Source organism: Thalia democratica, chromosome 5, assembly GCF_965202585.1.
Source record: "Thalia democratica chromosome 5, ktThaDemo2.hap1.1, whole genome shotgun sequence".
In the NCBI taxonomy this organism is placed as follows: domain Eukaryota; kingdom Metazoa; phylum Chordata; class Thaliacea; order Salpida; family Salpidae; genus Thalia; species Thalia democratica.
The window spans coordinates 75,605,025-75,727,307 of record NC_139169.1 but is presented as its reverse complement, the minus strand read 5'-3'; the positions used below and the strand labels follow the sequence as shown (position 1 = coordinate 75,727,307).

The window sequence follows — 122,283 nt, the reverse complement described above, 5'->3', positions numbered from 1 at the left end:
TTTTAGTAAGTTTGCTCCAGGTTTTCAAAATTTTATTCAGGTTTCTAAAAGTACACATTTTGGGTCTATTTTTAGTTTAAAGATAAGTTTAAGGTAAGAAACTGTGTTTAATAATATAAAAACATTGAAAATATACTATAAAGCTACTTTGAATGTGTTTTTTATTTAAAGTTGTTTTGAGATGACAAAATATTTTAATCTACATGGTAGATTTTTGTGTCTTTTCGAAATTTTACTACCGCATATGTTAAAACTGTAAAAATCCCAAGTTTATATAGATTTTTGTTCAAAATTTAGGAATTTCTAGGTTTTTCAGCCTAAATTGTCAAATTCCAGGTTTTTCCAGGTTTAAAGGTTTTTTGGCAACCCTGATTACCTGTTTCCACGAGGGTTTTTCTATTAGAAACGATAAAAATTAAATATTTCAAATTTTTTGTTTGCTTTGACACAATTAAAAGTTTAAATAGTGATAAAAATTGGGTTTCTACGAAAATTACACAACGATTGTAATAAACAAACAACAAATTAATAAATATCTTATTTTAATTTTAGAAAACAGTTAAAAGATTTCAAACTACGGTTAGTTTTCGGGTTTCAAATGATAACTTAAAATCTATGCTAATCAATAATTTAACAAAATTAGGAGCATAAAATTCAAATATTTTATTATACAAACTTTAACTATAAAACATTAAAACCATTGTCAATACGAATGTACTCTAGTAATCTGTTAGACTTTCCATACAAAGTAAACACAACAAACTCATAAATTAACTTTAAAAATAATTAACCTTTAAAATATACATACTTTTTAAAATGTGCTTAACTTCTCTGAAGTTTTGTGATATAGTTCCTGTTTTTGCTATATCAAGTGACAAAGTTTTAACAAATTCAATGCATTTTTAAATTTACTTTTTAATTCAATTAACTTACCTAACATAACTAGTATTCAATTTTTTTTTAATGAGATAAAATTAAAGTTACTTAAGTCTTAAATTTTTACCTAGATAAATAAAAAATCTCTTAAATTAATAAAAAACTAAAATTCATGTTCAGCTTGTGTTTTCATTTCATCATTTTATCTTTGTGTTCTACATGTACTTTAATTGAACAGTTATTACTTATTTGTACAAAACCTTCAAAGTTTCAAATCAAAGTAGCTAAAAAACTTTAATTTATTTATACTTTTCACTTCTTGGAACTAAAAATTTCAAAAAAAAATTAATTGGCTTATCTTTTTGAATATAATTAAATAGTTAAAAATTGAAAGAGTAGATTGTTGGTGTTTTAAAGAACAGTTTTTATTTATTTTGGAAGTTATACTTCTACAATTATAAAAGAAATCTGCAATACTTTTGCTTAAAAATCTACAAATAGTTTCGATAAGTCATTTTCAAGTAGACATTATAATTATGATATTATATAATATGATATATATATATAGTCATAATTATAATATCTACTTGAAAATGACTTATCGAAACTAGTTGTAGATTTTTAAGCAAAAGTATTGCAGATTTCTTTTAAAATTATACAAGTATAACTTTTAAAGTAAATAAATACGATTTAAAAAAATAAATATAACAGAAAAAAATATTGTGCTGGAAGGAAATATTTAAGATAATTTTAAACTAATTTGTATTCTATGGAACAATCTGTAATGATATAGATCTAGACTAAATTATTTAATTTTTCCACCTAAGAAGTCATGTTTTGCTTCTTCTTATCTAAATACAAACCATTAAGTCTGAGTTTTAGGCCAGTGGTTATCGACCTAATCGAAATATGTGTACCCTAAATCGAAAAATAAAAACCTTTGTTCCCCAATGCACAATTTTTTCTTTTTTCTTGTGTAAGTTTCAAAGTAAGCCTCAGAAACACTTATTTTATATTTGTTTTAACCAAAAACTCCAAAATATCTAGTGTAAAGTAGAAAATTTTGAATTATTTTTTATGTATCCCAAATATAATTTCGTGCACACTTTTATAATCACTGCCATAGACGATGCTAAGTCAACTGTTTAAGTATTCTGGAAACAAAAATCTTACTAAAAATACTGTCATTGACTTATAAAATATTTAGTTTAGCACCAATTCTGAAACAAAAAATAATGTTTATGTAAAAGGTTTAAAATGTTTATTCGTAAAGTTCTTTTGTTTAAATTAAACAAAATCTTTTCAAACTTTCCCTATCCATTCGAATTAAAAATTGAGTTTGTACAAATACTAAAATTAACTTTGTGGTTTTCTTTTCTTATCCTAACCTTATAATTAAGAAATAACTTTACTGTGTATTAGTTTTCACGAATTTTTATAAATACTAGTTTTTACTATCAATAGCTAGCAGTTCTTTATAGTTTCTTCAAAGCTTGACGAAATAACAAAAGTACAAAAGCAATTTATAACTTTTAAAACTCCATAAAGTGCTTAAATTCCACTCTTCAATATGCAGTGCGAAAGTTCATTTTATCAACTCTTTCTTGTTTTCTTAGGAGTGGTTGGCTATAAACTATATAGTAAAAAATAACCTAAACAAAAAATGGTTAATAAACAATTACATTCATAATTACAAGAAAATAGAGTCTACATTATACATAGAATTGTACATAATATGAACATTTTAGTTCTTAATTTGATTTTTTTGTAGATAAACAGATATAAGATTATCTAAACGTTAAAAAAGTAAAAAAAAGTGTAATGCCACTGCAGTAGTGTTGTGGTCAACAAAATTTTTGTTGTTAAAATGCTGTGAATCAGCCTGTGATCATTTTTTAGTAAAAAATATTTAATATTAAGAATTTGCTATGCAAAAGGTTCTAAAAAGTAAGTTATTATGAAGAAAAATATGAAAGCTCACAACTGTGGTCAATGGTTTAGTGTGGCAAAAGAACTTTTGGTAATTGAGCTACACACAATTTATTTGTCAACAATGTTTTGAGATTTTCAATTAAAAAAATTGTCATAAATTATATATATTATTAAATTAAATAGTAAGTTTAACTAAAAAATATTATCAGTTTAAAAAAAAACCTTTTATGCAAATTTTAACTATGAAAAACATGTCTACCATAGACACAACACTGTTTCATCCTCAGATTTGAATTCCAATGACATTGACATTTCTTCTTGCTTTTTACTAAAATACTAACAGTTGCGTGGTAACCTACTGTAAAGATTACCAGATTCACTACTTTTTTATACAAATTTATACTGTTTTTTGGTAAGGGTCATTTTTGCACAGCAATTCTTTTGCTCAAAGTACACACTTAAAGAGGCACACACCATCACAAAGTACTTACCCATCTGCTACTAAATCTCAAAAAAAAAAACACAAAATTTTTGTGATGTACTTTACACACTTTACTTCTTCAAGTGCATACTTTGTACACTCACCCCTGTTTTATATTATCAGGGTTGCTGTACACTTAGGCTGACTCAAGCCAACGTAGGCTAGTTTGAACTTTTTTACAGAATTTGTTTTCTTAATCTAAGGCTATTTGTTACTGCTTAAAACTTTTTTTAACTATGTATTTAAAAATAATTTTCGCTATTATATAGAACTTTTAAGCTAATTAGGCAAGATGATGGTTTTTTTCAAAAGATTAGCCTTTTCAAATTTCTAATAAATTTAGGCCCACGCAGGCTAGCTTAATGTAACTCAGGCTGAGTTTTTTTGAGCCAATAAGTGTAACCCCTTAAAAATATTTTATTTATGTTTTTTGAAAACTAAGGTAAACAGAATGTAAATAATAATATATATTATATACAAATGTAACAGCATAAAATGTCCTGGACAAGAGTTGTGAACCACTCCATACCCACAAAGTTCTAGGACCAAATACTTTGAGTGTATTTTTTGTCCATCAATAAACTAATTTTATATATAACAATATAAATATGTTATAAAGTTTAGATTTATTTCAAGATTTATTTTAAAGATTGTTTTTCCAATCAAGATTACTTAACTGTTTTTCTGTTTCATTTGTGTAAACTTGTAGTATTTTCTTTTGAATATATATTTTAACAACTTTCTATTATCTTAAAAATATTGTTTAAGTAAGTTATGAAGATAAAATTAACAGTTATTTCTCTTTGCTTTCATTCTGAATTTTTGTATTTAATTAACTAGTGTGCTTTGATCTTACAATGCTTAACTGTTTAAGTTTTCATAGCTGTCAGCGGTGACTCTTATGCCACCAAACAACAAATGAAACTTTTATTTAGAAAACTTATAACAAATAAATAAAAGTAAAATGTATAGATAACTTCAGAGTGGACTAACTTTGGAAAATTTACTCTTTTGGTGACTTAAAAATAAATTAAGTGTGTTTTTATTTGTATTTATTTCTGTAGAACTGTTTTTTAAGTTGTGGTCTGTTTTGCTTCAAGTATTTCAGAAGTTAGGTAAATTTAAATTTGACCAATTTATGTTATTATTCAGTTCAAAAAATATTCAATATGCCCTTCAATTGATGTCAAAATTAACTTTTGCATAAAAACACAAAAATACCTTAAATAGTCATAAAAGGCTATTCTTTTTATTAAATATTACAAATATTAAATATGGCTATTTTTTTTAAACATTTTATCTTACATGGCATAGTTTTTTTATTAATTACTAACATAAGTTCATTAAAAGTTACGAACAATTAAATTAAAATTGGTGGCTATTTATTAATTAGAGATGCTTTTAGTGCAATCGGTATATTTAAAAAAAAGGGTATACAATAAAACTCAAACGTCCCAAAGTAAATGGTTGCCACACAATCAGGATAACTCAGGACAGTTTTAACTTTTTTATCTCAGGTTGACTCTAATTGATTCAATAAAAAAAATCAGGGTGAATCAGGCAATTTTGTTTTTTTATTAAAAACTAGGATAGTTATATCATTTTATAAAAATATCAGTTAAATTTCTTTTTTCAGAACTTAAATAAAGTTTAGTTGTTTCATTTTTAATTTTTTTATTTTTTATAAAAAAAAAATAAAAAACTTAATTTTTATTGATTTAAAAAAATTATTGTAAAAAATAATTTTTGTTTATTTAAAGAGTTTTTAAAACTCTGGATGACTCAGGAAAGTTTAATGTCATTCAGAACAGTATTTGTTCACTCAAGATAGTTTATTTTTTCTCAAAAAGTTAGCAACCATGAGTTAAAAATAAAATTTTTTAACTTTTTAACTCAGTAAAAGTTAACGCAAAAAGGCGTTTGAGTAAACTTATAAATTTTTAATATAGATAACAAAGTTAAAGGAAATGTTAAAATACAGCTCATCAAAGTTTCAATAAAATAATTTTAAGGAGCATGAGTTAAAACAAAGCTTGATATTTATTTATTTATTTTGATATCAAATTAACTAACAAAAACATATTATCTACCTGCTGCAGATAAATCTTAAAAAGAAAGTATTTAAATGAAAAGTTTAAATGAGAAATTTGTACAGTGTAAAAAAAAAATTGACAACATTTAATATTTGACACTAAAACTAATAATAAAATTTATTAAATGAACGAAAAATTTGACCACTAAAGGCTGAGTTTACAAAGTTAACTAAGTTTATTCTCATGTACATCTACTGTTTCAGATTAAACAACTTGAAAAAATATCCAATTCCTAATGAAGTTAATTAAATAAAACAAACATCTGCATTGAAGTTTTACAACTAATTTAAATGTTTTTCTTTACAAGTTTACCAAGAAAACAGAGATTTTTCTGGTTCCTATTGAATCATTTCATCAAAAGTTTCAAACTTTTACCAGTATGAAATTAATTAAATAAACAAAAATTTCTGCGTTAAAAGTTCACAACTCATGATAAAAAACTCTTTATTTTTTTTTCCAAAACAACAGCTGTTTTACTGTTGCAAATTTACCAGCTTAAAATATATTTAGTTTAAGTACTTTTTAGTATGAAATTGAATAAATAAACAAAAAAATTCTACATTTTAAGAAGAAAACTAGCATAAATAAACATTTTAATTTGTTTAAGCTTATTGAAAGTTTATTTAGTTTAAGTACTTTTTAGTATGAAATTAATTAAATAAATAAAATGTCTGCGTTGAAAGTGGACGATTTGGGCAGGGTGCTGCTGGTGGAATACAATTACGAGTATCAGGACAACAGCAAGAAGTTGATCAGGATAAAGAGGGGAGAGGAATACGTTCTGATCAAAAAATCGAATAATGACTGGTGGCAAGTCATCAAGCTTGGTTGGTTGTTTGTTTAAACTGAAAAAAAAAATATTTAAACTTTGTTAAAATTTAATTTTTACAAATATGTTTATTTTTATGTTTATGAGTTGTCAAACTTGGTTAGTTGTTTGTTCAAGTAAAAAGTTCTGTAAAACTTTGAACGATTTTAAAAGTTTATAATTTTTGTACTAATGTATCATAAAGCTTGGTTGGTTGTTTGTGTAGATACAAAATGTTGATAATAGTATTTTGAAATTTATTGTCTCTACAAAAGTAATCAAGCTTGGTTGGTTGTTTTCTAAACAGAAGTATACTGAACATTTAGAAAATGATTAAGTTAGAAGTTTTGTTTTAGGAATAATGAGTCATTAAACTACACTTTTTTCTTAAAAAAGGGAATAATTACTTGTGGCAAGTTATAAAACTTAGTTGGTTGTTGTTTGAATCAACAAGTTTTAATTTGAAATTTTGTATATTAACAAGAAGTTACAAGCTTGGTTGGTTGTTTGTTGTTTAAGAAAAAGTAAAAACAAAGTGTTAATCTAAACATAGATTGATAAAAGTATAATAAAGGAATAGGAGCAGTGTATTGATAATACATATATGTTTGTTGAATAGAAATGTTACAGAAGTATAATGTTATTAAAAGCAAAATAAATTTATAACACCCAGAAAAGTACAAAAACAACAAAAGTATAGAAAATAGTTGTAGAGTTTACATGCAGAAATCAAGTACTAAAAATACAAAATGTGAGTTGAATAACTTAAAATACATAAATTTTGATATTGGTATACACCTACATTTCAGTTTTCATTTGTAGATCATGCAGTATGTTTTTTAGTTTTACGTACTTTTTTTCAAGCTTAATAACTAGTTACCTAAGTTTTGAAGGTGCATTTGACTAAGATAGTTATAATATTTTTCAAATATAGTTTAGTGTATCAAGTAGAAATTTAAATCTGTAATAGCTTTTCCTTTGTGACTTAAATTAAAAACTGTAAATGAATACAGCTTTTATGGTATAAAAAGGTATTTAGGAAAACTACTTATTTACCATTATTAAATTTTAAATTTTGTTTATTTATATTTATTGAATAAGTATTAACAGGTTGTGATTATTTAAACACTCATTCACACAAGTTTAAAAAGTTTTCAGATTATAAACATTTGAACTTTTTACCAATAAATGTTGTTAGATTTAGTTGTCTAAAAATACTTTGACCCAAAACAGCTTTGTGAATATTTTTATATGTTCATTTGTACAAGATTTATTTGTGTTTGTGTATCGTTATTTTTCTGTAACCAAAAACAGGTTTTAAATTCTAAAAAGGTTGTATAATTAATAGTTGTATACATAACAAAAGTAACCAAGTTAAAAGGTTTAAAGTGTTCCCTGTAAATCAATGTAGTTTCTTCATGTAAAATTTATTTGAAAATATTTTAGTTATTAATAGGTAGTTGATTTTACTCTAAAAACAATAACAAGTTTTAGAAGGTTTGATCATACCGATTCGATCATCAGACCACAAGCTTTTGGTAGACTGACACCGGTTTTGTCAATTCGGTTGTGACTGACTGATGAGTCCTAAACAGGACAAAACCGGTCTCAGTCTACCGAAAGCTTATGGTCTGATGATCGAAATGATATGATCAAACCTTCAACTTAAGCTTGTCTCACGGCATATGAAAGTCCAGGCTTTAGTTCTGTAGACTTTCGCCAATGTTTATGTTGATAAAACCAATAACTTTAGTAACAAATTACATACATCAAACCAATGCACTTTCATTTTATTAAATTGTAGTGAAATTATGATTGTTATAACTATTTATGTATTAACAGATCAAAAAAAACCTTCCTAAAAATTATTTTCAAGTAATACTTGTACTCCTTACAAGAGTAACTAAGTTTAAAAAAATTAAATGTACGCTCCAAGTATATATATTTTCTTTCTACCAAATCTTGATCAACTTTTAACTATTTATGTATTAACAGATCAAAAGAAGCCATTCTACATTCCTGCTGCTTATGTTAAACAGCTTCCCAAGAAAACTTTTCCAGAGCATACTTATTTCAAGTTTGTTTAAATATTAATAAATTAGAGAAAACATGTCTGTATAGTTTGTATTTAAAAAAGTTTATATAATATTTAAGTATTATTTTCTTGACTATACTAAAAATATTTTAATTGTGCTTTAAAATTGGAAGTTTATAATACAATATTAAATGATTAAGCACAGTTTTTAGAAGTCTATATTTCTGTAATATATTATAAACTTTTAAAGAAAAGTTAATAATGTTTATTTAAATATTTTACTTGCACTTAAATGGAACTTTAGCAATAGCTTTTTGTAAGTTAAAACTTACATTGTAGTTTTATTATTATACATTTTATAAAGCTTTATGTACCAAATAAACATTTTAAAATCTGTTTTAACTTTTTTTTTGCCACTGAAAAACCCACTAAATATTTTTATAAAGCAAGTGTTATATTTAGTTTAGTAAATAAGAATTTAGCTTTTAAATTAATTTTCTACAGGAAAGCATACAAAATGCTTCAGGATTCTTCAAAGACCGGTCAAACGAGCAAAAAGACTTCTAACAACAAGGTTAAAGAGAGGACAATTTACTTGTCCAAGTCAAAAGAAGACTTAAATGTGGTCTCCTTGTCTGGAACTTCTAAAATGTTTGTTTGATTCATTATAATACTGGAATTTAAGGAACTTAAAATTTTACCTCTTTGAATAGAACCATTATTACAAACATTAGTTTTATGTATTGAAAACTTTAAAATCAATATCAGTTGTTTATTTTCATTTATATTATCTTTAAAATTAAGGTAGTTGTAAAACTTTCAAGTAAATATTAGTTAATTTTTGTGGCTATTAATGATTGTTAGTAACTTTTGGATTATATTAGACAATCGAAAGATCTCAAAAGTTTTTAGATAAGGAAATATAACTTTCAAAGCTGTTATTTATTTTTTACTACTGTGATATATGTAGAAATACCTAAAACTTAGTTTCTATTTTAACTTTTATATATTTTAAAATGTTTCTAATAATCTACTGAGTTAGTTATTCTAAAAACAATCTGAGTAAAAACTCAAACTTATTTTCAGTTTAAAATAATATCTTGCTTAAAAATTATTCTTAATATAAAAAATGTTTTTATCAAAATAAATAAATAATGAATAATGAGATAAAAATAAAAGTTTTACACTAAGAATTTAATCACTAAGTTATGTTCTACAGGCTTACTAAGTACAAATGTTAAGTGTATAACTATTAGCCTTGCTGTACATAAAAGTAATATATTATGTTACTTGTCGATAAATTTAGTTTACAGGTATCAACCATAGTTGTAATAATTAAATAAACTAATGTTCAAATAATGCTTACTTACTATGTTAAAATTATTTTAATTTTTTTTCAAGTAAACTTTAAAGATTTATCACAGTAGTAAATTGTTATACTGTTTTATTTTATTTACATCATAAAGTATTCAAGTGTTCAAGTTTTTAATTTTTCAGTCATGTAACCAGGGCTTCTACGGACTCGTTAGACAAGTTCATTGAAAACGAAAATCCCTACGACTCAGTTCCAATACAAATTTGCATTGACAAGAAAGCAACTGAAGAGGTAATGAAAATAATTTAGTTCATCTATGTATAAAATAAAAAGTGATACAATAGCTAATTGCTTGATAGACTGAATCCAGTTGTCTTTAACTTTTTGCAATTACGTTGGTATTTTAATATGCTTTCTTTTTATCTTTATAACTAAGTTAAAGTTGTTAATTTGAATAAAAGTTATTTTATTTGCAAAGTATTTGTGTAATGTAACAATATTTGTTATGATTATGTTAAGATCTTTTATTAGTTTATTATATATAAATATAGTCGTCATGTGTAAAATTTTTATAAATTTATAAAAGAAAATTGACATTATTTAACATTATCTTTTTTAAAAATAGCTTCTATAATAATTTAAAATCATTCAACTTGAATAAATATTTCAGGATTGCAAAGATGCTGAAAAAAAATTAGAAATTAACGTTTTCCAATCAGAACCGGAGTATGAAAATATTGAAGTAATAATTTTTATTATTTATATTTTTCCAGTTGTAGTTGGTTTGTACTGTATACATTAATATATTGTTCAAAACTTATTTATATTAAATGAAAATGTTTTCTATAGCAACATAACTCAAAACTAAAAGTAATCTGTTGTGATTAATGAACTTTACCTATCATAAAATTTTATAAATGATTACGTACTTCAGTTATAATTAATTACAAGTTATAACATTTGCTATACAAATATATATACACACAAATATTTAAAAAAAACTGTCTCAATCTCAATAACTTAGCAAGTGGTGAAAATTATTTCCATTAATTGGTTTCCTAATAAGTGAGATTTTTTAGCTTTAATTACACAGTATATTTCATAAACTCAAATTTTAATATTAAGATTGATCAAAAGAAGCAATTTTTTTTTTGTTTTTCAGCTTTATACGCTTTTAATTCTTTGGCATAAAGAACAAATAATAAAGTGAAAGCTCATCAGATATCAGTGAAATATGATAAACAAGTGAATTCAGAACAAAATTATTCTTTTTTTAATATGGTTTTTAAATTAAAATATGCTACAAATTAAAAACAAGATTTAACACGCAAAGAAATCAATGTAGTGAAAAAATTGCTCATTAAAGATATAGTGAACTGATCTCATCAGGTGTTTATCATAATGTAAGGTTAAAAATTGTATTGCACATGTTGAGATGTAACTTAAAGTACTTAGTCTTAAATTTTCTATCAAAGTCTTAAATAAACAAATAAAGTATTTTCATTGCAGAAAATAAGGCAGATGAGATATGTTTTTGATAAATTTAAGCTTTAAGCTGACTATTTATTTAGAACGCTTTGAAAGCGAACAATCAAATTGCAATACTATAATAAACTAGTAATGAATAATACATACATATACTTATAAATGTATTACAGACAATAAAACGGATATTTAGTTTTTTAAATTCAATACTGAAACTTTATTTTAAAGTTAAGATATTGTAGTAACTATGTTATATATTACAGAAAATAAGGCAGATAGCATCAACAAATATAATATATATATGAATATGGTATGACACATGTTTAGAATTAACTACAAATAATAAATCTTATACATAAGTGCTTGAATTAACAATTAAAATAAATGTATATTACAGACAATAACCAAACATATAATTTTTAAAATATAATATTAAAACTTTGTTTTTAAGATAAAATATTGTAGTAACTATGTTATATATTACAGAAAATAAGGCATATATCATCAACAAATGTTATATAAGTATGAAGATGGTATGACACATGTTTAGAACTCACTACAAATAATAAATTTATACATAAGTGCTTTAATAAACAATTAAAATAAATATATATTACAGACAATAAGGCAGAAATCATATGCATTTGATAAAGTTTATTTAAGCATCTCAATGTTATTTATTTAAGGAGAAATTGTTTAGTTTTTAAATAAATTTATATATATATATAAATTACAGACAATAAGGCAGATAGCATCAACAAGTATAGTATAAGTATGAAGATGGTATGACGCATGTTTAGAACTCAATACAAATGATAAATTTATACATAATTGCTTTAATAAACAATTAAAATAAATATATATTACAGACAATAAGGCAGAAATCATATGCATTTGATAAAGTTTATTTAAGCATCTCAGTGTTATTTATTTAAGGAGAAATTGTTTAGTTTTTAAATAAATTTATATATATATATAAATTACAGACAATAAGCCAAATAGCATCAACAAGTATAGTATAAGTATGAAGATGGTATGACGCATGTTTAGAACTCAATACAAATGATAAATTTATACATAATTGCTTTAATAAACAAATAAAATATGTTATTCATTACAGACAATAAGGCAGATAGCGTCAACCAACAACATGCAGCAACTGAACGACCAACTTTTGTACCCATCAAGCCCGACCCCATCCAATTATTCCACCAACAGCTCCAATTTCCCCCACTCCCCCTCCATGCTTCGTCCCGGTTAGTATTATCGCGAAAATTTAAAACAATTTATAGATGTTTAAGTTTACAAGTTGGTTTGTGAATTGTAAATTTGTTTCGCTCAATTAGTAATTAATATAAATGAGATTGTCAGTTATAATGATGATTTATTCAAACATGATATATAGCTTAATTTGGTATACTATCAAAATCCACCCGCGTTCAAAATCCACCCGATTTTCTTTTTCCTTATTTATTATTTTATTTTACATATTTTTTGCATTATTTTAATTTTTTTTATTTATTTTCACTATCACTGTTACCCTTAACATTTACCCTCGATCGGTAAGCGGTTCTCGATTTTGATCAGGTGGATTTGAACGCGGGTGGATTTTGAACGTGTCCCCTTAATTTACAGTAATTTTTTAGTATTTTTCTCTTTTTTTAAATTTTTTCACAAACTCAGGCCAACTTAGTGTAACTCAGGCTAGTTAAGGCTCTTGTAGACTAAAGATCTAAAGTGTTTTTGTATGAAAATTACGAGAACAGAGTCGCCCCACGCTCAGGATATTCTGGCTAGATTGAAGTTCCTGAAAAACTTAAGCTAGTTATTGTACTTCATTTTTTCTTTAAGATTACGTTTTGTATATTTTTTGTTTTAGGTAATTTAGCGATGGACCCAGGCATAAAAACTTAGGCCACTTGAACATAAAGACACATAACGAAGAGATGAAAAATAAAAATATCACAAAAAGTTCATTTTGTTTAAAACAAAAATAAAAACATAGATTTATTTAATTTCAAATTTATAAGTTAACATAGAAAATCAAAATTTTTAACACACAAACTTATACTTATTTACTTATTTACGCTTTGATGTAAAATTTACATTCTACTTTATCAAAAAAATTGTCTAAGTTGTATGTAGTTAGTTTTATCATAAACAACATGTACATATGTCTGTACAGTAAATAGAAAATGATGCTAATAATAGAAACTGACAAAAAGTTTATGTTTACCTGCATCAAAAACATATTTAAAATTCCAATGAAGACTTTCAAAAAAGTTCAAGTTTCAAAAATGTTTAAGAAATGTGATATTAATCAACCGTTTAAATTAAAATGTTTACCACATTTTCCCAGCTAGTAAATTGTAGTAGTAAAATTAAGTTTTTTGTTATATGATACATGGTAAATTTAAGTTCATTTAAAAAATACGGAATACTTAACTAAGCTTGCATCATATAATTTTTTAATATATGCTTAGTTTTAATATATTCACGCATGAATAAGTTTTAAATAACATTATAGATAACAAACATTGTTATGTGCAGTTTAATATTTTATTTAGCTTGAAGAGGTCGCACTTTTTTGCCACCGAAACCGGTCATGAATAAAATATTTAATTCGCACACCGTTATTTAAATATATGCTTAAAAAATGATTTTTGAAAATGTTTGACTTAATTACATTGAACAAGTTTTGGGGTGTTTTCAAAAATGTATTTGTTTTTTGTACATATATGTATTGTATATTAAATAAGTATTTACTAAAAAAACATTTTTTCTTGAAGTGTACCTATAAAGTTTTGTTTTTGCTGTAATTAGTAGAAATTATAAAAAAAAAAGTTTATTTACTTTTAAAACTTTCTAAAGTTATATTCTTTGTAGTTTTCACACAACAAAACTAGATGAGCATAATATAGCAGTAGTCTTATAAAATAAAAACTAAAACAATCAGTAATTTATTTACGGCAAGAACATAAATAAAACAAAATGTTACTACTATTTTAAAATAAGTTATAAAGATATATTTGTTTTAAGGTTGGAAAAAATTACGATTTATCAATTCTATAAGTTGCTAACTAGATTCACCAAATATTAAATGAATAAAAATATTAATTCTTCTTAAACTGTTAAAAAATATAATATTTTTATAAGTTTAATAGAATAGCTTTCTATTAGCTTAGTAATACAATAAGTTTTTAAGTTAATTCAAGAACTATTAGAAAAGTTATTTTTTAAGAAAAAAAACAACTAATAGTGCATAAATTAAAATTTCTTAAACTATCTTTTGTCAAACTTTTGATACTTTATAAAAATCTTTAATTTCAATGAAATATCTTTTACAAACAACATTTTCGCAAAATCTAAGCGAAACACTCTGTTTCCAAATGACGTTATATGCACACTGGTTTAACATGCGAAAATATTTGTGAAATGTAAAAACAAGCTGTTTTACAAACACACACACTGTATATGTGCGGTACAACTAAACTATGCTGCGAATTTGAGTTTTCTCCAAACGCGCTTCACTATATATAACCTCTAAAAAGTGTTTAGTTCTTGTATTTATTTTTCACGGTTGAACAACAAATTTTTTTTTATCTGCGGTTATTTTCAATAAATCATACGTGTTTGTTAGAATTGTAAGAATTAAGCGGCGGTTATAATTATATTTAATTGTTTTAATGTTGGTGTTAAAATGAAATAAAATCTTTTGAACTTTTACTTAAAATATAACTTTTTTAAAGTACTGTAATAAAAAACACGTATAATTTAAATTTTAAGTAGCAGTAATTGCATTTTTTTTTACAAATTTAATAGCAAATAATAATCATTTCTTTTGTCTCTTTGTAACACTTGTGACACAGTTTAACTACCCTGTTTTTGTTTTTTTTTTTTTTTAATAAAAATGCACAAAGATCTAACAAAGCTTTGTTGTTTTTCTTTATATAGATATCATAAATCATCACTTTTAATCTCAATATAAATATTTTATATTTAGTTTACCAACTTGAAACAGATGATTTAAAAACAGTAAAAGCTTTGCGAGAACATTTTTTATGTTTGTTTTATAGAAGCTGCAAGAGCTGGTGTATAGTAGCAGGGGAATTATAGGTATAGAGATCAATAAAACTCACAAAAAACTCTTTAGCTGAGTTTTGGTTAAAAATTAATATTTTATAATTTGTTTTTGATATTCTCTCTTTTGTTATTAGTTTTATCTAAGAATATTTCTCATGATTTTTAATTTGTTGCAATAAAAGCTAATTTGAAAAGATATATTTTCTCTCATTAGTTGTTCTTATTTTAGTTGTTGTTGGTACACTTTAAACAAATTGAGTTAGACTCCAATTTGTGCAGATGACATTTGCAAAGCTAAAATTAAATTATTTTAAAAGTATACTGAATAAAATCAAACAACTTTGATTGATATTTAAGTTTGAGATAATTTTACAATAAAACTTATCATAATTTCAGATAAATAAAGTTTAATAAAACTAGAATTAACTTAAAATTTTATAAAAATTGACCTAGGGTTAGTTGAAATTTAATCTAATATGTAATAAAAAAAAATCATGAAAAAGTGTTTATATGTAACAAAATTAAAGTATATTCAAACGAAATAACAAAATATTGATCATACTAAAAGTTTACTTTTAAAAAATCTTTCAACCCAATCGTGCTCGGGCTTATTCATGAATTAAATGTATTACTTTTTATCTTGTATTTATCTACTATAGCCCAATTAACTTTATAGAACACAAGTTCAAAACATTAACTAAAACATAAGAAAGATAAACTAAAACACTAATAAGACATTGACCACATTGTTGCTGTTTGACACAAATAACATTTCAACAGACGAAGGATTGAAGTTCAAACCCTCCTTGACAACCAGCCCCAAACCCTCCTTGACAACCAGCCCCAAACACTCCCTGACAACCAGCCCCACCCCCAGCTACTCCCACAGCCGGCAGCCCTCGGTTGACGTCTCCCCCCACAAGCGGCCCTCCTTCGAATCTCCCCCGAAACATCCGGGCCACTCCAGGGAGAACTCGCAGGGAAAAGCTTCAATTGTTTCACAGGTCAGTCTAACTTTGTTTTTTATAAGTTGTATAAAATTATTTTCCACAGGTCATTTACTTTTTAAGGGGTCTTTTCTTGTGTGGTTTTTCAACGGAAGTTGTTATTTTAGATGTTTCTAAGGTTAATCTTACTTTTTTCAAGGTCATTTAAGTTTTTGTAAAGTAGTATTTAGTTTTATTTCTACAAAAAACCTGTTCAAGTTTGAGTCGTTTCTAAAGTCATACTTTGGCTGTTTTTAAGACTTTTTTTTATTTTAGTTATTTGCCGGGTCAGTAAATTTTAACAACTATATATGTTATTTGAAGTGTGTGTTGTTTAACATTAGAGGCAAATTACAACACAGTATTTTTAGCAGATTTTTCTTGTTAATATCATCTATCAACTTATTAACCTCTTAACCGCCTTTAAATTATTTATAGACCTTATTAAAATATTAAGTTTTTTGGTTCTTGCAAGAAATATCTTAACAATTCCATGGTTAGAGATTTAACTTACTTAACCAGCACAACTTAGTAGTACATGTATGTTGTATACATTTCGTTTTACTGAGAGTTTTGTTAAAAGTGAAGTAACTAACAGTTTAGTTTTTCCTGTTTCAAGAGCTACTTAACCTTAATTGTTCATACAAGAAGTGTTTTTAGTGATTTAAGCAATAAATAGATTGTAATACGATTAAATTACCAATTTCTTTAATGAATAACAACACCTTTTTTTAGTTCAAGCATACTTTCGTTTTGTTTTTGTTTTCTATTTGAATAAGCTGTTTGTCACTTAAAATTTTTTATTGGTTATTGCGAAAGTACTAATGTCAAACAGTGAAATCACATTGTATTACAATTTATTACTTGTTTGACTTAAGTAATTTAATTCATTTAATTTCCTTACATTGTATATAAAAGTAGAAGTATAAAATAAAAAGTCCTTGTGTCTAAACATGTTATTAAAAATGAGAAATATGAATAGAAAACAAACGTAAATATAAACACACACACATCTAATAAAAACATTTATAATAATAAAATGAGCTACCGTACAATTATTTAGCAACTATTATAAGCCTACTTGTAGGTTAAAAAATTCTATAACCTATTTTTGGCCTTTAGAGTTACAAAATATTTTTAGCAATTTTATCGTTATGACTATAGTTTCTATGTTTGAGATAGTACAACCTACACTAGGAGAATATATTCTACTATTTACAATTATTTGTATTAATTTTGCATACCGTTAGCAGTTTTATTAGCAGTAATAAATCAACTTACTTTAATCAAATTATGACCGACCACCTGAATTCCTAATATTTAAAAGATCTTTTTATGATAATGTTTTATAGCGTTTTTAACCATAAGCATTTATCAAAAACAACTTTTGTCTGAGCTTAATAGTAAATTATTAGCTAAATCCTCAATATTATTTAAATTTATTTTTTATAGGTTATAATATTAAAGAATTTTTAATGGCTAGTTTAAAATGTTTAACGTTTCAGCCATAAGGGGGAGTAGAGCAGTTATTTAACAGTTAAGTCTTATCTAGTATTTTTGAAAATATTTTTTTTATTCTATAGATTTTACTTGAAGGTATCAAAATTTCAGATTTTAATAGATTAACTCGTTTTCAAACGTTCTTATTTTAATTTTTTTTAAATGATAAAAATCACCATGTGAAATTAAAATAAACACTTCAGTAATTATTATTGTATAAATGTTTTTAAAAGATTAATTAATGAAAAGTAATGGAAGTTTAAGTAATGAATTGCTTACTAACTTTCAAATTGTAAAAGCGACGTATTCTTAAATCCTTAAAGTCTAAAACTTTAAAAATGTAGGAGAAGATAAACTTTCAACTTATAATTTAGTTTACAGCATTTTTGACGTAAAAAATTTCACCCACGTAAAAAAAAATACTACATATCAAAAGATAATTAAATATTTATTGCTATGAGAAATATATTTTAGTTCGTACTAAAAGCTTTAAAATAAAACATTGTGTTTGTTTATGTAAAAAAAAACTCGAATCAAAATTTTGCCTTAAAAAACACAAAAAAGTTCTTATAATAGAAAAACTAAAGTTAGGTAAAATTAAAAAGTATTGTAATAAGGTTTGATTTAGGTGTTTAAACAGTTAACAAAAAGTTTATTAAATACATTTTTCACACTAAGAAGAATAGATTTTAGTTTATACTAAAAGCTTTAACATAAAACATTAGTTTATGTAAAAAGTAATTATAATAGAATATATATTAATTAATTTTAAGTAGTAGTAATAATGTAATATTATAAACTCAATAACAAAGAAATTATAATAAAAATAAAAAAGTTGTTATAACCAAGTTTACTTTTTAATTTCATCAGTGACAATAAGGTTTGCTTTCAGTGTGTGCACAGATCACAAAAAAAAATTGTTGTTATTATAAAATATCTATGTGACCAATTAGTGCAAACACCTCAAAGCATAATTGTGCTTAAATATAAATTGTCTTGTGCAGTGTAATAGTAAACTTTATATTTTAAAACATTTTACAAATAATAAAGTGTTGTATTTAATTATGAAGAGAGTGACTACTGTTAGTCAAATTATTGGTGTCTTATGACGTTTCAAGTAAAAAGTATTTATTTTTCAAGATATGCCATTTAAATGAAAAACTAGTTTATATTATAAATTTTTTAACGATAAGGTTACATCCTTTTAAATATATAAAAAAAAAGAAAAAAAGGCACGAGTTGCCTTGATAACAGATAACGTAAGAAATTCTTAAGATAAACAATATTAAATTTAATATTATCATTTTGAATAATTAAATACCAAAAGTATTACTGCTAAACCTGATAAATTAGCATTTTTTTTATGAAATTTTGTGTCAACAAGTGTAAAAACTAATTATTAACATAAAATGTTTTAATTAAAAAAGAAAAAAAACACTTCGTAATAATAAACTTAACACACGTGTTTTATTAAATGGCTTAAATGTATAAGTTAACGTAGCAACTAACAGCTAATAAGTTATTTTTGTATATAAGTATCTAAACAACTATTATTGTAAAGTTTTAGTGATTTACTATAAGTTGTTTACAAACTATAAAAACAATCAACCTATTAGATGTATAGGTGATTTGGCATTGAAATTGAAAAATATTTTTTTGAGAGTTGAGTAAATAGTTTAAGTTACTATTATTTTGATGTTTTTTTATTTAGTTGGTGTTAGTGATAATCCATGAATCACGGGTTTTTTTGAGAATAAATGCTGAGATCTTTTTTTTGAAAAAATTATAAAAGTTTACTAAGAGTTAAGTTTTAACTTTACATTTACATTTAAGTTATTTTTTTTAACTTCACATTTACATTTAAATTCTTTTTTTAAATCGTATTTTGTATTTGTATATATTTTCACAAATAGGACGACCCTTGGGAGATGCAGCTCGACAATCAGACCGGAACGAGATATTTGTACAACAACATGACGGGAGAAATGAGATTTTCAGCTGATATGTCTCAATACTTCGTTAGTATTTATATGTAATAATATTTTGTAAGAAAATTTTCGTAAACTTTATAAACTAAAATAAAAAAAGATGATCAAATCTTACACGATGTTTTAAAGTAATGTAACAGAGAATCTCTGGGAAAATTTTATAACGGTCAAGTTACAAACCAGAATTTGCATAGATTTTGAAAATTAGCACTTAAAATGCTAAAATAATCTAAGAAGGTTATGGTATAATATTTGTAAATTTACTCAAAGCATGTAAATAGTCATCTTGCTAGTAACAAACTATTTAAATTTCGACACAAACCAAGTTGGAAATTAAAATCAAAAACTCCTCAATTCATTCATAACATAAAAAAGTATCTCAATGTTATCATGACGCAACAATTCTTAATATATATTATTTTATTTTTGCTGAAACAAATTTTATTTTCTCTCAGAAAAAGAACAAACCGAAAGTACCGCCTCCGGTCCCCGACGCATCGAAGAAGCCAACTCCGAAAAAGAGCAAATTCTTCACCAAAAAATCCCCCACCAGCAGCCCCCAATCCATGTCGCCTCCCCTCGTCAAGTCGCCCGACGTCAACAAATCGAGGAAAAATCTCTCGCCCACCAGGTGAGATTTAATATTAAGAAGACCATACGGGGTCAACCGCTTTTGCAAGTTGATTTAATTTTGTAGAGCTTTATTTTAGCTTGCAGAAATTTTTTTGCCGCTAAAAAATTATTATTAAGAGCATTATTATATTTTTTTATCCAATTTAAATTTTAAAATAAATTTTTACTAAAACACCTTTGCTGAATGGCTTAAAGTAAAAAGCCTCTTGAGAATGAGCAATGTTTTAAATGATTATGTAAATAACCTCAACTGTTTATAGAAATGTTTTTTAACTAGTTGTTATTTTGGCTATCTTCAGTAAAACTGAGATGTTTAAGCACTAGTCAGATTTGTACAACCTGACTATTAGCAACAGTTTTAGATAAGAAAAATAAGCTAAATAATAAAAGTTGTACTACTAGTAAACACTAATCTAAATCGCATGACCATTAACAAGGATCCATGCGACAATCTGCGACCTGATTTCGTCCTCATCAGTCAGACAGATATAGTCACGATGAACCGTTGTATAATTCAAAACCAAACTAATGTAATAAGGACGAAATCAGGTCGCAGATTGTCGCATGGATCGTTGTTAATGGTCATGCGGTTTAGATTAGTATTTGCTAGTAGCACAATCTTTAGAAAAAGTATAATATAATTAATTTCTAGTTTTTATAGAAGTATTTTTATACAATTTTTTTTTTTCAGTTTCACCAACCAGCTACAGCGCCGTCTAAGCTCTCCAGCCCGAATAAAAAGCAAGAAGAACTGGCCGGTCGCCAAGTACCGCATCACCGATGACGCGACAGTGAGCAGTGACGTCACGAACAAACGTGACGTCACAAAGAAGGAGGCGCACGAGGTCTTCCACGATTCGACGAACAAGTCGGAGAAACTGCAGCTGAAGAAGGCTCTTTCGAGGACGCTCTCCGCGAAATCGAGGAACGGTTCAGGTTTTTTGTATATTTTTTTTTCAAACACGTTCTCAAAGTTTTGTATATATAAAATATTATTATTTGTTTTCGCCAAATTCAGAAATGGCTCAGGTTTTTTAGTTTTTTTTGTATATGTATGACCGAAAGTGTTTAGATTAGCTATTATATTTTGTTTTAGTTTTTGTTCTCTGAATATTTTTGCTAGTCAAACATTCTTAATTATATAAACTACTTTATTGTATAAAATTATCGAGGACCCTTTCCGCAAGATCCTGGAGCGGTTTGGGTGATTTATTACGATTTGCTTGAAATATTTTCTTGAACTATACGATTTGCTTGAAATATTAAAAGCAATTGTTGTGTATATTTTGTTTTACATAACTGTTCAAAGTTAGCTGGTTTTCACGTGCGGACGAACTTTAAAGTAAACTAAACAAAGGCAAACTGACTGTGCCCTGACTTAATTAAGCATAGATTTTGACAGCAAATAAACAATTTATTTAAATTTTCAACAGAGAAATCGCACAAAAGCGGCAGCCAATCAACGGCTCCCTCCTCACCGGTCAGCAGCCAATCAAAATCGTGGAACCGCCAGATCAGCGAATCGGAGAGCTGGAACCGAACTATTGAGAACGGAGACGTGGTGTGGGTCAACAATGTCAACGACGAAAAGGTTAATATAATGTATATAACTATTATAATTAAAAAAATAAAGATTTATTTTTAGCGTGTGTTTGAAAACACTTTTTGTTTAATAATTTGATATGCATTTTTGAAATTTTATCTTTGAGATTGTTTTTGTTTATTAAAAAATGTTAACGAATAATGATAAGTTTAATTAAAAAAAAATAAGTGTAGGTAAAAAAATATCTTTTTTTTTAAATTTTGTTGCTATGTTTTGATAAATATTGCTATTAACTAACTTTTAGTTTAAGTTTCTACTTTGTGATTGATTATGTTTTTCTAAGGTCTCACTTAACGCATTCAGTTTATTTTTGTTTCTTTAAACTGCATTTATTATATTTCGACATTCATTTTTGTTTTTCCATCAACTAACAAATTCTTTTATTTAAAACTGTTTATATACAACAAAGTGGAATCAGCACTGGGACAAGTCGTCGCACCAGTACTATTACTACAACGAAAAAACCAGGAAGACCTCCTGGAACTTACCCGCGTTGAAACAAGTAAGAAAAAAAAAATAAATAAGATTAAAAAAACACTGAAAAAGTTTGAAATATTTTTGCGCACTAAAATAACTATACTTAAAATTTTTTTTTGCATGCTTAACCGCATTTTACTTTTGAGTTTGAACGCCTTGAAGCTTCTATTTGCAACAAGAATAATAAATATTAAACTTATATAAAAAACAAATGTACGTTTTATTTTAAAAGTAAAATATTATTCGAATGCTGCTTTTCACGCTTTTTTTATAACCTGCAAAAACAAAGATTTCGCCGAAACCGTCGGAGCGTGACGACTTCCACCGCAAACTTCGTCACAGCGAAAAATCGATGACGCTCGAGCGTGACGTCACTCCTCATGCAGCTGAAGTCATCCAACCGAGACTGAGGAGCAGTCACGTGATCTCGAAATCACTGGACCGGAACGTGCAGGCCAGGTCCATGATCGTGTTTTCCTCCGATCTCCCGCAAAATCAGGTTGGTATGGTGATTTATTAATTTTATATATTGATTTTTTTTTTTGGAAATTTTAAAGTTTTTATTTTATTGTGTAAATTTTAGAATTGTTTTGTTTGTTTTTTTTTCTACATCGAGTCTCCCACAAAACCAGGTTGGTTATTTGTTTGCACTGCTGTTGTTATTTTGTTTTTTCTACAAATGTTTGAGTCATTGAGTTTTTTTTTTTATCAAATTAATTATCAATTACAGATTAAAGTCGTCTTGCAAATTAAGTTGACGTTTTTAATTTTCATTTTGTCAAAAGCAAGTTTGTAATATGTTAAAAAAAGATTGAATTTAGTTTGTATAACAATTTGAACTGTGTTATTTATGATATGAATACTGTTATATTATGGTTTAAGTCATCTAAAAGTTGATAATGTTCTGATTCTTTTGCTGTTTCAGTTTTTGTCGTAATAAGTGTAACTAATGTGTCGTTTTATATTTGACGTTTTTATCTGTTATATACCACTGTTATGCATGTTGCATTGTAAGTTTTATAAAATTAAAACTTTTAAGTATATTAAGGATGGAGTTTTTTTAAAATTAAATTAGTATAATTTGAATATAACTACAATATTTTTGTTTTCTAAATGTTTCGTTTTACACAATAACTGTCTGTGTCTAGTATCTGTATTATATTTTTACTTTAATTAAACTGTTTCATTCGTGTAAAATATATCTGTGAGTACTTAAATAAATCTTAATATGTATCAAGAACAAGAAACTTGTAAATAATGACATATAGCCAAAATTTCCCTAAAATCTTTGTTATCTAGTAGTTTTTTATATAGTAAGTTAGTCTTAAGAGCTTTATACTTATTAAAAGAATTAAATGAGAGTTTACAAAGTTTTAAATCATTAATGTGTTAAAACTTACAGTCTACGTTTTTACTTCTGCAAATAACTAAAAATTTACCTAAAAGCTGCCTACGGTAAATGTTTTTTGAAGTTTTATGTTTAAGTTTGTTATATTTCAAATATTAAAATGTATCTGTTATGCATTTAGAGTTTAAATTTTTTTTAATAACCAATTAAAACTTTTAAATTATTTTCAATTCAAATGTTGATTCTAAAGTATATAAATTCTTTTATTTAACCAAAATTGTGAGTCACATGTATGTGATTTAGTCAAATATAAGTATAGTTACAGTTATAAAAGTAAACTGTTAAACATAACTGTCATTACAATTGTTTTAGTGTTTTTAACTTAATCAGTGTCGTATAGAAATCTTTAAGTTAAATTTTTATATAGTTATGAGTCCTAACTAAAAAAGATTGGTCGATTTACTGAAATGTAAAGAGTTAATTTAAGTAATATTATAATGTGTCTCTTAATGCTGTCAATGTGCTAATTTTATTTAAAATTTATACCTCAAGTATAAAACTTTTCAAATATCATTTAGTTAACTTTTCATAAAATAAATACAGGTTAAAAATTCAAAAACATTTTAAATACTTCCGGAACAGCTTTTAATGTGTTGTTAATTGGGTTTTTTTAAGTATGGTAAACATTTTTTTAATTATTAAAATCACCAAAACAACATTGTTACATCATAGTGTTTAAAAGTGCATTGAAAAGATTTTTAGTCACACTTTTTACTAATTTAATTTTGACATTTATGCGGACAATTGCTGTTTTTTTTAAATTCTGTGAAATAATTTTGGATTTAAAATAATATATATCTATCATTAATTATGTTTTTCAGGCTCAAAACACATTCAGTGTCTGTTTTTAAGTTCTGTAAAATATCATTTTAAGAAATACTAGGCTTTTATAAAAGTGTGATGTCTAAAAGTATTGTAAACCTATTCGTTTATCTGATTAACATAAACTAATTAAGTTACACTTTTAACTTTGTGTTATAAAAGTTAATCAAAGCATGAATTTAAAACTAGCATGTCTTGTATACTATTGACTAACTAGTTTGGAAATTCGCATTTATATTTTATTCAAAAATAAATGTTAAGTAAAGTTTTCTAAACGAGCCTCATATTTTTATTCATTTGTCTCTAAACTTTAAATACAACTAGTGTTTATATCTTATAAACGAGCTATTTACTTAATTTTATTTCACAACTTTTATTTAAAGGTCATGTAAAATAGAATTTATCAATTACTAGCATGAAGTAGTTATATTTTTTTAACTAGTATGTATTTGAAATACAAATACTTTTTACTAAAATTTAAGTTTGAAAACTTGTGCACACTGTTTAAACATGTTGCAATTTACATAACTAAATATTGTGAACAAATTTTTGCATTCCGTTTTTGAGTCTAATAATCTTGCAAGTTTATATGAAAGTTAAGGAGTTATAAAACACAGTTATAAAGTAAGTAATATAAGTTTATAAATACAATTATAGTTATAAATTGTTTTTGTAAATTTTTATTGTGCTGATCATGTAATTATCAATAAACATCTTTAAACAGGTTTCTTTTGGGAACTCCTTGCAGAAAAATCAACGATTTTCAGATGATGTGAGTTTGAATATTATTTTTTTAAATTTTTTTTTTGTTCTAGTTGCTTTGTGTTTAGGTTTGACTTATATTTTTTCATATTTTTCAAAAGAAAATGTTGTTTTTGTAGTATATCACTCAGTTCTACTCAATAGTTTTATTGCAGTTGGTTAATTAATAAAAAAATATAATATTAATAAATAGTGTATATCAAGTTGTGAAGGTAAACAGTTTAACCTCTTCAGACTTTCAGTTTCTATTTTTAAGAATGTTTCTGTAATTACTATTTGTGCAAGTAAATTAAATATTTGAATTGCAATTTTACAGTTAATTGTACACTTATTTTGTAGTAAAACTATTGTTTTAAAACTTTTTTTTATACTTTTTTAGCGAAAATAAACTTCCATGGTCTGTTTATAATGTTATAGTTTTGATAAAATACTAGGAAAGTTAAAATTAATTTACCCTGTTTTTAGCTTTTTAATTTTAGCTATGTGAGCGGTCAAAACTCAAGTTTTCCAATTTTTCATACTTTACTTGAAGTAAATAGTGAAAGCTCTTATTTTTAACTTTAGCTTTATTGTCTATTTATGTTTTCATGTGCTAATTTTGTTTAGAATAAATTCCTCGGTCGTAAAATTTATAAAATTATATATCCATTAGTTTTATGGTTTATAAAACAATAATTTTGAAGTGTTGTAAAAAGTGTTGATTTAATCAGATAAAATTCTCCTAAAACAATAAGTCAGTTGACAACCTCATGGTTAACATAATAATTAGATATAAATCTGATATTTTTTAAATTGTTGATAACTTTTCACTTATAATCAAAAAAAAGGTTGTAAAGTGTTTTTTTGTATTCCTTTTTAACTAAAATAGTTGTGCGAAACAGTTTAAGTTTAGAAAATGTCTACTTTTCAACCACCCATTCTAATAAAACTAAAGTTTTGTCTTTTTATTATTCTTCTAAATTTTTTTTCTGAAAATCCTGAAATAAACAAAACTAACATGTGATGCTTTAGATTTCACAAAAGTTAAGTATCGAATGCTTTCGATAAAAGCGTTTGTTTACTAAATTCTAAATAAATTAAACAACATTTGTTTCAACTTCCTTTTTAGATTATACAAATTCAAATTGAGGAATACTCATAAACACTCGCTTTGGTTTTATAAGAACGAAACTGTTTGTTCTATATTTTGTCATTACACACACCAATCAATATCCATTCAGCAAACTTAGTTATTTTGCTTTACCTAAAATAATAATGCTAGTTTGTAAAGACTCAAGATTTTATTTTCTTTAAAAGATCACAACTTTCCATTTTACTAACTTTACTGTACAATTTCCCTGCATGTTAAGCTATTACTGTTTTTAAAACACGTAATTATTTTTTGAACAGTTTACAGTTAATATTGTTAAAATAATTATTTTTGACTATAACTTTTATTCGACCCAGCATTTTCATTTATTGAAATTAGCCTTTATAATGGTTTGTCGTAAATGATTAGAAAAATTGTTCTACATTTATGCTTGTTTGTATGTATAATAATATATTAAAGAGTACAACTTTATACTATTTAGTAAATAAAACTTCCTACATTTTTGACTAGTAAACCTTTATACTTAACATGGTTGCCTAAAATCCTAGAACACCTCGAATTTGACAATTTAGACTAGAAAACCTAGAAAAACCTGGAATTAAAGAAACTTTGAAAAAATTTGAATTTTGAACAAAAATTGCTATAAAACTTACATGTACATCTTCCTACTTTTTTACAGTAAGTTTTGTGCTGCGTATAAAAATAATACTGATAACAATTTTTATTAAATTCATTTTAATAATTTCCAGGCGATTCAGCGTCAGGGCAGGTTGAATTGGACGAAGATAATGGAACTTGGCAAGAAACAGAGGAAGCACTGGACTCAAAACTGGATTGTACTGTTGTCCAATAACCTGTTGTTTTACAAGGACCAGAAGCACTTCAATCACGTTTGTTTTTTATTATTAAGTTTTTCTTATGTTTTTTAATAAATTTTTAGTTTAAAGTGAAATTTTTAAATTAGTAAAAGCGTAAAAGCATATTTAAAAACAAGTATAAATAAATGTATGTTTTTTTTAATCGGTGTATTTTTAACATGTCAACAACATGTTCTTCTACATAGATCAAAAGTATTTTAATCAAGTTTGTTTTGTTAATTTTTTGTTGTTAAATTTAAATCTTTTTTTATAAAAATGGTAAATTTGAGGAAAGTACATTTATGAAACAAAAGTAACTGAGCATTTTTATTTTTCGAAATTGGTGTATTTAAAAATTTTTTGAACATAAAAACATAAGTCGAAACTAAACTTTTTCAAAATTTTCATACTTTATTGAAAGTAAATAGTATGATTTATTATTTTTAGCTTTAGTTTTATGGTCGCTTAACTCCTGTAGTATATTGAATATGTATAAATAGGTCATTCATAACACATTTAAAAGTTATCAAGCGATAGTTTTATGGTTGATAAAATTATTTTCTGAAAATAATTTAATTTAACAAAGTTCTCCTACAATTATTGAATTAATAATTTCATGGGTTAAAATAAAAGTTAGTAATTTGGACCTTTTTTGTATCATTTTTGATTACATTTCTCTTATTAATAGAAAACATACAATTTATTGTTGATTTTTATGAACATGTTTGTGTTAAATAACTTAAATAAAAAAAATATATACTCAACAATGCAGCAATCTTATAGTTTTTTTTATTCTTCTTAAAAATGTCTCTCAAAGCTTTTTCAATTTTTATGTATCAATATTTACGTGTTGATTTTAAACTTTCATAACTTTCATTTTCATTTTCTTTATGAATTTTCAATGTAAACAATTAACTTACACAGTCGAAAGCATCGTATTTGCACGGAAAACCAGAAAGTTCATGCGAACTTAGAGGTGCCAACATACAATGGGCTGCCAGTGACAGAAGTAGTAAGAAAAATGTTATTGAGGTTAATAATATTATTAATTTAAATATTATTTAAAAATATGCAATGTGCTGCTAGTGATATAAATAGTAAGAATATGAATTAGATGATTCTTATTTAATATACTTTGTAATAAAAAAATGTGTACAAAAAAAAACCTGAGTCATACTGAAGTTATCGATAGGTAAGAAATAAATTTTGTTATTACTATTTTATTTGAAAAATATCAAACTTAAATACAGTTAAAAAAAAATAAATTTTTTACAACTTTGTATATTAAGGTTTTTATAAGGACTTAGCTAATTTCTTAGCAATCTTAAAAGTCCTACAAATAAACTAAATTTTATCAAAGTATTTACAAAATATACATCTTTTTAAACTACTCTCTTAATTGGTCTAACATAGTATTTTTTGTTTATCTATTTAGTTGGCCATTAAAATTATCATTGAATTTAACCGCATAACGTCGCTATTGAGCATCCACAAAAAATTTTACTTATGCAACTTTAAGCTCTTATATAAATAAACAAAATATTGTTCAAAAGTACCTTAAAAATAAACAAATAAATTCGACATGTATTTGAAATTTTATCAAGTACAAAAACAAATTTAAGTTCCTACATTCGACATAAAGTCATTTGCAAAATAAAATATTGAAACTCAGCTATTTTTACAAAGTGTTACCAATCCAAACAAAATAAACTATTAAAATTTTGATGAAAATTATTTTAGCCATGTTTTATGTTTTACTTAATATTTATCATCGTTTTAAATTAATTACCAGGTTTATAAATTAAAAATACTACCATAAAAACTCAACGAAAAGCTAAACATTTTTATTTTATCTTCTTCATTATATATAAATGTTTGTTTACATTTTGCATTCTATATTTATTTGCTTTGACGTAAATAGAAAGATATTTATATCGTAGGAGTTTTATTACAATTTATTTTTTTTTAGTTTATTTAAATGACATTAAAAAGTTAAACTCATACTTTTTAAAAATAACTTATGATTTAAAATAGAATACATTATATTAGTCGTTTCGATATTTCTAAATTTATTTTGAAGTTTTTATCATTTTTATTATCATTTTTAACATTATTTTTTAGGTGGTCATAAGAACATTCAATTAGTCTTTGCTTTGTATACTAAAAAATATTAATTTAAACAATCATAAAAGATCAAAACTAGTATAAACAATAACAAAAACACTTATAAAAATGCTGTAATAACTTTTTACTGATTAATTTAAAAATATTTACATTTTTACTTACTGACAAAAAGCTTAATTTAAGTATGTAAATTAGGCTAATTAAGGAATGAATAATTTATTATTTATAAATATACTGAATAAAAGTTTTTATACAAATTTATAGTTATAATTGTGTAATAGAAGTTTAAATTTGTTTAAAAAAGTTTTTTTTTTTTTAATATTACACTTAAACGCATATTTCAATGTAACAAAATTAACTTGTTCGCGTTTAAAAGTTCTTTACCATTTATTTGAAAGTAAATATTATTTTTCAGCTACAAACGTACAGAGGATCCAGCTTGTTACTTCAGCACGAAGACAGCAACACGATAGGAAAGTGGCTCGACATGATCAAATGCATCATTGATAAAATCGTTAGTTTCATTTAACTTTGATGATTGTTATTCTATTAAACTCATGTTGACTTATTTTTCTAAAGGAACAAAACAGTTTAGTAAAAGTTAAGTTAATAATTGTTGTTGTAATAAATTAGTTGATTGAAACGACTTTTGATAATTAGTTGTTTAATTATTTTTAAATTGAAAATATGATTTTAGTTTACCTTTTTTACTAAAATGTTCTTTAAAGGTTATTACAGTAAATAAAATAAATTTAATTTATATGATTATGTTCATGTATGGTCAAGTGTATTGTTGATAAAATAGTTAGTTGGATTAAAATATACCTTCCATGGCTTTTAAATTGGCATATTCTTAAAAGTACATTAAACTCATTTTAGTTTAGTTTTATAAAAGAAGCAAATAAGTTTAGTACAAACTAAGTTACAAAATGTCAGCTTGACATACTTTGAAAAATAACCCATGAAAGAAAATTGTTTAAAAGAAATTGTTTTAAATGAAAAATAAAAGTTTTACTATCATTTTGTACTATAATATTCCTCACAGGTTATTTTAGTAGTTCGATTTTTTTTTACAATTTTAACTTTATTCTTGTAAGCATAAAAGACTAAAAACAAATGTATTTAAGATAATAATGTTTATATATTTTGGTTCGAAATATTCTTGTTAGTTTAAAGTAAAGAAAGGGTTACTAATAATTTGAAGTTTAATTGTCACTTTAAGCACAATTTTTAAAGTGTATTTTAATACATACTTTTTTAAAACTAGCAGTAAATGAGTTTTAATGAAATAATAAACCTTTTAAAGCTTTATTTCTTAAAAAAACAATTTTTGAAGTTTAATACAAGTTTTATTGTTCAATTTAAAACTTAATTTTAAGCACATAATAGAACTATTTTAATATTTTTAGTTACTTAATTCAGTAAAATTTAAATGAGTGTATTAGTAGCGTTTTTAATGATATTTATTAGTTTCTAGCAGTTTTTGGAACATTCTTCACTAAAAAAAAACTATTTTTAGGTATGCTAAATAAAACTCAATTTTTTATGAATTAAATACCCAAAACCAATGACAAAAATACTTATAACTTAAACAGAAATATGAGACATGATTCATTTTCTAACATTTTTATTGAGAAAACAAGTGATATATATTTCAGCTAAACCTTATCAACTACTTTTGTTAGCAAAATTAGTTGATAAGGTTTATACTTATAACTTATATATACTTAATACTTGAAACTAATAGCTAAACAGCAGTCTTTATAGAAATATCCAAAATTTGCATCAGATGATATTTTTATTACTTTAGAAAAAAAATTGGCACTGTAGTGAGGTATTTAAGAAATTAAAAGTAATAAAAATTTAATGCATTTTAAATTGCTTGTAAACTTTATTATCAAACTTAAGTAGGCATGTATTTAATTCGATACAAAGTTATCAAATATTTTTCATTCGCATAGTTTTTATTATGCTACTAATTGATTTAAAACTTTGATAAAACTATCATACTTGTAATAAGTACAACTGAGTATTTAAAAATATTTGTGGACAAGTTTTACGTTCTCCTAAGTAGTTGAGTTACTCAACTTAGCTCATTTGTTTTATTCGACTTTATACTCGTTTCAAAGTGTAAGAATCAAGCTATCCAAGGTTACACATACAATTAACAATTAACACGTTGCCAAATGAAAGGGTCAAAATGTTGTTGTTGTTAATTGGATCAAACAAATTAGTTTACAGGATGTTGTATTATGACGTCACAGCATACGTAACATACGCGTATGCACCGTCGTACGCAATATTAGTTGACTCTTTTATTTATTATAGTTGTTTTTGTTTAAATATAACCTTTTTTTTCTTATTTGTTTCAACTAGTATTGTAGGTAATATTTTTTAATGTTTGTTTGTTTTTTATTAAATAAAGCTTTTTGTACTAATTGATGGAGACAACTAATGTTTTTAAAATAAAATTAAAAGTGTTCTTAGTTGTTTGTAAGTGTTGTTTGTTTTGAAAAAGCAATTGTGTCAAGTGTTAACTCTTATATTTATACAGTGTTTTCGTTTTTTTATTGTAAAATAACCAAGTTAGGTTTTTTTCTTTTTTATTGCTTAATAATGTTTTTTTCATTTTGATGTACAAATTAAGATTTAAAGAAGTTTTAGCAAAATAATAACTTTAGACAATAAATTGTGTTTTATTTTCTAATTACAGCCTAATTTTTTTCTTACAAATTAATTAAATTATCAAACCTTCTAAAAAGCATTGAATGCATTTACACAGTTTTATAAGTTAGTTTATAATTTAAGGAATTCGTGGTGGTTTTAGAACTTTGCTAGGATTCAGTAATAACCGCTAGCTTAAATACATATTTGAATTTATTTATCTAAAATTTTTTAATTCTAAAACGTAATTACAGCAATGGATTAATTTTTATACTTGAAAACATTTCTTTAATTAAAGCTGTAGCAATGTTTAATTTAGTTAATTCTAAAAGACTTTAGTCAGCCACGCTTCAAACTAGACTAGTTTTATACTTTTCGTTATTAAATCAGACGAAGTAAGTGACTGAATAGTTTATTTAGTTGTCAAATAAAGCAAACTAATTTTTATTTAATAAGCTATTAAGTTTTATAGCTCCAATATTGAAAAAAGTTTAGTTTAATATGTACTAAATTTTACAGTTGTGTTCTATACAGACGACAGATTTTATGGTATGAGACAGGTTTTAAACAACTTTCACTTTTTATCTTAAACAAACATGTCATATCACAGTTGTAAATTAAGTAAATTAAAATATAAAAATGCCGTGGAGAAGAGACAAGGAGCACAAGAGGAGCAACAGTGGAAGTGTCACCAATGTGGTGGTGTCAATGTTCCAGTCTACCTACAGGGCCGCCGTTAGTTGAAATGACATTACCGGTGACACCTTTCAGTTGAAATGACATTGACATGAACTATGTTCAAAACGTTTAGTTTAAATGTCATCTCTAATGATTTCAAATGACGTAACTGGTGATTCTTTCAGTTTGCAACGTTTTTTCTTCTGAGTTGAAATGACATTATTGGTGATTCCTTTAAGTTGCAATGTTTTTTTTATTGAGTTGAAATGACATTACTGATCGTACGTTTCAGCGAAATGTCATCTTTTGATTTAGAAGGCTGATTTTTGTATGAATTACGTTTCAAAGTTTTAATTTTATTTTATCGTTTTAAGTTGATTTTTTTTAGATAAATATGTTTGTTTTATTCAACAGTTGTGATTGAGGTAAGAAAATTGAGCTAAATAAAATTACATATTGTATATTATTTATTCAAAAATAAACCATGTGGCTTTAAAAACTTTTCAAAGGCTGTATGTGTGAGTAATAGTGTTTTTGTTTTTATGGTGAACTTTTTTTTTGTTTAGTTTCAAAGTCTTATAAAAAAATTTCTTGTTATTTCTTAAACTTTTATTTTATAGCTGATACTTAAAAATGTTTAACGTTGAAGAAGATTTTTTCTTGATGTTTTATTTTATCACCTCAACTTTATTTATTGTTTATAAGACTTTCAGTATAAAGGGCTTCCAAAAACGTGGTGCAAAAAACTCAAAATGCTCCTTTTTTCTGAGTTCATACAGATTATATTAAATTTACAAAGTATTTAAAGCATAGTAATTATGATCAATCAGAAAAAGATTGACAAACGCGCATGTAGTGTATAATACAGGAAGTATTTGAAGTTCTCTGTTGCGTAACAATGGTTGTTTGTGTGTATATTAAACTGGTTTTCTGTGTTGATTATTTTTAATACAATTTGGAACAAGTTGAGTTGTGTTGATCGTTCAAAAGTCAAAGTTTTCTGAATAGATTCTTATCAAATTTTATACTTGCTGAAGAATACAAAGACGTTTTCTAAGCTAGATTGTTCGAAGTTTTAGGTTGTAAGTGATCATTATTTTAACTGAAATGAGTTTTATAGTTGAAAATATCTTTAGAGTTAAGTTTACGTCACAATAAATTTAGTTGGTATTTGTAGCTTTTTTGGTCTTATTTGGATGAAACATACCAAAATTATAAACTTGAAAATTTTAAATAAGGTTAAACTTTTAGACACATTTAAATTAAGTTATCTAAACCATAAAAATTGAACATCGCTATGTACAATAAATCTAAAATGTTTTTTAGTAATGGATTTATTGACTTTAGCTAGATTAAACATAGTCTTTTGTTTTAGAAAACTAGTTTAAGATTCAGTGTAAAATGTTTAGTTTATTTTTTAATATATTAAAGTAAGGTAAGTGTTTTTATAAAAATTGTTGATTGTTGCTTTAAACTTGTTTTATTTTTGGATTTTAAATAAGAAATAGTTTAATTTTTGTTGAAAAATGTTTAGTCAAAAGTTTGTTATAAGTTTTGCATAAGACTTCGTTTATTCATTACATATGTTTTTAGTGACCGTGGTATCAGTATTTGTTATTTAATTAAACTGTATACTAGTTGAAAAACTATTATTAGTTTGAAAAATATATATAATGATGCGTACCAATAACAACGATTTGGAGATAGATATCAAATCAAGTTATGTTTTAGTTGTAAATTCTCACTAATTGTCTTTGGATTTTTAAAATTTAAAATTATCATAGTATGTTTTTTTGAATAAAATATAACGCTAATGTCACAAGGTTTGTAAATTCACAAAAACTTTCGACCACATAACTAAGATCATAAGTTTATACGTGAAATTAATATGTTTTGCACACATTGGGGTTAGTATTTTATAAGTATGCAAATGCAGTTACTACCTTGTTATTTTACTAGAACCAAAACGTTTTAGTTTAAAATCTTTTTTTCTTTTTATAAAGTGTACACAGCCTTTCAAGGTCTAAAAAATTTTAACTTTTGTATTCATTTTGTAAATATTTCTAAATAAAAATTGAAAAGAAAGTAAAAGTTTCACCACATTACTGAGATCAAAAATTAAATACGTGTTGTTAGTAATTTTGCACATTGAGGTTGTTAGTTTGTGTTAGCAATACAATTTTTTTACTAGTTGAAAAAAAAGAAAAATAGTCTTATTACATTACTAACACCAAAACAACCCACGTTTGATTAGCATGCGCATTTCCAGCTTATTAGTTTGAGCAACTTTACCTTGCGTGAAAATACAAAAGTGTGTTTTCGGTGAAAACAAAGCTGAAAGATATTTCCATTAAAAGTTTTGTAACACTGTATATTGATTGAAGTGTTAAAATTTCAGGGTTGTTTACCATATCACTTGACAGCTATGCGGCTTAAATTTAATTTGTTTTTACTTTTTTGGTTTATTTTGAACAAAATGTTTTTAGTTGTAGCTTATTAATTGCTAGTTAGGATATTTTTGAATAAGTTTTTGAGTTTATTGTATGTTTTTTAAGACATAAATGTGTTTAAAATGTTTTGGTTGCTTTTTATTTTTGTACGAATTTGTCTATCAAAATATTTAACGTGCTTAATTGTAGTAAGTAGTTATAAGTTATACTTGTATATGTACTTATAAAAACTTTTTGTTTAAATTTCAGGACTTTTTATGCTTTTAAATACATAGTTGCTTTTGTTTTGTATGTATATAAAGTTTCAACTGAAAAAAAATAATAGATGAGGTATTTTTACATTTTTAACTCTACCATCTTTACATATATTAAAACATATACATTTGAGTATATAATTTTTTCTGATAAAATTAAAAATTTTAATTAAAATTCAGTGACATAACGCCATTTCGTAATACGGTGTGATGTAACAAATTTTGATAAGTTAAGAAAATAGTTTAATCAATAAAAGTAGCGAAAAAGCTTCACATTGATTTTGCTCTCATAAATCATAAATCAACTTGGTTATAAAACTTAAAGTTTAACAGTTTAATTTACCTTTTTTCTTCCTTGCAGTCGGTAGTAAATCTTTCGGTAGATTTTATTGTTCCACAGTTTAGAAAATAATAATACACACTACATTTAAAAAAGTGCTCACAAGCTTTTTTCAGATTTTCTGTTGCTAGATAGCTTTAAAATGCACAATTTGTTTTTTAAAGACTATAAAAAAGGAAAAGCAGTTTTTTTATTATAAGTGTTTTATAGGTTTGTATATTTTTTAATTAATTTTCCTGGCGCATTAAACAGAAAAATTGTTTATCAACAAATTATTTTTACTTAAAAATACTTTTTTTTTTAAACGAATAAAAACCGTAAAGTAAAATTAAAAAGTATAAAAAATAATACAAAAAACAAACCTTGTAACATGCTGCGTTGCTGCTGACTTCCTGTTGTTACGTAAATCACTCTGTGACGTCACACCACCTATGGAATGCACGTGATGTCACTTATTTGTGACGTTATAACGCTAAAAGCTTGAGAGTTTTTGTCGAGTTTGCTGTTGTTTGGTTAAAAAAGAACATTCTTAAAAGGGCAGAAACTGATTATATATAAACATAACTGATTTGTAGATGTTTTTGATTCTGTAAGTTATGAGTATAAAGTTTAAATGTTTTGAAAATATGAATTATGATAAGTGTATAAGATTTTGTTTTTGGTTGAAGAGTCTTATGGAAAGGTCATCAAATTACGTCATTTAAACCAGATCACAAATATTTTAATTCGATGTAAAATTTCTCAAGCTGTGAATGTCGCATTTTGTTATGAAAGTTTTATTTTATTAATTTTTTTAACAACCGAAAACAGTTTTTATTAAACTTTCCGCCGCCAATAAAAACAATCCGAATTACCCGTGCGAAAAAGCAGCAACAAATTAAACGCTGCTAGTTCGAATTTCAAAAAAAAAAACAAAAAAGTTTATAAATTTCTCTCAAATGGCTGTAGTAGGGAAGTCGCGAACTGTACAGTCACTTGAGACTCCATTGTGTTGTGAGATTTTCTGTTTGAAAACCCCGTTTTTCAACGGCCATTGAATTAAACTTGTTGTGCTGGTAGTTTTTTATTTGTTGTTTTTTTTCTACTTGTTTTTAATCAGTTATATATTGAATATAGATTTAAAAGAGTAAGGTAAAAACAGTAGCAGTTTTTTTAAACTCGTTTCAAAAGTAGCTCAGTTTAGTTGAATTATGAAATTAAAGTTTTAAAGTTTGTTTTTAATATAAAGCTGTGTGTTATGCAATTGAAAACGTTGTCATTTTTTCTTCCTCCTAGTACGATTTCCGGGCATTGCCCGTATGTACAACCAAATTTTGTAACTTCAAGTTGATTTTTAAAAAACTAAATAGTTTTTGGTTAGATTTTGTTGAAATTTTTTACAAACTTTACTGTTGTGTTATGTGTTTCTTCTTGTTAAGATATTAATTTTTAATTTTTTTCATAGTTTTAGTCTTTTAATCAATACAACAGTTCATGCTAATAAACTAACTTATGAAACAGTAAGTTAATTTTGCATAAATTGTTATTAGTTATTGTTTTTTTTTCTTAATTACACTTATGTGTTAGGATTGCATTATTTTTTGTTTTATGTAAAGCCTTTGCTTTACCTTTTAATCTTTAAGAGTTATTTTAGTAGTCAAACTGATTACAGTATAAGTATAATACATAAAGTATTGAATTTATAGAATTGAAAGGATTTGTTAATAATTACAGAAGTATATACTTGGATGAATTTTAAGCTTGTAGTCACAGAGTTACTTTGTAAAGTTGAAAGATTTTAGTGTGAAAGTTTTTGTTGTCAAATGCCTGCTTTTTAACAATGAAGTGGTTTAAAATACAATAAAATAGAAAATTAAAGCATGTTATTGTAAAAATCTTTTATTACTAGTTTACTTATTTAATGGCAAATAAGTTCATGTTTCATATAAGTTCAAATTGTTACTTGAATTTATTTATTACAAAAAAAAAGCAACTTGTTATAAAACTCAGCTGTGATTTTCAAGTATTAAAAATTAAAGCGTTAATTAATTAAAAAAGACGAAAAAATAAATTAATAGTTTAACCTATGCTCTTTTAACAGTGTAAATAATGTCAAAATATTCGCAGAAAAATCAATAAACTCAAAGAAGACTCTTTTGCATGCGCTATAATGAGTATATACTATAAAAATAAATACTATTAATGTGCAGACCAAATATAAAAATATTTAAGTTTGTAGTTGAGAAAAAAATCAAGATGTTTTTTTCAGTGAAATATTTTATTTGAAAAAATAGAACAGTTTAATAGCCACATACAAAAATTGTATGTATAAAAAGTGATAAAAAAGATTAATATAAAAACGATGTTTTTTTTTAAACCAATAAAAAGTGAAAAAATTAGCCATGTAGTTGTTTTTTGTAATAAATGCTACTTTCTTGCATCTATTTTTAAGCTAATGAATAATAAATGAGGTCATGTCTAAATCTAATACGCTCTTTTTTTCAAAGTTTCTTTTTTATGTGCAAAAGGTTAGGTGAAACATGTTAGAATTAAACTAAAAATTGATGTAAACTCAAAATGGACCTTTGCAAGAATCAATAAAAAAATTTATTACTTTTTTTTGTTAAGATGCAGAACAGAGTATGTTTTTAATCTAGACACTAAGCTTTAAAGAAGATTTGTTTTTCAGATTATTTAAAATTGCTTTTATTACAAGATTCTAAGTTAACTTTTTTTATTTAAACTACTTAAATTTTCAAACTATAATCACAGTTTTAATATACATTTTAATGACATGTTTAACTTGTTAGTACCTCTATTTAAAAAAAACGTATAATGGTTTAGCTTATCAAAGATGTTAAATACTTTTTCAGTTATCCAAATATGATATCAAAGTTCACAATGACCATGTATAAACTTTTTATTTTGCGTGTTTAGGTATTAGTCATATTTATAAGTACAACGGTGGCAAAGTTGACTAAATTAATCACGTTAATATTGTTTACTATGTTTATGCAGTCAACTAATATCCTACACGTATGTAAGTAGTATTTAATTTAGTTTTTTTATTAAATTAATGAGTAGTTAATTTATTATTATGTTGATGTGTTATTTTACTTTACTACTATGTCGATGTAGTCAATTAATATCTCACACGTATTAAAAACTTGTTTATAGCATAATAGTATTAAGTTTAGTTTTTTTTTTATTAGATTAGTGAGTTGTTTTGTTTTAACTGTTTGGCAAATTAAATTTGTTTTTACCAAAGATTTTTATATTATTTTGCGCTTTTACTAATCAGCTTTTAAGAAAATATTTGTGCTGATGCTTGCTTTAAGTTAAAGCTTATAAATTAACAATTTTACTTTTAATAGTAATTGTTTATCACTTATTTTACAACTAACTTCTGCAAAAATATTAAGCAATTAGCAGGAAATTTGTTCACTTTTAAAAAGTTTGTTGTTGATAATTTTTACATTATTATTTTGCTTCTATACTGAACAATGAAATTTTTCAACTCACGTAAATAAAAACAAACAAGTTTTTGAGATTTTGTTGAAACTGTTGATATTTTGTTTACAACTCAGGAAGTTTATCTAACTAATCTAATTCCTCAAATATTTTTTTTTGACTTCTGACCAAGCTGTGGTTTGATGCAGAAATACTTTAAAAAACTTTTTTAATTATACATGTTTAAATGAAAACTAAATCCTAAATTTAAATAAAAAAATAATCCACCTGATTTGAACGACAAACCTTGACACAGATAGTAGAAAATAAATAAATAAAATTGAAAAACTTCTGAACCAATCAAAATGCTCAACCTGCAAACCTCCGCCGCGGGGTTCCACCCTCCTCCCCCCGGCAACGAGAACCCCGGTTACCTTGGCAACGAGAACCTAGAGGGCAAGGTGTCCTCCATCAGGTCCAAGTTCGACTCCTCTCAACTTGGGGAAATCCCCCTCCCGCCGCCGCCCGCCAACCTCATGACGTCATCCGAGACGAGGGGGAAGTTTCTCCAAAACCACGGCAAGCTGATAGAGAAGTTGGAGTTTCAGAACCGGGCCCTCCCCCTTCCCAGCAAGATGATCCACAAACCGTCGAAGGCGCAGCTGGAGCAGCAGATTAAAAAGTTGAACTTGAAGCACCAGAAAAAATCCCCCAAGGAGAAATCTCCGATGCCCCCGGGCGGGTTCCGGCTTCCCATATCGCCCGACTCGCCCCTGGTTGCCAAGCCGACGGGGAGGAGCTTCTCGGCCTCGGCGGCTTGCAAGGACGCCGACCCAGGCGACAAGTTCGTCTACCCGTCGCCCACCGACCCCGATCGGGGGGATTTCCCAGCCCCGAAACTGGACAGGAAGCGCAACTCGCACTCGTGCAAAGTTGGCGGGAAAAGTTCGGGTAAGGAGAAGGGCGGCTTCATGCGGAAGTTTTCAAGGAAGGCCAGTCTGAAGACGCACTCCCCCCAGCAGGAAGTAAGAGTTTTGAGTTAGGGGCTTTCCCAATTTTGCCCGTTTCATTTTTTGAGTTTTTTTATTTAGTGGCTAGTTTCATCGACATTTTATTTTTTTTGCTCATTTTTTGAGTTTTCTAGTCACTTTTCATGTTTGGATCGTTCATGTTTGTTACTACTTTTGTTTATTGATACATATGTTTTAAATGGTAAAGTACCTAAAAAAAGAAACTGTTTAGATTCTAGAATATTTGTTTGCGCCTTTTTTCGAGTGCCTGTTAGATTTTTCAGTTTATATTATTTCGTATACAATTGTACAAGTACTAGTTGTGAAATTCATAAAAAAAGTATTTTATTACATTTTTGACGTCTGGTCATTTCATTGCTAGGATCCTTCATGCTTTTACTTGTAGTTAAGTTGTCGTGTTTATTTCGTAGAAATGTGAAGTGAAATATGTGGTTAAAGTGCCAGTTACACAGATTCGTATGTGAAATTTAAAACAAAGGTCTCATAAAATCTTTTGAGCTTTTAAACGCATGCTGATCTCTAAGTGCAATAATTTAGTTTGAAATGTTCTTCTTTGTCATCATTTTCTCAATTTTAAAACTATTTGCATGTTCATCATAAAATGCTTCATCCTCATATTTCCGCATATTTTTTTAATTACTTTCTTTTGGTTTTAACTATACTCTGTATTGGTGCTTCAGATGTTATGCGTTTTTTAACAATATTTAAAGTTTTCAATCACATCGAGGTAATTAGTTACTTGTTTTTTCAACTAAAAAGGGATTGTGAATTTTAGTTGCAGAAAAATAAAACTCTTTCCAATACTACTACTTAAACTGGATTAAAATAAACTTTTCATATAAAAAATTTTATTCGAACTTTAGCACGAAACTTCACTTTTGTGATTAGATGCTAATAGTTTTTGAGAAAATCAATAGCAGTACTCTAACTATTATTTATTAGGCTAATGACTGTGAATAAACCCAGATTTCCCCAGTATACATAAATTATTAAAGGTATTTAAGTTAGTATTAAAACTTGATTTTGTTGAGACGTGCTATAGTAATAATAAAAAATAAGTATTTCTAAAATGTATTTGTTTATGAAAGTGTTTTGTCTACATAAAATTACCTTATTTTGAGCACTAATATGAATAAAGCAAATGTTGGAAAACACATACAAAATGAAATATTTCAAGTATGAGAACACTTTTAAAACAAAACTTATTTGAACCATGTGTATAACTTTATATGGAAATGTTCTTTTTTCAAAGTTTTCATGATTAATGAAAATACCTATATTTGTGCATTTGTTTAAGTTTGCATCCTTATATTTTTACTTTTTATTTGGTATTTTTTTTTTATTCACATTCTTAATTTATTTTAGTTTTTTTTTGTTTGAAATGTATAACTTATACGAACTATCTCACTACAAAATTTAAGCTTTAAAATTATTTATCTAAAATTTGACTAAAACATTATAGAAAAAAAGTGTCAAAATTTTTGTTTCAATGTTTAGACTCTTTTATTAAATATTTTTAGTTTATAATTACAACCGTTTCAAATAAAAACAGGAATCTGAAGTCTTAACAAAATCGTCTTTCAAAAAATAAACACATGTTCAATTCAATTAAAAATTATAAGTATGTATATAGCTAAAAATAAAACATTGCTTGTATTTATTTTGAACTATATTGGAATAAGCATTATTATTTAGAGTTTTGGCACTGTAACAAATTTAAACAAACAAACTATTTTTTTCCAAAGCTTTAAGCTGTGTAAACCAAATTTCAACCCTCTATCGCAAACATATATATGATTTATTTTTACAGAATGCAGCGGATCCGATCGAAGGAGGAGACATCCAACCAGATTTCGATCCTGTGGAAACGGGTGAAAGTTCCAAGCAGTCCAGCAAGAAGAAGAAGAAGGAAAAGAAAAAATCATGTTGGTGTGATAATAATTTGATCTAAGATTTCTTGATTTTACTAATCAGTTTAATTTATAACAATTTTTTTTGTTGTTTTAAGACTTTTGTTGTTTTTGGTTCTACAACTTATTTAGATATTAAAAGCTAATTCACTTTAAACACAAGAGAGCTTTGCTAAAACATTAAAAGCCTTATTCTCAAGTCTTCTAAAACATTAAAGCGACCTTAAAGATTGTAAACTGAGTATTTCCACACAAATAATATTAGTTTGTTTATTTTTTACACAATTCACAGTGTCCAGACACGGTTCGGACGCCAAGAGCTCGGACAGGCAGATTCGCAGCCGACTGAAGAAGTTCATCAGCAAGCGACCCACTATGGAGAGTTTGAAGGAATCAGGAATTATAAAAGGTTGTTTGAAAATTGGAAAATAAAATATTTACAATATAATAAATTTTTAAATTGATTTTTTTTTTTTTATAAAAATAAATGTATTGTTCTATCAAATTTATTTTCAACGATCAAAAAAAAAATATTTTTATTTACAACACAATGAAATTTTTAAATAAAGTTTTCATTTGAAAAGGAATTCATTGTTTTAGACTGTATATATTATTTAAGAAATCAAGAATTATAAAAGGTTCATAAAAAAAGTAGTTTTTTATTCACAACACAATTAACTTATTAATTTAAGTTTTTTTTTTCGAATAAGAACTTATTGTTTTGTATAATTTGTTTTCTTTAAGACATCTAGTTTTTATTTTTTACTGAAAATTAAAAGATAAAGTTTTTGATTTTTGTTAAAGTCTGTTAGATATTATATTGGTTATTCATTGCTTTTCAATATTTCTACAGACAATGTGTTCGGGTGCCCTTTGGAAACGTTGTGTGGAAAAGAAAAAACTACGGTCCCCAATTTCATAAGGACCTGCGTCAGCGAAGTCGAAAAAAGAGGTGAATTGTTTGTTTAAATTTTTGTTTTTACACTTAATTTTTACTTAAAAAAATCTATAGACTTTAAATTGTCAATTTGCAACATATTTACATTTTTAGATACTGTTAAACATAAAGTGCATAATTTTGTTTTTTCGTGTAAAATTGTCTAATTTCAACATCTCAGGTATAGTTTTAGACTCAAACGAATGTTTTTTAGTGACCGGTTAAAAAATACTATTTATTTAAATTAAGTTATCGTATTAATATTTTGTGCCAAAGTTTAGTTTTGTGTGTGAAAAAGTATATGGCTGTTCTTATATAACAAGATCTTTTAAATAGTAAAGCAAACGAATGCACAAAATTTGTTATTAAATAAAAATAGTATTTTTAATCATTGTTCAGGAAATGTGGTTACAGCTGGAATTTTATTTTATTATTTTTCTCATAATTATTGATTGTTTTTGCTTTTTTAGTAGAACTAAATTTTAGATAATACTTTTCCTTTGAAAAGTTTGAACTGTTTTAAACATTTAAGGGTTTCATTTTATTATGAAATATAAATACTTTTAGATCAAGCATTTTTTTTGTTTTTTATTTCTAAACTGTTCTGTTTATTTAAGTTTTTTTTGATAAGTTTAAAAGCGCAATCCGCTTTGCATAAACATTTTATACATTTAAAATATTCTAAAACCTCTCAAACTAAGTTTTTCAAAATTTATAGGCTAAAAACGTTTTAATATTTTTAAATGTGTAGCTACAAATTTAATAACATCAGCTTTAGAAGTATTTTATGTACTAACAATCTTTATCTTAATTAGATACTAACATAGTTCGACGAAGTTTTTAGTTCTAAGGAGACAAACAAAATTATCATTTTCTATTCAAATTATAGCCGAATAAATGCTGTTTGTAATGATATAACTTTTTAGTACTTTGAATTATGTAGAATTGTACACATTAAAGAAGGTGTGAACATTTTAATTTATTTCAAACTTATACTTATTTATAAATACTAGTACTTTGTTAGGATTAGGCATGAATGGTTTTTACACATATTTTTTATCATAGTATCTTTTGTTAGTTTCTATTTATAGATTTAGTTTTTGGTGATATAAACAAAGTTTTACAAACTTTTCGTTTCCTTGTTATATTCTAGTAAAAACAAATATAATTTTATACAGGATTGGACATGGATGGTATATACAGAGTGAGTGGAAACTTGTCTCATATACAAAGGCTCCGCTATCTCACCGACAGAGGTTAGATATACATATTAAACTATTATTTTTAGTATTATTTTCAGTCAAATACACAATAAATCATTGAAGTAAAAGTGTACAAAAGCAAACTTTTTTGCTTAATAAATATAGAACTCGTCATTTTCCACCCAGTTTAAATTTAAAAAATAGTTATCTAAAATTTAGTAAGTTTTTTTGTTTGTGTAAAGCAATTTTAGAAAAAAAAAGAAGGCTTAAGTGTTCTTATTATTATTACTGAAATAAACTAAGGTAGAAGTTTAATTTAAAGCTAAGATGTTTTGTTAGAAGATTTAACGTTTTATTATTTATTAGATAAATCGAATAGGTTAAAGGTCAAGTTTTTCAACCAAAGTGAATTTTTACGTTATCAAGTTGACCTAGTTTAATTTAAGATGACCTAGTCCGACCAAAGCTAGATAAAACAATTATTTTAACTTAATAACTTTGACATAAATGAATTCAAGGATTATTTTACTAAAGCATCTGTTTTATAATTTTAACCCTTTGATAAACTTCATAAACTCTTTTTTTAAGTTATCCAAAATAAATTATATAAATCAAAATTAAGCTAATAAAAATAAAGCTAATTTGTCAAACTATATTCAGTAGTGACCTTTTTTTAAACCCTGCATTAGTCATGTGACAGTTTTTGCCCTTAAATACGTTTGAAATATTTTTTTAATTATATAATGTGTAGCACTTAATCAGCATCTTTTTTGTGTATTGCTAAAGTATAAAAAGAACTCAACTTTTAATGAACTATGATTTTGATGAAAAAGTTTTTTTTATGATCTTTGTCCAAAACTCGTAAAGTTGTAATACTAGATAAACTTTAATTAAATCTTAAACTTTATTTCGATTTAAATTTTTGAACTTTTAATTGATCATATGAGCCTATCTTTTTTGTCAAATATGATTTGTTTACAAATTCTTTTTATTAATATTGCCCTTTTTTTAAAATGTTCACTTAAATATTTCAATATTTAATTGAAAATGTTTTTTGATCTTTATGTATGAAAAAACTTGATCAAACTTTACTTTTCCAAAAACTAACTAAACATTTAATTTAAATTTTTTTAATTAATTGTATTTGAAAGAGTCACTTGATCAACATGTTACAACAGTTATTACACTTTTTTTATTACAATTTAACTCACAATATAACAAGTTTTAACTATATAAGATATATATTTTTTTCAGACGAGACGCCAGACTTGTCACAACCGGAATGGGAGGATATTCATCTAATTACAGGTAAGTAGCTATTTATTTATCTTAATTAATTGATACCATTCATTTAATTACAAGTGATATATCTATTTTAATTATTTGTTGCTATTCATTTAATTACAAGTAAAAAATGTTTATTTGTCTTAGTTAGTTGTTACAATCAACTAATCTTAAGTTTAATATCTATATTAGTTAATTCTTAACATTACTTGATTACAGGTAAAATATTAATACTTGCTGTATTTTTTTTGCATCCATTTTTAAAGGGTAAAGTGTATGTGTGTTTTTTATTTTCATCTGATTGTTGGAAAAGTATATGTATCTACTTATTATTAATTACAGGTAAAATAAACTGTTTTTACGTTTTATCATAATTCATTGTTAACATTCATCTAATTACAGGTATAATATTTATATTTGTTTATGTTTATTAATTGTTATTATTTATTTAATTACAGGTAAAATGTTTATATTTATTTGTTATATTTTATGCATCCACTTATAAAAGGTAAAATTCAATATTTATTTATTTTTTATAGTTTTACTAGAGTACATATATACATAGTGCGATAAAGTTATTGACTACTAATTTTTCTTAAAACTATCACTTGAAAACAGTTGAATTTCTAACATTATTATGTCTAAATTTAATTGATAACTTATATTGGTAAAACATATACATTAACTTAATCTCATTATTAACCAACATTATAATTGTTGAATTAAACTATTATTAAAACAGGAGCCCTGAAAATGTACCTGAGAGAACTTCCTGAACCAATAATTCCTTACAACCTGTTCTGTGACTTCATAAATGCCTGCAGTTAGTTTAATAACTTCTATTTGTTTATTTATTTTATTTAAATTATAATATTTCTATGGTTTTAAAAAAGCTTGCAGTTAGTCTAATATATTATTACTTGTGTTATAAAACCTTACAGTTTGTATTGTTATTTTATAAATGCTTGCAATTAGTTTATAATTTGCGTTTAATACAATACTTAGTTATTTATTATAGTGCCTTACAATATTTTATGCGACTGTATGTCTGTAGTTCGTTTGTTTTTAAGTTTTAAATTGTATTAAGCTTGTTTACTATACTTGTTAAGTATATAAACAACTACTGTAAACTTAGAGATGTTTCACATAGACATAATTTTAATGGTTGATTCATAACGATAAAATGTTTTCATGAACATTGTTACTGCATTTAGTTGGTATATTCATTTATATTTTCAATAGTTATTAGAAATTCTAAAGATTTTATTCACATTCTTAAACCAACTTTTTATAAATCGTAAACAACAAATAATAAAATTGTTTACAAAAACAAACAACCCAAACAAAAACTCAACTCCTAAAAATTTCTTTTTACACATCAAAACTATTTAATACACCTTTAAGCAGTATTTATCTGTCTTATCATTCTAACCAAACATGGCTCACAACAACATTGTATGAGCAAATACAGAAATTTTTTAAGTTAAAAATACAAACATAGTCAAACGTATAGTAGAAAGTTTACAACTTTTGCTGCAATATACAGTACATGAAATATTGTAGCAATGTTACATGGTAAATAGCTGCCGTGACAACCAGGATGTGACGTCATAAACACTTCACACCTACCTCATGAAACTCGCCACTGTCGTGATGTTTTTAGTTTTAAGTTAATGTTTAAATAAATGTAATGTTTCAAAAATTGTTTTTCAAATAGCCTTTGTGTTTTGAATCAAAAGTTTACAGTTTTAAAGCTTTCTTTAAACAAAGATACGATAATTATGATTTAAGGATTATTGTAAAGCAAGGATTCACACAAAAACGTCATTGATTACGTAAGAACTCTTACTGTTTTCTCTATATTTAGATTTATTTAAAAATTAATAATGCACCGAGATTTTTTGTTTGCCAACGAGAAACTTTAAAATTATAATAAAAAATCAGCAAGTTATTAAGAATTATCTTATTGTTTAGAGATATTTTAGACCATTCTATTTTTTAAACTTTAGTTTTAGATACCAAATTTAATACTTAATATAGTTAAGGTTTTAGATGTAGTTATTATAGAACTGCATTTCCTGGTTTAAATGTTAAACTTCTTCAAAGCCAAGCTTAAATTCGTCAATATTATATGCTTTGTTTCAAAACCTTAGAAATAAATTAATCACTTTTATTAAAAATATTGTATAACAAACTTTTATATAGAATTTTTTGAATTTAAAGTCTAATTTTTTCCAAAACAGTACTTTTTTAATTCGCATTTCATTTCTTAAACTTACAAACATTGTTTACAGAAAATAGTTTTTTTTTGAAATGGTTCTAAATTGAAATATTGCAAGAAAATGTTATGAGTCATGTTTAAGTGTGTGTAAACTTTATACTTGTTTTATTTTTGAGTATACCGCATGCGTTTACAAAAAATAACTGATAGTAAAACATTAAAACTATTACAGAAAAGACTTCGCAGGAAGATAAATTGAGAGAGTTAAAATCAAAAGTAAATTGCTTACCGAAATGTAATTACGACACACTAAAATATCTTCTTCAACATTTGAAAAGGTAAGTTATTAATTTATTTTATTTATTTAGTTAGTTAAATTAAATTAATTAAAATTGTATTTATGAAACTCTATTTTTCTTGTATTTTTTGAGATAGATTGTTGTTTTTGTCCTCAATATGCTAACATTTAAGAGTATGTCCTCTAGATTTGTACTTAAATTGGATTTCATTTAAACATTTTTACAATCAATCTTATAATAATTCGTGGAAAATTTAAGTTCACATGCACTTAAGTTACCAATTTTATATTATCGTTTGTCAGTATTCTTTTTATGATTGTAAATTGGTATTTTCGCAGTCATGGCAATGTAACTTAGTAACTATGACGTAAAAACAAAACAAACTAATATTTATTATGACGTTGCACAGGGTCCTTTAATTATACTGTTGCTCCCAAAAAGATAATATATTAAGTAGAACAACCTGCTGTATAATTTTTTTCGCAAACTTATCTTGTAATCAATTATTACGTACACTTTTATTAAATCATTATGACGTCACACAGGGTGGTGGAGCACTCGAGCAGGAACCGGATGCAGGCGCAGAACCTGGCCATCGTGTTCGGGCCCACTTTGCTGAACAGCCCGCCCCACATGGAGGTCACGTCCACAATGGCCATCGACATGATGTACCAGAACCAGATCATCGACATCATGATCAACGACTTCCACCTTTTCTTCTGATAAGATCTGTCAGAAGGTTTTTTCTCCTCAGGTCTTTAGATAGCTGTTCTACAATGAATTCGGAAATTCAAATTCATTTTTAACAACCTTCATCATCTAATAAAAATTTTAAAGATCTCCTGGATGATCTACTAGAAGATTTCTACTTCTAGAACCTTTAGATGGTTTTTTTAGAGTAAATCACGAATTCAAAATTTGGAAATTCAAACTCACGGTCAACGGCTTTCACCTCTTCTTCTGATAAAAAGCATTTTTTGAACATAATCAGATGAGTTCTTTTAAAGGAGTTCTTCTTCTAGGATATTTGGATAGCCGTTTCAGAGAAAGTTAAATTAATCTTTGTAAAAAAATTTCACCTGTTCTTCTAAAAGACTTATTCTAAAATTTTCTGCCGGAATTTCTCTGTATACAATGGTTGACTTTAGCTCTTCTTCTCAACTCTTCCAGGTCTACACTTAGAGTTGGCGGCCTCTGAAAGCTGTGCTATCCTGGGAAGGACTTTGTGCAAGTTCTTTTCCGTGCAAGTTCGGAAAAAGCCCCTGTTCAGGAGAAGATCTTTCGAGTCCGCCAAGGAAAATGCATTCCCATCTTATCAATTCGTCTGATCCTTAAGATCTTTCTGGATGTAGAGAAATCTTCTGAAAAAATTATCTTACAAATTTTCACAAGTATTTTTTTTAATTTTGTTTTATCAAAACTTAAAACTTTGTTCGATTAAGTTGCAGTGCAAGTTTGTTGTTGAAAGCCAATTCGAATCTTAAAGCTAAAAACGTTGTTAAGTCATAACTCTTACTTTAGCTTTTATTTCCTGTATTTTTTTTACATTATAAAAGTTTGTCAGTGTTTGCTGTTTGAAGCGAACTAGTTTAATATTGAAATACGTAAGCTTTTTTAAACTTTTTTCAGCTTGTTTTATTATTTTCTATCAGTTAACGATTTAAACACTTTTTTTAAAAGAGCAGTTAAGTTTATAATTTGATAGCTTTGAAAGACAGTTTAAGATTGTGTTTGTAAAACATTAAAAAAAATTATAAATACAAATAGGATGTATATTTGTATCCAAACAACTTGTTATTGGATTTAATTGTTCTAATCTTAACTTTTTGCAATATGAAATTTAATTGCTAATACCTTTTCAAAAAAACAAATTAGTTATATCTGAATTAAATTTAACTTTTTTTAAGATAAACTAGTATATGTTTTACTAAAACCAGATAAATAATGTGATTGTGATATAGTGTTTTGTTTAAAACAATCATTTAACAACTTATATAATAAGTTTTGAAATTTTATATCAATTTACTTCAAAATAGTAATATAAGCATGTGGTATAAGTTTTATTTTTGAAGGTAAGAATCTGAGCCAAATATAAATTTAAAACTTTTATTAGCAAAAAATTGCTATTGAATAAAAATGTTTTAAAAAATATACATACATAATAATTTGACTAAAAAATAAACGATTTTTGTTTCAATCTTGCTTATTTTTTGCTGCATATTAATGTTTGCTTTATTTTTTATTAAAATTTAAAAAGTTTGATGATTTTTTTTTAATTAGTTTATCTCATATGCCTCTTATATTTTGTTTGTTGTTTTAAGAACGCATCAAAACTTATCATTATACCTTGCGACCAAATTCTGTTTAAAATATTTTATAAACTTAATCATTTTTATTAGTTTAAAATAAAGTTTCTCTTCCTTAATTTTCGTTCTGGCCTTTTAAATAAACAACTTAGGCCTCTGGATTGATTTAATATTTTATTTTATTACTGTTGAAAACTAAATCTTTATTTATCAAATAAATAACTAATCATTTCAACATAGTACGATTCTGTTCGATTCTATTAGTTTATTTTTTTGTCTAAAAAGTTATTCAAAGCAGTTATTCGAGTTTATAACAACGTTATTCATTCTGTCAATTTTATTTTTTATTGCCTCAATGAGGTTCAAATTGTTTACATTTTTTCTCAACATTTCAAATAATTTTTGATTGATACATGCCATGTTAAATAGGCTGCACTTTTTTTTAGTTTTTATTTAATTTTGATTTCGTTTAGTAAAATTGTGATTCTAATTACCATGCAAAGATTCTAAATCGACAGTTTCTATTAATGTTTTTCTTTTTTTTACATTTGTCTTTTTTTGTTTTCGCAAATAAATAAGTTTATATACTTTGATATATATGCACTTACAATAAATAACTTCTTGTATTTCAAAAAAGGTTTGGTCAAAATTTTGAACAGAAAAACTTAAGTTTTTTATAAAAATTAATACTGTATTTTTTTTAATTTTTAAACCGTTTTGTATTAACTATTTTAATACTGCAAAATTTTCTAATACTTTTGTTTTCCTGCGAGTCTTACAAGGTTTCAGAGTTGGAAAACCAAAACTTTAAAAATTGTTTTTATAAGTTAGATGTAAAAAGGGATAAAATTAACAATTAAACTATATAACTTCAAAAATACAACAGATGTTCTTGTGATAAAACTTTATTTCAACTAACGGCGTTTCACTGCTCTCAAATAAGTTTAAGAACAGATCTACGGAGTCTATAAAATATTAACACACATTAGAAAAAAAGCAGAAAAATCATGTATAATTATGTATAGTGTTTATGTAGGTAGTAACTATAAATGAATTTTATGGGTTAAAAACAAAGTTTGGGATAAAATTATAAAATTGTCCACAAAAAATACAAATTAAATAAAAGTAGGCACTAACCTCAAAAACCTCTAAGAATAGGAAAGTTTTTAAAATGAAAATTAAATTGAGTTGTGCAGAAATGTTACGTCATAATAAATTTAACAAATTGGTCAATAGTTTATACAGCTTAAAAACATGAAGCATTAAGCTTGCAAGTGTATGTAATTGTAATGTGAGTGTTGTGAAATAAATTAGTACATAAGTAGACAGAGTTATTTAAAGTAGAATCGTCGGTTGTGGGGACAAATATTCGATAAATCTTGCCGCTTATTCAGAAGTAGGTCTTTATCTTCTGCTACAATTACTGCTCTTTCTGTATTGCAAGTTGGGCAAATTCTACTTATTCCGTTGGATGCATGTTTGATCTTTGAAACAATACTCCACTCCATGTTTGGCCTTTTACCATACCTGTGAAAAAAGCTCCAGACATAATCCGATAAACGCGTGCTTTGTTTTTTATTTATCGGATTATGTCTGGAGCTTTTTTTACAGGTACGGTAAAAGACCAAACATGGAGTGGAGTATTGTTTCAAAGATCAAACATGCATCCAACGGAGTAAGTAGAATTTGCCTAACTTGCAATACAGAAAGAGCAGTAATTGCAGCAGAAAATAAAGACCTACTTCTGAATAAGCGGCAAGATTTATCGAATATTTGTCCCCACAACCGACGATTCTACTTTAAATAACTCTGTCTACTTATGTACTAATTTATTTCACAACACTCACATTACAATTACATACACTTGCATGCCTAATACTTCATGTTTTTAAGCTGTATAAATTATTGACCAGTTTGTTAAATTTATTATGACGTAACATTTCTGCACAACTCAATCTAATTTTCATTTTAAAAACTTGCCTATTCTTAGAGCTTTTTGAGGTTAGTGCCTACTTTTATTAAATTTGTATTTTTTGTAGACAATTTTATAGTTTTATGTTTTTATCCCAAACTTTGTTTTTAAACCATAAAGTTCTTTTGTAGTTACTACCTACATAAACACTATACATAAATATAAATGTTTTTTCTGCTTTTTTTCTAATGTGTGTTAATATTTTATAGACTCCGTAGATCTGTTCTTAAACTTATTTGAGAGCAGTGAATCGCCATTAGTTGAAACAAAGTTTTAGCACAAGAACATCTGTGGTATTTATTCCGATAAGCTTAGCTTATCAGGATCTCCAGGATTTAACGCCTTTTAACGTTACATCTTATAACTTCAAAAATACTAAGTTTTTACTAATATAGGAAGGTTTTTAAAACTTTTATGATACCGTTTACAACATAAACTATATGCGCAGAAACCATTCCACTTCTTTTAGTTTTCAATTTTTATCTTACATAATCGTTTTAGATATAAAAACAATGTTTTCTTATCTAATTATCAGAAAATAGTTCAAATCTTTTTAGTGAGTGAACACTATAAAAACATATTGCATACAACTTCCAGAGCCAATGTTTGATTTTTATTAAAAAAACAAAACAGCTTAGCAAGGAGTAAATAACCAACTACTTAAAAACTGTAGACTGCTAAAAAGAATTATAACTTAAGAATAGTTGCTTTTTATACATTGCCGACTACATGAAAAATATTTTTTTTGTAAGTTAAAGTAGACTTTTTTTTTAAATGAATATTTTTTAAGATCGATTTTTTGATTAAACACTGTTAAAATTTTAATAATTATTAAACGGCATTATCTTTTTTTTTTGAATTTGTTAGATACTGGCTTCGAAACATATTTAAATAAAACGAGTGGTAAAACATTTAACTAGATTAAATTGATACTTGTTTAGTTCGGTTTGTGGTTGTTGAGCTGTAGAATACTTTTAGGATTAAAAATAAAAACATATATTCATTGTTTTAGGATTCCGTAGCAAGTTTTTTCACATGTACATTTAATCAAAATATATTTAAATAGAATTTTATAATATTCGAGATAATTTTCATTATTTGAAATAAAACATTTACAATAGTATCAGACAAATTAGAAAACTTAATTTATGTGCAAAATTAGAACTAAGAAAAGTTATGTGTGAAATTTTTAAGCAGTAACTTATTAAAACCTCACAATACTTTACAAATATACTTTAACCGAACAGTTGTTTTAGTTTTAAAGAAACTTTTCTGTGGAATATGTAATTATTTTTTGTTAATAATTTTCAACTAAAACAAACAAAACCTGACATATTTTATAACAGCTAAACACATTTTGTAAATAATACTGACAAATTTTCGCTCAAATTTATTTTATTTCTCCTAAACATCCTCGCTTTAACGCGCCTTATTCTCATTTCTAGGTCCTGGTAGACCGACCTGATCAACTATTTGAATTTTCTAGCGGTTGTTTTACACCAAGCTCCACAGAGCAGTTCATGGATCCGCTTGCCAGGTTGCTGCGATCCTTGCAGGGCGCTTTCCCGCTGTAACGCACCTTTTTCGCTCTGCTTGTTCCTGCAGTGGTTCCGCTGTTCCTCCTGATTGAACGCTCCTCTCCATGATCTTCTCCATCTGATGCAACTGTTCCTGACGAACGGGTCCTTCTTTTATTAATTTCCTCTCTTATAAACTTCTCCACCTGTTCTTTCAGAAACTCCTGCAACGAATCGTCCTGCTGCCTTCCGTTGAAACCTGAGATCAGACTGATTGGGACTTCGTCCTCCTCTTCCCATGTGCTTTCGTTTTCTCCCAGTCCCGCCCACTTCACTTTGTAAAAAGTCCTTCTCGGGTTCAACTTGACCACTTCGGCCAGCAGCCTCTCGGGTACTTTCCCGCCATTTGTCAGCTCGAATTTCCCGCGCTTTTTCACCTCCGCCGCTTTCCCGCCAAATCCACTCGGCTCGTCTTTATCGTTTTGCTACCGTGCAACTTTTACACTTTCAGGCAAAGTTTCTGCAGGATCCTGACTGTGATCCCCTGATCGCTGGCTGCTAACGTCGAATGCTTCTTCTTCCTCATTCTTCTGGTTGTTTTCGGTATCTTTTTCGTATTTTTCCACGATATGTTCGGGAATGTTGGTTGCGGGCTACCAAGTGGACTTCTTGTCATGTCCTAAAGTGGTTGGTAGGAGTTTTGTGAACTTTTGTGGAAATATTTTGATTTGAACCACTCAAACTACGTATTTGATCAGTTACATGAAAATATTTTTACTACTAAGACTTTTAAGCATTGATAAAGCTAATGAAGTTATAACTTTTATCAAATAAGTTAACAAACAGTTAAAATATTGATAATATAAAATTATAACATTTCAACATTACAAAGTACTCTTAGTTCTTATATTTATAAAATACTCTGCAGTCGCTAATTGGTTCCACATCGCAAATTTAATTTCTTGAGTTTTTCTGCTGCTAAATAATTTTCTCTTATCTTTGATCTTCTTTTTGTAATCTTCCACGATATGATCGGGAATGTTGTCTTCAGGTTCCCAAGTTGACTCCTTTTCAGAGTAATATGTTAACAAATGAATGCCAAGTTACTAAAAAAACTGATTAAAAAATAGTTACATACATAAGATATTTGTATTAATATTTCTGCATTACGTGCTGTAAGTTAAACTGTACATACTGTACTTTTTGTGTGGTAAAAGTATTTTTTAAAAGTTTACGATTTGCAAGAACTGCTTTTTTAAGCGGTTGATAAGCATATAAAATGTAAAGTTGAATTTCAGTTATACTTTTTATGAAGTCGTATATAGTAAATGCTTATAACATTTTGAAAAAATTTTAATAATAAACTTAGTTAAATGCTTGTTTTCAACTTACAAAAGTAAAGAGGTGTAAATTAATTTAAAACTTTAATACTTACAGAAAACCACAAGTAAATATCAAACTATGTGTGATGAAATTAAAATAGTAAACTAAGTACCTTGCCATTTTACCAAATAATATTTTTTTTTGGTCTTTTTGTTTGTTCTGCTAGACCTTATATATTCAACATAGTAAATTTCTTCTTTGTTAGCCATTTCACTGCTAAATAAATTAATTGAGCTGTAAAAACACATTGGATTGATAAATCAAATATAATTAGAACAATAACTGAAATATATAGTTTATATTTGAGTTTAAACAGTTTTCTGCATTTTAAAACACATTGTGTTTTATTTCAGAAAATACATTTTCTGTTTACAGTTGATATTTACAAAGCTAAAACTTTTGGCTAGCTTTAATGAAGTCAACATCTAATTAACTAAAATTTATTTAAAGTACTCCTTCAAATTTAATAGTGCTACATGTGCTACAAAATATACATTTCAAATTATAAGTTAAAACAGAAAACAATATGTTTCGATATAGGTTTCATTGAACTTAGAAATGAAACAGTACTCTTAACAATATCTAAAGCTTTCTTTAAATTAAAAAGATAATTCTACTGTAAAGAACAATATGAAATTTTTCATATTTCTAACAAGACAGTCGCAACAATTGAAATATTATTTTTATGTTTTATGATTTCAGCAAGCCTATGATTAAATTTTATACTGGTTGTTTCTGCCATGTACTAATCATGTTAAATTGAATTGCTTAAAAACGATAAGCTTTAAAATGTATTTTTACTCAAAAAAATGCTTAAAAATTTAAATTTATGCAATAATTTGCTGTAATGTTAAAGTAGACGATTGTTTAAAAAGTTACAGCAATAACTAATTGTATTAACAATCAAGCGTTATTCTTATTGATTAGTGTTTTGATAACAGTTTTAGTAGTTTTAACAATCCAAAGCATATCTTTTACAATACTAAATAGGCTTTTTCATATTTCATATTTCACAATATTTCATATTTATCCTCCAGTAGTTGAGATCTCTTTATTTGTTTTCTTAAAATCAAAACATATAATACTAAATAGGCTTTATTCATTCGAAAAAAAAACAATACAAATTTAAATAGTTGTAAAAGTTGTTATAGTTATTTTTATATAATATAAAAAACTGTTTTAAACGTTGTTTTAATATGAACAAACTTTGAAAACTTTTTTATCCCTTAAGTATCACTTTTCTAACAGTTTGTATAAACGCATATAAAACGTATTAATCCAAGTATGTTTGCTATTCTAGTATTGAAAGGTTCTTTCTACCATACAATTAATAAAGGAATAGATTTCTTTTTTTTACATATATAATTTTGTCAATCTTTACTCTATATTTAGTAATCTTACATGAGAGTATTTGATCTAACATTGTGAAAACTGTAATTGATAATAACAATAATAATAAAAAGTATATTTTTTAATACTGATGCCTGTAATTAAAAATTCAAACAAACAAGTTAACAAGTTTATTATGTTTTAAATGAGTTTTTTTTACATTTTCTTACACTTGTATTGGAGTGCGTCTAGTTTTTAACAATTAATTTAAAACATAAAGTATTCAGAATTTCTAGACTTGGAAAAACTTAGTTTATAATTTGTATTTGAGGTGGTGTACGACTCGATGACTGAAAGGTTCCTTTGTACACCAGGTCCTTAGACCAAACTTTTTGAGCACTTTTTTTTTTCTGTTGTTCAACAAACAATATTTATTTATATTTATGATAAAAAATTAAATTAGTAATTAGTAATTAGTAAAATTAATTTGTTAAGTTCCAACCGAATAGCAAATACAATGTAAATGTTTTCATCATTTTAATTTTTAGAACACTTTTTATCAGAAGAAACAAAACGCTATTTGTGTAAAGCTTGGGTAAATTCTTATGGTATAACAACTATTTACGATTGTAAAATTATGAAGCTTGTTCATTTATTTCAGTAGTGCTACTAAACTTACTAAAAACAATATTGGTTGGCAAAACTGTTTTAAAAGTATGTGTTTGTAGTTTTTTAATGCAATATTTAGTTAAAATATTGTTATTAGAAATAAATGATAGGTTTTAAGTTTTAATTAAACTTCAAGTAATCTTTGTGAAATTATTGTTTTAAAGATAAGAATTAACTATGTCAACTTATTTATAAGGAGAATAATATAACTTTAATAAAGTAGTTTTTGTTAAATAACTTGTCTAAAAATTTTTTTTAAGAAATGTAAGTTATATGAGCATAAAGGTTTTTTAAATAAGTAATTTTAAAATATCACAGTCTTTTTATATGTCCTTTATTCGTATTTAAAGAATAGAATTCTACTTAAAAAGTTTTGTCCGCAAGATTATTTTAATAACAAACCCGAAATATTTTTGTTAAACTATTAAATCTGTAGTTTTGATATTCATTAATTAGAATCATTTTTAGATTTATGAAGCATTATGCACTGTAAGTAGATTATTGTATTTTTTTATAAATTAAAAAAAACTTAAAACCATTTAGTTTCAAAATAAAAGCAAAAATTATTTAGTTGATGCAAAAATAGTATTTTGTAAATTGACCAAATTCGCTTAGTTTATTTGTATAGAATGAAGATTATCATTTAAAACCACCACAAAAAAATGAAAATAGTTTTGTATTTTATTTTACCAATTAAAGTTTTCTAAATCTCAAAACTATCGATTTTAGTCTAGAGTTATTATATTTTTGTATAAAAAGTTTTGTTGTTATAATTTAAATCTGAAAACTGTGATAAATACTTTTTTACTAACTTCAAAAAGGGCTTTGTGTTTTAATATAAGACCACAACACTTTTTTTTTCTTCACTTGTAAATAGAATAATTTATTTGGTCTTTTTTTTAATATTCTTTGGAGCTTAATTACTTATATTTTATTCAGTTGTAATCATTAATTATAATTTTCATTAAATTATTTTAATGATAAGTAAACAAACCTAAAATGTTCTGACAAAGCACATTGTTCTAAATTGTTACTAGTACTTAAAACATGGAAATGCTTGATCTAAAGTTAAAAGTTATAAACGAATTAGCACAAAATTCCATTTAAATACTTAGCATTTTTATTTTGTATTTTTAATAATTACTAAAGTTTACTTTTTTAAAACATTGTCTGCTTTAATCATGATTGAAATAGTTTTTCTCTATTTTAGTTTCAAAACAATTTAAATTTGCCAAATGAGTTCAAAATCATATCTGTAAAGCTGAGCTAATTATTAAGTTTTGAAAAATATTTTTACTACCCTGAACAAGTACTAAAATTCGCTTCTACATATAAAAATTATCAACTTGAATTTATTCCTTTCGTTAAATCTGTTTCATCACATAATTAGAAGTCTAAGTTTATACTTAAAACTATTACTGTTTTTTTTTCTTTTAAAATATAAGCATAAGTTTTACTAATTTAAAATTAAAACGTTTTTCTTTTCAGCAAAATCAATCTTGTGTTATCAACGAAAATGGACGGTCAACTCAACGGAGGGTTTATAAAAGCGGCCATATCGCTTCTATGACACATTCGAGAACATGCGCAACGGAGGGCCGAGCAGAGGGCGCATTAGATCAGAGCAGAGGACGCATCCAAGTCAAGTACCTGTGTCGCGAGAACTTGGCGGTCAGAACCGGCTGGTAGTCGGGCGTCCAGACCTGTTTTGAAGCAGATTTGGAAGAAATCAGAAGAAAGGCCACAAGTTTCCGCGGGACCTTGCGAACAACCGTAACAGAAGCGGCCAGCTCTTGATCTGAGGGATGTAGCGTAACAAATTCGCGCTTCATATTAACTATACCTTAGTTTTCGGCCATTTTCGTTATGTGTTGGCGGTTAGTGTTTTTATTGTTTATAGAATCGTTGTTGATGTAATTTGGACTAATTTTGTACATGTTCTTATAAGTTGATCTCTCATTGCTGTTGATAATTTAAAATAAAAGAGATTAAACTATTTCATAACTGTATTTAATTTATAAAAAGTAACTTGTCTATATATATATAAAAGTAATCCCTTAAGACAGGCCAACATAGGGTTACAGTAGCAGAAATGGATATTAGCGATTGGCGCAACTGTGATGATTTAATTTCTTTTTGTGGTTCAACTATATAAGAAGAAACACGTTTAAATAGCTGATAGCTTTTTAAACAGTTTTTGAATGATATTTTCTAAATTGATATTAAGCAAATTCGTGCTACTAACTGACAAAACTATCTTAGATAAAATTCATTTTTTTACTCTTAGTATATATCTGTATATACTTATATCAAATTAAATCTAAAGCTTAAATAATTTAAAGGTCTACAACTAACTTCAATGATTATAAAATTCTAAGTTATGGAATAGAAACTTTATTGTTTTGTCATAACAATTGATTACTTTTGTTAATTGGAGTTGATTTATTGTACTTTTCTTTTATATAAACATAATTTTATTTTGAACAAATATTTTATAAGGAAATATTATTGTATAGTTAAAACTGTTATCTGTGTATGATATTAAATATTGAAAATGACACTAGACTTTATATTTGTCTCAAAATTTACCAGGCAAAAAATTCAATAAACTTGTTTACATACAATTTATTATTTTTTCAGGTAGTAAAAAAATTAAAATTTGAATTGAATCGATCATTTAACTAATGATCTTATTTTTTACAGAAGATGCTTAAGTTAAATTTAAAGTTTTGTTTTAGTGTTAATTTTTTTGAAGCACATACATATAGGGAAACACTCAATTAATACCTATTAAACTTTTATAATTTCCTGAACTAACAAAAAATAGAATTTCCTTGAACTTAATTGTTATTCAGAAAACTTAAAAATAGTTCTAGTATGAATTAGATTTATTATCTTCAAAATATCCTAGTTTTAAAAAACTTTGAAAAAAACATCTTAATAGTACAAATTAGGAATATAACTAGATTTTAAAAATAAAAATGTATATTTTATTCACTAATTTTAAAACTATGCTTAATACTAAAATTATAGTTTTTAAAGTTTAACTTCAATTTAAAAGTTATTTATTAAACTAAAACAAACGCTAACTTTTAAAGAACCTGTACCTTAACAATTTTATTGTTATTAAAAAAAATTTTCATTATTCAAAAAGAGGTTCATTAAAAAGCACAAAATATGGATTTTTTTATGAAAATATTTAAATAAGGTTTAAATATAATAGTTTCAATATTTCAAAACTTTCTTACTTTTTTTAAATAAATTCAAACTAATAGTGTTTACAGACAAAATTCACATAAATTAAATGATAATTGTTTTTGTTTAAAAATAAATGTAAATATAACTACCATTAATAGTAGCCGTTAGAACTTTTGTACGAAGCTTTACACAAGAATTATCAAATTAAAAACATTTTAATTAATATACTGATAAAGAAGCATTAGATAAATATTTGTTTATTGATATACTTTATTTAATATTTTAAATACAAGTATTACAGCATACATTCTTTTTCTACAAGAAATTACCAGTAGTAAAAGTCAAACTTTTCCTTTGTATTAGGGTTATTCTTTTAAAGTGTGCATTACTTTGTATTGCAGTAATTGGAATTGGTCAATTAATGACCTATAAATTACAAAACTTACCTAGAACTTGTCCTTTGTACAGCTACTTCAAAAGTCTACTTGATTATTAAACAGAGTTTGTTTCACAAAATTCACAACCGTTTTTTTTCAAAATAGCAACTGTTTCTTATCTTTTATATTGGTTTAAAAGAAAAAACAGTTTAGTTAGTGAAGTCGAACAGTCGAAGTTAAGTTAGTAAAACTTTAAGAAGTTTTTTTAGTAGTTCAAAAACAACGGTAAAACAGTCTGAAGTTAAAGATACAACTTAAAACCTCTATTTTATTAAGATTCTAAATTTTAATTAGAAAAAAAAAGTTGCACGGTTTTACTATACAGTGAAATAGTTTTATTTAAAAAGTAGTGTAAGCGTTGAAATAAATTTATAGTTTTAATATGAAGGTAATTAAAAAAACCTTATTTAAAGTCTTTCTTGCTTTATCGTTTTAAATAAATGTTTATTCTGAAAACTAAGTTTTTTAAAAGACTTGTTTTTTAAATAACTAATTTTTATAGTAAAACTGTTGTAAAATGTATTTGTATTATTTGAAGATTATATTAATAACTATTATATTTGCAGTTACTAAAAATTTACTAACTATTACATCAGTGTATTTGAGGCGTTTGCAAAATTTTAAAATGCAATAATGGTTTACTAATAACCAGCTTATATAATAAATAGTTAGGAAACTAGTCTTGCATTAACTTTTTTATTAGAATTTACTATGAAACCTATTTTTAGTTTTGGTTTTTATAACAACATAGTAAAGTATTCCACCAGTCACTTTATACTACTTCTTAGTATCAAGCCAATAGTTCAAAAACTTATTTGAAAAATAATAATTGTTTTTATAAAAACTTAAACAGCTCGATTCAAAGATTGCTTAAGATAATAGTTTAAGCAGTTAAGAGAAAGAAAAACATTCAAAATTCAAATAACGGAACTTTTGTAACGTTTTCTTTTATTTATACATTTTATTTACACCACATTAAATACTTTAAAACTAAAAAGAGGCTAAAGAATACCTCAATGCAATAATTAGTTAAGATATCAATTTAAACAGTTAGGAGTTGAAAAATAAAAATTAAGTACCACATTTAATGTTTCACTTTCCTTAAATTGTATGTTTATCAAACAACAAAAATTTAGACTTTTACAAATTTTGCAGTATTTTTCAAAATGATATTTTTAACCGCTTGGTGGCTAGTGAGCTTCGTCGCTTCTATTTCTGGTCAAAACACGCAATCCGGTCTTCAAGTTGTCTGCGAATCCGGCCCCATATCCTACCAGCCCATGACAACGACCCCGAATCAAACCGTATTTGGCAACCCGGATACCGTTGTTAGGGGAAAGAAGGGACCCAGACGAAAGATAGGACTCAGGGGAAAGAAGGGACCCATGGGATCGAAAGGAGAAAAGGGAGATAGAGGAGAACAGGGGTTGGTTGGAGAACAGGGATTAAAGGGGTTGGAGGGAGAAAAAGGAGAAAAGGGGTTCAAGGGGCAAGTAGGAGCGAAGGGAGACAAAGGAGAAGGCAACAGAAGGGAAATAGAAATTTTGAACGAGAAATTTGTGATTGTCATCAACGAGCAATCGCTCCAATTAAAAAATTTGTCAAAAAATTTGGATGATCAAACAGGTTTAAATAAAGAACAGTCGAAAAAAATGAGCAATATTACTAAAGTCTTAGCTGAACAATCAAACATCTTAGCTGAACAAAGCAAACTTATCAAACAACAAGCACTCTACATTGAAAAACAATCTGGTAAGTAATCATCAAATTAGCTTTGTGACATTTTAAAACCTATAACATGTTATATATACACTGTAAATTAATTAAGCTTGGTATTAAACAGTCAATGAAAGATCGATGAAAGTCTAACAGAGCTTAACTCTTGACTTTCTCATGCCGTGAGACAAGCTCAAGTTACCTTGAAGGGTTGATCACACCATATCGGTCATCAGACCACAAACCTACGGTAGACTGGGGTTTCGTTCTTATCAGGACTCATCAGTCAGTCGCAACCGAAAAACCTGCAGTCCATTGTAGCAGACCGACGAGTTTCAACAAGGTTTTGTTGAAACTTTAAGGTACTTCCCCTAATATTTGCTGAATCAGTAGTTAGAAAATTTCAAGATATTTTTAATTTTTAACATTAAAATGTTATTTTTTTTGTAAATTTTAATATGTTTGGGTACGGTAGGTTAGGAATAAGTTAAAAATTAAAAAAAAATTAAAAATCTGCTGACTCAGCAAATATAAGGGAAAACACCTTAACGCTACAATCGAACCCGTTTCAATAAGGACGAAAATGGTCTCAGTCCACCGAAGGCTTGTGGTCTGATGATTTAGTTGGTATGATCAAACTTTAAGTTTACAAAAATAGTTTTTTTTAGACTATTATTGTCAAGTTGTAAGAGCGTTAATTTGCTTTTAAAAAGACACATATGTATGAGAAACTAAAAGCTAAGTATAAAATAAAGTAATAAATACTTTTCCAATATTAAATAACTGTTTTTATGTTAAATAGCAACGGTTTTAAACATTTAAAAAAGAATGAGAACAATATAAAGTTGAATAAAATATGCATAGTAAATTTTAAACCCTCAGTTTTCATAACTTAATTTATTGGTTAGAAGTATTTATTTATACACATCGTTTTATGTATAACTAATAAACGTCAGTACTATTTATTAAATTTATAATAAAACAAAATATACATTAAGTAAGTTTAGTACATGACCAAGCCTTTTGTAATAAGTAAGTAGCTATTCTTAAAACTACTGGCACTTATTGTAAATAACTATTTTGAGTAAAACTCGGTAAATTGTGTAATAGAATACTATTTATATGATCATTCACATAACAAGAAGTCAGTAAAAAAATAAATACCAGTAAATTTTAAAAGTTTACTAATAGCTTTTACTAATATACAACCTTAGACATATTAAAGTAGAATAAACACGTTTATTTTTTGCAGAATGCCATTTAGAACCTATAACAAATGGAAACTCAGCATTGGCATTACGTCATAATGAAAACTTAATTTTGTCTTGTAAACCTGGCTTTTCTGATGTTGGAACTAAAAATAGAACTTGCGTCTGGTCACGAATCGTTCCGTCTCTTCATTTACAACCTTTTAAATGCGGTTAGAACTGATTAAAATATTTTGAATCATTTTTTTATTTAACTGTAGAACTTTGACAAAGTAAATGTGAACAAATACAAAAACAGATGTCTATTGCATTAATAAAAACACTAAAAAACTTGAAACTATTTAATAAAAACGCAGTTAATGCATCTCGTATTTTGGACCTCATAAAACGTGATGCATTGAACTCGAGAATTTGGGAAATGTACGAGAGCGATCGGTATTTTGCAAGTTTTAAATACAAGTATGATTCTCCACGTGGAAATAGTTATATTGGTGACGGTGGTCAAGATATGTATGACGACGGAAACATAGTGAGCATAACAGTTTAATCAGTATGATTAGAGTTTTTTATTTACTTTATTTATGTTTATTAAAATTTTGTTTTTTAAAGGTGTCATTTTCTGTTACCCACAATACACTTTCGTTTTCAGAAGAACAGGTTGAGTATGGAAAACTCTACAGGTTTTATATACGGAAGAAAATATCTTTAGAGTTGTTTATCGTCTGTTTCGTACTAACTTTTTATAATACTGTCAGTTATATTTTGAAATACAATAAATAAACAAGCTTGTATAACAAATATGAAATACTATTTAACATATTGCTTCCTAATAAGTTTGTTATGAGAGTAAATAAACAAATAAGGTTATACGTTATGTACGTTTATTTTTTATAACCAATTAACCATAGTTTGAAATTAACAGCAACACCAGATTAAATTCTGCATTCACAACAATAAAAAGTCATCCGTTCATGGCCCTTTTATGGGTCGGAGATTCAAACCAAAAAGAAAATTTTACAACTGCCACAATAACGGTTCTTTAACTTATCGCTTTGTTTTTTAGATTTTAAAGTAAACTAAAAAAAAAAGATAAGTTGAACAAAAAATAAGATTTAACTGCTGTTGTAAATAAACTTCGACTTTATCATTATAACTATAAGTAATAACTATGTCAGGTGTATTATGTTTTGCAAGCGTTAGGTTTGTACTTTAAGTTCTTTGTTTTTTATTGTAAAAATATGTATACTAGACCAAATTTGATTGTTTATTGGAAAGTTAATTAGACACTAACTAAGTAAAAACCTGTGTAAAATACTTGTAAGTGTTTGTTTGTTTGTTTAAGTTCTCAACGTTTAAGAAAAGCAATTATTTTTCATATCGCAAACTTTGTTGTAAATTTATTTTTCAATGCTTAATGTATCAACGTTACTAGAGTTTTCTAGAAAATAAATTTTTACTAAAAAAGTTCAACTAAGTTGTTTTTTTGGCCTCGATAAATTTCAAATACATAACAGAAAACGCAAACATTTTACTTCTCATTTTTTACTTTGAAAACTCAAGCTTCAAATATTTCAAACACAACAAACAAAAACGACAATTCACTTTACTTATTTTAAATTTGGTATTACTTAAAGTAGGTAATCTTGATAAAACTACCTGGAACAACTGTGATGTAATTGTTTATATAAAAGGTGGATAGTGATACCGGAGCGGACGGGGAAGGCTCCAACTCTGTACAGCAGCCTGAGCAAATTTACTCCGCTGGTCCAAGCCTGTACAGTGCGAATTATCAAGTTTATGAGGCTCCTGATAACGATCCTAGCATCTGTGAAGTTTATGCTGTGATAAGCAAAGAGGTTAGGACTGTAGATTTTAAAAGTTTTGTGGTAAACTTTATCACCCAAAACAGTTTGAGTTAAAAACTGTACATAGTTATATTTTACATGTTAAACTTTTACAATTCGCTTGATAATTGTGAATAGCTTTAATTAAAACCAAACCGGAGAGTTATTGTGACTTGAATTTATTCATATTTACTTGTACATTAACATCATTAACAACCGTTTTTTTTAATTTTGAAGTTAATTTGAAGTTTTTAGTTAATAGAGCTTTTTATCAAACAAGTAATAAAAAAAATGATATTTAAACATAGTTGGAACTGTTATTTTCACACAAATAAGGGTAAGTTTTTAAGTTAAGTGTGTTTTTAAGTGTTTTGTTTAAAAATTGTTAGTTGTAATTTATTTTAATACTTAAATGTTAAACAAAACAATATCCATAAATTTCTAATAACACTTGATCACGATTTTATTATTTTAGTTTTTGTAAATTTGTTTTAAAGCTTATCAAAGTTTACTTTTAGTGGTAGTTAAGTATATAGCTTTGTATCTAAATTTAGCTTATGTACTTGTTTTTATTTATCAATAAGTTAACTAGCAATAATAGAAGTGGAACTCTCACATTAATGGTATTCCCTGGTTCGCATATGATACATCAACTGGACAGCTTTATAACATGTTCAGAGTCACTGGAAAGAACTTTCTGATGATTTATTTCTTGTTATCAGAGTGAGTAGTCACATTTTATTTAGAGCATTATTTACAAATAACAGCAGTGTTTACATAAATCAAAATAATTTCTTCATTATCAACTCTAAACTAGTGTTGATTTATATTACGTTAAAAGTAATACTATTTTAAGAGTACTTTCATATCTTATTATTAATAGGAGAAACGGAGCGAAATTTGACAAAGAAAGCATCGGTTACTTTCTACGCGAACTCGAAAAAGAATTTTAAGGAAAATCCGAATTTTTTTTTAGTAATTTTCTAACAATTTGCTTGTTACTGTATTGTTACTAAATTCACAAGCTCTTTTTTTTTCATTTTTAAAGGCTTTAATTAGAAAAAAATATAATTATGGTTTTTGATAATTTTTTTTCAGATAGTTTGTAAGCAATGTTACAACCTAACTTTTATTTAAAAAACTCATAAGCGCATCTAAAGATCAAAAGTATTTTTTAAAGTAATTTTTAGAACTTAAGTCTTCTGTACGACATGGTTTAAAATTTTATCTGGTTTTTCATTTGCTATTACTGTATTTATGTTGTATACCAATTAAAACTTGTAATCAAAAAACTTTTCAATATAGTTATGTTTATTTAAAATTGAATAGTTTACAATCAGTTTGAAATTTTTTTAATGCTAATTTATGTATGTTTTTTCAAAAGTATAGAACATGTTGTAACTATTAAAAGCAATTTTTTTTCTTTTAGTTTAATTATATTACGGAAATTTATTTACAGTTTTAGTCTTGTTTATTATTACATTTATCTGTAAAGATAACAAAAGTTTTTTATTTTATTTTGTTATACATTAGGGGTGGGCAACGTACGGCCCGCGGGCCGGATCCGGCCCGGAAGTCAAAATGACCGGCCCCCAAACCTTTTTTAAGTTTAAATGGAATCCGGCCCGCGGACAAAGTTGATCCGACCCGCGAGTGGATGATCCGGCCCGCTAAGCTTTTTGAAAATTTATTTGAAGTCCTACAAGCCAATGTAATTATTACAAAATTTATATAAAACCTATTTAAATTATTTTCACAAAATAAACTGTAAGACTTTAACCTGAAAACGGCTTTTAACTTTTGTGGTAATAAAAACGCTCGTTAGTTATAGTATCTTGTTCTATTACAAGTCAGTTGACTAATTCTTTCTCAAATTTGAGAATTATTAAAACAATTTTTTTATTGAACTTACTTTGATGATTTTACCTAACATAATGATTTTCATACAAATGACATGTAAAAAATTGATGTCTTTCCCAGATGTGTAAAGAGTTGTTCTTATAAATGTTAAGAAAAGTAATTTTTAATAACATTGACAGCTACTTTAAATAAAACTGCTAAACTTAACATTTTAGTAAAATAATCCAAGTTGAGACTAGAGTTTGCACTCTCTTCTGCTATTGATATTTTAATTAGGGAGTTTTTGATTAATTTAATGGTTAAGTATAATGATGACCAATTGATGACAATATTTCAAAACAATGTCTCATTAGTTTTAAGTATGATTTGTTTATGAATTTTATTTGTGTAATTTTGTTTACAATCTAACAAAATTTTGAATGAATCTTTATAAGTTTTTTCAAATTAAAAGATAGTAGTTTAATATTGTAATGTTAGCTAACTTCTGAATAATATTATTAATGTAGCCTCGAGCCAATGATTACCAAAATTAGATAACTTCGAATAGTTAAAACTTTTTAATGTTTTAGCTTGAAGTCTTAGGCTCGAATAACTTTTAGTAAGTAAATTATTGTTTTTATAAAACTAACTAGTATTAATTCGGTCCAGAGTTGTAAAATATATAGAATTATGAGTACTTAATAAAAATTAACTTAAAATGTTATACTTGAGAACCTTGGTAATAAATAAGTTGATTTAAAGTTTTAAAACACCAGATCAATTAGCATCCGGATCCAAATCTTTTGAAATTAGTTCTATTTGAACACGAAACCTTGTCTAAAATTAGTATTTAGCCGGATCCGGATAACATTTTTGAATAAAGATCCGGATCTAAAAAAAGGATTCAGCTGAATTCGGTAGATCACTAAATCGAAATGCTCCGGCCCGCTAAGGACTATTTTTTTTTGGATCCGGCCCGTCAATTATTTACGTTGCCTACCCCTATTATACATTGTTCGTTTTTTACAAAAATTTTACATAATTAAACAAACTACCAATGTTCATTACTAGAATTAAACTTGTGATAATTTATAATTTGATTTTTTAAAGAAGGTTGTAGTACTTAAAATTTATTGCTATATAGTTTAAATTTTGAAAGAAAAATTAAGTACTTTTTTTTGTTAAATTTTACCTTAATTAAAAATATATATGTTTATTATAAATACATTTGTAAATTAAGAAGAAAATTACATATATAAAAAAGCACTTTATGCTCATATAAATTATACTTCTTAAATATTTTTTTACACTATTTTTTTAACAAATACTGCTTTATTAAACTTATATTTTTCTCCTATTAGTAAGTTGAGATCTTTAATTGTTATCTTTAAATACAAAAGTTTAACAAAGAATACTTTAAGTTTAAAGCTTAAAACCTATAATTTATTTGTAATAACAATACTTGTGCTACTAAATATTACATAAAATAACTACAAAAACATGCTTTTAAAACAGTTATGCCAATCAATATTGTTTATAGTAAGTTTAGTAGCACTACTGAAATAAATGAACAAGCTTCATAATTTTACAATCGTAAATAGTTATTATATCACAATAGTTTACCCAAGCTTTAACAAATGCAGTTTTCTTACTTCTGATAAAAAGTGTTCTAAAAAGTAAAATTGTCGCTAACCCGGGTTTCTACTTATACACTTTTATTGGCCTGGTTTTTAACGCAACGTGCGCTCTAACTTGTACAGTAGTTGCCCAAGATAACGCTTAAATTATAGTTGACTTAAATAAACTAATATGAATTACTTACTATTTACTAAAGGTTTAATAAATCAGTTACTTATACTAATTTAAACTGGATTCGAATCTGTGATCATGATTATATTTACAATGAATTTGCGAAACGAAAAGATGATAAAATACTGCACAACATTACACTAATAAACCAAATTATCAATTCTTTTAAAAGACGACAATCTCGAATAAAAGAAACTAAACACTAAATGTTTAAACCAAACTCAAAAAGTATTCTAAAATCGAAATCAATTCGACAACAAGATTGAAACCATCAAAACTTAAGTGCAGCGAAAAGCTGCACTGAGTTCAGACCGCTGCAATGCAGTAGAAACTAAAAGAACTCTAAATTACTCGAGACTGTTGAATTTATACTCGCTTGATAAAAAAGAAGAAAGTAAAAAAGAGACAATTACCGCGTAAGCGGTACATTTTCTCCTCTTACCTTCGTAATTTAAGAATTTATTCTTGGTTTTCCGAAAAAAAAACATTAATTTTTATTCATTAACACTTGTAAGAATGCTTAAAACTACCTATATAGAAAAATTAACGAAAAACGACCGCCGACTTTTATCTCCTTAGTTTAAAAAGCATTAATTTAAAATACACAAAATTAATAAAAGTATGATACAGTTTTCAAAATGACAGACAAATGTAGAAAGTTTAAAAAATTTCTTCGCTGCTGGAACTCGCTCCGCCCTTGTACATCTCCACGTCGTTTGACCGGTTTATGCTGATCCGTCTCCTCGCCTCACCTAACGGTCTGTTGGCGCTACGGATTCCGTCTCCTCGCCTCACCTTAGCGGTCTGTTGGCGCTACGGATTCTGTCTCCTGGCCTCACCTAACGGTCTGTTGGCGCTACGGATTCCGCCTCCTCGCCTCACCTTAGCGGTCTGTTGGCGCTACGGAATCCGTCTCCTTGCCTCACCTAAACGGTCTGTTGGCGCTACGGAATCCGTCTCCTTGCCTCACCCAGCGGTCTGTTGGCGCTACGGAATCCGTCTCCTTGCCTCACCCAGCGGTCTGTTGGCGCTACGGATTCCTCTGATCCGTCTCTCTGTACATCCCCTCGTTCATCTCCTTGTACATAAACTCTGTCTCTTCGTACCGCTCCTCGCCGATTCGTTTCTCAAGCCGTTCGTGCGAAAGTGCAATTAGAATGTACGTCACTACTTGATATCAATTTTAAAAACAAGTTAAAACATTTAAAAAATTTAATTTACAAACTTATATGTCATTAGTTAGCAACAACATTACATTAATCAATTAGTCTATTTATATTTTAACTTTAAAGTTTGTTCAGTTTTAAAGTAATTGAGAAACATTTGTAGCTTCAATTAATACGAAGTAATTCTCTACAAGATTTAACATAAAAAACATTTCACATTTTACACGAGTTAGTTGACAAAACAAGCAATTACATGCGTCTCAAAAGTTTAAACTTCCTTTTGTAAAAGTATAAAGCCTGTGAACTTGTACTGATTTTAAAAACTTTAATATTCTAACAAATTTTAAACAAAATCGTTTTTTATTTTCAGATTTTAAATACCGAGTAAGACATTTAATAGCTCGAATGACCTCGTTAAAAATGTTTTTTTTTATAAATACGGTTAGACTTAAAACAACAAAAAACATGCCAATAAAGTTTGTTACTAGTATTCAAACTTGAAGTTGTAAAGAATTGTCATTTAAGCATGAACTTCCTTTAACAATACAAAAACTTTTTCAGCAGTAAAACATTGAGTTTGAGGTTGTAAAATTTCTGGTTATAAAGTTTAAACTTCCTTTGACATTAACGAAAACTCATTAAACAGTAAAAGTTCGAGTATATTGTAATTAGTACAGTACTTAGGCGAAAAGAACTTTTTTAAATGTACTGGTTTGAAACATCGCTGTTGCTAAATATAAAATTAAATTAAGTTTAATAAATCTAAGACATTTCACTTTAATAACCGATTATACACTCGAAAACAAGTTTTAATAACCTCATACAAGTATTTTTACCAGGACGAACGAAAAACAACAATGTTTTTAAATGCAGTTTAATAAGTTTATTATCCGTTATAGTTCAAATTAAAACGATTGTCTGAAAACAAAACAATTAAACTTTACAGTTGCTAACTTTTATAGACGTTTAAAACTCTTTATGTTATACGAAAGTTTTATTATTAGAAGGCTTTAATTTCATTTTAATTTTTAGCGAGCATTTCTCTTTTAACAAAATGTTTAAAACGATTAAACTATATTTAATTAATTTGACGAGACGGCGGAACAACTTGAAAACAAGACTAACTTTTGTTTCAACTTGCTCGTACAAGTTTTAAAATTCACTTTAAAAAACGCTTCAGCGATGAATTGCGATAAAATCATACACCACAAATACATTTTAGTTCTAACACATGTCGGTTAGCCTTTCCCAAACCACTTTAACATAAAATTAAACACAATAAAACTAATTACCATTAGAAAAAAACAACTCAAATCTATCACAAACTCGAACTACTTAGTTGTTTTTCCAACTAGAAATTTTAAACTCGTTTTTATAAATTTTACCAACCTGTTGACTAGGTTAAATAAATGTCATAAAGTTTCTCAAATTTATACTATTATTAAATCAGGTTTATTCCACTCTGTCCCTATCTAAAAAAACGTAGAAATTTTAATGAAGGTGTCTGTGTTCAATTCCAGCTATAAATAACTGGACGTCCGGGTCATCATGACGCTAACCCACGTGGATTCTACTTATACACTTTTATTGGCCTGATTTATTACGCAACGTGCGCTCTAACTTGTATAATAGAAGTCCCCAAGATAACGCTTAAATTATAGTTGACTTAAATAACTAATGTGACTTACTTACTATTTACTAAAGGTTTAATAAACCAATTACTTATACTAATTTAAACTGAGTTCGAATCTGTGATAATGACTATATTTACAATGAATTTGCGAAACGAAAAGATGATAAATTACTGCACAACATTACACTAATAAACCAAATTATCAATTCTTTTAAAAGACGACAATACTCGAATAAAAGAAACTAAAAACTAAATGTTTAAACCAAACTCAAAAAGTATATCAACTGACAACAAGATTGAAACCATTAAAACTTAAGTGCAGCGAAAAGCTGCACTGAGTTCCGTCCGCTGCAATGCAGTAGAAACTAAAAGAACTCTAAATTACTCGAGACTGTTTAATTTATACTCGCTTGAGAAAAAAGAAGAAAGTAAAAAAGAGACAATTACCGCGTAAGCGGTACAAAATAATAAAAACATTACATTGTAATTGCTATTTGGTTGCAACTTAACAGTTTATTTATAATAGAATTACATACAAAACAGTTTTTTTTTTTAACGAAACTATAACAGCTTTTACCACTGTTTGACTTTATAAAGTTTTTATCAAAAGAATTAAGCATCTTTCACATTAACTAAAATCTAGAGTTCATATTTTAGTTTAAATATTTTACTGTTTTTAAAAACACATTATGTTTTAAATAAAAAAACTAACTTTTTACTGTTTTTATGTACAAAACTAAAACTTGAGGCTAGCTTTAATGAAGTCAAAAACTAACTAATTAAAGTTTATCAAACAGACTACTAAAACTGTTATAAAAACACTAATCAATAAGAATACTGCATGGTGGTTAATAGTTTATTGAACGACAAAAGTACGCCCAAAATATTTGGTCCTAGGACCTGGTGCACAAAAAACCTTTCGGTTATCGAGTCACACACCACTGATACCTTTTAACGTCTTATCCAGGACAATTATTTATTTCTTTAACTTTTTAAACAATCATCTACTTTAACATATCAGCAAATAAGTACATAAGTTGAAATTTTAAAGTATTTTTTTGAGTAAAAACTAATATAAAAGGTTCTCACTTTTAACCAATTTAATTTAACATGATTAGTTAAAGGCAGAAACAACCTGTGTAAAAATTAATCAAAGGTTTGCTGAAATCATAAAACATAAAAATTTTCTTTTTCATTGTTGCGACTGCCTTATTAGATACATGAAACATTTTGTACTGTTCAGGACAGTAGAATTGTCTTTTTAACCTAAAAAGATTTAGATATTTTTTAGTAGACTGTTTCATTTCTAAGTTCAATGAAACCTACTTTGATCTATGTCTAAACATATTGTTTTCTCTATCACTTATATTGTGAAACGTAAATCTTGTAGCGCATGTAGCTTTCTACAATTTTGAATAGTAATGTAAATAAATTATAATTAATTAGTTGTTTACTTCATTAAAGCTAGCCAAAACTTTTACTTCTGTACATCAAAACAGTAAACAATAAAAAGTTACTTTTTTATCTAAAACATAATGTGTTTTTGAAATCAGTAAACTGTTCAAACTTAAATATAAACTATATATTTTAATTGTTGTAGTTATATTTAATTTATCAACCCAATGTGTTTTTTCAGCTCAATTAATTTATTTAGCAGTGAAATGGCTAGCAAAGAAGAAATTTACTATGTTGAATACATAAGGTCTAGCAGAACAAACAAAAAGACCAAAAAAAAGTATTATTTTGTAAAATGGCAAGGTAGTTAGTTTAATAATTTAATTTCATTACACATAGTTTGATATTTACTTGTGGTTTTCTGTAAGTATTAAAGTTTTAAATTACTTTACACCTCTTTACTTTTGTATTGTGTAAACAAGCATTTAACTAAATTGAAAGTATTTTAAAATGTTATTAGCATTTAATCTATAAGACTTCATAATAAGTGTACCTGAATTTTAACCCTACCTTATATATGCTTATCAACCGCTATAAAATGAATTTCTTGCAAATTGTTAATATTTACAAAAACTTTTACCACGCAACTTAATAAAGTGTACAGTATGTTACTTACAGCACCTCATGCAAAATTATTTATATACATACTTTATGTGCACATATATTTTTTTATCAGTTTTTTAGTAAGTACTTGGCATTTGTTTGTTAACAGATTACTCAGAAAAGGAGTCAACTTGGGAACCTGAAGACAACATTCCCGATCATATCGTGGAGGATTACAAAAAGAAGATCAGAGATAAGAGAAAGAAGAAAAAATCATTTAGCAGCAAAAAAACACCCGAAAATGAAACTTGCCATGTGGAATCAATTAGCGACTGCAGAGTTTCTCATAAATCTAAGAACAAAGAGTACCTTGTAAAGTGGAAAGGTTATAACTTCATATTATTAATATTTAAACTGTTAGTTAACTTTCTCAATGCTTAATGATTTAATAGTAAAAGTATTTTCATGTAAATAATCAAACACATAGTTTGAGTGCTTCAAATCAAAATATTTCCACAAAAGTTCACAAAAGTCCTACCAACCACTTTTTTATCCACAGGACATGACAAGAAGTCCACTTGGGAGCCCGCAACCAACATTCCCGAACACATCGTAGAAAAATACGAAGAAGATACCAAAAACAACCAGAAAGACGAAGCGGCACTCGGCTTCAGCAACCTGCAGTCGGGGGAACAAAATCAGGAGTCTCTGGAAAAAATTTTTGAAACTGTAAATAAAAACGTTTTACAAGAACATAACAATAAAGACAAAAAAGCTGGATTTGGCGGGAAAGCGGTGGAGGTGAAAAGGCGCGGGAAGTTTGAGCTGACAAATGGCGGGAAAGTACCCGAGAGGCTGCTGGCCGAAGTGGTCAAGTTGAACCCGAGAAGGACTTTTTACAAAGTGAAGTGGGTGGGACTGGGAGAAAACGAAAGCACATGGGAAGAGGAGGACGAAATCCCAATCAGTCTGATCGCAAGTTTCAACGGAAGGCAGCAGGACGATTCGTTGCAGGAGTTTTTGAAAGAACAGATGGAGAAGTTTAGAAGAGAGGAAATTAGTAAAAGAAGGACCCGTTCGTCAGGAACAGTTGCATCAGATGGAGAAGATCATGGAGACCAGCGTCCATTCAGGAGGAACAGCGGAACCACTGCAGGACCAAGCAGAGCGAAAAAGGTGCGTTACAGCGAGAAAGCACCCTGCAAGGATTGCAGCAAGCTGGCAAGCTCTGTGGAGCTTGGTGCGAAACAACTGCTAAAAAATTCAAATGGTGGATAAGCTCAAACGGGGCTTAGCAAAGCGAAAAAGTGCGCGTTTAAGCAATGTTTTACAGTGGTCCTCAATTAAAATATTTTATTATTTACTAAAATTAAATGTATATTTTGTTAAGTGTTGTTAGTTATATAATAAGTTGTTGTTTAAAATTTATACATAATTTTTCTTTGTTCATGTTTTTTATATAAACTGATTTTTTACAAAGTTTTTCGTTATTAATTTCTGTAGTTCTTATGAATGTTTTATTTTAGGTAATAAAACTAATTTTTTGAAATTGTTTTTATATGTATATTTAGTTAGAGTAAAACATACGATTTCCTTAACAGTGAATAGATTGTTTAGGAAACAAATAAAGTGTTGTAGTACATACATTTATATAATAATATTTACAATACACACAGATTCAATTAAATTAAATAAATTCCGAGCAGTTCTCATCAGTATGGTACAAAGCTAACAAAAGATAAGATCTTACAAACTTAGATATTAACCAAATATTTATTAAGTAATTAAAATTGAATGAATTGTTATTTAAATTTTCAATTCAACCGTACTTAAAAGAGAATCATATCAAACTCTGTGTCATCATGGACATAAAGTTTCTTCCCCAGATTTACTACTATGTAAAATCAAACAAATGAAGTTACTATTAAACAAAAATGGGTACCTATAAGACTTAGTTAACAAAACTATTCAATTACCTTTGAAAAGTTTGGATTAAAGTAAACTATTAGAATTCGAAAAATACTTCAAAATTCTCCTTCATGAAAAAAAGCTCAGATATGTTAAAAAATGAAATTAGACAATTGATAAATAATATTATACAGCAAGCCCAATGATTGTCTTCATTTCAAAACCACAAATAAAACCAAGTAGTAAAGATCCAATATCTTGCTCTTGTAATCTCAGCTGTTGTTATAAAGCAAGCTTTATCGCATTAACAACAAGACAACTAAGAAAAAGGATAAAAGAGCAAGTCTCAAAGAGTATAAAGAGTTATTTTTTTTCATTAAAAATAAAGAATGATATACCGGTGAAAGTTTAAAGTGCATATAAACGTTCATCCTTTAAGTAGCGTTTTCGACTTCATTAAACTAGAAGCTTTTTGTATTTTATTAAAGAAGCCTGTTTTATGTAAGCAAAAAGAAAAAAAAGAGTATATTGTTTCTTCATTTTCGTAGTACTTTATATGGCGTGTTAATGTCCGTATATTAATGCATAATTTGTAGAACTTATCAGTACTTATTTAGAACTTGAAAAGATCTTTCCAAATTCTATATAAGTACTGACGAGGTCTTTGACAAAAACTTAGTTTACTAGTTAAAGTTTTAAATGCATAAACTATACTATTCTTATAGAAGTTGAGATCTATGTACTTGTTTTCAAAAAATTCATCGCATATAATATGTATGAATAATGCATATTTAAATGTAATATTGCTCGCTATGAATTGCAGTTTGCACAGTCGTAATACTTTTCTCAAAATACACCAGCTGCAAATTGTTTTAGTTGTTTATTTTTTAATTTTTGAAACGCTTAAAATGGTGTTGTTAAAATTCTAATTATGAAAATTTTTTATTTTAGTAGTTTGCATTCTAGCTTAAATATAAATTTTAGTTTTTTTTAAATGATACGTTTTAAAAGTAAATAAAGTTTATAATTTTTGTCTTAAATTACTTTCAAACTATCAAAGCATTAATAAAGCTAGCTATCAACAGCATCAAAATTTATGAGTGATAAAGTAATATGCAGTTTTTGTAAATGAAAAAACTCATTTGAAAAGTAAAATTCATATCTTAAAAGAATTTAATAAGAAAAAAATAATCTTAAAACTATTTATATTTAACATAGTAAATTTATAAATAAAGCTAAAAATAAATAAAGTTACTGTGTATTATTATTTTTCTATAATAATATTCGCAATTAAGTATTTTTAGCATCGTGAAACTTGTAACACAAAATATTTTTTTTTCAATTTATAATTTATTGTGGGTGCACGACTATTTAAATTCTGACAGCTTAAATAAAACAATTCAACTAAAACTAAATGATTAAAGGGCCACAACTTAAAAAGTAATGTACATTAAAAAAAAAATTATAACCAGTTTTTTAAATCTTGTTATTGTCTACCTTTACACTTCTTTACACACAATTTATTTAATATTTGCAAACTTTTAAATATTTTTGTGATGTGGTTAAAATAAATTTTGAAGTAAAGTTATCTTTATTTTTTTTTTTTTAATATTCGAAATTTAGCAAAAACAAAAAATGGTTTCAGATATTAAGAGACCTATTTGTATATTTTTTAAATACATTTAACTTTTTGAGATACGGTGTGTTACTTAATTTAAAAATCTTTCATAAAAATCAAAATAAAAAATTCTAAACGACGTTCTTATGAAAGTTTACAGCCAAAATTAGCTTTTTTAAACCACTTAAATAATAGTAAAGCTTGAAGAGAAAATAAAGTTATAAATTTTTATCTAAGCTTCTAAAGTTTAAAAAAAAAATAATTTTAAAACTAGGTTTCTTCTTTTTTAGGTAGTCTCGAACTAACAAGATTGGATTTTAGTTCTAAATTGAATCGTAAAATTAGCACATATAAAAAATGGAAGTTTTATTTTGTAATAAGGAAATACTTTAAAAACTGTTTTTGTTTGATGTAGAATTACATTATAAACGAGTTTTAAACAATTATTTATGTAGATTTAAAACTTTGTAAATGTTGAAGCTACAAAATGTTAAGCCTTTTAAATCATTTTTAGTAATGCAGATAAATTTGATATAACTCAAATGCCATAAACCTCAAAGTTTATTAGATTCGTTAAGGCAAATAAACAATAAATCTATACACTAAATTGATACAGCTGAAAGATTTAAACTAAAAGAAATAAGTTTGTAAATATATTTGTAAATTTTATAAAAATTAAGAATTTAGAAATTAATAAAGAATTACCTAATATAACTTGAGTAGGTATTTAAAGTTTATAAGTATATAAAACAGCTTGTATGACAATAGGTATAACAAATAGTTTGTTTTAGAATTCAATTCTATTAAAAAAATTTCTTTGACAAAAGTTATCAAGCTTCTCCAAATTTTAATAAAATAGTACCCTTGAATGACCTTGTACAAATAAGATTAATATTTTATATCCTTTAATTTTTTATTTCTTGTAAATATGCCATAACTCAAATAAAAAAGTCACTCTTTACATTCAATGAAAAGCTGCTAATAATAGTCCATATTTTAAATAATAATAATATTATAAAATAGTAACATAAATATAAAATAGTAATATAAATATATCTAATAACAGTACATATTTTTTAATAAATAAGTAAAATGATAAAAATACTATTTTTAATGTTCACATAAAGTATTTTTTATGGTAGAATAACATCAGACTTACTCTTCCCTCTACAACAATAAACCTTTTTTAAAGGTCAAGCAAGCAATTTGTTATCACCTGTAATTCTACTTCCCCTGAAAAATTAACACTAAACCTACAAAAAAATTGTAACAAAAAACTATCAATTTAATTAAAAAAAATCCATGTGAAGTTGGAGATACAACATTTGGCAAACACTTACAAGCTTAAAATATCAACACCAAAAACCACAAAGTGTGTGAAAATCATGAAGCTCAAATCCCCAAGTAAGTGTTCACCAACACTACAACAAAATACACATCAACAATCCAATCATGTGATCACTGCAACCAGTGTGAACTCACAGGTTGCAAACTCAAATAAACCAATATCTAATTGAAAGTATTAAATTCTATATAAAAAAAAACTAGAATAAAGAAATACTCAAATAAGAAAAAAGAAATACTGTTTGTATTTAAGAAAAAAATTATCAATAAGAAAATAATAAGTACTATGTAAATTTGTTAGTATGAACCTGACATAAAAGTCAAAAAAAAAAAGATTAACTTTATACTATTACCTCTATTTTCTGAAAAAAAAAGAACTATCTTAAATTTAACTTAGTAACAAAAAGATAACAAATAAGATAAATTAACAATAAATATAATTTATTTCAATAGTTCATAACAATCACTCTTTCACTACCAAAACATTCATAAAAAAAAAGACCCATTTCACAATCTGATGCGCATATAACATGAATCAAATTTCAACACAAACAAAACATACATACAGAAGCACTCTAGATCTACTCCTTGTAGTTTATAAGTTTATAACTAATTTTAAAACAATCTTTTTCTTTTAGTTTTTAAAATTTTCAGGGAAACTTGGGATTCAAATACCTAAAGCAGTTTAGGCCAAGTCTCGTTCTAGGTCTTTTGATTATAATTTCATTTTTTCTTGAAAACATTGTGTTGTGTGAGTGAATAGAGCTAGCAAGTGTAAATCTATTGTGCTCTACATTAAACCCTGTTATAGTATTACACATCAACTTACAAATTTGCAGTTTATACACATCATTTAATTTTAGCACACCACTTTTTTTTTAACAGAGGGTTGTTGTGGTCAAGGCACGGACACAATAAACATACGTGGTTACTCTTTTTTGCATACAAACAATTGGTTTTGAGTAACAGTCAGCAGCACCACCCAAAGCAGATATACAATATTTGATTTGCGGATGAAACAAACTATAATATACCATTTTAAGTGTTATTGTGTCCAAATAAAATTAAAAACATAACAACTCCTAGACAATTTTGATCAGAAAGCTCAAGTGTTTTTTTTTCCAATTCAGCTTATCATTGAAAACCACACCCATATATTTTATAATATCACTCTGCTCAATAAGAAATTTAATTTTAACACTAAATTCACAGTTTTTTGAAGTTTTATTGAAGAGCAAAAATTGTGTTTTTGAATAATTAATAAAAAGTTTATTAGCACACAACCATTTATCAACTTTAACCAATTCCTTATTAATAACTTCATTAAAATACCCAGGATCACCAGGTTGGTAGCTTAAGCAGGCATTATCAGCAAACAATCTCATATTTTTATCAGTAGAGAAAAAAAATATCATTAACATACACAAGAAACAACAAAGGACCCAAACAAGAACCTTGTAGTATTCCAACATTCACAATTTTGCGCTCAGAAAAATCATTATTTATGACAGTTAATTGGCTCTTATCTTTCAAATAGTCTTTTAGTAAATTTAGCATTGAACCTTTTATATTATAACTTTTAAGTTTTGATATTAAAATTTTGTAATTAACTGTGTTAAATGCTTTAGCCAAATATTGTAATACAGAGCAAATTATTATTTTTTTCTCACCAGCCTCAATTAACTCCTCAACAATCTGATTCACACTTAGTTCAATTGTACTTATTTCTATAAACCTATATTGTTTCTCATGTAGTACCTCATTCAACAAAAAGAATTTTTCAATATTTCACACACTAAAAACTTGAAAGTTTTTGAAAATTAAGATAAAAGAGAAATATATTGAGGTTCAGACAAAAAAATTCTAGAGAGCTTCTTATTACTAAAATTTAATTAATTAACTAATCACCTAGTCAAATAATTACTCATCTAAAACTATATGAAGTGTTTATCCATTGCAACTTGTTAGTTTGTTTACTTTTTTACTTGTGATCATTGCTCTAGCATGAAGCAGTTGTTAAGTAATAAACTCAATTTAATTTTTGTCTTAATCTTAAAAGAGAAGTAGTCGGTAGTCATTGATGTAATTTTTTTACTATATTTATAAATTGGGATTACCTTTGCAAATTTAAGCGACTCAGGAAACACCGTACTTGACACATTTATTATACAATTTAGAAAAATAAGGAGAAATTGTTTTCGCACTAAGCTTTACAAAACGAATACTAGGGAGTGATTGTTAACCTTACAGAACTTTACTTATACATAATATTACAAATCATTTCTTGTTTAATCTTTAATTAACTGAACTTTATTTAAAAGCGTAAACTATGAAATCATAGTATTTTTACTGCTTAAAATTAATATACTAGACATGAAACATATTTTTGAACAGTTATACTAGATATGGAAATTAATCCTGACATTGTGTTTTACTGTTATAACTACTACATAAAAAAGTTAATTAAAGACTTGTGTAAAAAAACAAGCACAAATGATATTGATGCTCAATTACCATTATTAAAAAAAAAACACAAATAGCAAACATCCAAACCTCTTTATTTATTCTTATTTTTTGATATAATCTATAAAGAAAAAAAAACTTGTATTTGAAAAATCCTATGTTGAAATCAAATTTTATCAACAAGTTTTTAATAAACAAGTTGATATATTATTGATACATAATTTACTAAAATTTGTTTTAGCACAACATGTGTTTAAATGCAGGTAAGAAATATTTAGAATTAAGATTTACTTAAATGTCAAAAAAGACTATATGAATGTAATAGTAGACTAAGGATAGTTGTTTCTACATTAAATATTAATAGATTTTGTGAATTTCTTTAAACTCTTCTTCAACTTTTAAATACTTTATCTCATTTTATTCATTACTGCATGATATTTAATCATAAAATTTATATGTTATGTGGATTGAAGCAGAACTACTTAAATGGAGATATTGGACTTGATTTTGATTAAGTTAGTATGATGAAAAGTTTTTGTCTTCTTTTTACAAAAATTAGCACTTCCTCTTAGTGAAAGCTTAATGAATGAGCTGTAGATTACTTTTTATAAAGTTAAAAAAAAACTTTTACTTTAAAATATTGGCAGTTTTGTTCAGAACTTTGTATACAAACACATAAAACATATATTAATGTTGATTTTCTCTATTGTTTTTATGTTAAAAAAGCCTTCTCTTTAGTTTTTTAAGCTTAAGACCTCAAGCCTCTAGAAATTATTTCTTACATAATATAAAATATTTTCACTTCTTAAAGACTTTCAAGAAAGTTTGAAATAAACTAAAATAAAACCAAAAAAAATCCAAAAATTAAAAGAAAATATACTAAAAATAAGCTGGCCTTAAGTTAGTAATGCACTTTAAGTTTATATATTTTTTTAGACATATAACTAAGCTGCTAGTTGCATTTCATGCTTTTTAGAGGTAAATTGAGTTTTGAGATCAATACAAAAAGAGTTGGAAAGTTTTGAAGCATCCTTAAACTATCCTATAAAGGCAAAAACTGAAAAGTCAAAAAGTACTGTTTTACAAAAAAACATGTTTCCTCTTACATTTTTTGAGTTTTTCTTTTCAAATATTTTCAGCCTAATCCTTTCAAAATAAAGTTTCTAGAAGCAGTTTTAATTTAACTGCTTATTTTTGAACAATAAGAAAGTAAATACTTATTTGGTTGCTAAATTTTTCCTTTTAATTAAAAAAAGTTTCAACAATTTTTTTAATTACTACAAGGAATATCAACATGACCAAAAAAAATTGAAGTCACTAGCTCTAATAAATAATAAGTAAAACATTTTACTGTGTTTTTGAAATTCGAAGAAAATTATCCGTTTAAAACATTAATTTGCTAGCTAGTGTTAATTGAAAAAAATGTTGGGCTTCTTATAGTGGTTAAGTCTTTATTCTAGTCTTTCATTTTTTGGCCTATAAAATATTTAATGATCTGTCTCACTTTGGTCCTTATTAGGCTACTTTGACTTTTAACAATTTTTGGGTCCAACAACTTATCAGGTAGATCAGATGATAGTAAAAACATAAGATCAACTTGCAAAAAATAGGAGGACCTCTTGCATGGCTTTAAAATTTCTAACTACTAAGCTTTTTATAGTTTTTGATATAAACAGTTAATTTAAGTAACATACTATTGTAAGATTTTTTTTTTCTAAATTAAAAATATTAAAACTAAAAAACTTTTATAGACTGAGTTTTTACCTCAACAGTTTTTTAAAACTGTTTACAATGAAATATTTTTCTTCTAGTTGTTATATTTTAATTTTACAGAATTTAAATAAAGTAAAATGGCGCTGCTGGGTTTTCAATTGTGCTTCACACTGATCATGGCAAGCTTCCTGCAAAAACTCACTCCTATTTACTCATTAGGTATTTGTGTTTTAGTATTTTTTTTTTAACTGGAATTTGTATTTTTGTTATAAATATTTTATAATCTTTAATTCAATTTATTGTTACAAGAAATGTAAGTTTATATTGAAAAGTACAGAAATGTAAATGTTGTTAAGTTTTACATATACACAATAACTATGTTTTAAAGTTTATTTGAAGTAGCTTTTCTACATACTATAATATCTTGTAAGTTGAATCAAATACAACCTAATAGCTATATACACTAGTTAAATGTTTAGTGGATATCATTTTTTTTTACACTAGTTTTATACTTTGTAGGTATCACAATATTTTTAATCAGTATTTAACAGGAAGATGGATTTTATGCAACGGATCTCTGATATTCTACAGAGAGCCGAGCAACGAGGAGCTGCTCAGGCTGTCGGGGAAGCAGTTGGAGAAAGCAAAAGGGAAGAGGAAGAACAACCAGCAGCAGCAGAAGCAGCAGACGTTCAAAATACCCAAAAACTTGGAGGTGTCACTGTCGACCGACCAGATTAAACCAATAAACAGCTTGGTGCTGAGGAACTATTCCGAGTATGAGTGGATTGTCAACTACGCGCTGTTTGTTGTACTGGTTTACGTATCAACTGAGGTTTGTGTAATGAAGATACAGATATTTTGTTCCAAATTCTAGTTTAAAAAAAAAACAATTATTTTTATAATGGTAAAAAGTTAGTTTAACAACTTGTTATCAAAAATACTACCAAATATGTTGTTTCCATATAGTAAGTAGCAAACTTTGATATTTTTTCTCTTTTTAAATAGATTAAGACAAAAATATAATCTGATTTATGTTTTTAAAAAGTAAACATATGAAGTTAATCTTAAACTCAAAAGGAATAAAACTTTAACTTTATGCAATAACAGCTTGATAAATTTCACATTTATAAAACAAGTGGGGAAAACTTAAGAAAATTTTTAAAGCTATCATTTGTAGCAATAAATAATGAGATTTTAATAACTTAACAAATAAATCTAGACTATTGTAAGAACTATTTGATCAAACTTTAGTATATTATTTTAAATTTCATATGCAAATTTTTGAAACTAAGCAGAAAAAGGTATAAAAATTTTACTGTTTACAGGTATACTATGAGTTATGGAAACCCAGTAAAGAGTTCAATTTGTCGCTTATTTGGATCGCACTATCTGTATCATTTGCAATGAAAAACATGTTTAACATAATCAAGCTTTACATTAAATCTGGTTTGTTATGATCACTTGTTATGTGACAAAATTTGATTTTAGTTTGTCAAATAATAGTTCTTTGTTATTTTAGTTTGGGCATAGGGGAGGTCCAATATTTTTTTTACTAAAAATACCATTGGATCTTATATGAAAGCTTGAAGTACAAACTACAAGCCAGTTTTTATAGAATGAAAAATCTTATTTAACTTATGGAATATTGGAACGTTTATAAAAAGTTTCTGGTACAAACGTATGGACTGCAAATTTTTTAAGGTCAATTTTCTTATAAATTTTAAAAATCACTAAAAATATATCTTCTCATTCATTTTTTGAGCTAGAGACCTCAAACTTTCAGAAAACGTTCCTTTTATAGTTTAGAAGACTTAGAATGTTGTGATTTTAAAAATATTAAAAAATAAAAACTTAGAAAAAAAAGCAAAAAAAAGGTGGTCTTTTTTGAACACTAATTTTATTTCTTAAAAATAAAAAATTCCTGCAGTCAATCTTTTTAAATTTTAATAAAAGAATTTCTAGGAAAAGTTGAAGATGATTAGTTAAAAAATGAAAGAGGAGACAGAATTTCAGTGAAATGGTCTTTTTTCATGTTTTTGGTTTGTGCCTTCCATTAGGAACCTATTGAGGTCACTGACTTTGATCGCTCTTATCTCAAAAATTCTTTGAATTTTTCAAGCAGTTAAAATGTCTGATAGCTCAGATAAAACTTTTTAATAACAAGATCAACTTGTAAAAATCAAGGTGGACCCCTATGCCTTTAACTTTAAAAAAGTTCAACATTATAAAACAAAAAAATATGTGTTAATTTTTGCCACAATTTAATTACATTTTATTTAAAACAACAAAAAAGTTTGTTTCTCTGCTGGCTATTTTAGTGTTTTTTAAGTTTGGTGATGTTAATTTTAGCTTTTGTAATAAGTTGTATCTACAATAACAACCCATTAAGGTGGTTGTTTAATTAACTAAATTTAGAGGTGAATAAGTTTAGTTCGTAATTGAAAATTAAATGCTTTGTGACAAGTAAGTTGAAAATCGTTATTCTAAAAAACTAAAATTGTTATAATATGTATGTAGGTGGCGGAGAGATGTACTTGTCAATAGTGTTTGGGATTGTTTCTTTCATATTATCGTTGGGATTGCTCACCGTCAGTGAGGACTATCTCGATTTTGGTATGAGCAAGTGGCTTGAAGTCGATGTGAGGCAAAAAGTATCAGGTTTTTTTTTTTTAATTCTTTAAATTTAATGATATATATAAAGTTGAAATTGTTTTTTCTAACTTTAACAAATGGTTTGTCATAAAAAAGAGATTGTTTTGACATTTATTATTTTAACTTCAAAACTTTACAAATAGCAACCTGATGATTTTTTTTTTGTTTCTTGTGCGAGGTTGTTGTATAAAACTTTTTTTTCTGATTTTTTTAAAAAAGCCTATAAAGCTGAAATATAAAGTTTTCGTGTTTATTTTTTTTACTTTTTTTTTTCTCAGGATTGAAACTGGTTCTGGCATTTGTAAGCGCTCTTCACGGAGTCATATTTGCGTTTCCAGCTTTCAGAATGGCTCAAATGTACAGGTGAGATATTATTTTTGCAGTGTTGTGTACTAAGTTAAATCTACTTTTAAGTAGGGTTGCCTTTAAAAAAAAACTCAATACTTTGTAAATATTTGTTTGTGTTAAAATATCATGCTAATTATTTTTTCCAATGCGCTCACTGCCACTGCTTTCAAGTGTACAGCTGCATTTAATCTTGTTTTAACTTTTTAGTTTTAAACAAGCAGCTTTGAGATGTAGTTTTGAACCAACTATTAGTAAAACAAAAGTCAGCAAATATTAAGGTAGTAAAAGTCATCTAATAATTTATTATATTTGAGAAAAAACAATTACTCAGTTTCAATCTGTAGTACAGATTTACAATTTGAAAATCCGCTCTGCGGTGAAACTGAGTAATTGTTTATTCTCAAAAATAATAAATTATTAATTATCAATCTCCTATTAGTGGATAGATTACTGTGTCCTATTTATTTGTTCTAAACTCTATTGTTAAATAAAAGTCAACTGACGAAACAATACTTTCCTCCAGGGACGCAGTCAAGTACAGCGAGGGAAACAGGTTCCTCAACACCCTGCTGCACGTCAACTTCATCGCGCCCCTGCTCACGTCTTCATGTTGGGTAAAGCCCCTGGTGCGAGACTTTGTGCTGAAGCCGGGCAAGATAACCAACAGCAGCGTCACGGAGGAGGTTATTTCCATGGAGAGGTTCGAGGTTTACAGGGTCGCGTTCGTCGTCGCCGTTTGCTTGCTGAAGTAAGTTGTTGGATGGAATATTTAAATAAAATAAATTTAAGTTTTGTGGAATTTTTTGCAGTTTTATAGGTTCATTGAAATATGCTGTAGATTTAACATGTAGTTTTAACTTTTTCGCTTTTAATTTTAGTTGAAAAAATAATATTATCATTGATATCATTTAGTGCACAAAATCCGATTTTTTTATTACTAATTTAGCAAAACTTTTCATTGTTTGAGCATTTGATATGCTTTCTTCAGCAAGGTTTTCATTTAATTTGCATTTGATAAAAACTTTTTCAAGAAAGTTTATTAAGCACTCTAACAGCTGTACGAGGAAAAAGTTGTGCTAAATTTGTAATAAGCCTGGATGAAAAGTGGAGAAAATCTTTTACCATATATCAGGTTGGCCACTAAACCTGGAATCCTGAAAAAAAACCTGGATTTTGAGAAATAAGAAAAAAACTGGTAAAACTTGGAATTTTGAACAAAAGTCACTAAAAAAACAAGAAATTTTAAACAATTTTTACATGTTTTATAAGAAATTTCGGTTTGACACAAAAAGTCTATCATATGCATGGATAAATGTTTTTTTTTTGAAATCATCAAAAATTTTTTATTAACGAACACATTTAAAGTAGCTTTACAGTATCTTTTAAGTGTTGTTAACACAGTTTTTTACCTTAATCTCAAATTTATATCTAAAGTAGACCCAAAAACGTGTACTTTCAAAAACCTGGAAGAGATTTCAAAAACCTGGAAGAAATTACTCAAGAATCAGCGGCCACCCTATCATATGGCCTTCGCAAAGCAAATGTGCAATATATACAAACTAATTTTTTTAATTACAGGTTTATTTTTGATTAGAGCATATTTAAATTAATAATATTCGCAACAGATTCATAGCCCACCTCCAAGCCCCACCTCCAAGCCTACCTCAACATAGCGTAAAATAAATAAATAATAAATAATTACAACAGATTCGTGCTGATAAGGCCCCACCTCCAAGCCTACCTCAACATAGCGTAAAATAAATAAATAATAAATAATTACAACAGATTCGTGCTGATAAGGCCCCACCTCCAAGCCTACCTCAACATAGCGTAAAATAAATAAATAATAAATAATTACAACAGATTCGTGCTGATAATGCCCCACCTCCAAGCCTACCTCAACATAGCGTAAAATAAATAAATAATAAATAATTACAACAGATTCGTGCTGATAAGGCCCCACCTCCAAGCCTACCTCAACATAGCGTAAAATAAATAAATATTAAATAATTACAACAGATTCGTGCTGATAAGGCCCCACCTCCAAGCCTACCTCAACATAGCGTAAAATAAATAAATAATAAATAATTACAACAGATTCGTGCTGATAAGACCCCACCTTCAAGCTTACCTCAACATAGCGTAAAATAAATAAATATCAAATAGTTACAACAGATTCGTGCTGATAAGGCCCCACCTCCAAGCCTACCTCAACATAGCGTAAAATAAATAAATAATAAATAATTACAACAGATTCGTGCTGATAATGCCCCACCTCCAAGCCTACCTCAACATAGCGTAAAATAAATAAATAAATAAATAATTACAACAGATTCGTACTGATAAGGCCCCACCTCCAAGCCTACCTCAACATAGTGTAAAATAAATAAATAATAAATAATTACAACAGATTCGTGCTGATAAGGCCCCACCTTCAAGCCTACCTCAACATAGTGTAAAATAAATAAATAATAAATAATTACAACAGATTCGTGCTGATAAGGCCCCACCTCCAAGCCTACCTCAACATAGCGTAAAATAAATAAATAATAAATAGTTACAACAGATTCGTGCTGATAAGGCCCCACCTCCAAGCCTACCTCAACATAGCGTAAAATAAATAAATAATAAATAATTACAACAGATTCGTGCTGATAAGACCCCACCTCCAAGCCTACCTCAACATAGCGTAAAATAAATAAATAATAAATAATTACAACAGATTCGTGCTGATAAGGCCCCACCTCCAAGCCTACCTCAACATAGCGTAAAATAAATAAATAATAAATAATTACAACAGATTCGTGCTGATAAGGCCCCACCTCCAAGCCTACCTCAACATAGCGTAAAATAAATAAATAATAAATAATTACAACAGATTCGTGCTGATAAGGCCCCACCTCCAAGCCTACCTCAACATAGCGTAAAATAAATAAATAATAAATAATTACAACAGATTCGTGCTGATAAGGCCCCACCTCCAAGCCTACCTCAACATAGCGTAAAATAAATAAATAATAAATAGTTACAACAGATTCGTGCTGATAAGGCCCCACCTCCAAGCCTACCTCAACATAGCGTAAAATAAATAAATAATTACAACAGATTCGTGCTGATAAGGCCCCACCTTCAAGCCTACCTCAACATAGCGTAAAATAAATAAATAATAAATAATTACAACAGATTCGTGCTGATAAGGCCCCACCTCCAAGCCTACCTCAACATAGCGTAAAATAAATAAATAATAAATAATTACAACAGATTCGTACTGATAAGGCCCCACCTCCAAGCCTACCTCAACATAGCGTAAAATAAATAAATAATAAATAATTACAACAGATTCGTGCTGATAAGGTCCCACCTCCAAGCCTACCTCAACATAGCGTAAATAAATAAATAATAAATAATTACAACAGATTCGTGCTGATAAGGCCCCACCTCCAAGCCTACCTCAACATAGCGTAAAATAAATAAATAATTACAACAGATTCGTGCTGATAAGGCCCCACCTCCAAGCCTACCTCAACATAGCGTAAAATAAATAAATAATAAATAGTTACAACAGATTCGTGCTGATAAGGCCCCACCTCCAAGCCTACCTCAACATAGCGTAAAATAAATAAATAATTACAACAGATTCGTGCTGATAAGGTCCCACCTCCAAGCCTACCTCAACATAGCGTAAATAAATAAATAATAAATAATTACAACAGATTCGTGCTGATAAGGCCCCACCTCCAAGCCTACCTCAACATAGCGTAAAATAAATAAATAATTACAACAGATTCGTGCTGATAAGGCCCCACCTCCAAGCCTACCTCAACATAGCGTAAAATAAATAAATAATAAATAGTTACAACAGATTCGTGCTGATAAGGCCCCACCTCCAAGCCTACCTCAACATAGCGTAAAATAAATAAATAATTACAACAGATTCGTGCTGATAAGGCCCCACCTCCAAGCCTACCTCAACATAGCGTAAAATAAATAAATAATAAATAGTTACAACAGATTCGTGCTGATAAGGCCCCACCTCCAAGGCTACCTCAACATAGCGTAAAATAAATAAATAATAAATAATTACAACAGATTCGTGCTGATAAGGCCCCACCTTCAAGCCTACCTGAACATAGCGTACGACCGAACGTTGAAGCTGAGGAAAGAGGCGGGAAAAATGACCAACGTGGAGTATCGGACGCTGGTGGTGCAAGTTTACTATTACCTCGGCGTCGTGGCAATTCAGGTAAACAAAAAAATTGTGTTTCAGTATTTATTTAAAATAAAATAAAACTGTTTCAACTTGGAGTTTTGTGAAATATATGTACGTAAACTGTAAGGTTAATTCATCTTAAAGCAAGTGGCAAAAGTAAACTATTAGAAATCGATTTTTTAAACTAATTTTTATAATTATATATTATGATAAGCATAACTAATAATACTTTAGTTTTTTATTTCCGGCTTTTATAAAGTTGTAAAAAGTTGATAAATGGCAACGAGTGTGTGTTCAATTAAAAAAGTAATAAAGCAAAATTGTATATTGTTTCAATTTAGGCCTAGACGTGTTCAATTTATCAACGTTTAAAACTTCTTAGAAAAAATTTTGACAAAAAAGTATTATAATTAAAATAAATATTAGAATTTAAACAAAATTAAAACAATTTACGCAGTACTTGTGCCCTCTGGTGGTCCACTTGTCTCTGGCCTTCTGCCTCAAAACCCTGGGCAACTACACGTGGACGGCGCTGTACGACCCCGAAGCCTCGCACTACCTCTATGACGTCACAAACGCCACTGCTGCGGACGACAATGTGGCGAGCTTCGGGGAGGGAGCGACTCTGAAGGAGATGATTACCTCAGGTTGGAAAATAACAATTTTTTATAAATTGTTAAGTTTATTTAGTTTGAAGTAGTCGTAAGATTTTTATTTAGTTTGTTTTTAATAGTTCTTAAAGATAACACAAGAGATAATAAAATAGGTTCGATGAGCAACACAACTAATTTGCCATCGTTTTCAGTTTTTCTAATTGTATATATACGATTTCTTATTAGCAAATATACTTACTTTTTGGACTGAAGCTCAAAAAATTTAACTGTACACAGCTTACATAAAAAAATAAACAATTTATTCATAACTTTGCACAGCTTACGACGCGAGGAAACTGGCCACGAGTTTCCCGCCAAACGTCTGCCGCTCCGTGATTGGCTACCTGGTGTTCTACTCGAATTTTAATTGGTTCCTGGCCACGTGCGTCGGTCTGCTGCACCACGCCTACTTTTGATGATAAGTTGTTCAAAAATATTAAAACTTCTGGTGAGGAATTACAAATTCGAGATTTGTTGAAATTATTTTTAACAGACTGTTACCTTTTTACAGACGGTTTTCTGATTGAATTTTGAAAATAATTATTATTTTTAACGAACTGCAAAATTTTATAGTCAACTTATTTTTAGCAGTTTGTTGATTCTGGTTTGTTATTCAAATATTAATGATGCTGAGTTTTATATGGTAATCTACAGTATTGAAAAGAAATACTTTTCCAAATATTTAGAAAATTGTTCAATGAGTTGTTATATACACTCTTTAAATCAAGATTCTTTTTTGTTAAATTATAAGCAATACAGTTGATTTTGTGTTAGCAAAAAAGTTAAGAGATATTAAAAAAAAATTTTGTTTATGTATGTCTTCGTAAATCTAATTTTTATCTTGTAATTAGTGTGAAAACTTTTTTTATTTTTTGAAATGCTTTAAACAAAGCTTAAACACAAAGAGAATTTAGTTTAAATAATGTTTTACCGACTCATAAAAAAACTTAAATATTTAAGCAAATTAGCAACATTTAATTACTTTTGAAAAACTTTTTTATAACTGCTAGTTTAATATACTTTTTTTTAAATGCTGTATCATATGCAATTTATTTTGTTTCACTAACGTCCCAACTTAAATTTTAAAGCACAGAGTCTACTTTTTTGTTTTAACAAGAGCTTGTATTTCTGATAAATTAATTGTATTATTAACTTTTTACAACTTTTCTAAAAAGTGCTCTTAATTCTATCTAGACAATAACTTTCTATTAGCTTAATTTGTTCTATTGCTGCTTAAAAAACATGCTTTTTCATCTGTTAATTATGATAATTACTTTAAACTTTATAGTGCTATTTGTTTTTAATTTATGTCACATCGTTTAGCTTCTTAGGTTATACTTAAAAAAATTAACATCAGTAATTTAATGACCTTTTTTGTTTCTTGTTGTGTTTGTTATATATGGTACTATTCTCATTTTCTTCTTTTCTATGTTTTCCTTATTACTCAGATAAATGACTTTTTTACGTTTTCACTCATGTCAGCTTAAAATTTTTGTTGTTATTTTTGTACTGTGGATTTTACTATTTATGCATGTATTTTATTTGTGTGAAGATATGTAAATGTACTAATTCTGCAAAAAAAATAAGTTAATGTTTAATACAATTTTAAAGATTTTTTAAAAGCTATGTACTCTTTCTAATTCAAAGTTAAAATTTGGAATAAAAAAATCAACAATGTTGTTTTATCAAGAGTTAATTTGTATTTATCTGTAAAACAGTGTGTTGTATCTATAGCAAGGTTTCCCAAAGTGGGCAAAGTGGGGGCGATTTTATAATTTTGGGCAGTCATAAAATTTTTACCTTTTTTTTTGTTATTTTACTAATTTTTGCTTGCCATTAGATATTTGACCCTGAGGTAAAACTTTAACAAAAAGTCCATTTTGTTTAAATGATATATAGATTTCATTCCGAACATGTAGATAAAAATGTAGAGTTTTTCAGAAAACGTCGAGAGGAGAATTCACACACCATTGTGGATAAAACTTTAATTCCTGTCTTAAAAACAGTTCTGGAAAAAGTCATTCATCATAAAAACACGAGTAATGTTTTACGTTCTATTTCTTTAATCAACAACACTGTGAAAAGACTAGTGATGTACCGGACCCACAATTTCGGGTCCTTTTCAATTTCGGGACTTTTTTTTCAAATTAGAATCCGGCCGGATCTGGATATCAGAAAAAAATGGCAATATCCGGCCGGACCCGGATAGTGAGTCCGGTACATCACTAGTATAAACTAGCCTGAGTCAGAACGAGGTTTTTAAAAACTGAAAAAAAAGAACTTTAATCTAATAATAAGTAGAACAGCTAGCCACAAGGTTTACAAATTTAGGTGTTATTTACAATTAAAATCTGAAATCAAGTTCTTGAACAAAATACACTAGAAAATTACAAAATATTAAAAACTGGATCAGCTCAAACCCATTCAAAATCTAAAAGAAAACTAGCCTGAGGCAGTCCAAGATTTTCTAAAATTCCCAAAAATTTTCAAACTAGCAGGGTTGCCACTGTTTACGTCATTAAAACTATCTAGAGTGAGTATAAACAAGCCTGAGTCAGAATGAGGTTTTTAAAAACTGAAAAAAATTACTCTAATCTAATAATCAGTAGAACAGCTAGCAAAGGTTGACAATTTGGTAGTAAAGTTGTGGACTGATTGTGGTACACTTAACTTATTAGTACTACCCATCATATTTAAATCCTTCCTTATTTAATTAATATCTAACAAATACTAAATTCTAACCGAGACTACTTTCTATAATCAGACACGACAGTTTTGAGTGATGAATCTTTTATATAAAACACGACAAGAAATACTAGCATATACAAAATTATTAATTACTTTGGTAACACTTTTAAAACTGGAAGCTCTTTAAATCTATATCAAAAGACTTAAAACAATAAACTAAAAATTAAATAAAACTTTTAGTAAACAGGAAACTGTAAAATTTTAAAAAACTATAAACCTGGCATAAATATTTAAACAATTAAACACCAGTTGAAATATTCACTTTTAAAACAAAACACTTCTTACAACAAGCATTCACAAAAAAGTTCAAGATATTTTGTTGCTTCAAGCTACACACCAAACTAACAACTGCTTACATATAAACTGCCTGTCATGTTCTGATGTTTTGTTGCATCAGTATTTAGTTTGAAACATTTCGTTATGATTCTCATTGGCTCGTACATTCAACCGTATTAACTCTAAATATTATCTAAGCTCAACTTTAAACAATGAATAATGCAAGTATTCATTCCAAAGTTCAACATATGTAAAAAGTTGCATTTCTGAAATGTTTATTTCGTAGTTTAAATGTAAACAAATGTAAATTAGTCACGTGTACAAAATGAGCCAATCACGGTAGGTGTTTAGTTTTAACTGACGAAAATGAATCTTATTAATTTACACAGGATTTAATTTTGAAAAAATACTTTTCGGTATGCTCTTTTTTACTAACTAGATCCGGGTCCGGACTTTTTTTTCAAATTAGAATCCGGCCGGAACCGGATCTGGACTTTTTTTTTAAATTAGAATCCGGCCGGAACCGGATTCGGACTTTTTTTTCAAATTAGAATCCGGCCGGATCCGGATAGCAGACAAAAATAGCAATATCCGGCCGGACCCGGATAGTGAGTCCGGTACATCACTAGAAAAGACGTAAAGATAAAATGTCAGAATGTGTTGAACAAAAGTTAGTTCAAATGATGTGCAATAATTTTTTTTTCGATGCAGATTGACGAGTCCACTTTGCCGGATAACAAATGTCTTTTTCTTGTTTGCGTGCGTTTTATAGTTGATGATACAACATACGAAGAACTTGCGTTCTCCCAATTAATGGAAACGCATAGCACAGGAAGATTTTTTTTGAAAAATTAAAATATATTTTAAGTAAATTAAATACCTTCAAAACATCTTATAGGAATTCCAACAGATGGTACTCCGTCTATGATAGGAAAGTATCGTAAATAATTCACATATTACTAAGAGTTAAACCCTGATATATTTGCTATTCATTGCGATATACATCACAAATATTTAGTTGCAAAAAATTTGAGCGTCCGTTTTGACTCAATAAACTTTGTGATAAAAGCTGTCAAGAAAATATAAAGGTATGCTTTACAAAGTCGTCTGTTTAAACAACTGTGCAATGACAATGATGAGGTTTTTTTAAGTTGATAATGTATACAGAAGTGAAATGGTTATCAAAAGGAAACTGTTTAGAAAGTTTTAAGCTGTTTTTAATTCAGCTATTGTTTTTTTTTGCTGAAAAGGATAAGGTATTGGTAGACAATCTTGTTAAAATAAAAATAGACATTGCTTACATGTCAGACTTATATGGTAATAAAAACAACCTAAACAAAATTTTACAAGGTAAAAACTAAAATCTTGTAAAAGTCAAAGAAAAAGATAACTAGTTTCAGAAACCGACTTGAACTGTAAGGAAAATTTTTCAAAAGTAATAAGTTTTTACAGTTTGCAAGTTTGGAAAACTTAAATCTTCAAATAAGTTAAGGTCAAATAGAAGTACTTTCATCTCATGTTGAACAGCTTAAATGTGATATTGAAAAGTGTTTTACTGAAGTTTTTCAATTAAGTGTCCCGAAGTGGATTATGGATCCATTCGCAGCAGATCTTTTTGAAGTAAACATTGACTTACAGGAAACTTTCTTAGACTTACAAACTGACCTTGAATTTAAAGTAAATTTTTTCAAAGAACGTTATGAAAGCTTTTGGACTCAACAAAAACTAAGGCAAAAGTTTCTAATGATTTTGGAGGAAGTTAGATTGTTGTTTATAGATTTTCTTTCTAGCTATGTTGTTAAGAAGGCTTTTAATTCAGTTATCAACATTTTGAGCAAAAAATCTAATCTAGATATTTGTAAAGGAGGTGACTTGAGGCTTTATTTGACTGATTTAGAATCAGATATAAAAAAAACTTGCAAGCAGTCATGAAGCTCATCCTTAATATTTTCTGTAAGGTCTTCAATTTTAGTTGATTTTTTAAAAGATTTCATATTTCATCTGGTTTGTATTGTATTTTAGTAGTCTTTTTATAATAACTAATTTATTAAGTTATTTATTCTACAACAGGTTTGCTAAATGCCTAATGAATATTAATTACGGTAGACTTCCTCTTGAATTCGCACTTTTTTCATTAAAAAGTGCAAATTTATAATTTCTTAAATATAAATTAGATAAGGTATATAACTATAAGTATTAACGAAGCAAAAATTTTACTTTACTTAATAGCTTATATAGATCAATATTTTTTAATGAATGTTTATTTTATGTTATAGTGGATTTTACGTTTATTCTTAACATAATGGCATTATGACATACTGAATTTTGCCATTAAAAAAAATGATAGTGCATTTTTGAGTTCGCACTTTTTGATTTTGTTCAAAGTGCAAATTCAAGCGGAAGTCTACTGTTTTTATTGAGTGGTTTATGTTTTAAAGTTATTAATAGTTATGTTTTGACTTAGTTAAATTTTTAGTTTATATTTGTCGTTTTACATTACACTAAAGTATTTTTATATAGTGAATGAAATAATTGTTAAAAAGTTATTTATTTGACAGATTTTTGTTATTACTTGTTTAATCAGTATATAAGTAAAAAAAAATATTATTTGATTTCAAAAGAGTATATAATTGGGGTTATATTTGAAATGACTTTAACTGTTTCACTAAAAAGATTCTTAAAGTCAGTTTTATTTTCTAACTTGGTTTATTATTGTTAAAAAATATGTATGTTAAAAATTTTTAAACTAATAGTACAGCTGTTTTTTGTTTTATCTTAGTTCAAAATATTTTTACAATTAAAATGTGTTGTTTATTATAATATTTCAACGCTAGATTTCAATTTTTCACTTTTTACCTCTAATAAATTATTATAGGTCGATAGCTAAAAAACAAATTCATTTTTGAACAGAATTAAATAAGCCATCGAAAAGACTGTTAAATTAAAAAACAAGATTTTAATCTAATAAAAAAAATAATTTAGTACTTTCTGTTCACAAAATTAACTGTGAAAACTTTAATTTTTATTTTTTCTAACTTAAATAAAGAAAATATAATGTTGTTAGGATTAAGGTTTAGTTTTTTAAAAGTTATTCCAAGTCAAATACTGTTTCATGGTGTTCTACTACGAAACATTTAGTTTAAAAAGTTATGAATTAAATTTTTAACTTTACAACTAACTTGCTTATTGATTGAAATTTTTAGGAATAAAATTAATAATTTTTCTGCATTAAAAGAAGCTTTTGATAAAACAATTTTTTATGTGAGATAATCAACCAGTCGGTCAAACTTCTTAAAACTAGATCAGCAATGATGTTTTAATATTTATTTCATTATGTCTAAAATAAGCTGTTCATTCTTTTGTAGTTTTTTAATCGATGTTAAAGTAATTTTAGAATATGAATATTTATAAAATAATTTAAGTACGTTGTGCGACATAAATAAGTTACTTAGCATTTTCGTAATTCGTTATATAAGAGATTATTGTAATGTCAGGTTTCACTTAAGATTTTAGATGGGTAACGTACGGTCCAGATCCAGTCAAATTTCGACCCGCTAAGTAACTTGAAAACTACTTGTTCAAGTCAAATATAATTAAGTTTTTTGATACTTAATACTTTGAAATACACTTTCAATTAGTTTTCAGTTCACAATAGTACTTCCTAGATCACCATAATAGTAAATAAATTTGTTACAATTTTGCTCGAGTTTTTAATTTTTCTTACATGTTAGTTTTTCAAATTCTGCAGCCCGAAAGTAAATTTTTTAACAAGTCGACACCAGAAAGATTTTTTAGTAAAAATGACTTGCTGACTACAAAAGTTGTCCACAACTAACCTAAACGTTTCATTAGTTTCAAAACAATTCATATTTAAGTAGAATTGATTACAGATTACAAAGGGTTTTTTAATATTTAAGTATTCAATACACTTTACTGGGCTTATAAGAAAATAACTGTAAAATATTTTTAAAGCCCTGTAAATTACTATGAACACAGCCCAAAAGTGCGTGCATAAGAAGTTCCAGACTAAATAAGGTTTCGAATACTTTTTTTTTGGCTCAAAAGTGCGTACTCTAGAAAAGAAAAATACTTTATAAGTCATGGGGGGGAGGTGATTTTTTCAAATTTCTTAAAAGGGGGTGATTTGGTAAATGTGTTTGGGAAACCCTGGTCTAATTGTTGTTTATTTTACTTTTTGAACATACAATGTATTAATTGATTTAACTGCCTTAACATTTATACTATAAAACGATTCATTAAAATCTTTATAATTAATACAGGCTCTACTTTTTTATCTTATTTAATAAGATTTTTAAAACATTTTATTACATCGCTTAATTTAAAAGTTTAAAGTAGATATTTTGTTTCTTTTAATTAAAAAAAGTAAAAGTTTTTATGAGCAACTTTAAGAACTTAGATTGTTAATACAAATTTAATTTTGCAAAATTAAACTTTACTTAAAATTGTTCAATATTTTCCCAGTCTTTTCAGGTAATTTTAACAAAAGCAAGGAAATCTTGTTTTTAAATTGAAAAGTCGAACAAATATGTTATATTTCCCTGGAGCTTAAATATAAACAATTCAAAAAGTTTTGAAGGGTTAAAACTGTTTTTTTAATCAATGAACCGCTAGCATGATTGAAAAAATCTTTTTGATGAGATTATATTTTAAATTAAACTAAATATATATGTTTTTTTTTAATTATTTTTACATAAAACTTTGACAATTAAATTTTTAATTTTGGTAATAACCGTAATATTTTCAAGACTAAAGAAAATAATAGTGTAAATAAATCTTTAACAGAACAAAAGCGTTTTTAAATTTTTAGAATGTTTTTATTTTAAATTTGATATTTACTTAACTTAAACTCTGAAAATCACTTTGAATTTTTTAATTGAAATTTTTTCATTAAAATAAGGTTAAAACTAATGGGTGTTTACCTAGAACGTCTACGCTTAGGGCTTAATCTGAGTATTACTTTACTTTACTATTGGGACTTTACATAATTATAACTTTACCCTAGACTAAGTATTACTAGATATCAATACTACTATAAATAACCATTATACGAACTTCAATGAATACAAAATTAATTGTTAAAATTACAAGAAGTATTAAATATGTAAATTGTGTAATAAAATACTGTATATTAACCAATATAAAAAACTCAATATTATTTTAAGAAATACTTAAAATTAAATGCAAAACCAAGTGTTAAAAGCTTCAAGAACTATAAAAGTATGTCACTTCTGTGAAAAATGCTTTATTTTATAAATTGTAAAAAATGATTAAAGTAAATCACTTGTTAAAAATCAAAGGAGCTATAAATAGACAGTAAGAAAATTACAAAACTTTCTTTATATAACAATCTTTAATCTAACAAATATAATTATAAATATATTAACTAAAACGTGATAAAACAACTCAATACCAAAATGCAAGTGTCTTTCTTGTAAAACAGTCTCTGCAGCTCCTGGCGGTTCTGTCAACACAGCTTAGTCTCGACTATCCTTAATACTTATAAAATACGATCAACTGTTCTATACGATCACTGCGATATCGTCCCCCTGGGGGCGATTTTAGTATGTCGGAGGGCGAATTTTAGTAAAAAGGCGAAGGTGGGGGGTAGGGGGGCAATAACTAGTAAGGGTGCGAATGAAGGGCGATTTTAGAATTTTGGACAGTCATAAAATTTTTACTTTCTATCTTGCTATTATACTATTTTTAGTTTGCCTTTAAATATTTGATCGTGAGGTAAAACTGAAAAAAAAGTTTATTATCTTTACGTAAAATATAGATTTCATTCAGAACATGTAGATAAGAATGTAGAGTTTTTTAGAAAACGTCGAGATGAGAAAACAAAACAGTGTAAAATCACAAACATTTTTGAGAATCTACACAAAGGATTGAATATAGACAACTAGTTTCTTATTATCTGTCTCTCATAGTTGCAAACAAACACTGCCTCACACCATTGGGGAATAAAACGTTTATTCCTGTCGTAAAAACGGTTCTAGAAAAATTTATCTATTTTAAAAACACCAGTAATGTTTTACGTTCTGTTTCTTTAAGCAACAACACTGTGAAAAGACGTATAGATAAAATGTCGAAACTTTTCGATGCAGGTTGACTAGTCCACTTTGCCTGAGAACAAATGTCTTTTTCTTGTTTGCGTCCGTTTAATAGTTGATGATAAAACATACGAAGAACTAGCGTTCTCCCAACTAATGGAAACGCATAGCACAGGAAGGCTTGTGATTGAAAAATTAAAAGACATTTTGAAGAACATAAAATACCTTCAAAACATCTTAAAGGAATTGCAGTAGATAGTGCTCAATCTATGATAAAAAATTATCGTGGAATAATCACATTTTACAAAGAGTTAAACCCTGATATATTTACTATTCATTGCGTTATACATCGCCAACATTTAGTTGCAAAAATTTTGAGTGTCCATTTAAATGAATCATTAAACTTTGTGATAAAGTTTAAAAAATAATCAGTTTTCACAGTTTGCAAGTTTGGAAAACTTAAAACTTCAAATAAATGAAGGTCAAATAGAAGTACTTTCATCTCATCTGGAAAAGTTTAAATGTGATATTGATAAACGGCCCATCGAAGTGGACCCCATCGAAGCAGATTTTTTTGAAGTAAATGTTGACTTACAGGAAACTTTCTCAGACTTGCAAACTGACCTTGAACTTAAAGTAAATTTTACCAACGAACGATATGAAAGGTTTTGGACTCAACAAAAACTATGGCAAAAGTATCCAATCATTTGGAAGGAAGTTAGATTGTTGGTTATAGCTTTTCCTTCCAGCTATGTTGTTGAGAAAGCTTTCAGTTCAGTTATCAATATTTTGAGTAAAAGATCTAATCTAGATATTTGTTAAGGAGGTGACTTGAGGCTTTATTTGAATGGTTTAGAACCAGATATAGAAAAACTTGCAATTAGTTATGAAGCTCATCTTTCACATTTGATTAGACTTCAGTAGCAGACATTATCTTATGTAAGCTTTGTTTTTTTGATTTGTATAGTATTTTTGTATTCTTTTTATAATAACAGTTTTATTAAGTTATTTATTCTACAACAGGTTTGCTTAATGCCTAGTAATTATTAATTACGGTAGACTTCCTCTTGAGTTCGCACTTTTTACCTAAATAAAAGTGCAAATTAAAATTTCTAAAATTAAATTAAATAAAGTATACAACTAATTAAGTATTAATAAAACAAAAATTTTATTATACTTTATAGCTTATATAGATCGACTTTTTTTTAAGGAATGTTTATTTTACATTTTAGTGGATTTTACGTTTATTCATAACATAATGGCATTATAACATATTGAAATTTACCATTTCGTAAAAAAATTATAATGCATTTTTGAGTTCGCACTTTTTGATTTTGTTCAAAGTGCGAACTCAAGCGGAAGTCTACTGTATTTATAAATTGGTTTATGTTTTAAAGTTATTGATAGTTATATGTTTTGACTTGGTTAATTTTGTAGTTTATATTTGTCGTTTTACATTACACCATAAGTTTTTATAGCATAGTGAATAGAATATTTGTTTGAGAGATATTTTTTTGACAGATTTTTGTTATTAATTTTTTAGTCTATATAAATAAGAAAATCTTGTAACCATTAAAGTTTTTATTTCAAAAAAGATTTTTTGAATTCAAAAGAGTATAGACTTGAGGTAGATCTTGTTATGTGTAAAATAAGCTATTCATTCTATGAAGTTTTTTAATCTATGGTATAGTAATTTTAGAATATACCTATTTATAAAGTAATTCAAGTATATTGTGCGACTTAAATAAGTTACTTAGCATTCACTTCTAAATGTCCTAAATTCGTTATATAAGAGATTATATAATGTCAGGTCTCAGTTAGGACTTTAGATGGGTAACATACGGTCAAGATCCAGTCAAATTTCGGCCTCTAAGTAACTTGAAAACTACTTGTGCAAAACAAATAAAAATTAGTTTTTTGATACTTAAAACTTGAAATACGCTTTCAATTTAATTTTAAGTTCACAATAGTACTTCCTAGATCACAATAATACTAAATCAGTTTATTACAACTTTGCTCAAGTTTTTTTAGTTTTCTTATAATTTATTTTTTTAAAATTATGCAGCCCGCAAGTACATTTTTTATAGAAGTCGACACTAGAATAGATTTTTTAGTAAAAATGACTTGCTGACTAGAATAGTTGTCCACCACTAGACTAATGGTTTCATTAGTTTTAAAACAATTCGTATATAAACAGAACTGGTTACAGATCACACAAGGCTTATTAATAACTAGGCTTATGTTATTTTTTCAAGCCCTGTAAATTACTTTGAACACAGCCCTGCATAACGGTATTACTGTTGTTTAGAGTGAAAATAAAAACTAATTTAAATAAAAAAGACTGGTATTTTATAAACTTAATTTTTTTTCTGTTTGTATGTTAAAAAATTTGCAATACAATACAAAGTATCAACATTCAGTATCTCATACTCAACCGATGTTATGTATTTTAATAAGTCTATAAAAAGTTTAGGATACTAAACTTTAAGTTTTAAACAGAATAATGGTTTTATTAAAAAAAATAGTTTCTGATATAATTAACGAATCTCTTGAAAGTTTATAAGGTAAACACCATATTTAAAAAAGTTTTTTAAGTTCACAGAAAGCTATTTGTCAAGTAAGTTTTTGTGGTCATAAATGACAAACATGAATAAATGAAAATTTTGAGAACTGTTATGCGCTTACGGTCTGAATTTTGAATATTTTTTAACACTGCTTCTTAATTAAATGCTTTTAGCGTTTTCCATTCTAATTTGTTATAAGTTATTTAAATTATGACTTACACTCAGCTTATTTCTTTTATTCGAAAATTCTTACAGGCTAATAGATTAGTAGACAAAGATTGATAAATCATTCTTAATGGATTATATTTACAGACAAGTAAGTTTTTAAAACTAAATTTTTTTTATATAATACTTAGTTGAAAAGAATAAATTCGAACTTTTTGTTGTTTTTGACAAAATTAAAATCTACGAACTTGAAATGATAAGATATAAAAATAACAAAAAAAAGTGTTTTCGAACGGTTTTGTTAGTCAAAACTTTAAAAGTTTAACATCTAACAAAATTAGTTGTTTGTAATTATTTAAACCCTTATTCTCAAATCTAGAAATAAAAACTGCTGATTATTTTTTAAGTTACTTTCTACACAGAAACAGCTGTTTATGTATATTCTCAAATAAAATGTGCCCTTTAGCTTGCATTATCACTCAAAATAGAAGTTTTTCGTTCCGCTTAGCTGATCACGTTCAAGCGAATTGGTTGCCATGCCGACTTGTTGTTCGATATTTGATGACTTCAAATTGTTAACGTCTCATTAAAACAATCAGACTGAATGATTGTCTCTATATGATAAATTAAAGATAGCGTCTCGACCAATTAAAATCATCAATGTGTAAAACATATGCGATTTGTCTGATAAAAGTATAAAATTTATTAAAACTGTATTTATGATTAACGGATAAATGTAATAAAAAATTTTACACACGCATTTTAAACTGTAGTAACCTTAAAAGTTTAATAATGACTTTATAAACAACTTTCAAAAATGTGTCTTTTTGTTTTTTTTAAGCATTTTAGCTTCGTTATTAATATGCAGAATAAATGCAATATGTATTATAAAATTATAATATTTAGACACATTGTATACATTACTTTTAAATTAGATCGAAAAACGTAAGTCAAATAAACACGTTTTTTTAACTGTATAAATTTTACAAACATAATAAACTCTTAATAAATCATTTCAAATAACATTGCTTTTTGCTTTAGTAACTATTGTAGCCTTTAAGTTATAGAAGTAAAGCAAACTTTGTAAACTAGTGGATTAGTTTATCTGATAAGCTACGAAAACACTGTTGATGAATGTTTGAAATAAACTTTTATAGAAAGAAAGTGTTAGCAAAAGCTCATTAACTTTTACATAATATTAGTAAAAAATTTAAAATTAACCGTTTTTTATTCAAATAGCTAACAAAAAAAATTTTTAATTTTATTTTTTGTGATAAATTACAATTGGTTGTGGTTTTAGTGTTACTATCTGTTAAACAAGTTGAGACACCAATGCTTTGTTAGGCAAATACTTTCAGTGCATACTTTTGTTTCGCCTTTTATTGATTTAATAAATTACTTAAACTATTTTTGATTTAGAAATAATTTGTTTAAAATATTATGCAACTGATAGTTTAAAACTAAGTTTAATGAAAACTAAAAGGAGAAAACTAAAAAACATACTCTTATTTCTTATTATTTAATTCTAAATGAAATCTTTTTATAAGTTTTCATAGTTGTTTTTGAAATGAAAAAATATTTGTTATACTACAATAAAAAACAAAAACAAATATATTTTTTTAAAACAAACATAAGAAATTAACTTTTCAACAAAAAGTATTTTAGAATAATGATATAGTTATGTAAAATCATTACATAACTGTTTGCTTTATGGCTCATCTAGCTTTTTTTCAAACAACTAGTATGATGTACTACTTAGCAGTTCAACAAAGTTGGTAGGTTTAAAAATAAGAACACAATTCAGATTAAAATCTGATTTTAACTTAATATTAAAGTTATTTCTAAAATTTAGTATAAAATCTTAACACCTTTTTTTTTGATATTTACAGTATTTTATTTAAAAAATGTTTAAAACAATTTTTTTTTAAACTTTTAAATGAGTTGTTAGTCAATAAAATAAGTTATAGTTATATAGTTACAATATGATTAGTCTTATGACAAAGTTAATTATCAAAATTAAATATATATTAATAATTATTTTCTCACCATTATAAATTAACACTGCTTCAGTAAATTTTACGATTTTTTTCCAATACTTGTTGTTTTATTGACAAAACCAGTTGAGTTTAAATAATATTTTTAAATATTCCAGTTAAGGATTAGTATCATCATAGTTGCAATAAAATTATGATAAACTTTACTTAGTTGTTTTTAAAATAATGTTGTTTTGCAAGTAATGTTTGTTGGTTAAACTACAGACTGTTTGTACGTGTGCTTTATACACTCCTTACTAAACTATTTGTGGAATAAAGAAATCAGGCAAGTAATCATGACCTTAATTAAATTTGTTTTAGACTATTATTGAATTAAAAATAATTTTTTGAGTAAAAAATAAACGAATTAAGTGTTAGAAAATATATTCTTAACCGTTAAAGAAGCAAGTTTTACTATTTATCATTTGTTGTTAAACTTTAGTTAGTTTTTCATCAAGTAAAAGCTTTTCTTGGTAACACATCTAAAGGCTTAACACTGTTTTCCAAAAAGTACTTATAAAACTTTAAAAAAAGAACCAACTATTCAGAGTAAACCTCCCTTAATATTTCCGTATAAAAATATCCCTTGCTCAGCAATGATACCGACCTACTTTTATTTTTTTTATTTTAACTTTTATATTATGTAAATTTTTAATGAACTAAAGCTTTTTTTGGTTGCTTAAAAAAGTAGGTAGCATGTTTTTGAAAATTTAGAACAAAAAATGTTTAGAAATGAAATTATAAATAATCGTAATATTTTGAAATAACTTTCGATAAGAAATATGTTCTTCGGATAAACATTATAAAACAGAACCTTATTACGTCGGTTTTTATGTAAAATAACTTACATATTATAAGTGTCTACGAAAATATAATAAAAGTGTATGTAAGCATTTTTATAAACAATAAACAAGGGTAAAAAATTTCAAAAAAATTCAAAGTTATTCAAGATTACTAAGTTTTTATTATAAGATATTTGTAATTTTTTAATCTTTAAACTTAAATTAAGAATGACTATTATGAAACTTAGCATTTACAACATTACAACATCTTAAAGTTTTAATACTTTATTTTATGTTTAGTAACAAGTATTTATTTTTTAACTACTACAATTATAGTTTTTACTTAGTGTTGTTTATCATAATTTCTACAAGATAAAATTATGTCTCTATGAGAATAAAACAAGTTGTATTATCTATAAGCTAAAATTTAACATAAGTTTTTTTTTACAAAAACTTTATTTAGTTTAAGTTTAAAAGTTTATGTTCAGTTAACATATTTTTAGGTAATTGAAAATTTTTTTATTCGTAAGGAACTAGTATCTTTTATCTAAAACTACAAGTTTATTAGTTTCATTTTTTTTTAAACTGAAACTTCTGCGTTCGAATAAGACCTGAAAAAAACTGCGTAAATTTTTAAAATTAAACACTTTTTCTTTGAATAGATATTTCTTCGCAATTACAATGATGCTTAGTTCATTAGTTCAAGAACAACGATATGTTCTATATTAAAAGAAACCAATGCATAACAGTTTTTTGTTCATCTCTTTTGTAACATGTTGTATGAGGTAATCTTTATGTTTGCCATTCGGTTTATGTAACAAAAAGTCATGTATTTGATTTTATGTGAGCTGTCCGACTAAACAAACATTTTCCTAGATGGTTCCCTATGCAGAACTGGAGTTTCACATCACATATTAAGCGGTTAAGAAATGTTTAACGTTTCAATTTGAAAATATTTCTAGTAATTTTATCAAAACGACTTGTGTTTAAAAACATTAAATAAAACTTTATCATTGTTTAATGTGTATTAAAAATACAAAATTAAAAATGAATATTAACAATATAGCTATACGTTATTGTAGTATGCGTATTTTTTGCTATAACAGTTAATTAACTATTTCTTTTTAATTGTAAACTAATAAATATGTTTACAGCACAAAAGTATTCGAGGTATTCAAACTTAATTTGTTCTATCGTTTTAAACTTTTAGTCTGAAAGTTTTTTCCAGTGCTCTAAAAATTATGCAGCACAATTATTTTTATGTTTTTGCTGTAACGTTGCTGCATTTAACCTTTTTATAGGAACTGACAAAACCACAATCTGCTTTTAATACAAACTCTCTTAAAAAAGTTTCACGATATTTATTTTTAGTTAAAGGTTAAACAAAGTAGTAGTTATTTTGTACTAAATAAGGCTGTTGAGTTATTTAAATACATCTATAAAATTTATGTCATGTAACACTCTCCTAGTATTTTATATATTTTATGAAAAGTTCTTTACTAAAACTTTCTATTTTTAGTTTTATTAACAAATGGTATCGGTTACAGTTTCGTAGTCAAATGAGATTTTTCATTAAATTAGAGCCCTTAATAATGAGACTTCGTTAAACTAAGACGTTTTACATTATGTAACGTTTTGCAATTAGTTCATCAAAAAAAACTCATAACGGTATATGTTTGTAAAATCATAGAATTTACAAGCGCTAGAATAATAAAATCTTGAAGTCAACTCAGATTTTATCATGTGTTCATTTATTAAATAGAATTCAAAGAATCTGTTTCATAAACTTTTAAATCAAAGTTTAGACTACAGAACAAACAAGTGAAGTTTCGACTAGTTACGAAACAAGTGAGAACGTAGTTGAACGAAAAACAAAGTTATATAAGTTTATCATCACCTAAGTTTCATAACTTGTGTAAAAGTTTTTGTTCCTTGAAAGTAAACTCTATAGAAAATAAAAGTATAAACGTGTTAGTCAGAATAGTAAATAGACCTAAAAAGTTTAAGTTATTTTTATCAAACTATTCAACAAACTTACAAACTTTTTTTTCAATTTTGTGATTTGAGCTAAAAAAGCATTTTAAAATAAATGGACCTGTTTTTTGTAACTGCTTACAAAGTGTTTTATTATTATTTAGTATTCTCTAAATGCTACGTACTTTAAAAAATGTACAATTAGATATATAAGCTAATTGAGCTGATGTTTTTATTTTGTAGTAGTTTCAACATAAAGACTATTAACTGGTTTGAACTTATAAAAATCATGTGTAACTTCTTGTACTAGAATGACCTTTTTAAAACTGATAAGGTTAATAAAGATTTTTACTTAGTAGAGTTTCTACTGAAAAAAGTAACAACATTTTTGATTTTAGCATTACTAACATAAATTAAATTTTATAACTAAGTTTAAACAAATTCAAATAATTTATTTTATTTACTATATAAATTAGGTTAACAGTTTATTGAGGTTTTACTGCTATGAAGTAGTTGGATTTTTGTTTTGAACAGCAAAAGTTTGAAACTAATAAAGTATTTTCTAATACTTATTGTTACTTATTTTTGGTGTTTAACTTTTTATTAAAATGATATGATTGTTCTAGTAAATTGTTCAAGTATTTATAGATATGATTATTTACAAACAACAAAGATAAACTGACCATTTAACATGTTTTAAAGTAATAACATTATATTTATTTAGAAAAATAAATAACTCACTACTTAAAGTTTTATTTACTAAGCTTTGCTTGACAAGTATACTTTTTAAAAGTGAAAAAAGTTTTAAATTTTTTTCTACATTATTTATAATTCTTTTTCAAATTTAGACTCTACAATATACTATTCTATTTATACAGAGTGACTATTAAACATTTTCAAAGTTAAAACTACCCTGACAACAATTAACTTTATAAAAAGATTTGTAAAAAGTTTTACTTACTTGAAGAGTAATTGTATATGTCCCCTTTAAAACTTGTTGTTAGGTAGTTTAAAAAGAAAAATAACATAAGTTAAAAAAAACTGAAATTCACCAGGAAATCAATTAACAAAAAAAAAATATCATAAAATAACATTTACTCGGTTTCTATAAAAACCACAAAGTGTGGGAAAACTCCGAAACTCAAATCCAAAAGCCGCCTAAGATACAACGAAATTAAAATATCAACAATTGTGCAATAACTGATATATGCAGCAATTTAAGTTTGAAATGCTTTAGATATTTTCTAAGTATTCTTGAAAAAAAACAATTTTTTGTTTAGCATGTTTTTTTTTTTGTTTCAAGCTTGTTTTATTTGTCAATAGCATTTTATATTAACAAAATTAAACTAATAAACCTCATGAAAAAAAAAGTCAATTTAAATAACTTACATATTAATTTATTTTTTTTTACTCGTATATTTTTAAGGTCTATAAACAAAAAACAGATCCAAAAAGCAAGTGAAAAAAGGTTATTTATAACAGTGTTTAATACCTAGTTTGGTAAGTTAAACTTATTAGGTAAATGTTTTTGTTTTAATTACTTAGCTTAAAAGGACATTGATTTCTAGATTAAGTATGTATTTATACTTTCATTATTAATGCTGAAATTAAACTCAAATAGAGCATGAAAGTGCTTAATAGTTCTTTAGCATTTTCGATCTTAATGGTTTTTGAACAGATAAATATTAATAAACAAATATGGAAACTTAGATAATCAATATTAAAAGAATTTATAATTTCAAATTTTTAAAGGTTACATGAATATTATTCACACACTTTCACGCTAATGAACTATATTTACGTAATAATTACTACAAAGAATAAACTCTGAAGAAGTAAATTAAACGATTCAAATAAAATTTCGAATCTTCACATCTTGATTTAATTTATTTATTTTACTTCTCTTTAATGCGTCATTTCATTGATTTCTAAAGACAATGAAAACTACTTAATGTTCTCATCTAGTAGCATAATAATTAATCAAGTTCGCTAAGAAGTACATTTCAGTCATGATACTGCAAAAGTTTTAGATTAACGCCGATTTAAATTAAAAAGTTTTAAGAAAGATACATTCTGATAAATGAATATATTACATATTGTGTTTACTTAACATAACAGTTCTAATAGATTCTCAAGTAAAGGCTATTTGATAACTAAGCAAAACTTTTTTACATTCTGCTCATTTTTGTAAAAAGAAATTGATTTACTCTTGGAAACTCTTTTAAATATCATAGATCATAAGAAATTTTTACTTACACAGCAAATAAAAAAATCATAAGTTGTATAAACTATGAACGTCTTATTTCTACTTAATAATTAATAATAATTGCATAAGTAAAAAAAAAGTTTATATATTTTTTTTAATAGAAAGTTTAAATATTTTGTCGACTTTAGTTTATATTATTTTTAAAAAACCATAACATTAAAGAATTTTCAATCAAATGACTCCACTACTAAAAAATACAAAATTTGCAATTAGTTCAGTTTTTAGAACTTTTATTGTTTTTAGAAGTTATTTTGTATTTCTATCATAAAACTTTCATTTTTGTTAGTTATTTATTCTTAAGTTATTTATTCGTGAAAATATTACAATTATTAAGATAATAAAAAGTTTCAAAAAAGAAATAAACAAACTGCTTTTGTTTTTACTTTTGAACTTATTTTAAACAACTTTTTGAAACATAAATACATACTTATGCTAAAATTAGTTAAATTAAAGACTTTTATTGCAGTATATCTAACTTTTGTTTTAAATAAAAATCTGTCTATGGTTTAAGTTGTAAATTAGCTAGCAAATATAAATTATCTTTAGAAAAACTTTTAATGCTATTTATAAACAGCTAAATTGATGTATTTAATAAAAAAATTGTTCAATTACTCTTCGGATAATATTAAAACTTTTAAATTTTAGCAAGTTAGTTGCAACCAGTAAATTATGATAATTTATAAACAGTAATAAATATCGTTTCTCTAATTTTATTCTTAAAATCATAAATTTTGCTAAATTGTTAATAAGTTTACTATCTCACTAAACTGCATAAAAAAGGATAACCGTTTTATTATGCAAAATAAAAGATGAAAAATTTTCCTTGTATAATAATTTTTAAATAAGGTTATATAATGTTACGTAATAAAAATTAATCGATACCTTTTGCCACATTAATAAATTTCAAAATTATTTTATAATTTTTAAGATATAAGTTTTTCTTTTACTATAATGTTTGGTTTAATTTTTTCAATAAAGTTTAAATATTATTTTTACAGGTAATGCAGTCATTTTTACACAAATTATTAATTATTAAAATTGATTACTAAAAGTATTGCTATACAACTATTGTATAATTTATTATTTTTTTTAGTTTTAAATCATTTGGTACATATAAATTTATCGGTCTTAATATTTTATCTTAAACAACTTCATTAAAACTTTTATAATTAACTAGGTTCTAACCTTTTATCTTTAAAACTTTTTATAAACACTTTGAATCAATGTTTAGGTTCAAAATTTTATTAGTTTATTTTTTTGAAAACAGATATCTTATTTCTTTCAGTTTTAAAAACCATACTTTTTTATAAGCAACTTTAACAACTTAGATTGTAAATAAAGTTAGATTTAGTGTGCAAATGTTAATCTTCCATATTTGTCAATATTTACAACATATTATTAAGAACGAAGAAATCTTGTTTACGAGTTGAGAAGTTGCAAAAGTATTACAGTATTTCCCTCGGAAATAAAAGTAAATAGTAAAAAATAATTTGACGGTTGTATAAAGTACAAATGTTTTTCATTAAAAAAACATTTGAATTAAAAAAAGTAGTTTAAGAAGTTGAGATTCTCTTTTAAATCAGCTAAATATAAAAAATTATTAAGAACTAACTCTACCTAAAATCTTGACAATTGCATTTTTTATCTTGGTTGAAACTCTTATTTAATTAAAAGGATAACTTTAGTACTTTTAAGGCTAACAAAATAAGTTTGGACTGAAACAGAACAAAAACAGTTTTAACTTTTAATAACATTTTTTTTCAAATTAAATTTTTAATTAGGTGAACTCTGAAAATTACATAGAAAATGTAAACTTTGATTTTTTTTTGTAAAAAAATATTGTAATAAGATACATCTGTAAAATATAAACTGTTAGTAAAAAGGCTTTATATTTTGTTAAAACAGTATTTAAAAGTATATTTTACTACTGATTTTAAAATATTTATTTCAAGCTTAGTCTTTTTTTTTTGTGTGTTTTAGACAAGTTATAAAACTTTTAACGATACTTTTCGAAACGTAGTTTTGAATACTAAAACTAAAAAGACAATGCTTTACTTTTGACATTAAAAGTTTAAAGATCATTAATTTATTATAATAAATAAAGCTGCTGTAGTTTAATGAAAAAAAAATAGTTTAATTATGTTTTTAAATAAAAGTTGAGCAATTTAAAGTTTAAGAATAAGAAAATATAAAAAAAGTATAATCTTTTAAATGTTAAAAATAAATTTTAAGATTACTTTTTGCGACTCTAAATACCTAGCATGTAGTTAAAATAAAAAATAAGTAAATTACGTTTTTTACTTCTTTAATTGAACAAATAGAGTTAATATGTAGTAATATAAATTTCATGACTCATTTGAAAAATAGTTGTTCTTATCATTAGTTACCATTATAAGGAGTGAAATCACCAAACTGTGTTTTTTAATTTAAATAATGATTAATATGTTAAAACAAGGTTAAATAATGATTATTTAAATATCAAATTCATTTTCTGTGACGTACATTTAGGTTTTTTAATTTTACTAGAATTTATATCTGTTTTATAAAAAATTAAAAAATATTATAATTGAACAATAAATTGTTTTAAATTTGTCGATACGTCAGTCATTTGTTTTATACAAAAACTTAAAGTTAAATAAAATTTTTTTTCTAACGATGAAAAACCGTCTTTATTCATTTAGAAAATTTTATTTTAAAGTTTTTAAAAAGCTAAAGACTTGTTCCTCTCTTTAAAGCATTATTTAAGATAAAAATTACATTGACTATTTATTTATTATTAAATTTTTTGTTCTTTACTTTATATTTAATTTACTTTTGTTTGTTCTATACATGTAGCATTAAATTTTTGTTAATTTCTACGCTTAGTTGAGTTAAACACTATAACAGCGTATAACTGAATTGATATTTTTAACTTTTTTCAATACTTTTCAGTATAAAATATAAAAAGGTAAAAATATTTAGTTTGATATTTGTAGAACTTTTAGTATTGAAAACCAGAACAAGCCTGAAACAGATTTCAAAACATTTCAAAAACATTCAACCAAAACGGAAAAAAAAAACTTTCTTAAAATTGATTTCGATTCCAAATAACGATATTGTAAGAATAGCCTGTTATTAATCACCTTAAATAAAATAATTTACAATCAAAAATATTTTTACTAACAGATATAACTCTTAATAAAAAAATGAATAGCAATAAAAAGGAAGGTATAATATGTTTAGAGGAAGTATTGGTCAACATTTTGTGCCAAAAACTATAGAATAAAAACCATCGTATTAAAATTTAGTACCTTAAAACTATTTTGATTGAAAATTTTTGACTTTTAATTACAATACTGAATTGATGTAAAACAAATAAAACAAAAAGTGTCAAAAGTCCTGCATAACGGTTTTATATCTGTTTAAATTTTAAATACAAATGTAAATTTTTAAAAAAACTGGTATATTCTACCAATTTAAGTATTTGTCATATGTTTGTTTTTTAAAATACTCACTATACAAAACATTTAACAATCAGTATCTCGTGCTAAATGGTATGATTTTGATAATCTAGCAAAAGTTAAGATACGAACCTTAAGACTTTAAATAAAACTAATAAAAAGTTTTTCTTTTTATGAAAATTAGTTTCTTATGTTATGAAGAAATATTTTGAAAGTATATAAGGTAAATGAAACATATTTAGAAACATGTATATTTTAAGTTCACAGTGATACTTATCAAAAAAATTTTGTATTCTCTAATGTTAAACATCAATTAATCAAATTTAAGAATTTTTTTGCGCATTTAACTTGAATTTTAAAACTTTTTATAAGACTATTTTTTAACTAAATGCTTTTAAATGTTTTTATTTTAATTTAACGTTGTTATATAGATTAAGATTTATACTCAGCTGATAATATTTTTATTTTAAAATTCTTGCAATAGATTATCGGACAATGATATGTCCGATACAAATTCATTCTTAATGGATTATACCAACAGACGAATGTGTTTATATAATAAAGAAATATTTACACTAAGCTTATTTTACATGATTATAAATGTTTTTAAATGGTTTTAAATTATTTACAAAGTTTTAAATCCCATTCTTTTTTGCTGTTTTTAACAAATTAAAACTTACAAAATTAGAAACTATAAAATGTGAAACTTCCAATAAAAAGTATAAGACTACATTTAAACACTTTAGTTAGTCAAAAATTATAGATAAATTTAACTATAAGTAAATATCTTTTTGTAATTGTCTAAACCCTTGTTTAAAAAAAGAAGCTAATTTATATTTGTTTCGTACATTTAGTTGTTTGTGTATATTCTGAAATCATATGTTCTTTTAGTTTTCGTTATCAATTAAATTAGAAGTTTTTCGTTCCGCTTAACTGATCACGTTCAAGCGAATTGGTTGCCATGCCGACTTGTTGTTCGATATTTGATGACTTCAAATTGCTAACGTCTCATTAAAACAATCAGACTGAATAGCTGTCTCCATAGCAACACATGATAAATTGAAGATAGCGTCTCGATTAATTAAAGTCATTAATATGCAAAACAGATGCGATCTATCTTATAAAAATAAACTATTTATACAAAACGTTTATACATTATAAACAGATAGATCTATTAAAAAATATTAAATACATACTTTTAAGCGTATTACAATTAAACATATCACAATGGTTTTATAAAAATTTTTCAAAAATATGAAATGCTTGTATTTTTTGCTTTTATAGTTATTTTTGGTTAGATTTTAATATGATAGATAGATGCACTTTGTTTGGTAGAACTACAATGTTTATAGAAATGGTAGATAGCATTTATAATTTAGACAAATAAAATTCAAAAATGTAAAACACATACTTTTAGACCCTTACTAATTTCATAAAACTTTTATCAATTACTTAAATTAAAAATGCTTTTTGCTTTAACAATCAATTTAGTTTTGAAATTAAAGAAGTAAAGCAAAATGTTTATATAATTTGTTTTGATTTTAATCTTTCTAAATTTGTTAAATTTCACATTTGGAATAAATTAGTAAATTAATTTATCTGATAAGTGACTACATTACTGTTTATGTTAATTAAAAACTGAACTTTTATCAAAATAAAGTTTTAATGTTAGCAGAACCAATACAGATTAAAACAATTTACTTGAATGAAAATACAAAATCTCTTATTTTTTGAACTTTTCAAAAGCTTACAAAAATTATATTATAATTTTGTATTAAACTACAACGTTTAATTTAAAAACCAAAGATACTTAGACTAATAAAGACAAGGATGTTTTTATCGGACACGAGTTTTCAGTGCATACTATTGTTTCGCCTTACATTAATATATTAAGTTACAAACTTTTTTATACATTAAAAATCAATTGATCAAAAGTTTTTTAGACTAAAAAAAATCAGAAAACTACTGTTTGTATTTTAAACTTTTATGTATGAGTTAGTTTTTATTTTAACTTTCAGTAAGTGTAAAAGTATATTAAAAATTGTAGAAAGAGTTACCATACTAATTGAAAAAAACTTAAAAGTAAGTATTTTTCACTAAACAATATACCTAATATATTACAGTTTGTAAACGATAAATACTTGTATATAACGAAGTGATTATGTAAAAACATTTCATAATTTTCTTGTTCTATGGCTCATTTAGCACAATAATATTATTTTATTTCTAATTATTATGCGGTACATGACTAGATAAAATAAAAGGTTATTAAATTTCAAACAATAAAGAGCATTATTAGGATAAAGTTAATTTAAATATTAATATTAAATATATATCCAAGCAGTAAAATAATAAATCTAAAGTTTACATTATTGATTTAAAGAGTTGTTATTGAAGCTTCTTTTGATATTAACATTCACAAACAAAAAAACTTTTATTTTTAATTATACCGTTTTTAAACAATAAATAGGCGAAGTTTTATAAATACTAAACAAAGTTAAGACTTGTTAGTTTCATGAAAAAAATTAGCCTCTAATAGATAACTAACAGAAGCTACTGTTTTCCAATCACAATAACTGAGTTTGTTATCGTATTATAATATTTATTTTTGCAAAACAAATTGTTTTTCCAAAATTAAACCAATTCTAGTTATAGTGGCTAAAGTAATTAAACTTATAAGCATCACTAAACTTCATGAAGTTATTATAACGTTAGTTTGTAATTTTTTTTCAAAATAAAGTTGTATTACAAGAAAAGTTTGTTGGTTAAATTACAGACTGTTTGTACGTGTACTTTATGCACTCTTTACTATACTATTTGTAAAACTTTTGTATAAGAAAGAGCAAACTTTAGCAAATAACCTTGTATTGACTTAAATAAAGGCTAAATTATATGCTTACGTTTTTTTAACTTCGATCAAACTGTCAAACAAACAAAAATGTGTTTGAAAAAATATTCTCAATCATGGACTAAACACTAGTTTAATCAATCATTATTAACTTAGAAGCTCTAGTTTGTTGTTTTTGAAGTTTAACAATTTTTCGTAATAAATTTTGAGTAATAATTTTTTTAAGTTTTAGCTTGTATTAAAGTTTATAATTCCGTGTAAAACTGTAATAGTGTCACTGTTGAAAGTAGTCATTCAGAAAAACTGTACCCTGCTCAACACTGACATCTGTCAAATTTTAGTTTAACCTTAGAATTTTTAAACAAACTTGGATATAATTGTCAAAAATCAATAAGAAAGTTTTTGAAGATGTAAAACAAAAAAAAAATTCAAATCAATTTTATGTTTTACAGTATTTTTTGATATAATTTTCCATAATTTTGTTTTAATAGTATTTTATTGCGTTGCTTTCTACTTATAAGTATTTAAGTATCATAAATGTTAACGAATAAACGTTGAAAAAGTAATTCATGATTATTACAAACATTTTACAAGTGTAATAAAACTGAAAAAGTATGTTTTACAAGAACTATTTTAATTTCAGACAAGAATTTAGAATTTATATATCTATTTAATTCTTTTCAATGTTAAAGACGAGTTAATTTTTACTCCAAAACTGATAAAAATATTGTCCAATTCTTTACAAACATCAGAAAATAAAATTTAGGATCAATATTATCTAGATACAGTTTAGCTTAAGTATATTTTAAATTTAAAATCAAATTAATATTAAATATATCTCAGATGAAAACAATTTTTTTTTTGTTTTTAAAACTAACGGTTTAACAAATGACTTGTTTTGCTAATGAGAAAATGGTTTTATAATTTAGTTTTGTACTTCTATATAAGTTTTTGGTTTTAAGTTAAAAAACGAACTTTTAAAGTTTGTTAACTTTAGTAGAAAGACACAAAAACTTTTGTTTTAAAATTGTCTAAGCGTACTAAGCTTTCATGTTATGGTGGGGTGTTTAGTTTTAAAATTAGAATATCTATTATGAAATTGTTTGCTTACAAAATCACAAATATTAAATCTTCAACTAGACTTTAACAAACAAGTAATTATTTCTTTAACTGCTAAAATTTTTTTTTCATTCTAAAATAGGTCTTTTCTTATAATTGCTTATCATAATTTTTAAAAGATAAACTTAGTTTTTTATAAGACAAAAAATAAATTGTATAAATGTGTATGCTAATACTAAACTGTATTTTGTTTTTACAAAGCTTTAATAAGTTAAGCTTTAAAGCTTTCTGTTTGATTATATTTTTGGGTTTTTAAATATAATTTAAATGGTAAGGAATTAAAATAATAGGTCCTATCTTTAATTATAAATATGCTACAAAACAGTTTTTAAATTAGTATATCTATAATAAATAAAAAACGTCAAATAAACGTTGTGAAACTTAGAACTTTCTTTTTTTTTGAAAACAAAACTTCTTTTTATTTACACTACATAAATCAGAAGTTCAATATTATCTTCTTTAAAAATAAAACAAATTTCTTTGTTCCTCTTTTTTTTGATCTTGTGTATGAGCTGACCTTATGTGTTTGCTAATATTTTCTTTGTAACAAAAAATCAAAGATTTAATGTTATGTGAACTGTTTGATTAAGTAAATATTTTGTTGAATTGTTCCCTATTCACAACTTATCTTTCATACCACTTATTCTCTTTAGCACGTAATGTTTTTTTTAAATTAAAATTTGAAAGTAGTTCTATTAAAACATGTTATAACAATTAAAACTATTGTAAAAAGTTAAGTGTTTAATTTAGATGGCAAGCAAAACTGATTATTTCTAAATTTAATACTGATACAAACGTCATTTTAAGTTAAAAAAAAAACTTAAAATTAACTTCCTTTATACATAAACATTTTATGTATGAACCCTATATTTATTAAAATATACTATGTCTCATTTTTTTACAAATTTATTTCAGTGCATAAAAATATTTTTCTAAGGTAATAAACAATCCAAAGTATTTTCTTAATAGTTTAAAACTAAATAGCACAAAAGTTCTGTATGTTTATGTAATGAGAAATAATTAACATTTTCAAAGAACTGAAAAACCTCAATCTTTTTAAAAGTTTAATATGTTTCATTTATTATATTGAAATAGAATGTAATAAAGTTATTACGATATATATTCAAAAGTAAATGTTATGTAAAAGTATCTTAAAAAGTATCTATAAAGTTTACAAAAGTTACTTTTTATATAAAATTTGTTTCCAGTTTTATCACATAATAATTTTCAAATAGAATTCAAAAAATATGTTTCATAAACTTTTAAAATAAAATATAGACTACAGAACAAACAAGTAAAGTTTCGACTAGTTACGAAACAAGTTAGAACGTAGTTGAACGAAAAACAAAGTTATATAAGTTTTTCATCATCAAAGTTTGCTAGATTATGTAAAAGTTTTTGTCTCTTAAAAGTAAACGTTATAAAATTCAGTAAGGTTATAAAACAACTTACAAAATTCTGCTGTCTTATTTGCATATTACGATCGTTTTTCCAAGCCAAAGTTTTTTTTAATGAGTGTGTCACGTTATCAAAAAGCAAGTAGAAACGAAATAGATGTCGAAAGTACATTAAGAGCTTTTGAAATTTATAAATAAGTAGTATGCAGATTATAATTACTACCATGCAAGTGAATACTTATGTTTAGTTGTATTTATTAGTACATACAATATTTTAATACGAATTATTCATATATATAAATAATATTTTTAATAATACGTTTTGAGTATTTTTAGTTTTATACCATAGTTTATTTTAAAATAAAAACGCACCAAGTATTTAGTCTTAAGACCTGGTGCACGAATAACCTTTCGGTTATCGAGTCGTACACCACGGAAACCTTTTAACGTCTTGTCCATGACACATGTTCTAAACCTTAAATTTGGACTTATACAGTTCAAAGGTAAAACTATGAAAACTGTTTGTAATTTAATAATAAATTGAATCCCTAGCGTTGAAAAAAGTTAAAAAAAGTAAGAGAAACGTGTGTATAGTATAACTACTAAACTAAAATTTTGTATTTTGTTTTTATAATAACAAGTGATAATAGTTGAAAATAAAGTTGAAAAAAAAAAGTGTTTTGTTTTTATAGAAATTTCTTTAAAACAGATTAAAGAAAACTAATTTATCGATATAAGTTTGTATTAACAGAATAGTCTTTATATATTATTTTGAGAGCAAATAATTATTCTATCCAGTAAGTCTACTAAACAATATCACTTATACCAAAGAATAATATTGTCTTCAACATAAATTTTTTAAACACTGAAATCAAAAACGACAGTTGAACAGTATTGTTTTTTTAAAGAATATTTAACTTAAAAGAAATAGGCGAAGACAGATAAACGAATAGTTAATTTTTTGCTATTAAGATAAGATATTAATACTTTTCTGTTCATACAAACTTGTTTAGATAAATTAGTTTTCTTTAGTTTGTTTTAAAGAACTTTACTTAAAAATAAATACTTACCTATGTATTGTATTGGGAGAAAATTAGAAAGGCGATACGACGGTATCTTGTTTTTAGATACCTTTTCTGGGAATTATTACTGAAAACCACCCAATGTTGCCTTTAATCAATCTAATACTTTAAACGTACATCCACGCGCGAGTTTATACGCAGAAAATTTCGCAGAAACTACCCAACGTGAGATTTTGGTTCAACAGGTCTGAACGTTTATTTATGAAATATTTTTTGTTCCAGGAAAAGCAATTAACTTGAAATATTGCGTCTTAATATTGAAACACAAATAATATATACATGGGACTTAAAAATTATATTACTCATTCACTTTTTATTTATAAAAAAATAGATAAATGTTTTATGGTTTTATTTTTAGCTAAATATTATACTCCTAGCTAAATGTAGTTTTTAGTATCCTGATAAAAGCTAAAATTATCTGTTTAAAAAATATAGTTTTGTTTGAAAAAATTTAGTGTTTAGTGTTAAATAAAAAAAGATATATTTTTAATATTTTTTCAAGAAAACTGTTTAGATCAAACTGGTTTAAACTTGTTGATTAAGAGTTACGAAATTCAAGGTAAACTTTAAAACGACGAGACTTTACCAAGAAAAAGGTTTTGATTGATAAAAGCTTTTTCTCTACTAAACAAGTATAATTCATTAGTTTTATCTAGTTGTTAATCAAGTTGTTGTTAAACGAAGCAAAAAATATGTTTGTTTGTTGAATGCAAATATGTTTAAGAGGTACTAAATGATAAATTAAAAGTAGAAAAAATTCAAAAAAAGTCTTAACTAAAGCTTTAAAAAGTATATGCGTTCCTTTTCTCCTAAAATAAAAAAAAACGACCATTATTTTATTATCTAAAATTTTATATGAAATTAATTAAGTCGTGTTATTTTATTATAAAAGTTGCGCATTAATATTATGCTGTTTTGTATTGCTTTAAGTTTTATTTGTTATTTACATTTTAAGCGTTGTTTTTGATGTGCTTACGTTTCTTATTAGTTTGAAAAGCTTAGTGCTTATATTAATTTTTCGTAATATTTTTTTACAAAAATAAAAGTTATCAAAAACTTTTTATAAGTATAAAACAAAAATGTTGACTAAAATCTTATTTTAACTTAAATTCTGCTTTTCAGCTAAATTAGTAAAATTAGCAACGACCAACAAAATAAAGTGCTTAAAAAAATTCGTACTTAAATGGCAGTCCGTACCGGTAAAGTGCGGACTCAAACTGCAGGTTATTGGAGCAAGTTTGAAACAAACTTCAATTGAAGTGTCTTTTTTACAAAAAATTAACAAAAAATTTTGGCAATAAAAATATTTTTTAAAGTGTTCTCTATAACAAGAATACTTTATAAAGAAACGCTTTTGTACCAGAAATGATAACTATTGTATAAATAGTAAGGAAAGTTTGTTATTTAAAGCTAAAGTTTAATTAAAATGTCAGTTCACATCGCAATAAAGCGTAAACTTTGGAAAAATATCTTAATACATAGTTTTTGGGTGTTAAGCACTATAGCAAACAGTGTCACATAAATCTTTATTTGTATTAACTAGCAATGCTTGTTAATTAGTTCAATTCAAACTTTTTTTAGAACAGTGATTAAGAAGACTGTTAGATTCCTTAGATATTCACGTTTAAAAAATAATAAAAAAGTTTTCTTCAACATATGCTTTCAAAAAGTATACAAAATAATTTAAAATAAGGTTTTGAATATAACGACGAAACTGTTGTAAATTATTTTTAAAATAACGCAAAGACGAGTATTAATCAGCTGTGTTGAAGTCATCTCAGTAATTTTCTGGGGATTTTACAAGTAACGCCCAGTTTTATTTTTAAACAACCAAACAAATTTACGCACGAAATTACGTAGATCTTACGTGAGTTTTAATTTTACAAAATTGTTTGCGGTTATTTCTACAATTATAATTACTTTTTTCAACGTAAAAACACGTCGAATAAATCAAATATAGAATTTAGAAAAACGGTCCCAGACTTGAAGAAAATCTTAAAATAATTTATGAGTGTGAAAATGGTCGAAATTACGTTTCTTGCGAACGTCAATTTAGATGCCTCAATTAATAACTTTGTAGGGATTTGATTGTTATTAAAACAATTTTTACAAAGAAATTTTAGATTTTTTTCAATGTTAGCTAAATAATTAAACAATATCATCTATGAAATTTCAAGAAATCGTATTCAGATAATGTTTTTGATTGAAACAAACTCAATTGTGGCATACTTTAAAGGCATATAAATAAATTATTAAGTGCTTTTATTAATTTAAAAACTAAAACATGTTCAATAATAACAAAAACAAGCAAAAAAAATTAAAAGAGTAATTTTTTAATTATGTCAGTTTACATTCAGAGTTAATTTATTATTAATATTTTATTGTTGTTTTATTAAAACAATTTAAAAGCTTTAAAATGCTTAGAACTTAATCGAAAGTTAAACTATACAAAAGATAAATCATTTACTCACTGAGCAACTATAAAGACGCGGTACTTTTGTGGTTTAACTGTTAACAATACATAT

General features: G+C 26.1%; 2 protein-coding genes across 3 annotated transcripts; both read left to right on the top strand.

The window, feature by feature from the left end:
- The first annotated feature begins 6,036 nt into the window (after positions 1 to 6,036).
- On the top strand, positions 6,037 to 49,765 carry LOC145837280 (uncharacterized). 2 transcript variants are annotated; one of them, XM_082945082.1, is made up of 25 exons: positions 6,037 to 6,209; positions 8,186 to 8,267; positions 8,730 to 8,876; positions 9,723 to 9,831; positions 10,211 to 10,282; positions 12,146 to 12,281; positions 15,889 to 16,112; positions 19,508 to 19,612; positions 20,038 to 20,213; positions 20,907 to 21,151; positions 21,649 to 21,806; positions 22,228 to 22,320; positions 22,585 to 22,794; positions 25,250 to 25,297; positions 27,127 to 27,267; positions 28,159 to 28,266; positions 29,774 to 29,872; positions 42,015 to 42,129; positions 42,407 to 42,523; positions 42,968 to 43,066; positions 44,230 to 44,307; positions 45,508 to 45,561; positions 46,280 to 46,360; positions 47,991 to 48,096; positions 48,603 to 49,765. In XM_082945082.1, the coding sequence occupies exons 1-25, from the start codon at positions 6,050 to 6,052 to the stop codon at positions 48,778 to 48,780; spliced, it is 3,141 nt and encodes a 1,046-aa protein (XP_082801208.1). In that variant the 5' UTR covers positions 6,037 to 6,049; the 3' UTR covers positions 48,781 to 49,765. The 2 variants fall into 2 exon arrangements, with proteins under 2 accessions (XP_082801208.1, XP_082801209.1); XM_082945083.1 differs by lacking the exon at positions 22,585 to 22,794.
- A 33,483-nt stretch (positions 49,766 to 83,248) lies between these two features.
- LOC145835548 (transmembrane protein 161B-like) lies at positions 83,249 to 91,821 on the top strand. The gene is made up of 9 exons (XM_082943195.1): positions 83,249 to 83,346; positions 83,679 to 83,962; positions 84,456 to 84,576; positions 85,648 to 85,788; positions 86,061 to 86,145; positions 86,654 to 86,878; positions 90,220 to 90,373; positions 90,798 to 90,987; positions 91,273 to 91,821. The coding sequence occupies exons 1-9, from the start codon at positions 83,265 to 83,267 to the stop codon at positions 91,407 to 91,409; spliced, it is 1,419 nt and encodes a 472-aa protein (XP_082799321.1). The 5' UTR covers positions 83,249 to 83,264; the 3' UTR covers positions 91,410 to 91,821.
- The last annotated feature ends 30,462 nt before the right edge of the window (positions 91,822 to 122,283 follow it).

Excerpts from the sequence above, each read along its gene's own strand:
- LOC145837280 (XM_082945082.1), top strand. The coding sequence starts at position 6,050 with ATGTCTGCGTTGAAAGTGGACGATTTGGGCAGGGTGCTGCTGGTGGAA. Across the intron at positions 6,210-8,185 it reads GTGGCAAGTCATCAAGCTTG|ATCAAAAGAAGCCATTCTAC; the intron begins GTTGGTTGTTTG and ends ATGTATTAACAG. Across the intron at positions 19,613-20,037 it reads CTGATATGTCTCAATACTTC|AAAAAGAACAAACCGAAAGT; the intron begins GTTAGTATTTAT and ends ATTTTCTCTCAG.
- LOC145835548 (XM_082943195.1), top strand. The coding sequence starts at position 83,265 with ATGGCGCTGCTGGGTTTTCAATTGTGCTTCACACTGATCATGGCAAGC. Across the intron at positions 86,879-90,219 it reads GTCGCCGTTTGCTTGCTGAA|ATTCGTGCTGATAAGGCCCC; the intron begins GTAAGTTGTTGG and ends TAATTACAACAG. Across the intron at positions 90,374-90,797 it reads TCGGCGTCGTGGCAATTCAG|TACTTGTGCCCTCTGGTGGT; the intron begins GTAAACAAAAAA and ends CAATTTACGCAG.